Below are 144,179 nucleotides of genomic sequence, written 5' to 3' on the forward strand. Positions count from 1 at the left end.
CCTCTGACCATCATGCATCCACTGTGTAAGACCATCTGCAGTCGCTACAACACAATAAACCCCTTTGCTTTTATACACCCCTGCCTGAGTTCTCAGTCTATTGGACATGGGGGGAAATAAATCTGTTCCAGTGGGAGACTGTCTCTGGATCTCCTTGAGCCCACTTGAGCTGGAGGTGCTGTCACCAGTTAAAGAACACCCACCAAAATAATCAGAAGCAAGTCCTGTATCGCGGACACTCAGCTCTCCTGGACCCTTACAGGTATGCCAGCACCACAAAAGCAGTAGCCATAGCAGTATCTTCCAGTGGGGGTGGGGTGGGTGGGTACATGTGTTACATGTAGAAGGGGGCAGTAGGGCCAGGCTTGGGAGGAAGTATGAGGAGCTCTGTCTTTGACATGTAAAGTTTAAGTTGGCGGAGGGCCATTCAGAGACTTTGGCCTGTTCAGCAGGTATAAGGTCAGGGGTTGAAAGGTAAATTTATGTCATCAGCATAGGGGTGATATTTGAACCCAAGAGATGTGATAAGGTCACCTAGAGAGACTGTGTAAAGAAAAAGAGGAGAGGTCCTAGGACAGACCCCTGAGGTATGGGCACAGAGAGATCGACGGAGGAAGTGTTTGCAGATGAGACACTCACTGAACGTACGGTGGAGAGGTAAGAGGCTGTCCAGGATCGAGCTCTGTTGCGGATAACAAGAGTATGGATAATGTGAAGGAGAAGAGGGTGGTCCAAAGTATCAAATAATATGAGCAGAGTGTAATGACTTTAGTCTTTGGTAGCATGGAGGTTATTAGTTATTTTAGTGAGGGCTGTTTCAGTTGAGTGAGCAGTGCGGAATCCAGATTGTAGAGGATCTAGGATCTACTATGATCTATTACTTTGATAACCCAGTTTAAAAATGTTTTAATAGGTTTGTTTAACAAGATCTCCTTCAGTAAATCCATACTGCCTGGGATCTTGTAAGTTGCTGGACTTCAGATATTCAACAATTCTTTTTATCAGCAGTGTTTTCATTAATTTCCCCACTACTGACGTCAGGTACATTTGTCTTTATCAATGGGTCCTCCATATTTGTAGTTTAATGGAGTGAAATGTAAGGTGAAAGTCACGGTAATGGAGAAAGAAGTGGTGTATAAAACAGATAAAGAAAGCTAAAGAAAGCAACTCTACTTTGCTATTACTTCATTTGGTGGAGCATGTGACTGCAATAATGGATCACACTGATATCCAAAGACTGGGGGTTCTTATCAGTTAGAATGGTTAATAGCAGTAAGGAACAATAAAGATAAGTTTGGAAATAGCAGCAAAGTATGCTTTAAAAATGAATAGTGCTGAACCAAGTCCAAGAGAAGCTCATAACGTAAGATCCTAATGGACTGAAAGTTGGGACTATTCTTCCATCATTAGGAAATACCCGTTGTTCCCTCATTGTGACGTTAATTTGAATTGTTCTTTGAGGTAAGAAATTCAGCTCTAATTAAGAAGAAAGCATTTAACTTAGATATAGTTCTTGGGTGTGCAACTTTTTTTGGAGTTAGTATAAACATTGGAATAGTTCCACATTTCGGTCAGCTTTCTATGCAATGTAAGATAGTGTTTCCCTGGGATAGGGAGGACTGGGGCTCTAGAGGGTGGGATACACAATGAAGAAAAGACAAAATGAGTTGATAGTAGTTCACTTTCTTTTCAATATAACAATAATATATTGTGTGGGATACATCCTGATACAATATTGTGATGCGGCACTTTGGCGTCCTGCCAATTTCTCCACTAGCTTCTATACAATGTATACTTCAGTATTAATACTAAGTGCTCATTTATTTTGCACTATCACAACTGGACTAACACAGCTACTTCTATTTAAAATATAAAATGTATAAATGTTAGAGAATGAAAAAAAAATGAGTGAGTTTATGTGAAATCTTCAGTCTTCTTGTAAAATATGGGCGAAGCAAATGTACTACTAAAAACTACATTGTTGCTGTATGTGGTAATCATTTGTCAGTATACATTGATACTATTTATATTTTATATCTCCCATCAACATTGTATTACTGAATATGTTGACATACAGCATCAGTGACGCTAGTAACCTGTCCACTCTACATTAGGGATATTCTAATTTCAGTGAGTGAATTGCCAAAGTGACAGTACTAAGGGGCACATGCATCAAGTACCTGTATGGGTTATCGCGCCTGTATGGGTTATTGCACCTGTACAGCACTTGATGCGTGTGCCTTAAAAGTACTAATTACTGAAGTCTCCTGGCTGCAAAACTGGGGCAAAGCCAGTGCACAAACCACCACCATATTTTTCAAAGAAAAAGATTCCTATTACATAGTTGCATAGTTACATAGTTGACAATGTTGAAAAACGACATCCATCCATCAAGTTCAACCTATGCTAAATTTAGACAAGATACTTTATCCTATATTTGCATTTACAGTATATTGATCCAGAGGAAGGCAAACACAAATCCCCAGTAAAATATAATCTAATTATATCTCATGAGGGGGAATAATGGCAATCAGATTACTCCCTGGATCCATATCCTTCCCATGTTTAATTATTTGGTATATCCCTGTATACCTTTCCTTTCAATTAAAAGACAAAAGAGGCTTTCCCTTTGATACATCTGGTGCAATTCTGATTTTCTCCCCAGTTTTTCAAGTGAAATTTTTTAGTAATTAACATCCAAAATACCTTCACTGGCTCCAAGCTTGTCCCCCTTAGTCCCTATCTTTCAACTTGTTCTCATCCCTTGTTTCTGTACTCAATGATTCTCTCCCGCCCACGTTGACTAAACCTCATTGGATACACTATTAAAGTCCCTTAAGGGACACATGTTTTTAACTTGTTTATTGACCGACTTTATTTTTAGAACATTAATATAAAATTGTAGTAACAAGAATTTACAAGAAAAGCAATATACAGATTGAGGCCAGGTTGTTTCCCACATTACTATGGCCAAGTAATATATTTCTTGGAGCATTACTTGTTTTTTTTGTTGTTGCAATTTTGCTTCAGTTTTGGGGTGGAATGGGACGTATATAACATCAGTATAACCGGGTGTGGAGTCCTGGGTGCAGCCGCACTTGTGGAAAATCAGGTTAAATATGTATTTCAAAGATAAAAGTGGCGGTAATTTTGATTGCAGGCTATAAATAATAATGCATGATGTTGCAATAGAGAAGAGAGCCCTACAATGACCACCTTCTTAAAACAACTATGGTCATGACACATATAACTACATGGTTTTAATACCACTTTTATGACTAAGTGAGGGACAAGAATATATAGGGGCTAAGATCATATTTGAATTTTTATTGTGTGGCAATATTTTAGCTCTAAATAGTAGCACAAACCTTCATAAAATGTGTGTGTCATACGTACAGTTATGGGATAAAATACACCCTCTCTGAATTGTATGGTTTTACATATCAGGGCATAATAACGATCATCTGTTCCTTAGCAGGTCTTAAAATTAGGTAAATACAACCTCAGATGAACAACAACACATAACATGTTACACCGTGTCATGATTTATTTAACAAAAATAAAGCCCAAATGGAGAAGCCATGTGTGAAAAACTAAGTACACCCTTACTGCTTCCATAGGAATTAAGATGCTAAGTAGCAGACAGGTGCTGCTAATCAAATGCCCTTGATTAATTGATCATCAGCAAGGGTGACCACCTCTATAAAAGCCGAAGTTTTAGCAGTTTGTTGGTCTGGAGCATTCAGGTGTGTGTTAACACAATGCCAAGGAGGAAAGACAACAGCAATGATCTTAGAGAAGCAATTGTTGCTGCTCATCAATCTGGGAAGAGTTATACGGCCATTTACCAAACAATTTTAAGTCCATCATTCTACAGTGAGAAAGATTATTCAAAAGTGGAAAACATTCAATACAGTTGCCAATCTTCCCAGGAGTGGATGTCCCAGCAAATTCACCCCAAGGTCAGACCGTGCAATGCTCAGAGAAATTGCAAAAAACCCAAGAGTTACATCTCAGGCTCTACAGGCCTCAGTTAGCATGTTAAATGTTAAAGTTCATAGAAAAAGACAAATAAAGACTGAACAAGTATGGTTTGTTTGGAAAGGTTGCCAGGAGATAGCCTCTTATCTCTAAAAAGAACATGGCAGCACGGCTTAGGTTTGCAAAGTTGCATCTGAACAAACCACAAGACTTCTGGAACAATGTCCTTTGGACAGACGAGATCAAAGTGGTGATGTTTGGCCATAATGCACAGCGTCACGTTTGGCGAAAACCAAACACAGCATATCGGCACAAACACCTCATACCAACTGTCAAGCACGGTGGTGTAGGGGTGATGATTTGGGCTTGTTTTGCAGCCACAGGACCTGGGAACCTTGCAGTCATTGAGTTGACCATGAACTCCTCTGTATACCAAAGTATTCTAGAGTCAAATGTGAGGCCATCTGTTCAACAGCTAAAGCTTGGTCGAAATTGGGTCATGCAACAGGACAATGATCCCAAGCACACCAGCAAATCTACAACAGAATGGCTGAAAAAGAAAATAATCAAGGTGTTGCAATGGCCCAGTCAAAGTCCAGACCTCAACCCGATTGAAAAGCTGTGGCGGGACCTTAAGAGAGCTGTGCATAAACAAATGCCCACAAACCTCAATGAACTGAAGCAACGTTGTGAAGAAGAGTGGGCAAAGATTCCTCCACAACGATGTGTGAGACTGATAAAGTCATACAGAAAACGATGACTTCAAGTTATTGCTGCTAAAGGTGGTTCTACAAGCTATTGAATCATAAGGTGTACTTAGTTTTTCACACATGGCTTCTCCATTTTGGCTTTATTTTTGTTAAATCTTGACACGGTGTAATATGTCATGTGTTGTTGTTCATCTGATGTTGTATTTACCCAATTTTAAGACCTGCTAAGGAACAGATGATTGTTATTATGTCCTGATATGTAAAACCATAGAATTCAAAGAGGGTGTACTTTCTTTTTCACACCATTGTATTTGTGAAGTCTAAATTTGTGTCCACATGGAAGTCTAATACTTGTAATATAGTCCTCGCTGCTGCTTGTGCACGTGGCGTGCGCGTTTAGTTGCTAGGGTGCAAGCAGTGACACGCACGGTTAGGGGGCGTGACTCTGACGTCACAGCGTTAGACCGCGCTGTGATTGGTTTGCAGCGTGGCAGCAGCGTGAAAATACAATTTTATTGTATTTTCCCCGGTCTGAAGCGCCACTGCTCATGTCCGGGTGCGTGCCCCAAGTATACAAACGTTTGGCTAAAATAGCCAATTATAATTGACGCGCGCGCACTATATTACACACCTAAAACAGGAGTGCTCAACTCCAGTCCTTAAGCCCCCACCCTCCCACAACAGGTCAGGTTTTCAGGATATCCCAGCTTCAGCACAGGTGGCCCAATCAGTTCCTGTTTTAGCATAGGTGGCTCAAGCAGTCCCTGTTTCAGCACAGGCAGGTCAATCAGTCCCTGCTTCAGCACAGGTGGCTCAATTGATTGAGCCACCTGTGCTGAACCTGGGATAGCCTGAAAACCTGGCCTGTTGGGGGAGGGGCTTGAGAACTGGAGTTGAGCCTCCCTGGTCTAAAACAACATTTAACCTACATGAGGCACTTCTAGTCAAGCAGGAAAACACAGCAGCCAAACTACAGCAGTTGGGAATAACAAGTAGGGTCACATCATGACATAGCACCTCAATATCTTATAGATAACAACAGGGAGCAAAGTTTCATGTAATTGTCTTGTTAATTAGTTTATGAGGGACTTGCATGGAAAATCATAGATAAGTAACATCCCATAAATGTATTTCTTTTTCTATTAAATGTACTGTTACTGGTCATATGCTATAGTGGAGGTGTGCACTGGATTTGTCAGGGGCAGCACATGTGGAAGTCCTTTGAAATTATTAATTTGACATGTGCAATCAAACATCGCCAGAAAACAACATTTCATAAAGAATTTACCAGTATAATTGATGAGTTTTTAATTGATGTTTTTAAAGAAATCTAACCGTGTTAACAGCAAGGATGTGGTTGCTTTCATTTTTGGGGAAATTAATTATAATTGGCATTCCTTATGGGCCTCTGAATGGTGTTTTGCCAAGCAAGGGAACAGGTAAGGGATAAGGAAGGACCACTTGGTACACATGGACGCCCCATTTTGCTAAGTTGTTCCTATCTCTTTTCCATATTTAGAACGTGTCTATTCCAATAATTTTTTAATTGCTTAACTTAATTAGCCTCTTGTGCTACACTGGTCCATTAAAGCAGCAGGCCAAGCTGCCGTTTTTTACATTTTATTTTTCCCCTTTAATATGTGCATGAACACAATCCACACAATGATAAGTAATTAGCTAAGTTGCTGATCGATCCGTTCTCCTGTGATCGGCGAAGATTCGGCTCGGGGGTTCACTAAATGGCTGTCAGTGCAGCAGAAGAGGACCAAAGATGCAAAGTTCTGTGGGGAAGATCATGTGACCAGACAGTCACTAGATACAATTGGTGCACTGCTAGAGAGAGGGCAGGGCTCAAAAAGGGGTGAGCCAGAGCCTGTTTCAGAACAGGAAGGGGATGTGACTTTGTAAATGGTTGCTATAGAAACAAAATATACATGTTACATTATAATACATTAAAAATGTAATTCAGAGTTGTTTTTAATAAAATGCTACAAGTATTTTCTCATAGTACAGAACTGATTAAAAAAAAAAAAAATAACCACACATGTAGGATATTGCTTGTTCTGCAGCTTTAATCCACTACCTGTTTAGTAAAGAAGTACTTTCTCTTGTTGTCCCTTCTTGTTCTTCTTTTGAAATATGATTCTATCTTGTGCGTCAGTGATATCCTTATGTTCCTGGGAATTTCGATACCTCTCTTCTTCTTTTCTTCTGAGGTGTGCCTGCTGATTAGGTCCTATCATCATGCTTCGTAATGCTGCTAGTTATAATGTGCAAACAATAGCTTTCCATTTGAATAGAAAATAATAGTCCTCCATTTAGTTGTTGTTCTGTGATTCTGTTAAAGCTGTTTGAGAGTAGTGCCAGTGAAAATAGTCTTTCTAATGTCTCACATAAACCGCTGTCTTATCATCTAATTTGCTTACTGATAACAATCAAATAGGCTTTGCGCAATGCAATTATAGCAAAAGCAATTATATTAAAGAAAACACCGGACAAAGGCTTTTTGTATCTTATTTTCCAGCTTTCTCATGTAATGGATGTAATTGTGCTACTTTACAAACCAAAACAAGATTGTAATGAGAAAAAGTTACTTGATATTCCCTAAACTTTCTATAATTAAACATACAGACACTTAGCAAGCTCAGAACCCAGACCCACCATGATATGTATATGTCAAGCTCCTTGAGAAAGGACCGGGAGGTCCGAAACGTCGCTTCTATTTTCCTGCTGTTACCCCTGATGCTTGTGTTTCTACATTAAATTGGTTTTGCATTTGAATTGGTGAGTGCTGCGGATTTTGTACATCAGGATGTTGTCTATTTTTGCTGCTGGATGGTGATCCACCACAGCCAGACACCCAACCACAGCCAGCCAGACACCCACCCACCACAGCCAGACAACCACCACTGCACCCATCAACCACAGCGAGACAATCCACCACAGCTAGACACCCAACAACAGCCAGCCAGACACCCACCCACCACAACCAGACATCCACCACCGCACCCATCAACCACAGCCAGACAATCCACCAAAGCCAGACATCCACCACCGCACCCATCAACCACAGCCAGCCAAATACCCACCCACCACAGCCAGACAATCCACCACAGCCAGACATCCACCACCGCACCCATCAACCACAGCCAGACAATCCACCACAGCCAGACATCCACCACCGCACCCATCAACCACAGCGAGACACCCAACCACAGCCAGCCAGACACCCACCCACCACAGCCAGACACCCACCCACCACAGCCAGACAACCACAGCCAGACATCCACCACCGCACCCATCAACCACAGCCAGACAATCCACCACAGCCAGACATCCACCACCGCACCCATCAACCACAGCGATACAATCCACCACAGCTAGACACCCAACCACAGCCAGCCAGACACACACCCACCACAGCCAGACAACCACAGCCAGACATCCACCACCGCACCCATCAACCACAGCGAGACAATCCACCACAGCTAGACACCCAACCACAGCCAGCCAGACACACACCCACCACAGCCAGATAACCACAGCCAGACATCCACCACCGCACCCATCAACCACAGCCAGACAATCCACCACAGCCAGATATCCACCACCGCACCCATCAACCACAGCCAGACAATCCACCACAGCCAGACACACCCACCACAGCCAGACACACCCAACCACAGCCAGACATCCACCACCGCACCCATCAACCACAGCCAGACACACGCACCACAGCCAGACACACGCACCACAGCCAGACACACCCAACCACAGCCAGCCACCCAACAACAGCCAGCCACCCACCCATACACCCAACACAGCCAGCCAGACACCCACCCACCACAGCCAGACACCCAAACCACAGCCAGACACCCAACCACCACTGCCAGACACCCAACCACCCACCCACCACAGCCAGACACCCACCCAACCCACCACAGCCAGACACCCATACACCCACCCATCCAGACAACCCACCCAACACAGCCAGACACCCAACCACTGCCAGACACCCACCAGCCACCACAGCCAGACACCCAAAAGCCAGACACCCAAACCACAGCCAGACAACCAAACCACAGCCAGACACCCACAGCCAGACAAACACCCACCCACCAACCCACCAACCACAGCCAGACAAACACCCACCCACCACAGCCAGACACCCACCACATCCAGACACCCACCCACCACAGCCAGACATCCACCCACCCACCACAGCCGGACAACCACCCACCCACCACAGCCAGACACCCACCACAGCCAGACACCCACCCATCCACCAAAGCCAGACACCCATCCACCACAGCCAGACAACCACCCACCCATCACAGCCAGACACCCAATCCACTACAGCCAGACACCCACCCACCACAGCCAGACACCCAAAACCACAGCCAGACACCCACCCACCCACCACAGCCAGACACCCACCCACCCACCACAGCCAGACACCCACCCACCCACCCACCACAGCCAGACAACCACCCACCCACCCACCACAGCCAGACAAGGCCAGACCCACCCACCACAGCCAGACACCCACCCACCCGCCACAGCCAGACACCCACCCACCCATCCACCACAGCCAGACAATCCACCACAGCCAGACAATCCCCCACAGCCAGACAATCCCCCACAGCCAGACAATCCCCCACAGCCAGACAATCCCCCACAGCCAGACAATCCACCACAGCCAGACAATCCACCACAGCCAGACATCCACCACAGCCAGACATCCACCACCGCACCCATCAACCACAGCCAGACAATCCACCACAGCCAGATATCCACCACCGCACCCATCAACCACAGCCAGACAATCCACCACAGCCAGACACACCCACCACAGCCAGACACACCCAACCACAGCCAGACATCCACCACCGCACCCATCAACCACAGCCAGACACACGCACCACAGCCAGACACACGCACCACAGCCAGACACACCCAACCACAGCCAGTCACCCAACAACAGCCAGCCACCCACCCATACACCCAACACAGCCAGCCAGACACCCACCCACCACAGCCAGACACCCAAACCACAGCCAGACACCCAACCACCACTGCCAGACACCCAACCACCCACCCACCACAGCCAGACACCCACCCAACCCACCACAGCCAGACACCCATACACCCACCCATCCAGACAACCCACCCACCACAGCCAGACACCCAACCACTGCCAGACACCCACCAGCCACCACAGCCAGACACCCAAAAGCCAGACACCCAAACCACAGCCAGACAACCAAACCACAGCCAGACACCCACAGCCAGACAAACACCCACCCACCAACCCACCAACCACAGCCAGACAAACACCCACCCACCACAGCCAGACACCCACCACATCCAGACACCCACCCACCACAGCCAGACATCCACCCACCCACCACAGCCGGACAACCACCCACCCACCACAGCCAGACACCCACCACAGCCAGACACCCACCCATCCACCAAAGCCAGACACCCATCCACCACAGCCAGACAACCACCCACCCATCACAGCCAGACACCCAATCCACTACAGCCAGACACCCACCCACCACAGCCAGACACCCAAAACCACAGCCAGACACCCACCACAGCCAGACACCCACCCACCCACCACAGCCAGACAACCACCCACCCACCCACCCACCACAGCCAGACAACCACCCACCCACCCACCACAGCCAGACAAGGCCAGACCCACCCACCACAGCCAGACACCCACCCACCCGCCACAGCCAGACACCCACCCACCCATCCACCACAGCCAGACAATCCACCACAGCCAGACAATCCCCCACAGCCAGACAATCCCCCACAGCCAGACAATCCCCCACAGCCAGACAATCCACCACAGCCAGACAATCCACCACAGCCAGACAATCCACCACAGCCAGACAATCCACCACAGCCAGACAATCCACCACAGCCAGACAATCTACCACAACCAGACAATCCACCACAGCCAGACAATCCACCACAGCCAGACAATCCACCACAGCCAGACAATCCACCACAGCCAGACAACCAACCAACCCACTCATCCACCCACCACAGCCAGACAACCCATCCACCACAGCCAGACAACCCATCCACCACAGCCAGACACCCACCCACCCATCCACCACAGCCAGACACCCACCCACCCATCCACCACAGCCAGACAATCCACCACAGCCAGACAATCCACCACAGCCAGACAACCAACCAACCAACCAACCCACTCATCCACCCACCACAGCCAGACAACCCATCCACCACAGCCAGACACCCACCCACCCATCCACCACAGCCAGACAACCCATCCACCACAGCCAGACACCCACCCACCCATCCACCCCAGCCAGACACCCACCCACCCATCCACCACAGCCAGACAATCCACCACAGCCAGACAATCCACCACAGCCAGACAACCAACCAACCAACCCACTCATCCACCCACCACAGCCAGACACCCACCCACCCATCCACCACAGCCAGACAAATCCACCACAGCCAGACACCCACCCATCCACCACAGCCAGACAATCCACCCATCCACCACAGCCAGACAATCCACCACAGCCAGACACCCACCCACCCATACACCACAGCCAGATACCCACCCACCCATCCACCATAGCCAGACACCCACCCACCCATCCACCACAGCCAGACAACCACCCACCCACCACAGCCAGACAATCACCCACCCACCCATCCACCACAGACAAACAACCATCCACCCATCACAGCCAGACAACCGCCCAGCCACCCACCCACCCATCCACCACAGCCAGACAACCACCCACCCATCCATCCACCACAGCCAGACAACCACCCACCCATCCATCCACCACAGCCAGACAACCACCCACCCATCCATCCACCACAGCCAGACAACCACCCACCCATCCACCCACCACACCCACCCACCACAGCCAGACACCCACCCACCACAGCCAGACACCCACCCGCCACAGCCAGACACCCACCCACCCATCCACCACAGCCAGACAATCCACCACAGCCAGACAATCCCCCACAGCCAGACAATCCACCACAGCCAGACAATCCACCACAGCCAGACAATCCACCACAGCTAGACAATCCACCACAGCCAGACAATCCACCACAGCCAGACAATCCACCACAGCCAGACAATCCACCACAGCCAGACAATCCACCACAGCCAGACAATCCACCACAGCCAGACAATCCACCACAGCCAGACAATCCACCACAGCCAGACAATCCACCACAGCCAGACAATCCACCACAGCCAGACAACCAACCAACCCACTCATCCACCCACCACAGCCAGACAACCCATCCACCACAGCCAGACACCCACCCACCCATCCACCACAGCCAGACACCCACCCACCCATCCACCACAGCCAGACACCCACCCACCCATCCACCACAGCCAGACAATCCACCACAGCCAGACAACCAACCAACCAACCCACTCATCCACCCACCACAGCCAGACAACCCATCCACCACAGCCAGACACCCACCCACCCATCCACCACAGCCAGACAAATCCACCACAGCCAGACACCCACCCATCCACCACAGCCAGACAATCCACCCATCCACCACAGCCAGACAATCCACCACAGCCAGACACCCACCCACCCATACACCACAGCCAGACACCCACCCACCCATCCACCACAGCCAGACACCCACCCACCCATCCACCATAGCCAGACACCCACCCACCCATCCACCACAGCCAGACAACCACCCACCCACCACAGCCAGACACCCACCCACCCATCCACCATAGCCAGACACCCACCCACCCATCCACCACAGCCAGACACCCACCCACCCATCCACCACAGCCAGACACCCACCCACCCATCCACCATAGCCAGACACCCACCCACCCATCCACCACAGACAAACAACCACCCACCCATCCACCCATCACAGCCAGACAACCGCCCACCCACCCACCCATCCACCACAGCCAGACAACCGCCCACCCACCCACCCACCCATCCACCACAGCCAGACAACCACCCACCCACCCATCCACCACAGACAGACAACCACCCACCCATCCATCCACCACAGCCAGACAACCACCCACCCATCCATCCACCACAGCCAGACAACCACCCACCCATCCATCCACCACAGCCAGACAACCACCCACCCATCCACCCACCACAGCCAGACACCCACCCACCACATCCAGACACCCACCCGCCACAGCCAGACACCCACCCATCCACCACAGCCAGACAATCCACCACAGCCAGACAATCCCCCACAGCCAGACAATCCACCACAGCCAGACAATCCACCACAGCTAGACAATCCACCACAGCCAGACAATCCACCACAGCCAGACAATCCACCACAGCTAGACAATCCACCACAGCTAGACAATCCACCACAGCCAGACAATCCACCACAGCCAGACAATCCACCACAGCCAGACAATCCACCACAGCCAGACACCCACCCATCCACCACAGCCAGACACCACAGCCAGACAATTCCACCACAGCCAGACAACCATCCACTACAGCCAGACACCCACCCACCCATCCACCACAGCCAGACACCCACCCACCCACCCATCCACCACAGCCAGACACCCACCCACCCACCCATCCACCACAGCCAGACACCCACCCACCCATCCACCATAGCCAGACACCCACCCACCCATCCACCACAGCCAGACAACCACCCACCCACCACAGCCAGACAACCACCCACCCACCACAGCCAGACAATCACCCACCCATCCACCACAGCCAGACACCCAAAAGCCAGACACCCACCCACCCATCCACCATAGCCAGACACCCACCCATCCACCACAGCCAGACAACCACCCACCCATCCATCCACCACAGCCAGACAACCACCCACCCATCCATCCTCCACACCCAGACAACCACCCACCCATCCATCCACCACAGCCAGACAACCACCCACCCATCCACCCACCACAGCCAACCACCCACACACCACAGCCAGACAACCACCCACCCATCCATCCACCACAGACAAACAACCACCCACCCATCCACCCATCACAGCTAGACAACCACCCACCCATCCACCCACCACAGCCAGACACACACTCATCCACCACACCCAGACACCCATCCACCCCCCCCCCAAAAAAACGGTGGGTGTGCCAAGCACGCACGTTCTATATTGAAATTCTTTGTGGTTTGTCACTGAAATTGTATTTTGCTTTTGATGTTTTTAATTGAATGAAAGACTTTTGAGAGTATAATTACAATTTGAGTGACGAAGCACAAAGAAGTTTAACTTAAAATGCGCGTGCTATTATAATGTAACAAGCATTTTTAGTTTCTATAGCAACCACTTACAAAGTTACATCCTTTCCTCTTCTGAAACAGGTTCTGGCACACCCCTTTTTGAGCCCTGCCCTCTTTCTTGCAATGCACCAATTGTATTTAGAAACTGCTTGGTCACATGATTTTCCCCACAGAACTTTGCATCTTTGGTCCTCTTCTGCTGCACTGGCAGCCATTTAGTGAACCCCCACGCTGAATCTTCACCGATTGATCACAGGAGAACAGATCGATCGGCAACTTGGCTAATTACTTATCATTGTGTGGATAGTATTATTGCACATATTAAAGGGAATTATTATTTATTTTTTTTAAAGGGCAGCTTGGACTGCTGCTTTACAGAATTTTATTGTGTATTCAAAGTTGTTACAAATTGAATGTATTCTATCGGTATACGTATTTCTTTTTCTTATAGTGAAGGTTCCCTAGTCCCTATTGCATTTCATAACCAGATTCCTAGTTTGCGAGTCGTGCATCTGTTACAGCCTCTCTCTATAACTGTATCTGGCATTTTTACTGCTCCAATTTCATGCTTAGCAGAATTACCTATACAGCAGGGTACCCCCCCCCCCCCCCCCTTCCCGCTTACCTCTGCTACAGCGGGGAAGGTTGCTGAGACAATGCGGGCGGTCAGGATGGCGAGCGGGTTGCCAACGGTCTGCGGCGGCTCCCATAGCAGAGCGCCGCCATGACAGATATGGTTGCGCATGCGCATTGCAGCCGCACATACGCAGAGAGCAGGAGAGCGGTGGCCATTGCCTAGGAGTTGCCGCAGGGGAACTACAGTACCCAGCAACCTAAGTGGCTGCAGTCACATGGCGTGAAACTAGCCGATAGGGCCGCAGCATCCCCTGCACCCAGGGATGGATACATTTTGCGTGCAGAGTAGCACGCCAGTCGGAGCTGGGACTCGGAAGGGGTGTGGTATGTGCAAGGAGTCAGTGACCTCTGCACAAGGCCCCAGCTAGGCCCCGACTCCCCTCAGTTTGTGGTTGCTGCAGGTTCCGGCCCATCAATTAGGGAAATGGCCTCTGTAGTGCCAGAGAGAAGGACACAGCGGCGAACTGGCGATACGGTAGTCTGGGACCAGACCACTATGTTGAGAGACTATCTTCAATGGTGATACTATCCATGCAGGAGGTTACCCCATGTAGAGGTGGACGTCGTCATTGACAACAACTCAGTACTCTGGGGGATATTCCATCCAGGGTGGACATTATGTTGGAGGACAATGGGAATGTACGGCTGTGCGTGGCCTAGTTGGTGGGACTGTTACCGTTATTATTCTAAGCATGCAGTAAAACTGTTACTCTTACCGGTGTGTTTATTATTGCATGGGGTTCCTGTAACGGGGTTATGCCACATAGCAGGATCCCGTACAGGTGGAGGCGCTGTCACCTGACCGATCAAGCACACCCCAGGCTGCTAGCAGCGGAGGCCCAGGCCTCCTGTGAGCCGCAGGTAACGCACCACCTACACCGTATCCACCATATCTCGCAGATGGTGGGGGAAATTGCGCTACATCTTCTATTCTCTGTAAACTGATAAATTAAGCTTTTGGTAACCGATTTATAGTGCTTCTGGGGTGACAACTATCAGTTCTCAATAGAGAGTTCCTATCAGTATTCTTGGTGTAAATGTCAGTTTCTAGACTATTTCCAGTTGTGGTGACTAATACAACAAAACAATTGTATTTGTTCTTTATATGTGTCAGGGTAAATTTCACTGATTTTGTGCAGTTTATATACTTCATCCAGCATTATTTATCCATCTTTCCCTGGTTCCGTGCAAATAAAAAAAATATATAAATGTATCTTTGCCAACATTTGATGCATTAGTTAAATTTATCATTCATAAAAAAAAATTCCCCAATATTCAAACATGTATAAAAATAATGGCATAAGTGGGAGCCAAATCGGCTCCCATTGCTTTAAAAGAGTATGGTCCCCAAACCTGAAGTCATTTTTAGTTTATAATAACATGATTCGAGCTTGTATTAAGTCACATACAGTATATGACCATCCATTCCATTTGTTAAAAGTGATCCGCTAGTAGATTCTATCCCTTCTTAGTGTGATATTGCTGTGTACAGAGACTGAATAGTATGTCTAAATAAGGTACAAAAAGAGTCCCCTTCATCTTTATCTTCTATAGATTTTATATTGTTCAAAAATGAGTTGTGTCTTGAAGGCACGTATGTATCCTTCTCACAATGGAATGTGAATAGCTGTTGATGTTTTGTGCTAATGATTATAACTCCAGATACTATGTGGTATCCAGGTGGTTCAACCAAATTTTTGACGATCTTGGTCAATATGTAAAATAGTTGGGTCATATGGAAGGCTTAAAGAGTAAATCCTTGAGCTCAGTATTTATAATGACCTGAGGACTGCCTCCTCCATGTCATTTGCAATTTCTCCTTAACAATTGGAGAAGAATCTCTAGTTATTTTGTTTTTAGTATTCCACGTTGTTCAACTGTTTATGGGTCTATTTTAAGTATTGATCTGTGTCCCAAATCACCCATGTCTCCAATGTCTTGTGACAGAGATTTAAAAGCAATAGATTCTGCTTTGGAGAAATGAGATGTTATACTGTATGTATCTTTGTTTACAAGATTAATACACATATGTAGAGCAGCATTACAGAGGATAGGGTTAAGAGGCGTTCATCACATTGCATATCCAGTAAAGGCTTAACGTTATTTATATCTTACCTAAAGGTGGCGTTACTTCCATTAAGACCCTGAAATATGGGTTTTAGGGGCGTGCTAAAGTCCAAAGTAACTAATATACTACCCCTAATAATACACGGAGAGATACCTGTGCACGAAACATGGACATCTGAGCAGTGGTGGATTTCCCATTAGGCCCAGGCCTAGGACGGCAACACTTGGGTCGGCAAAAATGTCCGCCCCCATATGCAGATGTCGCACTCTCGGGCCTGATGCGAATGCGCTTACATGGGGCGGATGTTTCAGGGTTTGGGTGGGAGTAATGCCACCTTTAGGAAAGGCAGGTGTAACACCAGGTAGTGCTAATTTAAACGGATGTTAATCCTACGCTAACGAGGTAAGCAACGGCCACCATTCTTGCATATAATTACCTAAGTTGATACGTGTTAAACTCAGGGAAAAGAACTGTCCGTTACTATTTTAGGTAACCTTACAATAGTTACCGTGATTTAACAGAGCTTAAGGCCCCCATTAAATATGCTGCAAATCTGCGTCCATGTGCAGGGACTGGGAATGGGTGGACTGGTTCTCTTCTCCAGCGCCTGGACCTGGCTTCACACCGTATTGTAGGAAGAGCCTATGTAATTGACATCATCTTCAACAATTCTGCTTTGCTCGTGTGTTTATTTTTTACCCTTTCTCTCTCTACTTGTAGGTTTTGTCTCATCTGCAATGGGTGGAAAACAGAACAAGACTCTCAGCAGGCTGGAAGTGACATTTATTATACTAATTGTGTTAATTGTATGTATTGCATTGGGACTCATAACATTAATATTTGTCCTGGAAAGTGAAAACAGAAATCATGGCAAGTTCCTTCTTTGACATTTTTGTTGAAATATATTTCTTAAGTTTATCATAACACTTTCACTGACTGGCAGCATGTGTTTATCGGAGCTATTTTTACCATATTTTAGAAAGAAGACGTACACAATGTTTATGCTTAAGAACCAGAAAGGGAGAAAAACGTCTTAAATCAAATACATTTTTAAAATATAGAAAATAGAATATTGTTAGTAAACAAAGTCGTGGGTACTCTGGGGTTCTCAATTAAAAAGTGGTGGTAATCAAAATCTCCTTGTGCCATCAACCTTCACCCCTGGATTGAACACATAAAGATAGGTGACCAATGCAATGCTGTGACACAGAAGATGTACAGTACAATAAAGCTCATCCAAATCTCTTTTCTCAAACAATATGATTCATGTACCATTTAATTATCTCGATCCATTCTAGATGGGGCATTTATCAACGTTTTACTGTTGCAAAATTGATGGGATATTGAGTCCAAAGTACCATCAGATTAAAATAAAACACACAAATCCTGTTGCTTTGTTTTTGAAGGTGTTTTTCCAGTATTACACTAGGGCATTCAAGGGCAAAAGTCCAAATGAAGCAACTTATCTATGTAGTAGTCTCTATAAGAAAGAATGAATCACCATTACAATAAATGGTGTAATTATTTGTGTCCTGTGTAATAGAAACATAGAGCTAGAATTTGTAGGCAGATAAGAACCATTTGGTCAACCTAGTCTTCAGTTTTCCTGTCTGCTGTAAAATGTTAGACTGTATTTGATCCTTGCCTTCCTTTCGTTATTTAGAATAGACCATATGTCAATCCTTTGCGTTTTTAAAAAAAATCCATTACTGTACTAGCTCTACCACCCCAGTAGGGAAGCTACCCCCCCCCTTCATGTGAAGTAGTGCTTCTTCACATTGTCACAGAGCCTGCCACCACCCAGTTCCAGAACGTGACATCTCGTTCTAGCACTTCTACTTCTCTGAAATATTCTTTCATCCTGTACATGGTCTAAATCATTGATCTATTTGAAAAGCCTCCATCGTTTCATCCTTACCCCTCTCTCTTAATCTACATGTTGAGGTCCTCTCCTAGCAAGTTTTATGAAGTAGACAATGCACCATTAATATGGCAATAGCTGGATATAAATTAAAAAGGACCCCAAAGCGTACTATATATTTATGTATATTTATATTGACAGAAAAAAACTCCCTAGTGGTGTGTGGGGTTATGAAACACTAGGTTCATGTAAGGTGTGCAAAGACAGGTCACCTTGAGAACAACATGATGTTAAACTTTATTTCTTTGATTACAGAACCACCAGCAACATCTAAACCGTCCCATACAACAACTAAAGCTTCCCATACAACAACTAAACCTTCCCATACAACCTCTGCTGTTAACTCGGAAGCCTACCTCCTTGGCATTGGAAGAGCAGACTGCACTGGCCCATTGGCAGATATTCCCTTGGTATGTATGACGGGCTCTAAATTATTTCTGGCGTCTGTGTATTTGCTCTACTGAAACATCTGTTCGCATTAGAGATGGGGAATTGTTGGGCGAGATTCGCATTCGCCGCAAATTGGCCAGTTCCTTTCAGCTGTGGATATTTGTGGCTCAGTAACTTTTTTCCTCATCACTGCACATTTGCAATCAAATTAAAATGTGTATGCATTCAAATTAGAAATTGAATCTGCTCTTGCTGCTCTACCTGAACTGCTAACTGAGCCTAAATAAAAAGTCATCCTCAGTCTCACAGGAAGAGCATCAGCAGAACCCCTCCCGCCCCTGTCCCTCTCCATAACAAAAATAAAAGTGAAACAACAACAAATTCTCAGTTTCTGTCTCTCCTGTGCTGCCCCACTACCTGCATGTCACCTCCTATGACTCCCTCCCTACTCCCTAAAGTCCTTAACCTGCCCTACAGCTCAACCCCGTTATAGCGTGATCCTCTATAACGCGGATCCACTTATAATGCGGTGTAAGCGGGCCACTCCCATTTAAAAATAAATAAATAAATAATACCCTTTTTTTGGGGCAAACTTCCAGGTTTTGACACACACACACACACACACACACACACACACACACACACACACACACACACACACACACACACACACACACACACACACACACACACACACACACACACACACACTACAGTATGTGCTAAACAGAATACACACATATAGTATTTATCTGCCAGCCCTAAACCCCTTACCCATTTAGGGTTAACACACTTACTCTCGATCCAGACAAAGGAACAAATATACCTAATCTTTAGGTCTACAATACTCCATATGCCTAAAAAGTGAACTAGGGGCAAAACATTAATAAAGGCTTTGCTGCCATGGTAATAGTGTTAGTATTCCTGCATAAGATTAACAGGTACAGTGGTACACTATACATGGACTCAGTAGTAGTAGCCACTAGAGGAGTCAAAACTTTTTTGGTTTGTATCAGGCAACAGACCGACATTGTAGCAAAACCTAGTCAATTACCACGACCCCACACAGGAGATGTATTCTTTCTGTACTCTAGTTCTTTCACTCACTGTAGCCCTATAGTAGTGCCACAAATCAATAAAAATAAAAATCAATAAAAACAAAGTTGAAGTCAGAGCAAAGGTCTCCACAGCAGAACAAGAGGAATCTTCTACCTAGAGTTTGGGAAGTATGACATGTGACTTCAGACAAAACACAAACCCACTGAGATCCGGCAGCAAAATAGAACAGAAGTATATAATTGAATAGGACAGAAGCTGAAGATCTCCTACCTCTCTTCTTTATGGGATCGTGCTGCGTGCTGTCGGCTGTCGGCTGTGGGTGGGCTGCCTGTTCCGTCTGCTCCCCCTTGCTCCTCCACGGTTCCGGCGTCAAATGACCCAGCGGGGTCATGTGACGTCACATCGGCATGGCAACGTGACGTCACGTGACCCCGCGGGGTCATTTGACGCCGGTTACCATGGACACGCACTAAATGTGGAACGAGGGAAGGGAAGCACTTTGAGCAAGACTTGTCACAAGCAGTGACATCAAATAAAAAGGCCCTTATTGTAGTGGTTCTCAAACATCTCCTCGGACCTGAGCTAGGCTAGGTTTCTGATGCTGTCTATATTATGTTCATATACCAAATCAGGTGCATTCACCTTTATGCTGCCACACACACTGACACACACACTGACACACACACTGACACACACACTGACACACACACTGACACACACACTGACACACACACTGACACACACACTGACTGACACACACTGACACACACACACACACACACACACACACACACACACACACACACACACACACACACACACACACACACACTGTCCCCTCAGTCTGTCACTGTTACACACACACACACACACACACACACACACACACACACACACACACACACACACACACACACACACACACACACACACACACACACACCTCTCCCTCCCTCCCTGTACCTGCGCTGGGGGGGAGGGGGGAAGGGAGCGGGTTCCTGCCTGGCTTCTCCTGACTCTGTGAGATCCTCCCTCCGCTCCCCCCCACCCTCTCGCAGACTCAGCTTCTTACAGACAGATCCGCTGCTGCTGTGGCGGGTGTGGGGGGGAGAGGGGGGCTGCCGCTGCAACGCCGGGCTCAGGGAGAGCTGGGAGAGTTATCCCAGCTCTAACCCTCCGGCGGACATGGAATCCGTGATCGCGACGGCCATTTTTTTTTATATCGTGATCCCGGTTATAACGCGGTCTCATTCTGTGGCCCCCGAGCACCACGTTATAATGGGGTTTAGCTGTACTAACCCAGCCACCAGCTCACATCCCACATCCTGCTCCCGTCCCGCACAGTCACAATATGATCAACAACAGTAAGGATGTGGGAGGGGCTTAGTGCATGCGCACACTAATTACGATTTTGTCAACTCACAATTGAATTGACAAAATTAGAGCAAAGGGAAAATAATGGTGGTTTTAGGAGCATTCGCCAAAATTTGTTAGTGCCCAAGCTTCCGTCGGATACCTGTCGGTGGATCGAATTTTAGTAAAAAAACTACAGCTTGAACTTTGACACTTTGCCTATCTCCACGCACCAAGGTAAAGTCTCTTTGTTCCAATTAAGAACTAAGTTGATAAGCTTGTGATTTGAAGAGAGTTATTAGGAGTTGGGAAGGCATTATGATACTTATACAGTATATTAGTAGTGTAATGTGATGCAGCACACTTTACATGTACGTTTCATTTTTCTCTTCTCTTTCTACTATCAGAAACTGTGCGAGGGTTGAAGGTTTGATGCAGTGTAAACGCCTCTAATTAGCAATCTGTGTCAAATGTGCCACCCTTGTTCAATATTTATGATGCAGCAAGGACACCCCGGGCAACACTGCAGCATCATGATGTCGCGGCATCACGTGTTGGTGCGTTGTCATGGCAACGCGTCACCATGTGATGTCCCTGTGCCATGACGATGCAGCGTAACATGACGCCCCAACGTCAATGAAGGACGGCTGCTCTTACAGAGGCCTCGCTCTCTCCCCTGGCAACCAGTTTTATCGATGTGGGGAAGACGGCGGGGCCTCTGTATCTTCTTGGGGGGGGGGGAATGAGGGGGGCGTTACGTTTATGATGCAGGTCACATACAGATTAATCAAATAAAATGTTAAGGTAGTTTTTTCTTTAGCAGCTAAAACTGCTGAAAACTAAGAGGATAGTCATATCTATCAAGGTTCAGAGACCCAATGTTGGGAGATTTGGGCATTTTTATAGAATATAGAATAAAATAGTGGAGGTGAGACGGGTGAAGTTGATGGGATCAGTGATGGTAACAATGAGCAACAAAAGACAAAAAGTCCCAATGCTACACCCAATGTGACAAATTATATAGTTAAATACTTATCGGGGTTTCTTCTCATAAGTAAGGGTCATTCAGTCAAATTCTTTGGCCTACGTATTTGTAAGCCTGTAACCATGCCAAGGTGAACCATTCTTACAGGTCCTAATACTATCGGCAAACCTTCTCTTATGTCTCCGATCGAGGAAGAAGTCTTAATAGACTGGTCATTCACAGCTGCATCACAAGAACTGCTATATAAAGTTGATGTGTGAGCTTAAAACCAGGGAGAAGGGGGTCACAAACCTCCAAAACATTGTTACCAGTTGACATTTACAAACACACTCATCCCCTGCAAGCAAACCTCAAAGGTCCTTATCTAAAGAGTGAAATCAAACAGAATTAGTGGGACTTGAAAGGCCTTATGCTGGGGTTCAACATCTCTCACTTCTTTTGAAGTAGGTCCGGCATTCTCTCTAATTCTCAGCATCACAGAAATCAGGGAAGTCTCAGCCTCTATCAGACTCAAATGGACACAATACATTCATATAACACAGGTACAAAGAAGCTTTACTCTGAGAAGCCTACAATCTACATTTTGAAACATGTTGACATGCAGCAAAATAAAATGACCTTTTCTAATGCCACCTACAGATGGAGCTGGCCTGAAGTCACTTCACAACACCGTGGTCATATATAATTGCCAAAGACCAAACATGAAGTCAATGGGAGTTTTCATGAGTGACTAACCCACTAGTATTTCACATATCCACCAACAGTGCCTCAGAAGAACTTACATATTTTAAATAAATTAATCTGAACACAATTTGATGAGCTTGAGAGACTTTATGTAATTTTTGGGAAAATAAAAATGCTTCGGTATTTGTGACATTTTTCATGTTATTGCTCATTAGATGGGATATGCCAGCAGTGATCAGTTGGCTGGAGGAATTCACACTCGACAGTACAGTCGAGCCTTCATTGTGGCCGAGCCTGATGATTCCAAACGAGTAGTGTTCGTCAGTGCGGACATAGGAATGGTATCACAAAGAGTCAGACTGGAGGTAAGTACAAAAACCAGCTTACCAATATGGAACATGGGGACTATGCATCAAGCTTTCAATATAGATCTTAAAGCAGCAATCCCCCCTCTTTTCTTTTACATAATGGGAACTGGAGGGCCTTATGGAACTTAACTGAGCTATTCCTAGCTTTGGGGAAACCCCCAGTTCAAAATTTTTTTACCTTTTTATTTTCTGGGAGGTAAAATTGAAGCAAAATCAAAGATGGTCTGCAGAGTTGTCCAATAGAAAACTACGCTATCATGCTCTGGCGACGTTGCAGCTTCCTATTCGCCAATGGGAGTGAGGCTAAACTGACCACCATTTTGATATCCTGAAAGTGAACAGAAACATGGGCAAAAAGGGTAAAATGCTCAGGAAAAGGGGTATCCCAGAGCTAAGAATAGAGTGAAAAACAGAAAGATAATCCCTGCGCTTCTCCCTTTGGGATAGCAATAAATGGGGATATATATATATATATATAATATATATATATATATATATAGTGTTCGACAAATCACCCAAAAATCTACTCGCCCAACCAAAAAATCTACTCGCCACCTAGTCCCGCCCCAACCCCGCCCCTAGCCCCGCCCCCAACCCCGCTTTAAAATAAAATATATAAATAAAATTCATTTAATAAATTCCTAGTCAGAACAACATTCGTTTTTGACATAAATGTATTTATTGTATTACATTATACTACAATTAGGCCTTGTTACGTGTGTGTGTGTGTGTGTGTGTGTGTGTGTGTGTGTGTGTGTGTAAATGTCGGATCTAGAAATAAAAGCCAGGTGTGAATGACTAGTTTCCTGAACCCCTTAACCAGTGTCTGGACGTCCCCGCTTCACAATATCTAAAGCAGCAATCCCACCTGGGATCTTACCTGATCCGCAGTCCCTCAATGTCCAGGTACGCTCATTCCCGCAATGTTATACATTGGGGAGGTGTTCATTACCTGTCTTCTGGGTTAGGGGGGGGTTCCGATGTCTTCCGTGTGAAGCTTGAGCCAGATCTGGAAGAAAGCAGTATAGGGCAGTTAAGATTTCGGTGTAGTATAGGGCAGTTAAGTTATATAGGGTAAATAAGAGATCCAGAGTGTGAGTGACAGAGAGAGAGAGTGTGGGAGTGACACAGAGAGAGAGTGTGGGGGAGAGAGAGAGAGAGAGTGTGGGGGAGAGAGAGAGAGAGAGAGAGAGTGTGGGGAAGAGGGAGAGAGCGTGTGGGGGAGAGGGAGAGAGAGTGTTGGGGAGAGAGGGAGAGAGTGTGTTGGGGAGAGAGGGAGAGAGAGTGTGGGGGAGAGAGGGAGAGAGGGAGAGAGAGTGTGGGGGAGAGAGGGAGAGAGAGTGTGGGGGAGAGAGGGAGAGAGAGTGTGGGGGAGAGAGGGAGAGAGAGTGTGGGGGAGAGAGGGAGAGAGAGTGTGGGGGAGAGAGGGAGAGAGAGTGTGGGGGAGAGACAGAGAGAGAGTGTGGGGGAGAGAGAGAGAGTGTGGGGGGGAGAGAGAGAGAGAGTGTGGGGGAGAGAGAGAGTGTGGGGGAGAGAGAGAGTGTGGGGGAGAGAGAGAGTGTGGGGGAGAGAGAGAGTGTGGGGGAGAGAGAGAGTGTGGGGGAGAGAGAGAGTGTGGGGGAGAGAGAGAGTGTGGGGGAGAGAGAGAGTGTGGGGGAGAGAGAGAGTGTGGGGGAGAGAGAGAGTGTGGGGGAGAGAGAGAGTGTGGGGGAGAGAGAGAGTGTGGGGGAGAGAGAGAGTGTGGGGGAGAGAGAGAGTGTGGGGGAGAGAGAGAGTGTGGGGGAGAGAGAGAGTGTGGGGGAGAGAGAGAGTGTGGGGGAGAGAGAGAGTGTGGGGGAGAGAGAGAGTGTGGGGGAGAGAGAGAGAGTGGGGGAGAGAGAAAGAGTGTGGGGGGGGAGAGAAAGAGTGTGGGGGGGGAGAGAAAGAGTGTGGGGGGGAGAGAGAGAGTGTGGGGGGGGAGAGAGAGAGTGTGGGGGGGAGAGAGAGAGAGTGGGGGGGAGAGAGAGAGTGTGGAGGGGAGAGAGAGAGAGTGTGGGGGAGAGAGAGAGTGTGGGGAGAGAGAGAGTGTGTGGGGGAGAGAGAGAGAGTGTGTGGGGGAGAGAGGGAGAGTGTGTGGGGAGAGAGAGAGTGTGTGGGGGAGAGAGAGAGAGTGTGGGGGGGAGAGAGAGAGTGTGGGGGGGGGAGAGAGAGAGTGTGGGGGGGAGAGAGAGTGTGTGGGGGGGAGAGAGAGTGTGGGGGAGACAGAGGAGAGAAACGGTGGGTGACACACAGAGGGTGGGTGATACACAGAGAGAGAGGCTGGGTGAGTGACTGGCTGGTTGAGTGGTTTGCTGGGTGAGTGGCTGGGTGGGGCAGGGGTGACTGGGTGGGTGAGTGACTGACACTGACTGGGGGTGGGGGGTGACTGACACTGACTGGGGGTGGGGGGTGACTGACACTGACTGGGGGTGGGGGGGTGACTGACACTGACTGGGGGTGGGGGGGTGACTGACACTGACTGGGGTTGGGGGGGTGACTGACTGACTGGGGGTGGGGGGGTGACTGACACTGACGGGGTGGGGGGGTGACTGACACTGACTGGGGGTGGGGGGGTGACTGACACTGACTGGGGGTGGGGGGGTGACTGACACTGACTGGGGGTGGGGGGGTGACTGACACTGACTGGGGGTGGGGGGGTGACTGACACTGACTGGGGGTGGGGGGGTGACTGACACTGACTGGGGGTGGGGGGGTGACTGACACTGACTGGGGGTGGGGGGTGACTGACACTGACTGGGGGTGGGGGGGTGACTGACACTGACTGGGGGTGGGGGGGGTGACTGACACTGACTGGGGGTGGGGGGGTGACTGACACTGACTGGGGGTGGGGGGTGACTGACACTGACTGGGGGTGGGGGGGTGACTGACACTGACTGGGGGTGGGGGGTGACTGACACTGACTGGGGGTGGGGGGTGACTGACACTGACTGGGGGTGGGGGGTGACTGACACTGACTGGGGGTGGGGGGTGACTGACACTGACTGGGGGTGGGGGGTGACTGACACTGACTGGGGGTGGGGGGTGACTGACACTGACTGGGGGTGGGGGGTGACTGACACTGACTGGGGTTGGGGGGTGACTGACACTGACTGGGGGGGTGACTGACAGGGGGGGGGTGACTGACTGATTGGGGGGAAGGTTACTGACTGGGGGGGTTACTAACTGGGGGGGTGACTGACTGGGGGGGGGTTACTGACTGGGGGGGTTACTGACTGGGGGGGACCTCTGGTGTCACACACATACACATACTCCCATACACACATACATTCATTCACACACACACACACACACATTCTCCCACACACACACACATACACATTCTCACACACACACAGGGGAGGAAAGGCCGCGACCAGCACCACGCAAATCCCCCACCCACCCGCGCCCATCTCCCGCTCGTGTGGGGGGCAGGCCGACATCCCCCCCCCCCAATCAGCAGGGTGGGTGGGAGGCACGTGGCGAGGTATCCCCCACTGGGCGCCCCAGGTGACAGTCAGCCCCGCCGTGGCCGCCACTGCCCTGCTCCCCTCGCCGGCATGTCACAGTGCCTGGCCAAGCTGCAGGCTGCTTCTTCCCCCCCAGCCCGTGGCGGCATGATGCCGTGGGGGGGGAGGGGCCAGGCCGACATCCCCCCACCTCATGCGGCGGCTGCGCCATCATGAAGGTAGGGGACGCATGGGAGGCACGTGGTGAGGGCCGAGCCCCCCCCCCCCCCGCAAGCCAACCGGGCTGCAGCAGCGGGGACCTCCCGCCCCTGACATCGATCGGTGGATCGAGGGGAAGGGGACAGGAGGAGGGGAAGGGGACAGGAGCAGGAGGAGGGGACAGGGGACAGGAGCAGGGGACAGGAGCAGGGGACAGGAGGAGGGGAATGGGACAGGAGCAGGGGACAGGAGAGCTTCCGCGGTGGGGAGTAGGGAGCCATGTGGGGACCAGGGGGATCGCAGGGAAGGAGCAGAGGGGCCGCAGCATGGAGAGTACTTACCCTCCAACAGAGCTCCAGGCAGAATGGCCGCTCGTTGGGGGCGGGCTCATATAGAGCCTGGCCGCGCGCCCACAAAGCCTGGAGCGCGCGCCAATCAGGAGTCAGGTAGGGGAGTTTTTTTTTTTTTTTTTTTCAGCGCGAGCAGGGAAATTTCAGCGCGAACGGGGGAATTTAAAAAAAAAACACGTGTGCTGCTTGGGCCAATAGTTACTCGCCCGGGGGTTAAATCCACCCGCCCCGGGCGAGTAAATGTATACAATTGTCGAACACTGTATATATATATATATATATATATATATAGTGTGAAAATCTATAAGATAAAGGAGACTTTTGGTTTACATCCTTTGATCAAATAATGCCAAGCCTGCTAACCCCGTCAAGGTAAGTCTCTATAGCAGGTCCCTACGCTAAATGCAAACTAATGTTATGTGAAAGGGTTAATATATCCAAGCAAATGATTATATAACATAGAGCAGTTAAAAACTGGTATATACCAGTGAAGATACTCACATGTCTGCAAGTAAAGTGAATAGTGAAATAAGGGGACCTTGCTGGGAGATTATATACCTAGAAGAAGGAAGGGCTGGCCTCCCACAGACTGCTCAATAAGCAGTTGCAGGTGATTGGTTAAATATATTAATTACACCATATTAGTGTTGCCCTCTAGGAGCGTGCCGCTAAGGATTAAAATCGGCCCAACAGAAAATGTAAAACAAATATATAATCGCCGCGCTTCTCCATGTAAGGAGCCTGCAGCTGGCGAAGGGATTGTCATACAAATGTGAGAAACAGAGAATAGAATGCTTGAGCTCTTGAGGACATCCCGGTTCTGATTCTGCAAGCCCCCCTAAAAAACAACATTTAATAACTTATTTTAACAATGCCTAGACGCTTTGCATCACGGTATCAAGCTACAGTACTTAGTGTTAGTTTTAGCTATTTGAAAATAACCTGAGAGGAGTGTTTAGAAGTAGCAGGCGTGGGGGAGTAACTCACACATGTTATTTGTTGACATCATCTTCTCCCATCCTTTATGTTAATATAAACTGCTAGCTCTGAGCTGGTGTTTGTCTTACACACAATCCCAGCGAGCTCTAACTCCAGCACCCACCACATCACATGTATATATTTGTGTCAAAAGGAGTGCTACTGGGTGCGACCAAATGTATACAACAAAACCAATGCTACATTCAATGTGACAATCACATACAGCTGCAGCGGCCGTTATTCAAACAAATCCCGCGTTGTGTACATCGGAATACCCATGTCATGACGTGGTGTGTCTTCCAACCGTACCGCCTTAAGACGCGAGTGCGGCGAGTGCAGAAAATGGCATTTTAGAGGTCAGGTTTTTAAATACCTGAAATTGACACAGTAGCACAGTACTGTACTTATTGCCATTCATTCATTTCATTGCACCCAAAGAAACAGAATCCATGAAATTCAACAAAACAATCACGATAAGCGCGGGCGCCTGGAGCCAGTGCCGTCTTAACGCATGGGCACGCTGGGCAGTTGCCCGGGGGCCCCGCGAGTATAGGGGCCCCACGCTAATCTATGCACAGACCAGAATTTAACACTAATTTTCCGATCACTCACCTCAACATTCAAATCTCCCGCTAACGCGGTAGGAGAAAAAATAGGACGTGTATCGGAGAGTTGGCGGGCCCAGCGCACTGCTTTGCCCGGGGGCCTATAATGCTGTTAAGACGGCCCTGCCTGGGGCGATTGGCCGCGTTCATGCTGGGTGGGGAACAGCAGAGCACACAAAATCGGCGCCGTGATTTGTTTGAATAACGGCTGCTGCAGCTGTAGATAAATACTTGATTGTTAGTATTCTCATAAGTAAGGGTCAGTTAGTTAAACCCTTTGGCCAAAGCATGAAGCCTGGTATTTATTTTGCCAGCCTATGAAATGGACATCAAATGAATCAAACATTTATTTACTTTTATGCAGGTGCTAGATCATTGAATATTGAATTATTGAGATATAAGAACTATTTATGAGAAATCCCCAGTCTTTTTCCTTTTCTGAGTTTCAGCATTTCAGTGCTATAGTAAAATTAAACACAAACCTTCAAAAAATGTACGTCATGTGTGTGAAGACTTCATACGTGTGATGCATAATGTGATTTTTTTTAAAATAATTTGACGCATGGTTCATGTTGAATACCTGATTGTTGTTGATACAATTTAAATTAAAACAGAATTATCTGTATTTTGTTGTGTTTTGATAATGTTAGTATATGTAAATTATTAGTGTAATATTTTTTATAATAGCTATAACGTGAAAATAAAACATTTTGGTAACGTATATAATGAAACATCCGTGCTGCATCAAAAAATATTTAGTGGCTACAGATGCAGCGAGACTTATTGACCTTATGGCCGTAGAAAAAATCCAAAAATTGAGGGCCCAACCGCGGCCACAAGGACAGCGGGTTTTGCGGCCCAGAAAGAGTAACGCTGTGGTGTCCATGCGTTTGAATGGGACCCGCAGTGTTAACCCTTCGCTTGTTAGGAGAGAATACCGATAGTCGCCTTCCAGGTGAGCTGTACAGACGCCTGCAGCCATCACTCCGTCTGGATCCGTGCCCCGCAGCACGGAAGGTAAGAGATGCAGGGCGGTATTGTAATTCCTTTCCCCTGGATTACGTACAGGGGCGGGCAAATTTTGACCCGAGGGGCAAGCGCAACCAACCGGCCGAAGAATCGGGCGACCCAGAAACCAAACACAGACGTACGCACACCGTATACATGCACCATACACAGACGCACGCATCATACACACACCATACAAAGATGCATGCACCATACACAGACACCATACACACACACACACACCAGATACACACATACCAAATACATGCACCATACACAGACACCCATATACCAGATACACACACCATACACAGACACCCATATACCAGATACACGCACCATACACAGACGTACGCACACCAGATACATGCACCATACACAGATGCACGCACCATACACACATACCAGATACACACATACCAGATACACACATACCAGATACACACATACCAGATACACACATACCAGATACACACATACCAGATACACGCACCATACACGGACACCAATATACCAGGTACGCACACCGGATACATGCACCATACACAGACGCACACATCATACACACGCACCATACACACATACCAGATACACACATACCAGATACACACATACCAGATACACACATACCAGATACACACATACCAGATACACACAGACCAGATACACACATACCAGATACATACCAGATACATACCAGATACACACACACCAGATACACACATACCAGATACACGCACCATACACAGACACCCACATACCAGATACACGCACCATACACAGACACCCATATACCAGATACACGCATCATACACAGACGTACGCACACCGGATACATGCACCATAGACAGACGCACACATCATACACACATACAGTACCAGATGCACACCATACACAGACACCCACATACCAGATACACACATACCAAATACACAGGCACACACATACCAAATACACGCACCATACACAGACACCCATATACCAGATTCACACCCCATACAAAGATGCATGCACAATACACACACATACTAGATACACACATACCAGATACATGCACCATACACAGGCACACACATACCAAATACACGCACCATACACAGACACCCATATACCAGATTCACACCCCATACAAAGATGCATGCACAATACACAGACACCATACACAGACACCATACACAGACACCATACACAGACACCATACACAGACACCATACACAGACACCATACACAGACACCATACACAGACACCATACACAGACACCATACACAGACACCATACACAGACACCATACACAGACACCATACACAGACACCATACACAGACACCATACACAGACACCATACACAGACACCATACACAGACACCATACACAGACACCATACACAGACACCATACACAGACACCATACACAGACACCATACACAGACACCATACACAGACACCATACACAGACACCATACACAGACACCATACACAGACACCATACACACACATACCAGATACACACTTACCAGATACACACTTACCAGATACACACTTACCAGATACACACTTACCAGATACACACATACCAGATACACACATACCAGATACACACATACCAGATACACACATACCAGATACACACATACCAGATACACACATACCAGATACACACATACCAGATACACACATACCAGATACACACATACCAGATACACACATACCAGATACACACATACCAGATACACACATACCAGATACACACATACCAGATACACACATACCAGATACTCGCACCATACACAGACAACCATATACCAGATACACGCACCATACACAGACAACCATATACCAGATACACGCACCATACACAGGCACACACATACCAAATACACGCACCATACACAAACACCCATATACCAGATACACGCACCATACAAAGATGCATGCACAATACACACACATACTAGATACACACATACCAGATACACGCACCATACACAGGCACACACATACCAAATACACGCACCATACACAGGCACACACATACCAAATACACGCACCATATACAGACACCCATATACCAGATTCACACCCCATACAAAGATGCATGCACCATACACAGACACCATACACAGACACCATACACAGACACACACATACCATACACACACATACCATACACACACATACCATACACACACATACCAGATACACACACATACCAGATACACACATACCAGATACACACATACCAGATACACACATACCAGATACACACATACCAGATACACACATACCAGATACTCGCACCATACACAGACAACCATATACCAGATACACGCACCATACACAGGCACACACATACCAAATTCATGCACCATACACAAACACCCATATACCAGATACACGCACCATACACAGGTACCCATATACCAGATACACGCACCATACACAGGCACCCATATACCAGATACACGCACCATACACAGGCACCCATATACCAGATACACGCACCATACACAGGCACACACATACCAGATACACGCACCATACACAGGCACCCATATACCAGATACACGCACCATACACAGGCACCCATATACCAGATACACGCACCATATACAGGCACCCATATACCAGATACACGCACCATACACAGGCACCCATATACCAGATACACAGGCACACACATACCAAATACATGCATATTTGGTCATCTACGCCAGGGGTGCGCCGTTTTGACACTGCACCCCTTCCTGCCTTGTCACCTTTCGGCTCGCGCTCCCCCCCCCCCTGCAAGGCTCCGGCATCAAATGACGTTGCGGGGTGATGTCCATGTTCCATGGCAACATTATGTCACGTGACCTGCAGCGTCATTTGAAGCCGGTTATCATGGCGACGCGTCACCGAAGATCAGGTATGTGAAGCTGCAGAGGCCTCGTGCGGACCCCCCCCCCCCCCCCGGCACTTAATTTAAATGCCTTGGGGTTAGCGGGCGGCCTCTGTAGCCGCAGCGCCCCCCATGGAAATTCTCACTTCCCCCCTAGGGGCGCGCCCCCCTGATCTATGTCATCAAGGGAGTCCCCTTGATGTACAGTAGTTGACCAAATACGACCATATATCCTTCCCTCCCGTGATGTAGAGACCCATTTTTTGTCAGTCATCCAGTTGGAAGGAATTCCAGACGGCCCTGCATCTCTTACCTCGAGTGCTGCGGGGACACGGATCCAGGCACAGAGATGGGGACACGGATCCAGGCACAGAGATGGGGACACGGATCCAGGCACAGAGATGGAGACACGGATCCAGGCACAGAGATGGAGACACGGATCCAGGCACAGAGATGGGGACACGGATCCAGGCACAGAGATGGGGACACGGATCCAGGCACAGAGATGGGGACACGGATCCAGGCACAGAGATGGGGACACGGATCCAGGCACAGAGATGGGGACACGGATCCAGGCACAGAGATGGGGACACGGATCCAGGCACAGAGGTGGGGACACAGATCCAGGCACAGAGGTGGGGACACGGATCCAGGCACAGAGATGGGGACACGGATCCAGGCACAGAGGTGGGGACACGGATCCAGGCACAGAGGTGGGGACACGGATCCAGGCACAGAGATGGGGACACGGATCCAGGCACAGAGATGGGGACACGGATCCAGGCACAGAGATGGGGACACGGATCCAGGCACAGAGATGGGGACACGGATCCAGGCACAGAGATGGAGACACGGCTGCAGACGTCTGGCTGCTCACCTGGATGGTATTGGTATTTTCTGCCTGCAGATGGCCAAAAGGATTAACGCTGTGGGGTCCCATTCAGAAGCACGGATCCCCAGTGTTAATTTGCCTCTGCAGCTTACTGTCCTCGGGGTCGTGAGTGCTGTTGTCTCACTGGAGCATTGACAATTGCGGCACCGAGGACAGTATGTCTCGCTACATCTGTACATAGCAACTTCATTCTGTAAAGCCTAACTGTATAAGCCTGGGCTATATGCATTTTTCATAACCATGTCCTCACCTGGCTAAACTGTCTTCGGCAATGTTTATAATGCATGGCTCCACTTGACCATTAGAGTTATACCTGGCTTTATTTATTAGACAATAATTACAACGTCTTCAACCGTTCCTTAGGCTGTTTTATTTCTCTTGGAAGGTAATGGAAAATCTGAAAAGCATGTACGGAGACCTCTACAGACAAGACAATGTCATACTGAGTGGCACTCACACACATTCAGGACCGGCTGGTTTTTTCCAATACACCATCTTCATGTTGACAAGCAAGGGATTTATAAGACCAGCTACTGATGCCATAGTCAATGGTATTGTTAAGGTATGTATGGTCATTGTAATTAATAAACAGAGCGACCATACTGTAGTAAGCTTAGAAGAAAAAAGCAACTTCAAAGTAGTACAATTATCCATTTGTTGTATCTAAGAGAAGTGATTCGTCAAGATTTCGCTGACCATGCACTGCGTCTTCTTATCATATACAAAAACTTTACAAATCCAGTTTTGTGAATCTATAAAAATGCCATAATTTAGGGTGGTAAAAGCCCCAAGACATACCATGGTTGAATGAAAATATATGAGGTTGTCAGACTTACCTGTTGGGGTTTAAAGATCGGTAATGAAATGGAAAAAAAGCATCTGTGTGTACCTCACTGCCAGGGATATCCGATGTGTGTCCAGACAAGTTAATGACCGCTGACATCAGAGCCTGTATGGTAAACTCAATCCATCTATATCCCCTATGGGCTACCCCGAGGCATAGGTCAGAACTAGCCAGACACCAGGTGCTAATAAACTTTTGGTTTATTTCTTGCAGGGTACAGGTTAATCCAACATACCCAACATAAAAACAGAATGTATGGGAAAATACTCTTGAAAGGGCTAGTCACTTTCCTCCAGGATTCCACTGAGGTTTAGCAATCCCGGGCACTACAGTCCACGTAGAAGGGCTCCAGTGAGCCCAAAGTATAGTCCAGAACATACTATCCAGCCTTCCAGGGCACAGTGACCAATGTGGCTATTGGCCTCCTGGCTACTTAGGCTACGGCCCCAGTGCCTCCACTGCACGTGCGCCCACGAGGCTGGCGGCGCGTGCAGCCGATTCCCCGGTCTGCAGTGAGCTGCAGGGGGAAAGACGGGGGGGGGGGGGCATGACGTCACCCGGCAGGTTCACCCTCATTGGCTGGAACGCCAGGGGGCGTGGCCTAGCGCTCCGTCGCGAGTCCTGCTCTCAATTCTATTGAGAGCAGGAGAAACACATGGCTCAGCGTGGCGGCCCCCCTCGCAGCAGGCCCGGCCCCATCGAGGGGAGGGCCCTTGTCCCTGCAGCGTCCGCCTCAGCAGCTAGCGGGGACCTGGCCATAGCTTTGTGTGGTGGGAACTGGCCCATGGTGAAGCTGTGTGCCCCAAACAGCTTGGTTCCCTTCCAGGGAAACAGGGGTAAAATGTCTAGTAGCCTCCTGGCTACCTAGTCCTCTGTGGTGGGGACTTCCACTCGCTGAAGCTGAATGCCCTAAACAGAAGAGCACAACTACAAGACAGTCCCCCTGGAGGCCGCTGAAGCTTGGCTCTCCTGATAGCCACTCCTTATGGGCAGTGGATGAAGTCAGCAACGCTCATGTAGGTCTGGGTGTAACGATGCACTCTACACACAAACCATAGGCTCCTTGTTCTGATATCTACTGGGGTCTGTCTCTGATGAGACTCACCCCCAACAGCTTCTGTGCATGGAGTGGCTCTAGCAGGGTGTGCACACCAAGACTGCAGGCTCCCAACACGCTGAGGATTCTTCTGAGAGCTCTCTTACCAGCAGCCGGTACTCCGCTCCAGCTCCTGATCATGCAGCTCTTTCGAGTGCATCAGACCCCTGCACTGGGTCTCTACATGATCCTCTGCTGAACTCCACACAAGGGCTCTCTGGTTATTAGTAGAGGAAAAATGTGGAGTTGCGGAGCACCACCAGTATCCAGCAGGGTAGAAAGAATATCAAGAGGGGTCTCCAAATAAAAAAATATAGTTATTAGGTCACATGTTACCACCAATGAGGTTAAAAACTCACCAACGCGTTTCACGCACAATGTGCTTTATCAAGGTGTTTTTCTACCCTGCTGGATACTGGTGGTGCTCCACCTCCAACTTTTTCCTTTAATGATTTCTACCACAGTAGATTGCACACCGAAGAACCTCCACAGATTACAAGAATTGACCATGGGCAATATAAGTGAGTTAACCCTTTTTTGGACCCCCTTGAATTACGTGACAAGTTTTAATTTCTATATTATGGGTTTATTGTGCAATTGTTTTCTATATGTGGTTATATACCACTTGGCATTTCCCTATTAAGTATTATTTCTATATATATTACACTCATCTTCTAGAAAGGAGGTTCTGGATTTCATATACTGCTATTTGTATTGCTGACTAAGTAGATTGTGTCTAGAGCACCGGATCCTTCTGGATTTATATATTTATTCTTACTGCCGGGTTATTACAAAACAAAAGAATAAACAGAGCAAACAAACCTCATATTGTAGTATATTAAAAGATAATATTTTATAACAAAGGTGAGTTTTGCACGTACATGAGGATAAAAATTACACAGCATGACATGTTACCACTCGGCGGGACGGCAACACGGGAACACGGTGTATAGGCTTGGATTTCCTTCCTCTGGTAGCAGGGACCCAGGATCGAAGAGACCAGCTCGAAGTCGAAATTCCTTCTTTAGCAATGGGGACACCGCTGCCGTCGATTCAGAGGAGGTAATACTCCTGGCCGGTTCCGGGTTAGTCCGCGTGTGCGTATGACGTCATCAAGTGCCGTCTCTCTACCGTCCGCGTCACGCTGGATGGTTAACCAGACAAGCGAATGTCCCAAACACAGCTGCTCAATAGGGAAATGCCTCAATGGGTAAACGAAATACAGGAACGCGCCCTCTCCTACGCGTTTCGTATAAAAATACTTCTTCAGGTTCCCAACACAACACTACCCCCCCTAATACAGACAACTCTTCCCCCAAATACAGACAACGTTACACCCCCCCCCAAAATACAAACACAACTATTATCCCCCCAGATACAAACACAACTACAGGTGCGCCGACGAGTATTCTAAAATTTGCCTTGGAAAATCTGAGGCAATCACCAACAAGAGCCAGGTACATGCTGGGTACATGCTGCAAAATTTCAGTGACATTTCTGCAGAAAGACTAATGGCCCATCGGATTAACACAGCAGGGGTCCTGGCAGTCCTATTCAGTTTGAACAAGTTGTCAGTACTGTATTATCCCCCCCACCCCCAGATACAAACACCACTACATCCCCCAGATAAAAAAACGCTGCTACTACCCCCTAGATATAATTACCACTTACTTCCCCCAGATAAAATTATCACTTACCTACACCTCTCACAGATACAATTAGCACTTACCTCTGGTTGGCGCTACCGCCGCCGCCAAGCCCTGGCTCTCCCCAGCTGCTGCCTGCCTCTTCCCAAGCTTGGCCTGCCTCTTTCTCTCTCCAGCGGGTACGCACCAGAAGCTCGGCTGATTTCTGGGCGCGCCCGGCTTCTGGCTCGCTTCGGCAGGAGAGAGAGGCCTGGCATGGGAAGAGACACAGGCAGAGCAGCTGGGGAGAGTAGGGGCCCGAGTTTCTTGTGTTCCGAGAGTAGGGGCCCGGCGGCGGCAACCACAACCGGCAGCTGGACACAAAAGTTGGGCCTGACCTACAGCCTTTGGGCCAGGATATTTGTCCCGGCTCTCCACCCCCTGTAGGAGGCCCTGGTTGCCAACATAGAAACTGTCGAGAATAGGCAGCGTGTCAGGGTTTTACCTTTATTTTGGGAGCTCTGCTGCCTATTTTGTCAAAAGGACATAATGACAAATTTGACCATGGAAGACAAAACAACAACTGTAGTATTTCCAAAGTGGGTAACTGGACACCATGCTGGATACCTTGGAAGGCTTCAGTCTGGATAATTTATTATTAATCAAATACTGAGTGCAGTTCATTGCATTGGAACATATAAATAACACAATTTCTAAGAAATGCTCCCCTTTCTCACAATACATTGCAACGAATACTATAGTGTGTGCTTCTATAATGAAATGTTAAAGTTTAAGTTAAAGTGAAATAAACCTTTCAGACTAAGGTAACAAGAACATTTTAAGTTGCCTTAGATGACGTCAAAATGTGACTTAATTATGCATGAAAAAGTAAGAAACCAAAGCAGAAAAATTGTATAGACAGTTTGTGATCTTCTTGTAAATTGATAAATATTTTATTTTTATTTTAGAGCATTGTCAAAGCACATCAAAATATGAAACGAGGACGGATCTTTCTGAATAAAGGCACACTTGAAAACAGTCAACTGAACAGAAGTCCAAGTTCCTATCTTCTCAATCCAGAGTCAGAACGGCTCAGGTGAGGCTGTAAGAGCGATAACTACTGTAGCCCCTCCCACAACTTTAATGGAGTATTCCAACACAAACTGCGTTCTGACTGAGATAACATTAGGAACCATATTTACTAAGTAGTCTTCTGACACAGGGCACCTTCCAGTGCTTGGAGACACATTACAGTCCATTCAAGTCCACAAAGGTGCATGTTATTTGTACACGTTGTTTTTAACCCTTTGAGTTCTGAGTGTTTGCATCCCTGAGAGCTAAAGGAATATTGATGTTTTTGGTGCTAGCGATGTTAAATCCCCAAAGACAATACTATTTTTCAAGGACATATACATTTCATAAATCCTTCATTGGATGTCACACTTACACACTCTATATACAAATGTGTTCCCCAACCTTAAGGCTGCCAGAATATATATACAAACAAACAAAAGAAACTGTACAAATACAAATAGGACTTCCTGAATGTGGCAAGCATAAAATTGCAACAAAACATTATATTTGACTCATTCACGTATGTAAAAACAATAAAATAGGAATAACCAGGATCTAAATGAGGTGGCTGCACCTATCTCCGGAATTATAAAACAGTGCACGATATTCCCTTCCCCAATAGCAGCAGCCATATTAAATGTCCATGGGGGAAATTGTGAAAATTGTGGGGGCAACCCCCACCTAAGATTGAAAGTAGGAACCTCCCCATTTTAACTTCAGATGAGGATAACTTTCTCCAAACAACTCAGGATCTGATAAGCTCCTCCAATGTCAGTTCTCCCCCCATCCCCCTACTCAGGATCTGATAAGCTTCTCCAATGTCAGTTCTTCCCCTCGCCCCTCCTACTCAGGATCTGATAAGTTCTCCAATATCAGTTCTCCCCCCACCCCCCCTAGTCAGGATCTGATAAGCTTCTCCAATGTCAGTTCTCCCTCCACCCCCCTACTCAGGATCTGATAAGATTTTCCAATGTCAGTTCTCCCCCCACCCCCCCTACTCAGGATCTGATAAGCGTCTCCAATGTCAGTTCTCTCCCCTTCGCCCCTCCTACTCAGGATCTGATAAGCGTCTCCAATGTCAGTTCTCTCCCCCACCCCCCCTACTCAGGATCTGATAAGCTTCTCCAATGTCAGTTCTCCCGCCCCCCCCTCCTCTACTCAGGATCTGATAAGCTTCTCCAATGTCAGTTCTCCCCCACCCCCCCTACTCAGGATCTGATAAGCGTCTCCAATGTCAGTTCTCCCCTACGCCCCTCCTACTCAGGATCTGATAAGCATCTCCAATGTCAGTTCTCTCCCCATCCCCCCTACTCAGGATCTGATAAGCGTCTCCAATGTCAGTTCTCCCCTACGCCCCTCCTACTCAGGATCTGATAAGCGTCTCCAATGCCAGTTCTCTCCCCCCCCCTACTCAGGATCTGATAAGCTTCTCCAATGTCAGTTCTCCCGCCCCCTCCTCTACTCAGGATCTGATAAGCTTCTCCAATGTCAGTTCTCTCCCCCACCCCCCTACTCAGGATCTGATAAGCTTCTCCAATGTCAGTTCTCCCGCCCCCCCTACTCAGGATCTGATAAGCTTCTCCAATGTCAGTACTCCCCCCATCCCCCCTACTCAGGATCTCATAAGCTTCTCCAATGTCAGTTCTCCCCCCACCCCCCCTACTCAGGATCTGATAAGCTTCTCCAATGTCAGTTCTCTCCCTATCCCCCCTACTCAGGATCTGATAAGCATCTCCAATGTCAGCTCTCCCCTACGCCCCTCCTACTTAGGATCTGATAAGCGTCTCCAATGTCAGTTCTCTCCCCCCCCACCTACTCAGGATCTGATAAGCTTCTCCAATGTCAGTTCTCCCACTCCCTCCTCTACTCAGGATCTGATAAGCTTCTCCAATGTCAGTTCTCCCGTCCCCCCTCCTCTACTCAGGATCTGATAAGCTTCTCCAATGTCAGTTCTCCCCCACCGCCCCTACTCAGGATCTGATAAGCGTCTCCAATGTCAGTTCTCCCCTACGCCCCTCCTACTCAGGATCTGATAAGCGTCTCCAATGTCAGTTCTCTCCCCCACCACCTACTCAGGATCTGATAAGCTTCTCCAATGTCAGTTCTCCCACCCCCTCCTCTACTCAGGATCTGATAAGCTTCTCCAATGTCAGTTCTCCCCCACCGCCCCTACTCAGGATCTGATAAGCGTCTCCAATGTCAGTTCTCCCCTACGGCCCTCCTACTCAGGATCTGATAAGCGTCTCCAATGTCAGTTCTCTCCCCCCCCACCTACTCAGGATCTGATAAGCTTCTCAAATGTCAGTTCTCCCGCCCCCCCTACTCAGGATCTGATAAGCTTCTCCAATGTCAGTTCTCCCCCCACCCCCCCTACTCAGGATCTGATAAGCTTCTCCAATGTCAGTTCTCTCCCTATCCCCCCTACTCAGGATCTGATAAGCGTCTCCAATGTCAGTTCTCCCCTACGCCCCTCCTACTTAGGATCTGATAAGCGTCTCCAATGTCAGTTCTCTCCCACCCCCTCCTCTACTCAGGATCTGATAAGCTTCTCCAATGTCAGTTCTCCCGTCCCCCCTCCTCTACTCAGGATCTGATAAGCTTATCCAATGTCAGTTCTCCCCCACCGCCCCTACTCAGGATCTGATAAGCGTCTCCAATGTCAGTTCTCCCCTACGCCCCTCCTACTCAGGATCTGATAAGCGTCTCCAATGTCAGTTCTCTCCCCCCCCCTACTCAGGATCTGATAAGCTTCTCCAATGTCAGTTCTCCCACCCCCTCCTCTACTCAGGATCTGATAAGCTTCTCCAATGTCAGTTCTCTCCCCCACCCCCCCTACTCAGGATCTGATAAGCTTCTCCAATGTCAGTTCTCCCACCCCCCCTACTCAGGATCTGATAAGCTTCTCCAATGTCAGTTCTCCCCCCATCCCCCCTACTCAGGATCTCATAAGATTCTCCAATGTCAGTTCTCCCCCCACCCCCCCTACTCAGGATCTGATAAGCTTCTCCAATGTCAGTTCTCTCCCTATCCCCCCTACTCAGGATCTGATAAGCGTCTCCAATGTCAGTTCTCCCCTACGCCCCTCCTACTCAGGATCTGATAAGCGTCTCCAATGTCAGTTCTCTCCCCCCCCCACCTACTCAGGATCTGATAAGCTTCTCCAATTTCAGTTCTCCCGCCCCCTCCTCTACTCAGGGTCTGATAAGCTTCTCCAATGTCAGTTCTCTCCCCCACCCCCCTACTCAGGATCTGATAAGCTTCTCAAATGTCAGTTCTCCCCCCAACCCCCCTACTCAGGATCTGATAAGCTTCTCCAATGTCAGTTCTCCCCCCAACCCCCCTACTCAGGATCTGATAAGCTTCTCCAATGTCAGTTCTCCCGCCCCCCCCTCCTCTACTCAGGATCTGATAAGCGCCTCCAATGTCAGTTCTCCCCCTATATCCCCCCTACTCAGGATCTGATAAGCTTCTCCAATGTCAGTTCTCCCGCCCCCCCCTCCTCTACTCAGGATCTGATAAGCGCCTCCAATGTCAGTTCTCCCCCTATATCCCCCCTACTCAGGATCTGATAAGCGTCTCCAATGTCAGTTCTCCCCCTATATCCCCCCTACTCAGGATCTGATAAGCGTCTCCAATATCAGTTCTCCCCCTATATCCCCCCTACTCAGGATCTGATAAGCGTCTCCAATGTCAGTTCTCCCCCTATATCCCCCCTACTCAGGATCTGATAAGCGTCTCCAATGTCAGTTCTCCCCCCACCCCCGCTACTCAGGATCTGATAAGCTTCTCCAATGTTATTCCCTGCTCCCCCCCTCCCCCCCACCACACAGTTATTGTCATAAATACAGATATACAGATTCACGGGCTGCTACGTTGCTACATATACAGCCCCAGTAGCCAGTGGGGTTTATTGATTGAGCACCAGTACACATTTCTATATTCTGACATACAGTAGCAACTAAATATGGGAAGAACTGTGATGTTGAGCCGTTGAAAGGTAGCACACAAGAACACTTAAATCTGCACAAGTAATTAAATAAATAAGGTCTATGGTTTGTGAGTTGTTTTAAAAGGTCCAGAATATCCATTTGCCTATCTGCTATTCATATTACAGTGGCCTGTAATTATGTATGGGATGGTACTACACACATTGTCATCTATTCCAGTTTTGAAATAATTTGTTTTGAAATAATGTTTTGTGACAGTGCTAGAATATCCACATCACAATGTGATGGCAAAATAGCCATTGCTAATTGTCACATATTAACATATAAATTATGTATGTTATCAAAATATATAAATAGAAATGAGGTTGATGAAGAATTAGCATAAACATTATTGACCAATGTGTGTTGGGGTAAAAACTGAAACCTGAAACTCAGTTGGAACAAAAAACATATGAAGTAGCGCCTATACTATAACCTGATATTGTAACTATATATATAATGAGGAATTGTATTGCTAAAGGCTAATCGGTATTATCTAGTGGGGTGGTAGAAATCTGCTGCTGAAAGCATATATATATAACTTTACTCTCAATGATTACAGACCTAGATTAAAAAACATATCAACAATAAAAAATATATATTTGACAGTGAAAAAATAAAAATATAAGCATGTAGAGAACAAAGTCCTGTTCCAATGTTAATACACCAGGATTCTTGCAGCCCGTTTTGAAAGGATCCCCAATCCTTAACAATATATCTGCGAAAAGATAAAAACAAACAGGCGCACACCTAGTGTATTATTGATATAAAATATAATTTAAAAGAACATGAAATCAACAGAATGCCCACTCACAAAAGTGCTGAAAATTCAAGCATGTATGAGATTGGCTCTCATTTGCCAACAACGCTGTACTCCCGATATCCACGAGGTCTTCAGCGTTCTCCTGTGTCACTACACCATGCGACCCGGAAGTGGAGCCTTAGCCCTCCGGTGCCTGTCCGCCAAGTTCCTCTAGGTACAGGTAGCCAAGGATTCCCACAGTCAGTTGTAAATTGCAGTCAGTCCTGTCTTGCTCACGGGAAACGTGGGAGACACAGGAGCTCCAGTCCAGTACCAGCAAAGTTCAGAATGTGAATGGCAGCTGCAGATTTAGGCAGGGGGTGCCCAGTGCTACATCCAAATGACAAAACATACATGGTAATAATTACAAGAAATAATGCTTCAGTGTAAATAATAATGCTAATACTGTACTAATAATAATAAAATATGTTTTTTTAGTTAGATATTTTGGCCAAAGCATCATAAGCTTGCACACCAAATCGTCAAGGTAAACCATAATAAGTGCAAGTCCTACACTACACTGCATTCTGTTCCCTATACCCCTGTATGAGGGGGAAGAACCATAATAGATTCCTTACCTGCAGCAAAATGAGATCCACCATTAAAATGGGGAGGTGACGTGAGCTCTGGGGGAGGTGCCACAACCTCCATACAACTGATTCCAGTCAGAAATTAATTAACACACAAGCCCAGCAAGCTCAAACGCCCACACCCACTTAATCTTGACTACAGGCAGTCCTCGTTTTACAACGCTTCGCTTTACAACGAATGGCTTATCCAACGCTATGCAATGCATACCTATGTTCATTTTTACAACGCCAAAATGGCTTATCCAACGCTCTTACGACGCTTTGCAACGTTGTGTATGTGTGTATATATATACACATTCACATAAACAACGTTGCAAAGCGTTGTAAGAGCATATATATATATATATATAATATTATACTATATAATATTATATTATACTATATAATATATTATTTATTATGTTATATTATATATATAATACAGTATATACACTATATAATATATGTGTGTGCTGCATATCTTATTGCCTGCGTAAAATATTTGGTGTATTTTAGCATTAAAAATGCCTTCAGGAACGGAACTTTTCATTTAAACTGTGTTCCTACGGGAAAACGTGTTTCACTTTACAACGTTTCGCTATCCAACGCCATTTTGAGTAACACATTGTGTCGGATAACCGAGGACTGCCTGTATATGAAATGTGTGTGTGTGTGTGTGTGTGTGTGTGTGTGTGTGTGTGTGTGTGTGTGTGTGTGTATGTATATATATTTTTGTGTCTTCTATCAAATATAGAACATTTTTGATTTACTTACCTGCGTGCTGTCCCTTGATGTCGTGTTGCAACCGGTATCGTATGGTCTATATATATATATATATATATATATATATATATTAATGGTAGTTTTGTTAAGCAGACTACGCAGTTAATGATTCTTCTTGTTGAAACACTTGCATGAAGCGGTTATGTGACTGTCCTCTGCCTGCAGGTACGCGTCCCACACAGACAAAGATGTGGTTGTACTGAAGATGGTGGATATGAATAATCAGGATTTAGGGGTTATCAGGTAAAGAGTCTGCGTGCAATCAAGCTAAATCTTATCACACAACACATGTAAACATGGATTCATGGCACTGGGGTATAACAGCAATAACATAATATCAGCAATAACAGTATAATCTGCTTAATTAAAACGGCACAATTGTGTTCTCAGCCTTTTGTCTTTCATCACCATGGCTTGTATGTGATGGAAAAATGAATACAACATATCCTGTATTTACCTTGCCCTTTAAATAGAAATGTGAAGGCTGGTAATAAATAAGGACATCTTTACCTACTTACGGGGTTATTTGCTAAACTCGCCTAGCTGCAACACTGGGGCACAGTCTGTATAAAAGGATTTCACCAGGTTTATCAAAGTAAAAACTCCAGCGGCGTTCAATACGATATATTTTTCATTGAGGAATATGGGTCTGTGTTTCACACTGGTTTTACCTTTCTTTGGCAGCTGGGAGGCTTTTGTACATAGCCCCCTTAATCCGCTATTTCTCCTGCTCTAATGCCATACAGACTTCCATATTTAAGATACCTACTACAGTATATGGCTGGTGGGCATTGGTATACTAAGTTCCAGCATTCAAATAGGGAAAACAAATATAGAAACAAATCAATATTGAAAAAAAATATAAACATTTATTAACCGGCAAAAAATAAGTATATATAGATGGATATATATATATATATATATACATATATATATATATATATCTCCAACTCCGTCCCAAGAGCAGTGTAGGAGTGAGGTCCAGATACATGTCCAGGAAGACTAACCCACAAAAACTGACGGAAGAAACAGAGAAGTAAAGCAGACAGCAGCCTAAATACCTATTTCCTGAGGACTAGCCCCACGGGGTCCCCACCGACCCCTCACATGGTCCGTGTGTGCATTGAAATACAATCTTATTTTTGAAGACACATATTTGGACTTGACAAAGTCAATTATTTAGGACGTCTGTTTTGTCTCTATACTAAACATTCTTCTTTTCATATATCTTTATTTAGTTGTTCAAATGGAGAGGATCAGGGAATGAATTGACATACTGTACTTTGTACATTTTGATATGTAAAGTCATATTGATATGTAAAGTCTCCCAGTTGCAAAACTGGGGCAATAATGGCACAAACAACAGCCGCCAGATGTATCAAACAATAAAACATCATATGTGAACCCTATGATTTATTTTCCTTTGATACATTTTGGAAGTGGTTTATTTCCGCAGCTGTTCCTCCAGTTTGCACTTAACATTGATTCTATATGGTACTGTACATCTTCGAGATTTTGCTCAACTGAAGTAGTATATTTTTTCTGAACTGTGCTTAGAGTAGTTGAAGACTCAGGTCTATTACATACAGTAATTGGGACTTAATTTTATACTAATGTAACAGTGTTTCTCCCCCCCCCCCCCCAATCGCAGATAGGGGCCATTACAGGGTGTATGTGGTGCATACCTGCTGGTAACGAGGCCTGAGTCGTCTGCTGTGACTTTGGGACACTGGAACAGGCTTCTGGGGTCCACACCACAGACAATACTTAGCAGTGCAGCGCCTCCATCTGCCGTAGGCTCCAGGAATGTATGGAGATGATCTCCCACGGTAGAACTTGTACTCTCCCCCCAGTTAGATCACACACCAGCCAGGAGGTATATTGCAAACAGGAATGGTTTATTACTACAGTCTTTGCAGTAATACACAGCTACTCGGCAGTCGTCTGACGGTTACAGTCTCTTTACTCGCAGCTATCACTGGAGATGGTCCCTGGACTGCCTCTACAGGCCAAGGGCACCCGGAGCCATCCTAGCTCTTCCCCACTTCCCTAGCGGAGGCAGAGGTATTGGTCCACACTCACTCCTCCCCGTAGGGAAGAGCACATGGGTAGGCCCCAATCTCAGGATCCAAGTCGTGTGACCTTCATTCCTCAGGGGGAAGGAACAACCTCTAACTTTAGGGTGGTCCTGCCCTTATGTACAGCCAGAAGGCGGGCACCCCTTTGTCACAGCTACAACAGGACATACCACCCCCTGCTGTCACTCAAGTTCAGTACCAAAGATGAAGTGAAAAACCCCATGATAACTACTGGCAAGGCCTTCTTATACCAGGACTTGCTGCCAAGAGAAGTGCAGATTAGTTGTCAGGGATGAACCAGCTACACTAACAAGGATACATTTAACAGATTAGAACAGAAGAAATGTGCTTAGTGTCCTTTCTTTGACACTATTTCTGGGTCAATAATTATAATAAAGATGATTCACATTAATAAATTAGCTGATACTTACAGATTGGAAATGAGGTCTGCTTCAAATTCAAAAGGACCCTTCCCAGCATACCGTCCGTGCTCAAGTTCTTAAGGGACAAAATCTCTTCTGCATTGTGATGTCAGGCAACTGATTGCTTGATATAACTGCAAATTGATGTAGTGCTTTGCTTGTTTCTAACTAACCATATTTCATAGGCACGATTGATTAGAAATGTATTTCATCAATGCCAATATTTCAAGTACAGTACATCTGACTTCTGTTGGAACATCTAAAAGTACATGACCTTGGAGCCTGCGAGGAAGCTCCCCTTCCCTCCCCCAACCCACATATAAATAAACACAAAGGTCTGCAGGTACAAAGGCCGTGGCTTTATTGACACAAACACTGGTAAGTGCCAACCCTGCCAGCGTGCTCTCCCCCGGGTAAAGGCCAATGGCCCGGCTGTTAAGCGATACTGGGCCCAGGGAATCGTGCACAAATGAGCCCTGCTGACTCGCTACCCCAGCCACCACAAGGCTTTAGGGGTTATCTGCACCAGAGAGCCCCCGCTGGCAAGGTTAACGCACAGCAACCCCCCCAACAGCCGCCATGACATAGGCAACACATGTCATGGAATGCCCACCTCAAACATGGCAGACATAGTTACATAGTAGATGAGGTTGAAAAGACGTACGTCAAACAAGTCCAACCTATACTAAATTTAGACAGATACTTTATCCTCACCTACAGTATTTTGATCCAGAGGAAGGCAAACAAAAACCCCAGTGATTTAACCTCCAATGATATCTCATAAGGGGAGAAATTAATTCCTTCCTGACTCCACGAATTGGCAATCGGATTACTCCCTGGATCAACATCCTTCCCCTGTTTACTTATTTTTTAAAAGGAAGAAAATACAACATAATGTACAATATATTATACGATTGTCATGGTATTACACAAACAAAGGGACGGGCGGGAACTTGTTTTCAGGGAGCAGGCTGCCTTCTTCCCCTGCGCTCCTTTGAATCCCCTTTGCTCTGCCCCCCGTGACACTGGGGAAGGGGAAGTAGCATGCAATCCTGCCAAGCTGGAAGAGAGAGGGGAAGGAGCACGTGGACCGGCAACAAAGGTGTTGGGGAGGGAGAGGCAAGAGAGGGGAGCCTAGCCCCTGCGGTCAGGTGCCAAGGGGCTCCAGGCTGCTATTTTTTGCAAGACAAACTATTTGATTGGAACATATACAGTATTTTATGGCATCAGGCATGAGTAGGGACGGTGCGAGGGTATTTAGGCATCCTACTGTAGGTGACGGTTCAGCCTTGCAGCCCCCCCACCCCCCATTAACTTTCACTTGTCAGAGGATGCAGTATGTACTAGAAGAAATGCATTTTAGAATTTTGTTTTCAGTTTCTTCAGGTCAATGTTTTGTGCAATCTCATGTTCTCCCCTCTCCCCCTGCACACTCCCCCCTTTTCCCCCAGTATCCATCTCTCTCCCCACTCCCCCCGTTCTCTCTCTGCCCCCTCTCCCCATTCTCTCTTACTCCCCCCCTCAACCCCTCTCCCTTTATTCTCTCCCCCTTTCTTTATTCTCCCTTCCCTTTCCCCTCATTCTTTCCCCGCACCCTTAAAGTCCTTACCGGTGGAGGGAAGGAGGTCCTTACTGGCGGCAGATACCGGAGGTTTTCACTGACTTCCGAGTTGGCCTGTGGTACGGTCTCTGCCCCCACCGTATTCTGCCTGCACTGCCGCCCTCCTCCTCTGTTGACCCCCCTCCCAAATTTTGCCGGTCTCGGTGAAAGCCTAATTTCACACATTTTTTAACCAATCCTTGGCGCCAGCTAGTCTAACAATTTACGTAGTGGAAAAAATTAAATGTAAAAATGGAGTACACTTGGTGACAAATAGACCAAGAGATACTCATAGAAAAAAGCTAATCATAGATAATGAAGAAGCACAGCAAGTAGAAAGTGAATATAAAGTGCTCACATTTTATTAGATGAAAAAAATTGATGCTTCAATGCAGGAATTTTCTCATCCAAAACAAATGAGTCCTTTATTCTCACCTTAGGGGGTTATTCACTAAGGTTCGTTGCTGGTAACAAGCCCAATGTGGCGCTAACTGCCGTTCAAAAGAATGGCAGTTAATGCCGTATTGGGTGCATTTACCCACAATGGACCACACAGACCTTAGCCCCCTAGTTTGCCTTGGCTTACTCCCAGTTATCTAGATGAGCTTCTGTAGACACAAGAGATGGACCCGTTTTCAGGTTGATGATCATTAATCCATCTTTAATGTCATTACTTTGTGCTATGCCAGTGATTTCAGAATATATTATAGCAGCAGCAGCAGCAGCAGCAGCAGCAGGCAAACAATTGCATGGGAACCTGATGTTTTTTTTTTAATATAATAATTACTTTATTGAGTTATTAAAAAAAGTCCATAAAATCCTTCTACATATTTCACACCTGAGTGGTGCTTTTTCCTTGAATTTTTATATTTCTCTAAAAAAGTCAGGTTCCTGTGCAATTGTTTGCTTCCTGCTGCTCTATTGATCACTTCTTCAGTCTGTTAACAATGTTTCTAGTCAGAGGCACGCTGTCAGGATACATTAACCAGCACATTTGCTGCAACCATAAGAGAAGAAACAACACCAGTGACCCCGGGTTCCTTATAGGAGGTAAGCTCATTGCTTTCCTCATAGGGCCCAGGTAGGTGTTTGGATACAGTGTATTTTTACATATCCCAACTCTGTTTCAACCATATTTGCCTGATTATAGGGTGACCCCCAAAAATAAGGTGACCCTCTAATTTAGAAGCAGCTCGAAAAGAACATACCCACACACTCACAGTCTCTGTGTCTGTGTGTGCCTCTGTCTCTCTGTGTGTGTCTCTGTCTTTCTGTGTGTCTCTGTCTCTATCTCGGTTTGACCTACATGCAACCAGCAACATGGCTGCCTCAGGTGTGTGTGCCCCCTCTTACACCTTGCAGCATGGGTGGGAAGCCATCTTGAGCCCTGACAGCAGACACCTCACTTCCAGGTCTCACTGCTGGGCCTCCGCTGAACCTATCCCCGCCCCCACCCTTTGCAGCTAACCCGCCCCCACCCTCTGCAGCTCAGGCCCGGCCTCCGCTCTCCTCCCTGCATTCTCTGCTCTCTGCTGCCTCCCCTGCTCTGATGGTCAAAACCGGGACAGTCATAAAAAAACGGGACATTTTAAAGAATGTCGGGCAGCCGAGACAGACATTAAAAAAACCGGGACTGTCCCGGCTAAACCAGGAAATCTGGTCACCCTGGGTATATTTACATTAGTCCGTGCAGGACATTATGAATGCCTTTTCCTTGAGCATATGGCAGCTTATTGATTTTTTGACTTCCGAAAATAACTTGCCCTTTTTTCTTTCCTAAATTCCTCTTTCATCCTACTTTCAATGGTAAAACATGGAGTGACTAAATCGTAGGAGATGGTAAATGCTATAATTTAAATCTCTTCCCTTATTATTTACAGCTGGTTTGCCGTTCACCCAGTTAGTATGAATAACACTAACCACCTTGTAAGCAGCGACAACATGGGCTATGCATCTTACCTTTTCGAACAAGAAAAGAATAAAGGGTTTTTGCCCGGGGAGGTTAGTATTCTTCTACCATCTACCAAGTAGAGGAAAATATGTGTTGGCTAGCAGGACACTATTTCCAGGAGAAATCAAAGAAGTAATTGCTTGAAGGTTATTACTGGGCAGTGTATCTAGATACAAGATGATATGACCATTCTTCAGCACTAAACAGTAGTTACTGCCTGGCTGGAGAACCCACTGTCCAGTTTTGATAGATAAATGTGTGTGCTTGATGTTAAAATACCAGATGATTGAAGTTGTCACTATCGCCTTCATTCAAATGGAAAGCTCAATTGAATTCAAACATTAACCTAATTTCTCTCAATTTAATTTGAAAAATCTGGATATGTTGGATTTAGTGGAAATACAAGATCTTGTGTTGTCCTTACATGTTTAATTTACTATACAGTACGTGTTGATATAAGCCGTAAACCAGGAACAATAAAGAATGGAGTTAATTCTTTTTTTTTTTTTTTTTTTAAACCTTAAATATGGTATTTTCCCCTATCCATATAAGTTTAACCAATGATAAATATTGGAAAAAAAACAATTGAATGTCCCCTAAATCATACTGAACTACAATGCACTTCAAAGCAATGTCTTACAGACCATACAGTCAACAAAGTGAATAAACCTTAAGGTCAGCCAATCATTGTATCTAATCAGTTTTGATAACCCGAAAAAACTAATATTTTTTCGTATACCATTCGTTCAACCTGAAAACCCAAAGACTAAAGTGAAACAGAACTAGAAATGGCAATATGGCAATATCCGTGTGCACATTTGTGAGCAAGCTGTTTTTTTTTAATGTTGCAGGGATCATTTGTAGCAGCGTTTGCATCGTCAAACCTTGGAGACGTGTCACCGAATACCAGAGGTCCTCACTGTGTAAACACCGGAGAGTCATGTGAGAACCCAGGCAGTCACTGTCCAATAGGCGGAGTGAGTCTGCGACATTTACTAATGATAAGACAATGCACTGCTCCTGCACTGTTAAAGTCACTCTGATAATGAGGGAAAGGGCATGCTTCTTTTCATCAAATCATTTACAAGATCTTCTTACATTTACCCTTTAGGAACTTTCATAGAGAAAAGAATATTGAAAAAGTGGGAGAAAATAAAACTTTTATAACCTTAAAGTTCTCAGCCACAGGTGCCATTAATGCTAGATTTAACCTCAAAGCAGGAATTATCATTGCTCGATTAAAACCACACATTACATACCTTTTGGAATTGCAGGCTCTACTCTCTTCAATTTTTGGACCGTTCAACTCCTTTTCCAGTTTTTTCACGTCACTTACCATTCCTGTGATAGGCTCTATGGATGGATTAACATGGCCAGCAGACATTACTATAGAAACCACAGGAAAAATATTGTATATATGAAAATAGTTTAGCATTCATTACTCAACCTAGCATTGACTGCTATGGTTTGGGAAGTCTCTTACAGAACCAGGGCCGCCGACAGGGGGGGACAGCCGGGACAAGTGTCCCCGGGCCCGGCAACCGGACAAAGCAGTTGTCGCCAGGCCCCGGCTCTCCCCCAGCTGAAGGCCTCTCCCTCACTGTTCCACGCCGAGCTTCTGCCGCTGGCGTGCAACGGGACTCTCTGACGTCAGTGCGTTGGAAGTAAGCTTGGCCCATCTTCTTGAATCTACTGCCAGTCTGGTCACATGATCTTCCTCACAGAACTTTGGCTGTCAGTGCAGCAGAAGATTACCCAAAATGCATGCAGTGAACCCCCAGCCAAATTTCAGCGATCGATTACAGGAGAACTGATCGATCCCCAACATAGCTTTTTTTTTTTTTTTTTTTAAACGGCAGCTTTAAGGCTAACCAATGAATTAATCAGTGTAACTATATATTTAATCTGCACATGAATTAAATATTGGTTGGTTATCCCAGAATCTAATCTGCCTGGATTGGGTTTCAGAACAACTTTTACTTCGATAAAAATATTACATACAAGTAAACCTACATAGCATTCAGCACCACATTTAGAAACGGTTTCTAAATATCTTATTTCAGCCAAATGTCATAGTTAAATTGATAGACAAATTACAAAGTGGAAAAAATAGCTGCATTGGTCGATTTGTACTGTTCAACTTACTAAACTAACCATGCAGGACAAATGATGGTTCTGCATATTCCAAAACCTTTTACCTTCATTTCAGATTTTTAGTATTAAATAGTTTTACAATTTCTTTATTCACTATAGTACATTAGTTGAGCACTATGCCAAGAAATAAAATACTATAAACAGCATTATGTGTCAAGATCTAAAAGGTACCGTTCAAAGGGGAAGGGGAACTGAGGATATATGAGCTCCAATAAGAAAGACGACAGTATAACATCTGCAGAGTTTTCAACTTGAGGGTCAGGGAATGGAGAAATAATGGAGGTCTAGTAGAGCTTAATGTATAACCAAACATAGCTGCTTAAAAACGAATACTTTTTATAAACAACGTAACAATGTAATTGACTTAAACAAATATTTGGATTCTTTTGATTCTCATGAAATACAAATTTCTTCGCGGCCTCCTTAGTCCACTTAAGGCCTCGGGCATGGTCTGCGCTTAGGCGCTGAGGCGCGCTTACACTTACTAGTGAGCCCCTGCAGCCGCAATGAGAGCGGCTTTAGCAGGGGCTCGCGCACGGTTCCGCAAGCGTGCGGAATCGTAGGTCTTAGAAAAAAATTCGGTTCAAGCGCTCACGGGAGCGCAGGGCCAGTCACGTGAGCGGTTCGCCCAATAAGGGCGAACCAGCTCCGTGACGTCACTGGCCCGCCCCCCCGACACGCCCCCGGATGGCGCGCTAACCAAGGCCAGGGAAAGCAGCCGCTTTCCCTCAGCCTGAGCGCGCCTCCGCACGGCTGCTGCAACCCTGGACGCAGCCTAAGAGAGCCAGTAAGGAGTGGAGAGAGGGCGCTCTCACTGTTCAAACTCTTGTTGAACATACAGGAACATCACAATAAACTGAGTAGCCAGAAGCGATCAAACCGCTCCCTAGTCTCATCTCACCATGTTTACAAAGTAACTTTAAAAAAGGATTTAAATATACCATTATATGTCAAAATGCATTTATCACCTATACGTAACCCCCTTAAACACTGCCATTAATACACTTTTATGTGAGAGGAGACAGGAACATTTATCAGTGACAAAAGTAATATAAATAAAGAAATCAGGGAGGGAAAAATAAGAAACTGTGTGTAGCGGGGGAAATAGGAGTCACTGAATTGTCATGGTGGCTTTATTAGAAACAAGGAAACTCATTATGATTGTTGTACTTTAATGGAGGTGTTGGGAGACAGAAACTCTGGAAAACTTTACTGCTCACTTCTGTCAGGACATTTTCAGTCAAATACAGCCTTCGATTGAATTTGTAATGAGCTCTTACAACCTTCTGCATGACTAAAATGTATGTGTAAATTCATAGTGAGAAAAGTGGTCACATTGATTAGCAAGAGTCTGTCAGAGTCGCAGCTTAAAGCTGCAGTTCAGTCTTTTTAAAAATTTTTTTTTTTACTTCAATAGTTTCATGTGGGCAATCTCTAATTACCTAAAGAACTGCATAGCTGCCGGTCAAATCGTTCTCCATGTATTGATCGGCGAAATTTGGCGACATCTTTAGATATGGGATATGTTTTTCATCTGCTTCTGTCAGTCAGTGGAAGCTCATGAATATTCATGAGTCTCCCAGTGACGTGTGCTCGCTCCCAATCTGCCGCTGTGTGGTGTCCCCCTTCTGCCCCGATCCCTGTGGCTGCCTCCCTGCCCGCGCGGGAGATGGAGGGGACTTGCGCGGTCGCCGGGGGGGTGGGGGGTGGGGAAGGGTTGTGTCCCGGAGCAGTGGTGGCAGCAAGGTGGTGTGTGTGTGTGTGATATATATATATTTATATATAGTGCGTGTGATATATATATAGTGTGTGTGTGTGTGATATATATAGTGTGTGTGTGTGTGATATATATAGTGTGTGTGTGTGTGTGGGTGATATATATATAGTGTGTGTGATATATATATATATATATATATATATATATATATATATATATATATATATAGTGTGTGTGTGTGATATGTAAACCCCCCTTCAGAGCTCAGCAGCGGTGGCTCACTGGGGGGGGTAGCTGGGAAGGTAGTGATCCCCCCTTCAGAGGTCGACGGCGGCGGCGCGGGGGGGGGGGGTAGACAGTGAGGGAGGAAGCGGTGTGCGGGAGGACGGCGCCGGTGGCAGCATCTTAACCTGGCTCTCCCAGGCTTTCCCTCCCCTTTTCTTCCCCTGGCTCTGCCTGGCACTCCCTCCTTCCGGCACCCCAGCTCTCCGTCTCCCCCCCGGCACCCCCTCCCCCCGACTCCCCGGCTCGCTCTCCCCCCAAGAGCCCGCTCGCAGCCACTCTCTAGCAGTGCGGCACTTCCGGTGCGGAGTGGCGAGAGGGGGTTGAGGGTCCGGCGTTGGCGGTGTAGGGTAAGTGTGCTGATCGAGGGTGTTGTTTGGGGGGGGGGGGGAGATCTTGCTCGTTTTCGAGGACACGCGGCTGAAAGTGCCGCGTGGGGTAAGAGCGTAGCAAAGGGGCCGTAGTGGTGATAGGGGGTGGTTCAGCGCTGGGAAGGGCGGAGGGTGGGTGGTCAAGGGCGGCTAGCCGTTGAGGAGGGCCAGAGGGGTGATAGTGGGGGGGGGGGTGTTGTACTTACTTTTGGTGTCCTGGTGAGCGTCTCTAGGGTTAAGTGTGTGTGTGTGTGTGTGTGTGTGTGTGTGTGTGTGTGAAAGACTGCTGGTGCGTTGCACAGACCGAACGGCATGACCAGGTATTCATAGTGGCCGTCATGGGTGTTAAAAGCAGTCTTCCACTCGTCCCCCTCACGTATCCTTACTAAATTGTAGGCACCTCTTAAATCCAATTTAGAAAAGATAGTTGCTCCCTGAAGACGGTCGAAGAGTTCCGGTAGCAAGGGCAGTGGGTAGCGGTTCTTGCGTGTGATGTTATTCAAACCCCGATAGTCTATGCATGGATGAAGAGAACCGTCCTTCTTTTTGACGAAAAAGAAGCCTGCTCCGACTGGAGAAGACTTTCGGATGAAACCCCTCTCTAAATTCTCTGCAATGTAAATGTTCATGGCTTTAGTCTCTGGGAGAGAGAGAGGATAGGATCTTCCTCTGGGAAGAGGTGCCCCGGGTAGTAGGTCAATAGGACAGTCGAAAGAACGGTGCGGAGGTAGAACCTCGGAACGTGCTTTGTCGAACACATCTCGGAAATCCAAATACACAGAAGTTAGGGAGTCGACCTTCTCTGGCAGGGTAGACAACCCACCAATCTTCTGGAAAATCCTGGTACATGTCTTGGCACAAGAAGCACCCCACTGGATGGGTTCCCGATCTGTCCAGTCGATGCGAGGATTATGGAGTTGAAGCCAAGGAAAACCCAAAATCAGCTCAGCAGAGGGAGTGTGGATAACATCGAGGGTAATGATCTCTGTATGACTGTCGACGAACTGCAATAGGAGAGGCACCGTCTGTAGCGTGATGAATGCCGGCTGTAGAGGTCGACCGTCAATGGCCTCCAGACCTACTGGCGTCTTCTTATTGATAAATTGAATATTGATCCGTCTAGCAAAGGTCTCATCGATGAAATTGCCTGCGGAATCGGAGTCAATGAACGCCCGTGCTTGAGTGTGAAACCCCTCTCCAGACAGTGTTACTGGCAACATTATCCTGGTGGGAAGGACGTCTTTGCTGATGGGAGAAAGTGTCAGTATTCCCAATGAAACTCTCTGGGGTTTCATTGGGAGTTGGCGTTTCCCGGCTTGTGGGAACACTGGGGTAATAAGTGACCGGGATTGCCACAGTACATGCAGAGACCGGCATTGCGTCGACGTTGTTTTTCGGCAGCAGACAGCTTGTTACCTCCCAACTGCATTGGTTCCGGGACGTCCCCGGAAGAAGGTGAAGGCGCCATGAACGATGGAGCAAGATGCCTTGAAACCCGTTGACGGTAACGAGAACGTTCGGTCCTCCGCTCCTGCAGACGCTGGTCCACTCGAATGCACAGACCGATCAAATCCTCTAGGTCAGTGGGGCGTTCCCGCGCTGCGAGCTCATCCTTTAGGGATTCCGACAGACCTTGCCAAAACGCTGAAGATAGAGCTTCATTATTCCATCCCGTCTCAGCAGCAAGTGTGCGGAACTCCACGGCGTACCGGGAGACGGGTCGATCTCCCTGGGTTATGTGGTGAAGAGACGATGCTGCCATTAATTGCCGCGCAGGGGTGTCGAAGACTCTTCGGAACTCCTCGACGAAGAGATCGATGTCCTGTGTGAGAGGACCTTGTTGTTCCCAGATGGGAGAAGCCCATGCCAGCGCCTCGTCGATGAGAAGAGCCACGATATAGCCGACCCTGGAGACAGAAGAGACAAAACGAGAGGGCGAGAGTCGAAATTGGATGAGGCATTGGTTAAGGAAGCCCCTAAATCCTTGGGGGTCCCCGGCATAGTGTTTGGTGGCTGGAATACGAGGTTCCAAAGCAAACGGAGGTGCTGGAAAGGCGGTTGCGGAAGCTGTGGAAGCCACGGGTGAGGGTTGCCGACTTAGAGTTAGGACTTGAAGGGTAAGGGAATGAACGCTTTGCTGTAACGTATCCATTCGTCTATCAGCTTGTTCCAGATAAGTCTCTAGCCTGGTGAAGAGATTTGTATGGGCATTTAAAGTGCGCTCCACCTCAGCGGGGTCCATGTTTGTTGGGCTGAGCATAATGTCAGGGCGTGCTCACCACAAACGAGACGGGACCGCGGTGCTGAGATGGGATAGGATATAACGCCACCCACAGCCACGAGGGCACGTCTTGAGAGTAGAGTGGTCTGGAAGTCCGGATTGGGGCAGGAGAGGTACGGATGGTAGAGGGTGCTGTTTGCCAAGTCCGGGGTTAGAGAGAGGGACGTTGTCGTTTACCGTTTGCCGAGATCGGGATGCCAGAGGTGCGGAGAGTCGTGTTGCCGTATGCCGAGTTCGGGATGCCAGAGGTGCGGGTAGACGTAGCGGAACCGGTTCGGTACACGAGGAAGACTGCAAAACAAGATAGGACAAGACAGGACTAGGGAGGCAGAGAGTGATGAGAACAACTGGTTCTATGCTCAGCCGACGAGTTAATGAAGCTGCAGAGTATATATAGGCAAGAGGGTTCAATGGCAGAGTAGCAAGGTGGGGGTGTGTGAATGGGCCAGGCTGAGACAGGGATAGGTCTAGATGGAGGAGGAGCTATAGATCCTAGAAGAATTGGTGTATTGAATTGCAGCATTGGAAAAGGGTACTGTGCCTTTAAGAGGCTGGTGCGCCTCTGTGTGGCCGAGCCTCCGTGTGGCTGCGCCTGTGGATGCGTGAGCGGGCACACGCCCTGAACCGAGGGCAGAAGAAGGGGACTGACGTGCGCGCGCGCGCACAGGGGAAACGGAGCTCGGCGTCTTAGAGGAGGAATCTGTGTAAGCCGCGGGAGACCCTGGCAGGGCTGCAGGTGAGTGAGGAGCACGCCGAGAGCGGCGTGACTCCTGAATCCTTACATGTACACATTCACATACACACAAAATTAAATATACATATTGTTTACAGTATGATATATACAGATTTGATTTTAAATGAGTTGTTAATATTTAACATTAACTACACACGTGCAATGGAATAACGTTTAATTCATTAATTCTGAGCTACTCTCCTTTTCTGCTGCTGCTGCTGCTCTGACAGTTCTGGGGGGAAGATCATGTGACCAGGCAATGACTGATACATTTGTGCTCATGCATGTGCACGGCTGTGGAGGGGGCAGGACTCACAAAGGGGTGTGCCAGAGCCTGTTACATTAAAGGAAGGGGTTGTGCCTTTCTAAAGGGTTGCTATAGAAACAAAAATGCTCGTTACATTAGAATACATTAAAAATTATCTTTCAAAGTTGTTTAAAAAAAAAAAATGCTACAAGTATTTTCTCACAGCACAGAACTGATTTATTAAAAAAAACCACACATGCAGGATATTGACTGAACTGCAGCTTTAATTTAGAATAAGGGATGTAAGGGTATATTCTCTATCAGGGGTGCGCAAACTGAGGGGCTTGCAAGTTTTTCCAAGGGGGAGGGGGGGAGGCGTGCAGAGGAGGAGGAAGCAGCATGGGCCCGGAAAGAGTCATGTCTGTGTGTCTATTTGTTCTGTCTTGTATATGTCTCCTGTGATTCTGTGCACTCTGCGACTCTTTGCCACCCTCTGCCCCCGGCAACTCTGTGACCCTCTGCCCCCGCGACTCTTTGCCACCCTCTGCCCCCGGCGACTCTCTGTGACCCTCTGCCCCCGCGACTCTTTGCCACCCTCTGCCCCCAGCGACTCTTTGTGACCCTCTGCTCCCGCGACTCTTTGCCACCCTCTGCCCCCGGCGACTCTCTGTGACTCTCTGTCCCCGCGATTCTTTGCCACCCTCTGCCCCCGGCGACTCTCTGTGACTCTCTGTCCCCGCGACTCTTTGCCACCCTCTGCCCCCGGCGACTCTCTGTGACCCTCTGCTCCCGCGACTCTTTGCCACCCTCTGCCCCCGGCGACTCTGTGACCCTCTGTCCCCGCGACTCTTTGCCACCCTCTGCCCCCGGCAACTCTCTGTGACCCTCTGCCCCCGCGACTCTTTGCCACCCTCTGCCCCCGGCGACTCTCTGTGACCCTCTGCTCCCGCGACTCTTTGCCACCCTCTGCCCCCGGCGACTCTCTGTGACTCTCTGTCCCCGCGATTCTTTGCCACCCTCTGCCCCCGGCGACTCTCTGTCCCCGCGACTCTTTGCCACCCTCTGCCCCCGGCAACTCTCTGTGACCCTCTGCCCCCGCGACTCTTTGCCACCCTCTGCCCCCGGCGACTCTCTGTGACCCTCTGCTCCCGCGACTCTTTGCCACCCTCTGCCCCCGGCGACTCTCTGTGACTCTCTGTCCCCGCGATTCTTTGCCACCCTCTGCCCCCGGCGACTCTCTGTCCCCGCGACTCTTTGCCACCCTCTGCCCCCGGCGACTCTCTGTGACCCTCTGCTCCCGCGACTCTTTGCCACCCTCTGCCCCCGGCGACTCTCTGTCCCCGCGACTCTTTGCCACCCTCTGCCCCCGGCGACTCTCTGTGACTCTCTGTCCCCGGCGACTCTGTGACCCTCTGCCCCTGGTCACTCCCTGTGACTCTCAGCCCTTGGTGACTCTATGACTCTGCCCCCTCTGTCTCTTGTGACTCTCTGACCCCCTCTGTCTCTTGTGAGTCTCTGACCCCCGTCTCCTGTCACTGACTGTCCTTTTGTGGGGGTGCCTCAGCAACTGAACACTGTGAGTAGGCGTGCCCCGTGAGAAAAAAGGTTGAGAACCACTGGTCTAGAGAATGAATGAGTCAGACAGGGAGAGAGAGAGCAGACACGTGTACACTCTGATTGATTTTCTGTGAGTCTCACTGATTTAAAGTTTGCCTTACTGATTGCTAGCATCAGTGATCTCATCAATTTCATTGGCATCTTACTGACAGTCAAGCAATACCTTTCAATTAAAATGCTGTTTATTGGTCTAGAACCCACAAAATCCCACTCAGTCCTTGGAGGTTGACATCTCTGAAAGAAACCACCTTCCTCCACTCCTCATTCAAAGTTACAATATAGGCAGGGAGAGGATGAGCAAAAGAATGAGCCTTATCTCTCCTTCATGTTTGTAGGTCTCAGTCGTCATTATGTCTTTATTTGCTAGGAAAGCCTTGAAATATGTTGCATATTTTAAAACTATACAGTATGTACCACCCCTATCCCCCCCGGCAGCAGGAGATGGGGTGTACATGCAATATATAATGTCTGTTGGTTACTAGAACCGAGTTCCGACCCGCTCCCAATGGGATTAGAGTGTTAGCTCCTCGGTCAGTTACCTGTGATCTCAGGGTTTCCTCTGCGCAGGTTCTGGCCTTGGCTGTAAGGAGGCTGAAGTGGTGGTTGTGAGGACAGTGCAAGAAATAGGGGGTCAGGATATTTTGCAACTCAAAGGTGTTTTATTGACAGGCACATTAGTCTCACGGCTCCAGCTAAGGCCGCGCCTATAGTACTGGCGACGCGACGTCAACCGTCGCCGTTAGAAAAAGTTATATTTCGCTTTGCGGCGGCGGCACGGGCTTCCGGGCATTTGATTGGTTCAGGGGCTGTCACATGAGGCGACAGCCCTTGAAAAAACAAATATTCCCGGCTTCCAAAGTCCGCGATGCTCCGTCACTCCGTCACATTGCCGCCGTCACGCTTACTATAAGTGCACACGGCAGCGGCAATGTATTTGTTTTTGGCCGGCGTTGCATCACCCGTCGCGGGCACAATAGGCGCGGCCTTACTCACGAGCACCCTGGGTATCAATTGTTATCATATAGAACACAATACAGTACCTCATTAGACAGGTTCACTGTAGAATGCTCTTTAGGGCAATTTCCCTCGGTGACCCATCCCATTCAGGTAAGTACTTCCGGTCAGTCTTTGGCCTCTAGTCCACCTCAAATCCTTTTGGTTTCCTAGCATCCCAGAATACGCCTTCTGCCTGAATATCACTTAGGAAGGGGTGGCTTCTGTTCACTTGATCTTGACTGGTCATCCCAGGAGCGTGAGGCTCCCAGGCAGTCTTCACTTAGCAGTCCCTGGTCCTCACCCCATGGGGAGGAATGAACCTGCACTTCCCTAGGTGACGGGTCAATTGACTTACTTTTCCAGACCCCACTTAGTCATACATAAGGAGGAGCCAGACTATCCCACCCCTCATTCTAGCAGCTCCACAAGCCCAGACTTGAGCCTGTAAGTTGCTACACTCAGAAACCGAGGAGATGTGATGTCACCAGCTAACTATTAACCCTAGCACTGCCTGCTCTTACCAGGACTTACACGCCAGGCTGTGGGGGAAATAGTGAGGGTGCTACAGTACATATATTATACAATCACAATGTAAATATGTTTTTCTGTTTTCTATTCATGCTATTAGACAACCACATGCATTGCTATGGGACCAGGAGATGATATGTTTGAAAGCACAAGAATAATAGGAGAAAACATCTACTTGAAGGCCAAGGTAGGCAAATGAAACCTGGGTATACTTTCATCTGCACTGCATCCAGGTTTGATATGTATGGTACAATCTGCTCAAAATCTACACTGAAACATAATGAACCCTTCCTATCTGGAGGTTTACATAACAATGTACAGCATTTCAAAAGCACTGTCTGTCAGGGGTGGTCACCTCCAGTCCTCAAGGGCCACCAGCAGCACAGGTTTTCAGGACATCCCATTCCCTGCTTCAGCACAAGTGGCTCAATCAATGGCTCAGTGAATCCGTTTTCTGTTTACATTTATTTTATTATTATTATTATTCATGGTTTGGGGAACACTGGCTTTATACACCAGGGGCTATTTGTTTTTTTTAATGTTTTGCTAATATCCTTTTAACATGCTTATTTGTTTTGAAAAAAGGAGTTGTATGCAGCGGCTTCCAAGGAAATAAATGGATCACTGAATTCAGCTCACCAGTGGGTAGACATGAGTAACGTCGCGGTGCAGCTCAATGCCACTCACACTGTAAGTATTTATATGCGCTTTCGTCTCTTTTTATGGTGCCCCCCCCCTCCATCGTTATTGCCTGGCACACGTTTTGCAAGCCCTGGCTTCTCTCTCTCGCCCTGCGGAGCTTAATATGGTTCTTCATTTGCATTGCTATATCCGTATATCATAGGGATCAGTAATTAAATCATCTTTCTCACGTTCCCTCCAGCCTATAGTACACTACAAGATTTTAATCCTGGTGCAAGATGGAAAAGAGGCAAAAGTTGCCATAAATTCAATGGGATATTGCAATAGTTTGGCCATTGGAGAAGTTACAGAACAAATCAGTTATACATTGCAAATGTTTTTGCCGCTTTATAAAATCCGCTTCCACCGTTGTCACGGTAGCTAGTGATAGGTTATAATAATACACACCAAAATATCTCTCTGGGTTGAATTGAACACGACTTAGATATAATAAATTAGAGTTTATTCCTTAAAGAAGGTGAACACCCAAGATATACAAATAACAGGAAAAATATAGACACTTACTTAAGGGGTTTGGACAAGGAAACCATCAGGATACAGGATTGGTAATTCCTTCCACAATACAGGTTCAGATGTAGACATCACGAAAAGACACGAAGACACGAACAACACAGATGGACACTGGTTTATGTGTAGTTCCAATCCTATACTTTATTATTGAGTGCAGGCCATTGGAGAACAATTACCTGCACCCAATCTCTCCCTGCCACCTCACCTGAGGGGCACCGTAATACCTGCCCACTGGGTGGATAATATTCTAAACAGGGGGCTTATTTCCTCAGCCCCCCTCCTACAAGCCTGGCGTCTTCAAGTCTGGCTTTGCCAGGATACCCTTTGTCCAAGGTGTGAAGTACAACACTTAATATCAAGTACCCATGTCCTGCATTCCTTTGTGTTCGCATACACAAGCAGGGTGGGGGAGTCTTTGATCAGGAGTTTATGATCGACCATTTGTCTCCCATCCTGAGCATTAACATAACATATCTGCTCTGAGTTTTTATACCAGACCCAAAATACAATTCATACTTTAATACCTTCACATATTAAAATAATCCGTTCTGCTGGGCCCACTGGGCTGACACTTGCCAGAGTCCCTCATGCCGGAGGTGACTCTCCATGGTGGCCAAGTTTCAGCTGTCTGCGACCCCCAGAACCGGAGATACCAAAAAACAAGTTAAAATTCTTATTACTTTAATGCAGGATTCTCCGCTCTAAAATTAATCTCTGCTTTTCACTCTTTCCCATTGAAATCAACGGGCTCCGCCGCTATAGGCTTTCAATGGAGCAACTCCGTCATTGAAGTCTAGGGGCTCCGCCGCTATAGACTTTCAATGGAGCAACTCCGCCATTGAAGTCTATAGGAAAACCACTATTCTTTACATTTGCCCATACTCCGTCTGGTTGTTCGGAGAGGGCTGGAAATGGCCATGCAGTCATGCCGGAACAGTGACTACATGCGACCCAAATCCCAGCCCTCTGGTTCTCACAGAACCGGAGATATGGACTTACACATTTTACAGTTTCGGACTTAGCCGTTTTAACGCCACGCGGCTTTTCCCCATTGGAACCAATGGCCGGCGCCGCCATAGGCAATGCATGGGCGAGCGCCGCCATTGGATTCAATGGGACCTCCGCTCCGCCATTAGAGTCAATTGTGCGACCCTCCTGCTGAGCTTGACCCTTTACGGGGGTCCCTTATTCTCGGACCCGGTGGTGGTCGTGTGTGGGGGTTCCCAGGGGCTAGGGGCAAAAATAATTTTATTTCTGGGTGCCCTAGAACCTAAGGTTCCCACGCCACTTGTAGGTGAACTTGAACTCAGTGATAAAAGCTCCTTTTAAAGACATTGTATGCGCTCTTGCTGTCTGCGGTTTGGATGGCTGCCAACCCGTTCCTGGAGGTCGGCCTCAAGGAATCCCCATAGAAGTCAATGGCCCCATTGACTTACAATGGGAAACCGCCGCTCCTCCTCTCGGACTCCACCTGCTGGTCTTCGCTGGAAACAGGCCCAAAACCGCCAGATCCGCCATTGGAATGCATGGAGCTGCAATGGCGACCTATGGGAGGCTGCAAAATGGAGCCTGAAAAGGCGGAAAACAGGGAACAAAGGGCTATAGACACTGAATTAACATTAACCCATTCCCTCCCGCATCAATCCCAGTGTATGTGTTGGTGCAAACACTGGAATGAGAACAATACACTTTTACAGGGGAATACACATTTGGATTCTGAAGCAGGGTAAAAACACATTGCTGGACCGCAGTCCAGTTAACCCCTTGCTTCCCAAGTGAGAGCAGGGGGTGGCCAAATGGGGTGTAACCCCTTTAATACCGGGCCAAACCCCCTCTCCCATGACAACCATGTAGCAACCTTTAAATAAATTGTAATTTATACAGATTACGTTTAAATTTCAGTTCCCAGGAGATATGACATGTATAGATCAGGCAAGCATATATATATACATTTCAAGTTATTGTGGGTGAAAAAGGCGACAAAAAACCTCCACCGTTAGCATATAGCAAATAAAGAATATCACTTATTGGATGTATGCTAACGATGGAGGTTTTATGTTGCCTTTTTCAACCACCATAACGTATATATATTAGGAACAAAAGGCGCAAACCCCCGCACACAATGTTTATAATAATAAACACTAATTGGATATGATGCTATGAAAACAGTCCAATCGAAAAAGAATCTGGATCCGCGTATAATCTAAAAAATGAGAAATAGCCAAAATAGTGAAGTATGTATATTCAGTTTCACACACCGCAAGCACAGATTCTACTCACAATGTATCAGATAAAAACAGGCATTTCAGGATTAAAAATCCTATCTTTAGCTGCAATACTGGAACAATTCACCGCAAGATCTGTTCGCACGATCATGGACGACGCCGTCTGCTTTCCGACGCTTGTGCTGTGGATGTTCTCCTCACTTGCCAAGTCTCGCGATAATTCGACGATGATGTGTGGCTGATACCGTTCTCGACCGGGAGTATCTCCGTGGGTAGAAAGCAGCCAGAGGAAGGCAAATAACAGTCCCAATTGCCTTTAATAAGGCATGCAGTTCAAGTAGGCAAAATAAGATAGGTGACAAGACTACCTTCGCCCTATGCGTTTCGTCACGTAGACTTTGTCAAGGGATATGCAGTCTCACCTGCATTGTGGTTCTAAATAGGCAAAGCTATGTTTTGATTGGTCACAGTTTAATTTATCTGTGCCAATCATAACTGTGACCAATCAAAACATAGCTATGTACACAGGGTAACACAGCCGGGGTAATACACAGAATAACAGTTTACTGATAGTAACTTATATATATTGGCTACTGGTTACAGCTACCCACTTGCCACGCACGGCTGTAACCCGCCACACTCTGTTCACAGTCCCCACAATACCTTATGAGGCCCTCTACCACATAAGTGTCCACAATATAGCCCCCACCCCTTATGCGTGATCAGAGCCGTGACTGTACAGTGTATGTTGGTGCACGTGAGGAAGGTACCTGCCAGGTGTGTCTACACCCGGACGCGCTGGCTTGGTCTTGAGGATGATGAGATCAACGGACCCAGTACTGCTCCCCGCGAAGCCTCCGCCTCTAGTTGGGTGGGTCCCGTGTGGATGGTACCACCTTAGAAGTGTCCTTGTAAGGTGTCTGGTCCCAGACCACCATTGAGCAGGAGACCGCCGTGTCCTGTCTGTGTCCCTCATTCACTATGGTACTACAGGGTGCCGTGTCCCTATACTATGGGCCGGTCCCTGCAGCAACCACAAGCTGAGGGGAGTCAGGGCCTAGGGGGAATCTGGCCTAGTGCAGAGGGTCACTGACCCCTGCACACATACCTCTTACCCCTATCCTGTCCCAGCACCGACTGACTAGCGTGGGCCGAGTGCACAAATGTATCTTAACTGTGAGCAGGGGAATCCGGCCTTCCGATTGGCTCCCTGGCGCCATGTGGCTACGTGCCCCTATGCCTTCTGGGGGCTGTAGTCCCTTGCAGAGCCTTCCCTGCATAGCCCTTGCTTGCGCTACCTTCTGCGCATGCGTGGGCTCTCTTCTCATGGCCGCCGTCCCTTGGGCCATATTGCACATGCGTGCGCACCCTAACGATGGCAGCGCCCCTTACTGGATGTGCTGCGGAGCTTCTGTAGCACCGAAGCGCTCCCTGCTCTGGCGTCGCTTGTCGGTATTTTCCGACAACACCCGCAGCCGCTGCGGAGGAAAGAGGGGGGTCAATGTAAGCCCAAGGGGACCGGGGCTACACTAGCAAAAAGATTTAAGGCTTTTATACATTCAAAAGGGTCCAAGGTATTCGTTGGGCAAAAAGATAACCCTTTAGAAAGGACCTGAATATGTGATAAATCTAGAGTTTTACTAGAGAGATTGATTACTTGTGATGTTTCTGTTGTTGTTTCTGAGTGTTCTTTTTCTTTCCCCTTTCTCCTGATTCTGAAAACTCCACCTTTCTTGATCTCCGAGAAAATCTATCCTCCCCCCCTGTCAGAGATGTGTGCAGAGGTACATTTCATGTAGACCGATTTGGGTGAAATTAAATCCTGGCTTTAAAAATGCCTGTTCTTTTAAAAAGGCAAAATACAGAGGCGGCACATTTTATTTGAGTGCGGCTAGCTCCGCAAGCCTGGGGATGCCCCGGCATGCTAGCCGCACTCCCTTGACGCGCGGTCACGCGTCATCGGGTGCCTGCGCCCCCTGCACGCGCGTCCAGGGCTCCCCGAGGGAGCCCTGGTGTCCCGCGATGTGGGGGACGGCGGCAGGGGGTTCCGGGGGACCCGGCGGACCCGGCAGCGGGAGGGAGAAAGCCCCGATCGGAGGGCGCTCATCCGTGTCTTCGGCGTGTGCCCGGTACCCTCCGGCGCGCGCCAGGTTACTGCTGCGGCCGAGAACGGGCAAAAGCTCGAATAAACTCGGCCGCAGCAGTATACAAAAAGAAACAAAATAAAGGCCTACTCCACTTGGAGAATAACTAAACCTTTACTACAGCCCTTTCTATCTGGGTGGGTAGCTAAGCTGGTTACCACCCTATATATATATATGTGTGTATGTGTGTATGTATGTATGTATGTATTTATGTAAAACAGTCCAACAAGAAAGTCTCATCTGTTTCTGTTGTAGCTGTAGGCTTTTGCAGTCCAATTGCTCCCAGGAATAACAGTCTGGTCTCTGTCAGCATAGTTGTATGCTCAGGAAATTCCCTGGTCTGTCCTCCTTCTCCTTATGTCAGCCCCAAATGTGAGCTAAGGAATCTCTCTCCTGTGTCTCACAAGTGGCTTTTTACAGAAATCTCATTAGTCCAGGTGAAGACTAGTTAATTGAGTGGCTGCAATTAACTATCTCTCTGCTGGATTCTCAGAGCTCTGAGGCTGCTTTATTTAAACAGGGATAAATCCCTGTTACAATAGCCAATAAAGAGTATCACTTGTGAGCACATTCACATGTCTTAGACAGGTCTGCACCCTGCCTTTCACCATTATCACCTAGCATACAGTGGTGCAAGCACACTACAGGAAGGGATTCTGGGAAATAACATGAAAATTAGCACACAATGTGTCACATTTTGCCTGAAATCCATTTTTACATGGAACCCTTATAAGTAAATGCTCTGCTGTTCACACAGTTTTTAAGCACAGAATGGGATTAGATGCAAAGCCAGTCAAACCACTCACAGACATATTTCAACCTTACTGGGTCTAATCAGTGTGAGGTTGGTTGTACTGGCTTTGCAACTTTCAAGGCTGGGTAGGTTTACCATATACATTTTATGTTATGGTGGGTGAAAAAGGCAACAAAAAACCTCCATCGTTAGCATATAGCCAATAAGTGTTATTCTTTATTTGCTATATGCTAACGGTGAAGGTTTTTTGTCGCCTTTTTCACCCACAATAACTCAAAATGTCTATGGTATATGTGTATATGTATATGTATATATATATGCGCTCCATTGGGAAGCTGAAACATTGAGTAAAGACGTATTTATTGTACCATTTTTGCTTTTTTTTAATCCCTCTCCATGGTACAGTTTAGTATGTTAGCAGTAGCACCCGCTCCAATCTTTTGGATTGTTATTGTGCGCCCTGACTCGTTTAATATACATACATACATACATACATACATACATACATACACACATACATACATACATACATATGTAGACCATATGTACGGTCTCTAGAGCAGGGGTGCGTAACCTGGGGACTGCCCCCCAGGGAAGATGCAAGATTTTTCAGGGGGGGCGCAGCGGTTGCAGAGGCCCTACACTCTTCCCTCAAGGCATTTAAATGAATGCCGGGGGATCTTGTGAGGCCTCTGCAACGTCCCTTACCTTGGCTTCGGCGATGTGTCGCCATGGCAACATAGCATCAAATGACACCGCTGGGTCATGTGACGTCATGTTGCCATGGCAATGTGATGTCACGTGACCCTTCGGCGTAATTTGACACCGAAGACAAGGTAAGGAGGGGGCGCGAGCAGGGGGGAGTGCAGGCAGGGGGGCACAGTGGGAAAGTTTGTGCACCCTGCGCTAGCGCTGAACAGCAGCACTCTAAGCACCTGGAACCCCCCGGTTCCAAAGATATTTCATTTCAAAATTCCCTAAAAAAAAATTGGTATGGGAGAAACAATATGGCTGGGGTCAGCCTCACTCTGGCAGCCAACAGGAAGCTGTGACATCACAGGATGAAGACATTGCACTCTTCGATTAGGTGACTCCACCGCCATCTTTGTTTTGCCTTACAAGTAATAGCAAACATAAAACATTAAGGCTCAGATTCACAAAAGGGTGCAAAGCTTTAGCACGTCTTTACTTGCACTCATTTGAATAGGTGCTGAGGCGTGCTAAAGCTTTGCATCTCTTATGGATTTGGACCTAAATATCTCGACAATTGTGGGTACCTAACTAACGCATGTTGTGATATAAAAATGAATGATTGCTTCTTATGCTTTTAACCGAGTTAAAGGAAATAGACTGACTCACAGTTTTACTTCTCTCTATAAGGTAACGACCTGCAAACCAGCATTGGGATATAGCTTTGCTGCTGGGACCATTGATGGAGTTTCCATGCTCAATTTTACACAAGGTGGGGGCTCTGCTTTTGAAACTTGTTATAATACATAACATGTAAAATACATTACAAACGCAAAACAGAAAATCAATATCATAATTACTACATGTATGCTCCATTGCCGTCCACTTTATGTACAACTTGTTCGTAGATGCTTTTAAATCAATAAATCAATAAACCCCAGTTAAGATGCAAATGAGTAAGTATGAAGTTGGTCCTAAGTGACCCTCAGCTAGACTATGTTTTGTAATAATCAATAAATGTATCATTACATTCTATACATATGTTAATAATGTAATTGCAAATAGACTGGTTGTGTAAAAAAGCTATCCCTGGGGATAGGATTGACAATCAGTGCTATAAACGTTACAATGGCAATGAAACCACATGTATTGCATACAGTATGTTCAGAACGATGTCATTAGGTAAAGATCAAGGCCCATGTTTACTAAGTGGAGCTATGCCGTAAAAAGCACCTTCTGGCTCATTTAGGTGAATAGGCGGTACGGTGCCTGACGGTTTAGCACTGCAATATATATATATGACCCCATGTTCTTTATATTTCTGGTACATCTATTTATTCAGAAAACCTGTTCTCTAACCATTGACAAAAGGTCCCTTTTTTATTTATTGACAAATCTGTACATTCACTTTATTTGAGGAAAGGGAAACGTACATTGAAACATAAGCTCTCTTCATTTCTAATAGGGCAGAAAAATCGCACACGCATTTTGAAAATGAGATCCAAAGGGCTTTGCTTCCATATCTAACAGACACTGGGGGCTATATTTAAAGAATTCGAAGACTGGGTTACGTAAAAAAAAAATTATATAGACCCCAATGTATAAAGAAATGTTTGCACCCACTGGCATTTTTCTCTTACACCAACAAAAAGCTGACGGGCAATTAAGATGCATTTCTGGTGCACAAACGTGGCACATACTTGTAATTATTATTGTACAGTAGAGGCAACTCTTATTCTAACAAAAACCAGTGGCAATTCCCCCAAAAACCCAGGAAACACCCAGGTACATTCTGAATACATGCCTTAAACTTTCCTTAAACTAGCCCCAGCATTTCTGCATTGATTAATGGCCTATCAGATTAACAGTGGGGGTCCCTGGCAGTCCCATTCAAACTGAATTGGACTGCCAGGGATCCCTGCTGTTTTAATCCTATGGGTCGTTAGTCAATGCAGAAATGCCTTAAACGTGCCTCAAACTAGCCCAGCACACACCCAGCACACACCCAGCACACACCCAGCACACACCCAGCACACACCCAGCACACACCCAGCACACACCCAGCACACACCCACAATGTAACCCGGCTAGTTTACGGCAAATGTTAGAATAAACGTTGCCTCTACTGTATATCATTTGCATACATGCACTGCTGACAACATCCACATTCCACCTCTAACTGCCCCAAGTGCTATTTTTTTTTTCTTAGTGAAAAAATCAGTTCTCCACACTTGCTCACAAAGACACATAAATTTGGTACTATTCCGTGCGTCACTTTTACATCACATTTTTTGCAATGATTTATACATAGGACTCCATTGTCATTTTTATTATTACCGTTTTTGTTACTATTTACTGTTTCTATAAACCTCATCCTACCTGACTAACAATGCGATATAAGATAATGTTACAACATTCTGCTTATAGCTGGTGAGAGACTGTAACAGAAAGACTATTAATATATTATTATAACTATTAATATATTGACCGATTGACAGATGTATTTCTTTAGAATACAAGTCTTTAATGAAATCCATACCTAAAAGTGTTATATATATATATATATATATATATATATATATATATATATATATATATATATATATATATATATATATATATATATACACACACATATATATATATACAGAACACAAAACCCCAGCATGCTCTTTTTGGGAACCCCTGAGCCCCCACAAAATATATGTACGTATTTAAGTGTCAAAATGGAGTGCTATTGAGCGTGGCATATGTATACAACAGAGAAGCCCAATGCTACATCCAACATGATATTAATGATCAATAGCACTCCATTTTGACACTTAAATACATACATATATTTTGTGGGGGCTTAGAGGTTCCCAAAAAGAGCTTGCTGGGGTTTTGTGTTCTGTTAACCTATTCTCAGCTGTTTCAGCTGTTGGAGGTGGGTGGCTCCTCCTTCCCAGGTTTTAAGCCCGCCCCTCCCCACTTCCCAAGTTAGATCCAATGTGGTCTTTCTCCCCCCTAATAGAGGTAAATGAGAATTTTAATCCTAATAAAAGTATATTAGTATTTTATCTGGTAGTGTTAGGACTTGCGAACAGGGTTTGGCTTGTCGTGGCTCGCAAGCTTACAATGCTTTGGCCAAAGGGTTAAACTAAATTACCCTTTTTCAAGAGAATATATAAGTATTTTACTGTGTATTTCTGTCATGTTGGATGTAGCATTGGGCTTCTCTGTTGTTTTTATATATATATATATATAATTAATTCAAGTGTTATTAATGTTGTAAGCAAGCCCTTCATCTAGAAATTTTGAAGTTAAGGTGACATGCAACTATAACTCCCCCGCCCATGCTTTGCTGATGTCATCATACATGACATCACATATGACATGAACCCATCACATCAGAGAATGTGGAATGCAGCCCCAAAGAAGCAGTCTTCTCTGGTCCATTTCTCCCCCAGCCCACTCCTCAAACATCAGGCTTTTCTGGACCCTCCTTCCCCATCTCCCCAAGCATCACACCTCTTCATCCCTGTCTCCACCGCTCCCAAGAAACAAGAGGCCTCTCCAATCCCTTTCTCCCTCTCGCCCACCAAGTATATGGCGTCTCTGATCCCTTTCTCCTCTCACCCGACAAGCATTAGGTTTCTCAGGTGCCATTCTCAACCCACCAACAAGCATGAGCTTGTCCAATCCTTTCTCAGGCGCCATTCTCAACCCACCAACAAGCATGAGATTGTCCAATCCCTTTCTCTTCCTTACATCAGTCTTCTCCGGTGTCTTTCTCACTCCGCCCCCACAGATGCATCAGGCTTCTGTGACCCCTTTGTTCCTCCTTGCCTTCCGAAGAATCTTCAGACTATTTAGCCCTCCACCCCCCACAGGTTCCAGTCCTCTCTCATCACATTCTCTACCCACCCTCCGCATTGCACAAGTATCAGGTTTATCAATACTCTCCTCACTCACACCCCCATGCTCGGTTGTGTTGATAGCTTTGGAGGAATTAACAGTTTTCAGTGCTGGTCAGAGAGGACATTGTCCACAATGCTATAGTAGTAGTCTTTAGTGTGCTACATACATCCTAACATATGTGATGTCCCCCAGATTTCGTCCTCTGCGATAATAGAGTCGAGGCGGGGTTTTGCAAAGATCTCCGATTTTAGCATCGTCGGACAAAATATTCCAGTGCTTATAGACATTACGTTTGATAAAGTTGGAAGCTACTGTACTGTGGACTGTATGTGACATCCCTGTGATTGTAAGGACTAGTGGCATGTTTACTTATGTTTAGTTTTGTTTCCTCTTTTGGGGACATAGTGTTTTCCCACTTCAAAGACTAGTACTAATATGTTTTTTGCGGGGCATCCCTGACACCACCAGGACTCCTGTTTTGCATTGTCCCTTTCTTTCCCATTGCTCCCTCACTACCCTTCCCTTCACGTCTCCTCTCACTCACACTTTCCCTGTATACAGTATATACAGTATATACTAATATATAGTATATCCCCTCACTCCCAGTGTATATATACTGTATAATATATTCACTCCTTCCCTCTATATATGTGTGTATGTATATATACAGCTCAACCCCGTTATAGCGCGATCCGCTATAACGCCGATCCGCTTATAACGAATATTAAAATGTTTTTTTTTACACTCACAGCACACTTTACAAACTCACTGCACACTGCACACACTCACAGCACACTGCGCACACAGCACACTGCACACACAGCACACTGCACACACCCACAGCACACTGCACTCTCGCAGCACACTGCACACTCTCGCAGCACACTGCACACTCTCGCAGCACACTGCACACTCTCGCAGCACACTGCACACTCTCGCAGCACACTGCACACTCTCGCAGCACACTGCACACTCTCGCAGCACACTGCACACTCTCGCAGCACACTGCACACTCTCGCAGCACACTGCACACTCTCGCAGCACACTGCACACTCTCGCAGCACACTGCACACTCTCGCAGCACACTGCACACTCTCGCAGCACACTGCACACTCTCGCAGCACACTGCACACTCTCGCAGCACACTGCACACACTCGCAGCACACTGCACACTCTCGCAGCACACTGCACACTCTCGCAGCACACTGCACACTCTCGCAGCACACTACACACTCTCGCAGCACACTGCACACTCTCGCAGCACACTGCACACACTCGCAGCACACTGCACACTCTCGCAGCACACGGCACACACTCGCAGCACACGGCACACACTCGCAGCACACTGCACACTCTCGCAGCACACTGCACACACTCACGGCACACACTCGCAGCACACGGCACACACTCGCAGCACACGGCACACACTCGCAGCACACGGCACACACTCGCAGCACACGGCACACACTCGCAGCACACGGCACACACTCGCAGCACACGGCACACACTCGCAGCACACGGCACACACTCGCAGCACACGGCACACACTCGCAGCACACGGCACACACTCACAGCACACGGCACACACTCGCAGCACACGGCACACACTCGCAGCACACGGCACACACTCGCAGCACACTGCACACACTCACAGCACACTGCACACACCACACACTTACAGCACACACTCACATCACACTGCACACACTCACAGCACACATTCACAGCACACTGCACACACTCACAGCACACACCACACTCTCACAGCACACTGCACACTCTCACAGCACACTGCACACACTCACAACACACTGCACACACTCACAGCCCCTACCCCCCTACCTTTGGTGTCAGATGCTGGCGGGGATCAGTGCAGGGCTGGCTGGGGGGGGGGCTGGGGATCGGTGCGGGGCTGGTAAGGTGGATCAGAGCGGGGCTGGCGGGGGGATCGATGCGGGGCTAGCGCGGGAGGATCAGAACGGGGCAGGCGGGGGGGATTGGAGCGGGGCTGGCATTGGAGCGGGGCTGGCGGGGGGGATCGGAGCGGGGCTGGCGGGGGGAAGTGAGGCTGCTGGGGGAAGTGCGAGATGAGTTACGGTGGCTGCTGGGGGACGTGTAGGGCTGCCGGCACCTCACTCCACCTCTTCCTGCCTCCTCCCCCCTATCGGGCGAACGGTGGCCATTATTTTTCAAAAATTAGCGCGACCCCGGTTATAGTGCGGTCAGATCGGGTGGCCCCCGAGGACCACGCTATAACGGGGTTGAGCTGTATATATATATATATATATATATATATATATATATATATATATATATATATATATATATATATATATATATATATATATCTATCAGGAAAAAAGAGCACACAATCCCTTTAGCCTAAGTGATTCAATTTTTTATAAAAATCAGACATTAATAGATCATGATCAATAGTAGAAAACGCAATAGATATGAGTATTATTAAAATTTAAAAAGGTTAGGTGGATGCTGTAGCCAATAGAAATGAGGAATGTCCCTGGAGGGTTAATACAGTCTGTTCATTAAACGTTTATATTCTTGGAAGTCCTCCTGGGATGGCAATAGTATGCGGTAAATGACCAGTAGCTGACTCCAAACTTCAATCCACACACAGAATGAATCCTGATGACAATGCTGTGTAAAACTCCTCATAGGACTCCCTTCACATGTACTGACTAGGGGAAACGCTGATATGCGCACTCGTCAGCTAGGGCTGACTGTCCCGGGGAAAGAGAGACTGTCTGTATAGGTAATCAAAGGGGGTTGTACCTGGTGTGTTGTACTGAACTCGGAGGTGGCGTCCCTCCGCCAAGATGATATCACACCGCTCCATGGGCACAAACCGTGACGGTATGTCGACCCCCAATATGACACGTACAGACTTCCAAGGGCGAAAGTGTAGAGTCCGCAGATGGAAACAGATCCAGTTACCGCAATCAAAGTGGAGGACACTTCACAAAAGCTCTTTCAGCTTTTCTCCCACGTGAATGAGCAGCAAGCAGTGTCTCTGTATACCGACACTGCACTGGTGTTGCTCCTCAGGGATTCCTCATAGCTGATCCACCACCAATTAGCACGATGACACTCCCAACGTCGTTTGAGAAACCTACAATTGTTTACATTTTCATGGGGATTGAGTGAGAAATATGTAAAATATGATGAAAAATGAAAGGGGTCTCTTTTGACCTGAATACGGTGTATATATAAACACAAAATAGCAAGCACACTTCAATATATATATATATAAAGTACCTTCACGGGTCATAAAATATCAATATAGACAAATATTTCACCGAAAGAATTATGTGATTAAGAAGACACAGCACAGCAACAATGGTGACAAATGGTGATCAATGTTTGATCAAAGTCCCATATGTTTCGGTTGACTATGGGACCTTCCTTTAGGATCATGGACAATATATATTTTTTTGATCACCACTGTGGCTGTATCTTCTTCATCGCATAATTCTTTGGGTATTTCTCTCTCTCCCTCTCCCTCTCCCTCTCCCTCTCTCTCATTCTCTCTCTCTCTCTCTCTCTCTCTCTCTCTCTCTCTCTTTCTCTCTCTCTCTCTCTCTCTCTCCCTCTCTCCCTCCCTCTCTCCCTCTCTCCCTCTCTCCCTCTCTCCCTCTCTCCCTCCTGCTTTTGCTTACTTGTATATTGATTTTTAAGTATTGGTCAAGTTTCCCAATATTATTGAACACAATACTTTTATTTACAGGCGCTGTAGAAGGAGATCCATTTTGGGATGGCATTCGAGATGCAGTTCTTGGAGTTCCATCAAATGAAACTCAGAAGTGTCATAGACCTAAGCCCATTCTGTTGAACTCTGGAGAGGTATAAGTTGAATAATCAATAAAAAAACTATTGTGTTCAAAAAAATCCCCCAAAAATGTAAGGTATTTTGTACGCAATAATCATGGCAATTGCTTTTCTATTTAAATGTGTCATATGCATAAGCAAGTGATATAAGGGGTGGTTATATTTAGCAATTAGATGATTAAGGGGATTAGGAAAATAGGATGCATTAGTTTCTTGTATCGTGCCTTTACTCTTACCCTTTATCCTAACAACATCGTGTAAAATGTTTCCAACTTTAAAACTATATTGGTATTCAGATCTTAATGTCATTATATTATTAAAATACTATGTGGCATTAATGCAGATGTCTTAATGTATTGCCCCATACATGATATTAATGTAATGTAACGGGTTTCCCCCCCCCCAATCGCAGATTATACTGTGGGTGCGGAGAAACATACGGTGTTACTATAGGTGTGGTGCATTACCTGTTGACTCACAGGAGGGCTGAGCTTCCGCCACGGGGAACCTGGGGCACATACATATAACACAATCTCGTGGTGCAACGCCTCCACCTGCGATGGCTCCCGCCAGAGGAGGAGTGGTTCCTCGCAGAACAAATATATCTCACTCAACACACTGTATGTAAAATAACCAATGACTTTACTGTTGCAATACGTATTCATGTATAACAGGTGTCCCCCTCTGGAGGAGACACTAACTACTGCGTCTCGCAGGATGCTCCCACCTACACCGGGTGATCCCACCCCGTGTCCAATAACCCCACACAATATGTCCCGCACTCTTTAGGTGAGATGATATGAGTGACTGCACAGCCACCGGTATCGTGTGAGTATAATGTAGGATTGTTGATGCACTTGAAGATTGATACCTGCCCGGGGCTCCCACCCCGGGTTCCGCAGACTACGTCAGGGATTCCGCCCGATCCGACGTCGTCCTCCACACCGCGTTGGGTGAATTCCAGCGTGGATAAAATCACCTTAGTCTCAGGGTCTTTGGTGGCGTTCTGAGCCCAGAACCCACCTCGCAGGGCTGCACGGCTTCAGCGCTGTGTCCCTGACTATCCAAATAGCTAATGGGGCAGTGTCCCTATCTAGGGCCTGTCCCTATAGCACCACAAGCTAAACAGTGTCTCAGGACCTAACTGGGACCTAGGGGGCTGCTGGCCTAATGCAGTGGGTCACTCACCCCTGTACTCACCTCCTTCCCCTAGCTTGTCCTGGTCCTGACTGACTGCGTAGCTGCAAACCTGCGAAATGTATCTTTTTCTTGCCTGCAGGGCAATACTTCAGCACTATTGGCTCCCTGGCATCACGTGGGGCGCAGCTGAGGCTCATGGGACTTGTAGTCCCTTCCAAGAGCCTGTCCCTGGTAGGCTAGGGTTCGCACGCTATCACTGCGCATGCGCAATGTCCCTGGCTGGCCACCGCACCAAGATCCGCACTGCGCATGCGCAAACACTTAGAAGCTGGCGGCGCCCTCGCCGCCCTGCTTCGGGAGCGCCGGGAGCCCTAACGACGCGATCGCGGCCCTGACAACCGGCCGCACGCGTCCCCGGCAACCCCCGAGCAGGACTCTGACCGCCCCCACACTTCCGATCGGCCGACGGGACCGCGGCGTTGGGCTCGGCGGCACCCGCGATCGCCAGGAAGGTGAGGGGGGGGCTTGGCAGGCAGGGGGAACCTGGCAACAGTAAGTATTACTGTGCTGTCGCAGAACTGTTTAGCAGAGGCTGGAGACCCGCTTTGCTGCAGATAGCTGCTTAGTGCTGTAACTGTTCTGTGATCGCCACGCTGCATTAGCTATATAAACATTTTGGGGAGGATGTAACCAAGTTTCCCAGCTGTAAGTGTGGTATACAACTGTGGCAAATAGTCTACACCAGATTTACCACAGACAAAAGTCACAATTCTGGTGCTGCGTGTTTGCACCAGTTTTGTCCTAGTTTTCAGTTTTAACCTTACTATATTTCCCCCATCAATGTGTGCCATACATACAGGATCTCCCATCATAACCAACCCCCCCCCCCCCGATGCATTTTGTATAACATAGCTAAGATAAGCAGGGGGTGACATTATGTACATTGTCCTTCTATCTGATCCTAATGTTTCTGTGATAGACACCACGTTTGTTTGTAGAGCTTTACATTTTACATGAATTATTATTTTATTTTTGATGCGATTTTATGGTGAAGATTCAGTGGGTTTTGTTCATCAAAGTGTGCTAGCAATTAGCAGTCATTTACTTGATTGGTTTGAATAACCATTACAGTTTAAGGAATAAACCCCTATACATGTTATGGTTGGAATACAGTAGAAACATATACTGATACGTAGAACTTTGAAACCCGGAGGACTTATATACCCTCTTGGTTTTAATGTATATATGTACCAATGTAACAGGCTCAATTGTCTTATGTGGTACATCATGTTGGAATATGGTCAGAGAAGCTTCACACCACAATGAATAAAGTGAAAGATACTTGTAAAACACCAGTGCTCCTGGTTCAGGGACATCTGCCTAAACAAATCCAGTATATGGAGAAAAGATGAATGATCCAGGGCAACTTCGGATTTATCTAAAGAAATTTAATCAGCACAAAAACACAACGTTTCGTCCTTCAAGAGGACTTTATCAAGCCAGTCACTTGAAAAAGTCCTCTTGAAGGATGTAACATTGTGTTTTTGTACAGTACATCATGTTGGGACATTCTGCAGTAACACTGCTATTACATTCTATGGATGCTCAGTAATATTATGTGTTATTACGAGATATGTTGTGTTATCTGGGGGAACAATGTCACATGCTAGATCTGTATTGTATGAATGTGTGCATGTGTTTTACACCGATTAATAGGTAAGCTGTAGCACTTTTTAACATTTGCATAAGATGGAGATTTCAACCTGCAAAACCAGTTCGATTTACAGTACATGCCAAAATTTGTAATTTATCGGAAAAGTACTGATATTTATCAGTAACTCTTTATCAGTAATTCAGTGTCACTGAACTTTATGGAGTCGCTTACCCAGTATGACAAAAATCAGGGAGACTGACTCCAAATCAGTGGGATTCACACAAAACAAGATCACATTCCATACCGTTTGTATGGACCCTCCTCAGCAGGCTGGGAAACTGCCTCTCCCGTGCTAGAGATAATTTCAATGATATTCATTTGAATGGAGATGAACTCACCTGCAGCACTGTGATTAAATCTTTGTTGCATATATAATAAGGGCTTATATATAATATATAAGTAGAGATGTGAATATTCAGAGGAGATGCCAAAATTAAGACCTATTTCCTAAAAAATAAATGACAGCACACCTTTAATAAGCAGCGCTTTTTACTTCTTCCGGGCACCGGAAACACCTTACCGTCTATGCAGTTCAAGGCACCAGTGGCCATAGGGTGTCTTCCAGCAGCAGAAGATGTCAACTGGCAAAGCACCGGCTAGTAAATATAGCCGAACGGGTCATACTTACTAACAGGTACTACGCCATAGTAGGTACATCGCAGCTTAGCACCTCCTAGGAATTATGGGCCTACATGTTTAAACGTACACTGTTAGGGTTCAGAAAAGAAGATTGAGGGATGAACTCTAAATTGGAAAGAACTTCTAAAAGCTGTTGTGATACTGAACGTAGGGAAACAATTAACACGTGTTTTACATTTCATGTTACGATAGCTCTAAACAGATGCATCTCATCTCCACTCCGTGATATCCTGTACTGTACTTCATGATTTTGATAGAGTTACGAGTTTTACAATATCTGCTCTATTTCTTGCAGCTGTCCCGACCTTTACCATGGCATCCATCTATAATTGATGTTCAAATTATCACCATTGGGCCCTTGGCACTAGCTGCGGTGCCAGGAGAGTTTACGTATGTATTCATTTGGCAACTGGATCAAACAAATGTTTTGTTATTTTATTTACATTTTAAATCTGTAAGGTATGTTTCAAAGGATAATCACTGTCACGATGGACGCACTTATTAACAAATTTATATTTTGTGGATCCCAATTGAGCAGAACAAGTTGAGCAAAATAAAAACTGAGATTTATTCCCTTGATAGGCAAACACACGACAACTGCAGAATACACTTAATAATTACACTTACTGGTATAGGAACAGGGGATAATGTCCAGAAAGGTGCAAAGCACCAGAAGATTGTCTTTTAAAATGTAGTCCTTTTGCAAGGGCATAAATTGCCAGCCCAATCCTTCTGTGAATGTGCAAAGTCTTTTCTGGTCCGTTGGGGTTAATCAGATAACCCCCAGCAATCACAGTGTTCTAACGCAGAGTTTTGTCCTTGGTTCCGATGTAATAAGACTCTTTGCGTTCCAGGAATGTGCTGCTGCTCTTCTCCGCTATGAGAAGCGTGTTGGAACTCCGCTCACATGGTAGAATGAAAAACGAAAGACAATGGGAATAGCCTGGGTGGGATGTATATAGGGTTTGAAAACCTATCGCCAACATACCCACCCAATCCCCCTCGTGGGAAAGTAATCATTCCCCAATCACCTACTTGCCCACAGTTTGGAGAGTGGGCACTAGGGATTTCCTGTTCACACAGAGCATGTGCGACAACACCACCTTGGCTACTTAGCATAGGTGTACTCCCCTCTTTACCTGGCCCCTCTAAGGCTGGAAGGGGGAAACTCAGGGTGTGAGCTAGCACAAATGGTCAACAGGTTTCCTATTTAGCATCCATCTGGCCAATTTACACCCCCCTGACTCTGGGTCTTTTGATATGCAACTTCCAGAGAGACTTACAGGCGTGGACAATGCCTGTTACCTTTGAAGCTTGCATAGGCAAGTGACTCAGCTCATAGGTGTCAAAACATTTAGTTCTTGTGTGCATTTTAATGACAGGAGAAAAAAAACCTCATCCTGCTTGTCCCTGTTTAAAACCTGTAGCAAAAATACACTTTATTGAAAATACATGTTCCCCTTATCTCACACTTATATTTTTCATATGTGTGTGCTTGGGGTGTACTATAGTGCTACAATATATACATCTGAATATTTAGATCTGATCTGCAAACTATATCCTTGCATACTGTGGGCATATGAACTATTGCACTTTATATCAATAATTACACATACAACTCTGTCCTATTACACTGTGCTGTTTCCATGGAAGCCCGTGGGAAGTTTCTCACTAGTTTAAGATTTATCTCTGTGAGAACTCCTATACACGCTGAGGTATTTGACTATAAATAGATAATATGTAAAGTGATATGCTGATATTTTCATTACGCTACACATTCAAACCCCCTCCCATTTCTAGCTACATAGTAGCCTTTTTTAACCCATGTTATATTTACGCGCCGTTTCTAGGTTTTTTTTTTATATATATCTTGGTTGATTCATATACATTAAGTATTTTAATGCATTGGCCTGAATATACTCTTTGAATCAATTTAGTCAGTGTAGGTACCAATTTATATGTCCGGTCCGGTCTGTCCGTGATAGACATATAATTATTTCTACAGCTATATACCACACTGAGGCATTAGCTAAACATCCATTCTGCTTTTGCCAGGTAACTACTATTCCCTAGATCCACATGTCAACCAGCCTTGGTTTAAGGACTGGGAGTTAGCTGTTTAATTTGTTTTTTAAGAGTTTTGTGTTCACTGTTACCCATTATTATTCATTAAAGGTTTAGTTATTTTAATATATTTTTTCACCTTATGAGTGCTTGTTGAAAGGGGTTCTTTTGCTTGCTCTTGCAAGGATTTTGTGTTCTTCAGTTTCGTTAACCCCTGGCACCATTTTCAGGACAGTAGCAAGAGCTTATTCCCTCACTCCCCCACCCACCCTTTGTAATTCTAGGTGTACTATACTGCAAGCACATACAATCCTGCAAAATGGGGACAACAAGGGACAGAGGGAAAAATAAGACATGTACAGTGCATGAAAAATTAACCCCTTCGTCCCCAATACGAAATAGGGGTAACCAGCTGAGCACACTGCCTTTATTAATGCGCTGATTACCCCCATTTTCACCACAATCACTTATTAAACTTTTTTTAAACGAAGATATAGGAAGGCAAAGCACAGCATTTTTATTACGTTTTAATTAAATGGTAACAAGCTTTATTCAGAGAAGGTATAATAATTGCAACAACTATCCCTGCTGAGTTTAAAAAACATTGTCATTCACACCTATGTTCTCCCATAGTATATATGAAATGTGCCTGTATGTATCCAGGGCTGCTGACAGGGGCAGGCGGGGGGGACTGTCGGGACTACTGCCCCAGGCCTGGTGTGTCAGGGGACATGGGCACCCTGCTGGTGACCCTAACATGCTAGAGCCACAGAGGCGCTTGGCAGAAGGTAGGCCCCTGGAAGGGAAGCCCGTCTGACAGGCACCTCTGTGGTCCCCTCCGGCAGGCCTATAGCAGGCCCCATCCAGTCTAAATTCTTTCAAAACTAAAGCTGTCTCACATTTTAATCTGTCTGTAACTGTTACTTACGACTATAATATATAATCTTTAACTGTGCATACAATGTCTTGTATATAATGTACTATATAACCCTTTTCACTTAATGTAACTATGTATTTGTAACCATGGATATGTCATTATAACTCTGTGCCCAGGACATTGGAAAATGAGAGGTAACTCTCATTGTATTACTTCCTGGTAAAATGTTATAAATAAATAAATACATCACCAAGCTTCTGGTCATCACACTCGGCTCCCCTCTGTTTTGGCCCTCCCTGCACCAAGGTCCAAACCTTTACCCCAGGCCCATACTGCCTTCTCCTCTCTCCCCCGGCACATAACTACGCACATAACTACCCGCCCCAGTCACATAACTACCCCCCAGGCACATAATTAACCCCTTCCCCAGGCGCATAACTACCTCCCCCCAGCACATAACAATCTCCCCCCCCAGGCACATAACTACCCTCCCCCAGGCACATAACTACCCTCCCCCAGGCACATAACTACCCTCCCCCCCAGGCACATAACTACCCTCCCCCCAGGCACATAACTACCCTCCCCCCAGGCACATAACTACCCTCCCCCCCAGGCACATAACTACCCTCCCCCCCAGGAACATAACTACCCTACCCCCAGGCACATAACTACCCTCCCCCCCAGGCACGTAACTACCCTCCCCCCCAGGCACATAACTACCTCGCCCCAGACACATAACAACATTGCCCCCAGGCACATAACTACCTCCCCAGGCACATAACTACCTCCCCCCTACAAAGTCACATCCCCTTCCTCTTCTGAACAGGCTGTGGCACATCCCTTTTGAGCCCTGCCATCTCTCTAGCAGTGCACCAATTGTATCTAGTGACTGCCTGGTCACATGATCTTCCCACAGAACTTTGTCATATTAATATACAAATGCATTCCACTGACTGCAGAATACTCCTTTGCAGCCATTTAGTGAACCCCCGAGCCGAATCTTCACTGATTGATCACAGGAGAACGGATCGATCAGCAACTTAGTTGACATGAATTACTGATGATTACTTATGATTGTGGGGGTTGTATTTCTTATGATTGTGGGGGTTGTATTTCTTATGATTGTGGGGGTTGTATTTCTTATGATTGTGGGGGTTGTATTGATGCACATGTTCACGGGGGGGGGGGGAATTTTAAATAAATAAAACAGCAGCAGCTAGGATTGCTGCTTTACATTAAAATGGAGATACTATTTTTTGTTACTAGTTTGGTACATTACAGTTACTGCCTCATACTTTGCTGAGCTCTACCACTGATCAAAAGAATGGAAATTTCCAGTTAATCTCTGGCGTCCTAGAGGACACATTATAGAGTAGGCCAAATCTACTAACTTGTGCTTAAATGTCTGGCACTTTATGACCAATATTAGTAATGCTGGTGCCTTAAAGTTTATCACAGCTTAGTAAATACAGCCATATATCAGCAGCAACTGAATAAGGTTTATAATATGCTTTAAGCATACTGTATTTCACTAAAATGATGGTTCTATCCGCCACAGGACTATGTCAGGAAGAAGACTAAGAGAGGCCGTTAAAAATGTAAGTTTTCTTATTTTTAATCCTTAACATGAACATTTTGACTCCTTTAATTCAAAAGAATACACAATGCTTTATTAAGTAATGTGCTTAGAAAGGTATGGAAAATAACCCATGATTGCTGAATTCCTCAATACACATTAACACAAGCCGCCCCCACCCAACACCATAATAATCAGTCGCACTAGTATTTCGGATAAAAACGGTCACAGCATTTTATTACATTAAACATTGTCCTTGCCATCCATAACCATTTAACACGTTAACATATGCCAGCCAGTGGGTTTAAGGCCAGTGGGCATGTACCAACTTTATTAACCCAAAGGTTATTGCAACCACAAAGCTTGTGCTGCTGTCCCAAGGCCATAGATAGCCAACAAAAACCACACCCGCTTTTAACCTCGTACAACTGGCAAGGACATCCCGCTGCTGGGACAATACCAACATTAATTGCATTTTACATCATGTTTTTATACATAATAATAGAAAATGACATTAACACCATAAAACATATTAGATACTGTATACATATTAGGTCGACAAACTAATTTGTCCTCTTGCTAACCCAAGAGGGTTGTCAGTTAGCCCAACTGTCCTTTTAGCTCCACCCACTCATCCAAACTTGCCAATGGCAACAACTTTCCAGAACATTCCATGTGCCAAGCTTTCCTGCCCAAGTTTATTAACCCCGTACTAACTCAGGTTATTCCTCATCAGGAATCAGGATTCCCATTCCCTATTGGTACACGGGCTCTGCCTTCAGATTGGAGCACTTGCAACAGTTTGCTACCATGTTTATCTGGATACATCACATACATTGGCCCTGTGAAAAACCCATCATCTTCTGAATATCATTTAATGATCTATACAACCTAGTGTAATCCATTCGAGGTCAATCATTTATCCTTCTTTCCTGGCCTCTTATTTATGCGAGAAAATGTGGGGTGTAGAAATATATGTATGTCTCCCTATTGTACGATTGGTACAGTACTTCCTAGTCCTTACATGTGGTAATAACTAAACTCAAAATTACTGTTTATTTAAAACATTGTGATGGCCCCATAAAGGAAGTGTGAGCTACAGACATTGGGGCCTATTCCGTAAGCTGCGAGTCTGTACTTGCCAAACGGTGCGATTTGACAAGGTAGTAAGTCGCAGGCTCATTTTGACAACTCCCTGTATTCTATAATACAAATCGCATCTATTATATCACGTCTATTACAATGTGACTTTCCGTGCGGTTCAACAGCCAATCCGCGCGGCTTGTATTTTGTGTTGGTTTGAAGCCGAATTGCCCTAACGTTGCGAGATCACGCATCAGAAACACTATGTGAAGCAGCCATTTTAGACAGCATGTGTCAGTGCTGTGGTGAGACAGGGAGAGACAGACTGGGCTACGGATTTTTGGTAGCAAATTGTTTGCGAGTTCTAATTGGGTTGTCTTCTGTTATTAGATTTTGCTTTATACTTTCATTGTCTTATCAGTGGGAAAGATGGGCTCGGGGGAAGAAGGTCAGGTGGAGGGATCATGGGAGAGACTGCAAGGAGATTGGGACAGTGCACAGCACAGTTCTAGAGGCTCAGAACTTGAGCCTCCACCAGTTGAGTCAACTACTGCGCCACGTTGGCATCTATTGGGAGTGCGCAACATTGGCTTCACTGCAGAGGAGAATGCTCTGGGAGCATGAGGTCCAAAATTATGACCGGCTGAGGCACCATGCGCAGCTCCATTGCCTGCACCATCGGCTCTGCCAGCTGGGGCATGATGAGCTGCCTTGGAAGTTGCGGCTGCACTAAAGGGGAGAGAGAGGCAGCGCAGCACAAGCGTTGCTTTGAGCGGTGCAGACAAAATCGATAATCGGCGCCATTACAGGCAGACCATGGCGATGGGACAGCAGATTGTTTCTGTACTGACCAAGCGCACCAACTAGCTGGTCTGTATAATACAGCAGGCAATTAACATCTATCTATAGTCTGTCTGGACACTTGGATCCTGCACTCCCCCCTCCCGCACCCAGTTTCTGGCCAACTGGAGCACTGTGGACTACCAAGGCAGGGTGGAGGGCAAATTTGCCACTACAGTGCACAGAAAAGGCCCAGAGGTTATTAGTTTGTTCCCCTTCTGAATTTTGTTTAACAGTTCTATGTTGATATACAGTATTGTTATTTCAATTTTTTTTTACAAATGTAGTTTTCTTTTAACATTTTATTACTGGCTTACTCATATTTACAAACACCCACAGACCCTGAAAACTCAGAACCCAAATCCACATATATATATATATATATATATATATATATATATATATATATATATATATATATATATATGAGAAAAGGGGGAAGAGAGAGCGCACACCCATAGCGTAAAATTGTAAAATTTAATGAGGGGAAGGGAGGGAAGGGAATAAGAATTGCACTTACAAAGGTACAATATAAAAAAGCATTCTGTGATATATAATCACCACCATCCGGTTTAGAACTGCAGCCTCATGGTCTGTGCAGTCCCAGGGTGACGTCCCAATCCAAAACCAGCATAGTAGTTCTTCTCTGCATCAATGGGGGAGTCCTGTGGAGTGGTTCCAAGCTGGGAAGCCTCTGCAACAATCGCGCGGGTCAGTGAGTCCCAGCGCGCGGTGATGACGTCAGTGTCATGCGTCTGACGTAATGACGCTCCCTGACGCGTTTCGTCACACCACGGGTGACTTTCGCACTATATATATATATTTTTATACATTGTCCCATTAGTGGTTTATTTCCTGATATCCCCCTTGTTCGTGGCAATTACCAGCTCCCTCCTAGATGTCTGCTTCATTGCGGGACCTAGGATAGATTTATATTAATAGTATATATATTTTTTATGAAGTGTTGTTAGTATCACTATGCTCTCCTGCTGTGCTTTCTATTGGTAATTTGTATACCTCTGATTTGCAGTTTTTACTGCAAAAGGTCCCAATAGACTTATGTCTCACTTATATTAGATAGTTCTGGCTCTCATGTGGGCTATGGTAGGATTATCCTCTTTATAGGTATATACATTATATTGATATATTGAGTCTCACATATTATACATTGTATATTGGTTTGGGTCATTGTGATTTTCAATATCAATCGTAACCAGGCTATTGAAACTGTTAACATTATGTTGGAGGTAATCTGTCTCCAACCTATGCAAGTGGCGGTCTATATTGTTTTTTAATTATTTATTTTTAAGTTTCTAATCACGAGTATGCATTTCTGTATCCTTAAAGTTTAATCCCGCTGGTTTCCATAGTTCCATTCATATTATCAGGCATTACGATTGTCTCCACTGAAACAAGCATCGCTACAGCTGAGAGGGGTTTGGAATTAGTCAATTTATTCATGGACAGGGTATATAATACCGGACCTTTCCCCTCTCCTGACTTCCCTTTGAGAAAGTCACCCGTGGTGTGACGAAACGCGTCAGGGAGCGTCATTACGTCAGACGCATGACACTGACGTCATCACCGCGCGCTGGGACTCACTGACCCGCGTGATTGTTGCAGAGGCTTCCCAGCTTGGAACCACTCCACAGGACTCCCACATTGATGCAGAGAAGAACTACTATGCTGGTTTTGGATTGGGACGTCACCCTGGGACTGCACAGACCATGAGGCTGCAGTTCTAAACCGGATGGTGGTGATTATATATCACAGAATGCTTTTTTATATTGTACCTTTGTAAGTGCAATTCTTATTCCCTTCCCTCCCTTCCCCTCATTAAATTTTACAATTTTACGCTATGGGTGTGCGCTCTCTCTTCCCCCTTTTCTTCTAGATTCCCTGTGGATGTGGTTTGTCCACTTTGAGAGCAGCCGGAGACCCTCTATACCAGAACTTATTGGATTCATTGGACTATTTGAGGACTGGTTTTTATACCTCCTTTTTTTCCCTATTTGTGGAGATATTTATTTGCTGTATGAGTATTTATATTTGGTTTTTATTGTAAGCTTGGTTTTAGGTTTTGTTCTATTATAATTGATTTATCATTCATTTTGATTTTCATATATATTTTTCATTTTTATATTTTTTTCATTTTTATTGTCATATTTCAATTTGTTTATATACACCTAATTCACAGAGTTTTTACTCCTAGTGAGTCACACTATATATCTACAACCATTTGCAGAGGCGCAGCTCAGTCCTTTTTCTTTGTGTTCGTCCTAATATATATATATATATATATATATATATATATATATATATATATATATATATATATATATATATATATATATATATATATATATATATTAGGACGAACACAAAGAAAAAGGACTGAGCTGCGCCTCTGCAAATGGTTGTAGATATATAGTGTGACTCACTAGGAGTAAAAACTCTGTGAATTAGGTGTATATAAACAAATATATATATAATATATAATATTTTAATATTTTATATATATATAAAAAATTGCTAGCGCCTACCAAAACTCCCCTAGCACAAACCCAATGTGCTGTGGGATGACTGTAACCAATGAATAATTAAACCATAAATGTAAAAACAAATATATATGGATAAAAAACAACACAAAAAATTATATGTACATAGAAAAAAATATATATATATATATGATCATAAATTATACGATACAATAAAAAGTCCAATCCAAAAAATGTGGGTACTGTCCTCCAGAGTACTGCAGCCTGATAAAGGGACCACCAAATCCTTAAAGGATATCTAGGAAAAAAACAAGAAAACAACAGGCACACTCATGGTGTAGTATGTCAATAAAATTTATATAGGACTGGAAAGGAATAGAAATTGCGCACACACAAACGTGACAAGAACATAAGCATGTATGAGTAAAACTCAATCGCCAACGGGAACAGGTTAGCAGGGTACCGTCTAGGGGCTCCACCGTGTGCTGCAGGCATCAGTAGCTCCGTGGCCTCAGTGTACCGGGCGCTTCCTCACTCCAATCTCGCGAGACATCAGCGGGAGCTCGTCCAACTCCAATACAGCGAGAATCGTGACGTCAACGGGAACATTCAAGTGACGGGAGAACATGGACAGTCTCTCAACTCCTCTCCATGCACCCGCTGGATACAATGCTTTGTATAAAGTCCATAATAGGAAGTTGTTGAAAATGCGCAATTGTACAAATAATGCAATTGCGCTGATAAAAGTGATCCGAAACACACCCTACGCGTTTCAGCCTTAAGACTTCATCAAGGGTATGAAACACAAATGGCTACAGACGTAATTTATACATATAGTGACCATTCGAAAACTAGACATTACTAATTGCATAATTGATAACATAGGAGTAAATTAACTCCTTTCACTGCTGATAAGGAACAAATACTGTATATATGTAATGATTGTTGCTAATACAAACAATATATTCCATTGAATAGAAATCAGTCAATACAATATATACATACAAGTGAATATACATGAAATTACATTAAAAAACTTTAAAAAAAGGATTGAAATGTGCAAAAGGATATAATTGATATTCTATATAAATGATGATGTATGTATACATGAAATATATGGAGAGATTGTTATGGTTAGGTACAAAAAGAGATTCAGAGGGACAACCATTATCTCAATGCAAAAATAAAATTAAAAATAAATAATTAATGATTATTAATTTAGGAAAATTAATTAAAAAATAATTAAAAAATAAATAAAAATATATAACTATAATTATAATTACAATTTAAATTTAAACACCTAAATAGGGATGGAGGGATCACAGAGAGCATAACACAGATTCAGAGACCAATGGTGACCAGAGGCAAAAGGCATCACATTAATTGTTAATATAAATGATATCAAAATAATAATAATAAGATATTAATATAAATAATAATAATGTATAACACTTAATAAATGATAAATAAAAATGAAAATATATAAAGATAACCTCAATACCCACAATATGGCTACTAGGATCTCGCATGTCGCCCCCAAATTCTGCCACCCCAAAATGTTGCTGCCTTAGGCCCGGGCCTATCGGGCATAATGGGAAATCCACCACTGTGGATTACACATTGTAGTCTTTTCTTCTAGCCTGTACTCATAAGACATCAGTGATTCTGTTTTTTATTCTTACCACAAGTACCAATGAATACATCTCTAAATAGGAAGAATGAGTATACAAACATAGTTCAGGTAACACAATTGACATTCTAAAATAACAATGGTGGTTAAAGAGTCAAACTGCCTCTATTGCATTATTAATTACAAAGATTTCAAACTCTACAAACCATCACTGACCAGTAACATTTTTTAAAATATGTTTTATTTAAACATGTCCTGTGTATTTTAATGCACGTACAACACAACTGAGAGAAAAATGAATCTGCAGCCTGAAGTTGGTAAAGAAGACAAGTGAGAAATCCCAGGCCGAGATCAATAAAAAATGATCAAGATTAAAAAAAAGTAAGACAGGCACTTAGCCCGTGGCTTTGAAAATAACAGATATATCTATCTTCACAAAGGCCCGAGATAGAACTGCAACGTCGATCCTCTGAATAAAATTACACTTTATTTTTCCAAAGCACACTGGTGTGCCTATTTTATCTTTGTTTAATCTTGATATATTACCATTTTGTGGTTTACAGTGCACCCGTACTAGTAGCAGTTACCATAAGTTTAGGAGTGCACATATTTCTATTATCAGTAAAAATCTAGTCATTATAAATTCCCTCTCGCACACATCCCTCTCCCACACCTCTCTATCTCTCTCTCGAAATTCTTTCACCCTCTCACCCTCTCGCCCTCTCGCCCTCTCGCCCTCTCGCCCTCTCGCCCTCTCGCCCTCTCACTGCCACTAACAGCATCCAAAAGGGATCGGAAAAATAAAACATTTAAAAGACTGTAAATAACGTGAATTAAATACATATTAAATAAAATTAATTGTTTGTATTATATTTTGTAATTTTTTTATATATTTTATAAATGGGGGTTTAAATAGTCAGCTAATTAATCAAATAATACAATAGTTATTTAGGCATATTAACTAAGTCCATTATCAGCAGAGCTGAATTAGCCTGTGTTGCTTGTAATCATGCAAGTTCGCATCTATTGAGGCTATCTTGTGAGCTTTTAGGTGATGAGAAAAAGTCGTCTAGTTCTTTGAACTGGTTTTGACTTTTTGAGTTAATGGAGCTACTAGATTTCGAGCAAGTTTGCAAGATTTGCAAAATTGACCTATTTTGGTCTTATCGCTTGGATTTGCAGAGCCGGAATGAAATCGCTAGTAAAAAAAGTATTTTGCGCACACAGTTTGGACAAGCAAGAAGGGCTTTCAGAGTGCCACTACCAGCATGTCATACCGCACAATTAATTGTTGGTGCCTCTGTCAATGAATGGATGAAATATAAAACTCTTGCTAGATTTAAATGGGCTAATATATACAGTGCATGTATACCTAAGACAGCATGAATAAACCTCGCATTATTAGATGTTAAATATTTTTAACTTTTCCATGTTTATCTTAGGAACTGGATCCCTCTGGTACCCTGAGCACCGATGTTGTTATTTCAGGACTGTGTAATGTTTATACACATTATATCACTACCTATGAAGAATATCAGGTACACAAACACATTTTATGCAACAGCAATTGAATGTAAAAGGGGCTTGGTGAATGACTCGGGAGGAACGTTTGGTCCAGGCAAACTTGGAGATTAAACATAAATGTTGTACTGTACATGACCCTTTAAAGCAGCATATCCATCAGATTAATCTATTCTTTATTTAAAAATCTGAATACAGAACTATGGTATCATGACGGCTTCTAAACAATTCTGTTCCACCTGTGGTTAACTCCATGAGTATCCAATGAAAAGTAGCGCAACATGCAAAGAATCCAGAAAGTGACTTGTGTATAGAAATCCCTTTTTGACATTAATGGAACCGGCATTTCCCTTTGACCTGAACTGCTCTATTTTAATTTTGGGGAGAGAATACTAATTTTTAGTGGCAATGTTTCCCATGGAGATTTCAATATGGCCCCCACTATCAGGCCAAAGTACGTTGCAATGTCATCGGTTGCGGCTTCTCCAGCTCTCTTATTCACCACGTTGTCTTGCACATACTCACAATTTTGCATATATTTTCTTACCTTCTTTCATCATTTACCCCTCAAAGGACTATTAGATCAGCACTGTAGCAATCACCAACACATTATAATACTACATGGTATTGATAGAACACATAACCTAGTGATTTCTATCACTAGGCAGGGGCGTAGATACAGCCCGATCAAAGCCCTCGCTCCTGGGGGTCCGCTCTCCCCCTTGTCAGTAACCTTGCTGACCATCTCTCTTCTCCAACAGATAGAGTCAGGCGGGGGGAGATGATGGTACGTGGCGGTGGAGCTGCCGGTAGACGAGTTAGGAGTTGCACGGATGCAGAGCAGCATGGCCAGGGAGGAGCGCACCCCAGCAGTCCAACCCGGAAGTCTTTCTTACTTCCGGTATCTATGCCGCAACAGCACACTCCTCTCGGCCATGCTGCTCTGCTACCGTGCAACTCCTAACTCCTCTGCCGGCTGTTCCTCTGCTTAACTCTGGTGGCCCGCCGTCGCGTACCATCATCTCTCCCCACCTGCCTCTCTCATCACCCTGTCTCTCTGGTAGGCATGGAGGTGGAGGAGGGGGGGAGAGCTGGAGAAGGGTAGGAGAGCTGGAGGAGGGGGAGAGAGCTGAGGAGGGATGATGAGGAGAGATGAGGAGGAGGGATGATGAGGAGAGATGAGGGGGAGGATGCTGAGGAGATGATGAGAGATAATGAGGAGAAATATCCTCCAATTTAAATCGAGGCAAATGTTTCTCCTGAATCTGCGGAATACGTTCACTTATAATGGGGCCCTAAAAAAATGGTTTTGTCTGGGGGCCCATGCATGTCTAGCTACGCCACTGTCTCTAGGAACTATTTATCCTGAGTCTCGAGAACTAGACTAGTGTATCAGAGGTCGCAGCTCTAGGTATTTTAATACATTTATATTATTTTCCCCCCATGTTTGCTGTTTTTCTTAATTATTTGCTTTTAAAGTATATTTTATTTTAGAGGTAATACAAAAACTATCACAAGCCACTGCACAAAATTCAAACATATACAGTGTATGTTGTTATCTTACACCACACAAATACAACCCGGGGAGCAGAAAAAAGGACCAATGTTTACAGCACTGTTAAAATCTGAAATCCAAATGCATTAAAACTGCAAGCAAATGTTTTTTGCACATACTGTATATTTGTTATTTGAATAACTCTAACATGAGTTGAGTAGGTTAACTAGTGTCAGTGGTATAGAGGGAGATTGATTCAACACAGACGCTCTCTCTCTCACTTGCCCCCCCCCCCCCCCCAAAGGCTCAATTTATATAATACTCCTATGTGGACTCCACAGGAGTGCAAGATTGACTAAAACATTTGCAAATATGAAAAAAAAAAATGAACTCAAAGTAATTTTCCCATCTCTGGTTGTGTCTAAATAAAGTTATGTATGGTATGGGAATGCTGTTTCTGCTTACGGATTCATATGCTACATCGGGAGTGGCCAACTCCAGTCATCAAGGGGAACCAACAGGTCAGGTTTTAAAGAGATCCCAGTTTCAGCACAGGTGGCTCCATCAGTGACTCAGTCGATGATATTCAGCATATTTTCTTAGAATCCAGAGCTGTTTATTAACTGTGGATTAGTTTATCAGTAATTGTTGGTCTCTGGAATGCTAATGGTTTGCTCACTAGTCCTTGATAACAGAAACCTTAAACCACTGACATGCTTTGTATCTGTACAGGCTCAAAGATATGAAGCCGCATCTACTATTTATGGGCCACACACACTGTCTGCGTACCTACAGTTGTACAGAGGTCTCGCTAAAGCAATTGCAGAGGTAAATGAAAACTGAGAACCATGTGGCATCATATGCAAAGTGAAACCTAATTAGAATGTTTCTGGTTAGAAGACTGCAATATTGTTCAGTCGTAGACAATGATGCACTAAGCTTCGTTAAATCAGAGAACACAACGTGACGTATACTAAAACAGAAATGGACGTTATATTGAAAAACAACATCTGTACTACAAATCATTTGAATAGGTTTAACATTACGTTACTGTAGTATAGCATTGCGTTATCTTCCAATTACGTGGTTTGGGGCGGGAGTGCCGCCGCTCTCTGCGCATATCTAGGCCGAAATTAATGTTTTTTTTAATAACAATGTTGATTTCAGGGCAACGGGGCCTGTATTTCAGGAACCAGGGGTCCCCGGACCTGAAATCAATGCAGCTCTGCTCCGGAGACCCCCTGCTCATCTACACTAGTATAAAATAAATTATTTTAAAACGGCTTAATTACCTTAGCGGCTAGCCCTAAGGCAATGAAGGCGTTAAACATCAATAGCCTGTTTCTTGGGACAGAGGGGGTGGATGAAGGGGGTAGTAGTCCCAGGGTGAGTGGTTAAGCCTCAAATAAATATCTTCTGAATCCTTTTGTAATAGTAATTTGTAGGATGCAATGTAAACATAAGCTGTATAATGACCAAATAATTAAAGCGCTGGAGTAGAAGCCAAGGGGTGTCTCACAATAAAGGGGAAACACATGGAGTCAAATAGCAGCCAGCTACTCTAGGTCAGTTCCGTTTATCTTCCATAGGCATTGAGCCAACAGCAGGAAAAAACATTAGTACTCACGGGCAGCTGTTAGTGTGTTCATCCTGGCGTGCATCCCGTTATCTCTCTACTTCTACTGAGGGGTTAAGCCTGCCTGGAAGGTTGCGAGAGGTGTTAATCCCTTCACTACTATAGCGGTGGTAATGAAGGGGTTAACCAGTCCCGCTTCCCCCCTGGAAGGCCTAAACACCCACCCTTGGGGCTACTACCCCCGTCACCCAATCTCTCTACCCCAAAGAAACAATAATAAACACAACAACCCTACTACCCACCTCCACAAACCCCCACTTCATCCCTTAAAGTGACATCACATCCTTTTGAACTAATGTAACCTATCACATGGTACAGCAACCAATGGGATTGTCATCAATCCCATTGGCTGTAATATCATGTGATATTGCCATGTGGTTTTAAGGATGTGACATACCTCCCATGGAGATGACGTCACATCCTTTAAAAAAAAAAAAAAAAAAGAGGCGGACACATGATAACAGCGTCCAATCGGATTGGAGCTGTACCATCTGACCATAAAATGGGATGTCACAGACCCTATATAAGGCCTGTACAGTATGTCTCATTTTACATCAAGAAGCCGACGAGAGAACATCCTGTTCTGGATTTACCATTGGGTTTGGATTGACAGATGAAGAAAGAAGATTAAAGAAAAGAAAAAAATAATGACAGATGAAGAAAGAAGATTAAAGAAAAGAAGAAAATAATTACAGATGAAGAAAGAAGATGGTGATAAAAGAAAGAAGATTTTTTTTAATGTGATGCTGGTTTTCAATGTGGATGGCGTTGGATTGCGGGTGATGATGTCGTAGTACGAGAGATTGCAGATACACCAGAATTCGGAGGGTGAAGACTTCTAAAGGTAAGAGAAATATTGAATGTATGTAAATGTCTTTTTTCAGGTTTTGTCATTGTATTTATTTATTTTTATATTTCTGATTGCCCATTGACTGATAATGTATTGATCTGTGCCTCTTTAGGGTACAGATCAATACAGTGACAGCCAATGCATTTTTTGGCAAATGCTTATTTCTATTGATTGTTTTTTTTTCCGATTTCTGTTTATTGTTTGGATTAAATTGTTTTTAATTTGGATGGCTTGTTTTTAGTACATTTTAGGATTGGTTAGGGTTTTTAATTAATTATTTGTTTTGTTGGCTACTGGTTTAAATTGCTTAATTGTTTTGTTGACTTGTGGTTTTATTTGTTTCATAGTTTGCTTGGATAATTGCTTATTTAATTGTATTGTTTTGGAATAACATAATTGTAATAATTTTGCTATTTTGGTGATAATTATTTGTGATAGGCTATTTAGTTGTTTTATTGTTGGGGTGTTTATGTGTTGTAACGATGCGCGGAACACGCCCCCTGCGGCGTGTTCCTTCCTTACCTGTTTACTTCTGATCGCCGCCCTCTAGCTGCGAGCCAAGATCCTGTGTCTTTAAGGATTCTGAAGCAAGCAACGCCATCTTGCTTTCTGGCAAACCCTGCCCTCTTCCTCCTGACAGGAAGTAAGCCTCTCTTTGACTTTCTCTTTGCATTTAGTCTTTTGCTACCAGCCCTGGTGCCTGCTGGTACTCATCACATACTGTTTCTGCCTGGACCTCCTTGGGACCTTTACTTATCTCCTGTGGATTCCGGAAGACTGGGACAGTCACTCTTATACTACTGAGGTTAGTTTACCGTCGGGTAGTGTAGGTACCTGCTTAGTAGGGTTCACCTTGACGTGGTAGCAGGCTTATAATTCCTTGGCCAATGAATTAGACTAAGAACCCTTATGTTATGTTTAGTTTTGCTGCACCTTGCTGTTTCTGTCACTATGCCTTTAAGAAGTCTGGACGTTCTCCAAGAAGCAGTCCTTCTCTGTGCTCTGGACTCCATGTTCCATGTTTCCATTTCCAGACTCCTGTGCTGAAGCATTGGCTTCCCGCAAACCCCCGCGTTGGTGCCTGAGAGCGCGCGCACTCCCGCTCTGCTGTCAGAGCATGCGCGTGCGTGCAGCTGGATCACTTGTGTGTCTGAGCAGGCACCGCACCTCCGGACGCGTCGCGGCAACTTACTCCCTTCGAATCCCCTGCGTCCTCCCCACCTCGCTAGCGGGTCCTTCCCTTTCTTCCATGCGCTTGTGAGGAGAGCACAAGCGTAACAGGTGTATTTATTTGATTATTGTGTATTTGTGGCATAATTTTTTTTATTAGTTTGACCATTGAGTGATATAGTGCCAATCAATGGGTACAGGGTGGGTATAGTGTGTCTGGGGTGGATGGTTAGGCCTCCATGGTGGGTAGTGGGGGACAGGGGTTAACCCCTTAATTACTATAGCGGTTATTAACCGCTAAGGTGATTAAGGGGTTAGGGGCCATTAGATTTAATTTTTTCATGTACTCTTGCTGGCAACAGGGGATCTGGACATGGAGTATGATGGCAGGGGTAAGTTGAACATTTTATTTACTTTATTAATGCTGGCTGCCTAATGTTTGATTTTATAATGGGCCAATACACTATTATCCATATGTGGATAATAGTAATTTTGCCCATTACTGTCTGTATGTGTTTGATGGGGTGGGGGGTGGGTTGTTGGGGGTTGAGGAGGTGGGTTATAGGATTGTAGTGTTTGAAAATATTTATTGTGGGTAGCGAGGATGGGTGAAGGTGGCATTTGGCCCTTGGTGGGTGTTTAGACCTACCGGGTGGTGAGCGGGAGGGGTTAACCCCTCATTACCTTAGCGATATTAACCGCTAAGGTAATGAAGGGGTTAACTTCACCCACAGCCCACACCTCCCCCCCCCCGCAAGGCCTAAACACCCATTAAGGGCCAAATGCCACCTTTACCCACCCCCGCTACCCACAAAAAAGATGTCACTGGAAGTTAACCCCTTCATTGCCTTAGCGGTTAGCCGCTAAGGTAATGAAGTTGCCTGTAAATGCATTTTTATTGCATGGGATTCATGTCGGGGGCCTCCCAGTGCTGAGATTAATAGGTATCAGCTCTGGAGACTCCCGGCATGAATCTGATGCAGGAAAAATGCATTTTTTTTTTCTAAGTCCTCTCTCGCTCCCTAATTGTTAGGTTCTCACCACCCTCACGCCAACTTTTCCTTGCGGGAGGATTTTTAGAGAAAATCACCATTTTAGAGCCTTGACTAGCCCCGATAACCCACTCGATGCTACTAGAATTGCACAAATGTGAAAAACTGCTGATAAGTGATATATCGCGGCTCGCGTGGTGATGTTTTTTTTCCTGAAAAAAACTTTAACCGGCAACTTATCAGGGCTTACTGAATAGCAGTAGGCCTTTTTGGCGAAAAGGCCTCGATAAAGGGCTTATAGCATAGGCCTCATAGTCGGGCGCAAATGCTCTGATATTATCCCTGCTTTGTGAATAGGCCCCTAAAAGAGACTTGTCTGAAGTGCAGCGGTATAGTGTACTTTTAGAACTCAAATGGAGAGAATTTAGAAAGCCAGAGAGAGTACAACGCAGACGAGGATTCGTACCCACAGTGAGCACAATATTTAACGTTCACATTTTGAAGGAAAAAGATACATCTTCATTGAATACTTTTATTTTCAGAACACAGTTGGGGAACTGCCTAAAGGACCACAGCCACCATTTTTTAATGAAAGCCAACTGTTTAGCTTTGTGGCAAACGTCCCTCAAGACAAAGCTCCAGCCAACACAAGCTTTGGAGATGTGCTGGAGGAAGTCAACCCACAATACAAATTGGTAAGCACTACAAATGTCTACAATCTCTTTTTGACCATGTGAGATTAGGTTACAGGATGTTCTGTGCCCATCAAGCACTGTCAACATTTCTATTGAGAATTTATATGTAAGTACATTTTATATATACAGATAAGTAGTAGTAGTAGTAAGACTGATTGTCATGAGCGCCATGGATGAACAAGCAAGTCTGCAGCATTGGGGACAGTGTCTGCAGTGATCGTGCTGCGGGTTAAGGGAGGTCCATGCTTCTATGGAGCCCACCACAACGATAATCCTTCCATGACGCAACCACCGTGGTCGTATGACAGTTAGCCGCAGCAGCAGCAGCAGCAGCACCAAAGACGCTAAGTCTGGCTACATCTGTATGCTGTAGATTAATTGCAGGTTTTGAGGAACCAACACAAGAGTTCTTTATAGATTTGCTCAGGACCAATACAGCTACTAAAATATTTATATAAATACATCCACGTACAAATATTTACACATATAGATCTGTTTACACTTTCGTTAGAGTTAAAGGTAAGCTTGCACAGTTTTATGGAGATCATTAGCTAGATCAGGGGTGTGCAAAGTTTTGGAGCTGCGCCCCCCCCTCCCCCCCTGTGCGACAGCCCAAGAGCTCAGGTCCCCCCTTCTCTATGATCTGGCGTCAAATGATGCCGCCGGTCATGTCACGTTACCATGGTGACGCGTATGTCACGCTTCCAGAAGACTACAGAACCCCGGTAAGTTGAGGTTGCAGAGGCCTCGCATGGACCTCCGGCATTTAACTTAAATGCCTCGGGGAAGAGCGTGGGGCCGCTGCAACCGCCACGCCCCACAACAAAATCCTGCGCCCCCCTGAGCTAGATCACTATATTTGGAAATGCTTTTAACTCAGAATAGATAAGCCTCATTATAAACTAATTTTGTGGGCCATGTTTACTAAACAGTGATACTCAATAAGACGCATTCCAACACGTCTCAAGTACATATGGCCCATTCAAGTGATCCACTTGATTATGGGCTTTAAGTGACTTCCAGATAGCAATGTGTTTTACAGTGTAATATCGCTTAATAAATATGGCTCTATATGTAAGTTTCTTAACTTCTATACATATGTACAAATATAATAAGATTGTTGCAAGATATTTAAACACTGACCTTAAAGATTTGCACGCTCATAGCCAGTGGCAGATTTCCCATTAGGCCTGTAGGCTGGGCCTAGGGCGGCAAAATTTGCAGGTGGCAAAAATTTCCGCCCCATATTCTTTTGCCGCGCTCTCGGCCCATCGGACGTAATGGGAAGGCACTAACATTTGTCGGCCGCCCTCTTTCTGCCGCCCTCCTGCTCCCTTGGAATCCCGTCGTCAAATTACGGCACGCGACGTCACCAACTGGACGTCACATGACGCCACGTTTCCATGGCAACGCGCCACCGTGTGACGTCACGTTTGTGACGTCTGCAGCGTCATGTGACGCTGGGATTCCAAAAGAGCAGGAGGGTGGCAGAAACGAGGCGGCTGACACAGCCAAATGCCATGGGGCGGCGAATATTGAAATCCGCCGCTGCTCATAGCACACTTAGAACTAATTTGACAACCAGATTTTATTTAGATTCATTCAGAAATATGACCTACATAACTGGAAGTATGTGTAAAGATGTTTTCTGAAACACCTGACTTAAATCACGGTAAGCAGTGAAAGATTAGCAAATGAAATGTGTTTTAAACAATGCTATAAACTTTCTAGACATTCCTTTAAAATATGTATACATGTGATATACTGTATGTAAATATTTAATATTTATAGTGTACCTGAGATTACATTTAAATATCATTCCTAAAGTTGCAATTCCCTCTACTCAGTCTAAATAGATTCCCACTCGTTCCTGCAGACACCTAAACTTCCTATAAAAAGCCGCTATAGAAATTCCTGCTGCCTGGGATAGAACATTGCAGATTAATCTTTAAGGGGCCGATTCTCATAGCTCCGTAGTGGTCATTGCCAAACCGCACGGTTTGACATGTTCAGGAGTAGCAGAATGAAATGGGAAAAAAACTACTCTCTATTGCAAATCATTTCTTCTAAACCGCTTAGGAAAAAAATTACAAGCCGCATTGTTCAACAGCCAAAAACGCATGGATTGTACTTTGAAAGCAGAATGACATGAGGTGGTGCTAACGCCATCCCAAGTTTGACTTATGGGTTTTGCTCTCTCAGCAGTCCCTGACATGTATACCTGAACTCTCACTCTATTCACAGTTTCCTTGCTTGTCCACTGGGTGTGCTGCTGCTCCTGTCTTCTCTGGGATTTCCCTCTACTGTCTCCTCTTGGTTCTATTACTATCCTGTCTTCTGTCTTTTCCCTGCCTTTATAGTTTTCTGTTTTACCTTTGCCTTTGTTTTGTTGCTCTGACTCTGTTCTGTCATGTACTGTTTCCTGACCTGTTCTCTGTACCTGTACCACATTGAGTCTTATCTTCTGATTAAAAGTCATTTCCTGTATTTGGTTTGTCCAGTTCTGTTCCTTGACACAGTCATGTTCCTGTGTCCAGCTCTGTTCCTTTGTCCTGGTACTGTCTCTGTGCCCCAGTCCTATCCCCGCGTAATTTCCCTGTGCCCCAGTTCTGTCTCTGTGCCCCAGTTCTGTCCCTGTGCCCCAGTTCTGTCCCTGTGCCCCAGTTCTGTCCCTGTGCCCCAGTTCTGTCCCTGTGCCCCAGTTCTGTCCCTGTGCCCCAGTTCTGTCCCGTGCCCCTGTCCTGTCCCCATGTTCCAGTTATGTCCCCATGTCCCAGTTATGTCCCCATGTCCCAGTTCTGCCTCGTGTCCCAGTCCTGTTCCTGTATTCCCGTCCTGTCCCTGCCTCTTGACTGCCGTCCTTCGACCTTTGTCAGTGACCCCAATGACACCTATCCGCCCCCTGCCTCTAGCAGAGGCCCGTGAACCGATGATGATACCTGACTGCTTGCCCCGGACCCCTGCCTGTGACCCCATTAGGTCTTTGCTTTTGCCTGCTGTTCTGGCCACTGAGGTCCATCCTGCACCTGCCACCTCAAGAGTCCTTGACATTGTTATAACGGGGAGTAGGACCTTGTCCCCCCCCATTATAGAAGTTAGTCTAAGGAAAAATAAAGAGGGGTTACAGCACTTTAGAAGCAGTTTGTCACAATTTGGAGCTACTAGAATAGGCCTCACTGCCCTCACATGGGAGGAAGAGGCAGAGCAGTTATGGTGAGACAAGTAGGGAATTCCAAGAGTGGGGAAATTATAGTAAAGACCAATGGTTGATAGATATTTTGTTAAAGGCTTAGTATATTACTTGTAATTGGTCTCTCGTAGGATGTGTTTACTGTAGCTCAGAGTTGATTTTGGGCAGGATAGAAAATGTCTTTCATAGTCCACAAAGAAACGTGTTAAATAATATGACATTCACAGGGAGAAGTTGCTTCAGTAACTTTCGTCACTGGAAACCCAAGAAATTCTGTTGCATTGATGGTAAGTACGATGCAGGACTTTCTTACTCGTTCTCAGCGTTTCTATGATGCAAACAAATTGGCAGGGAGGTTGTAAGGATCATGAATAATAGTAGACAGGCTAACACTAGCACTAATTATTTGGAAGATTATTCACAATGAGAGCAAATTATTGTCGTCCTACCAATGGACATACAAAACATAATAATCTCCCTGTGCTTTAGATATAGGACATCTTCTGAGTCATTCAAATGAATAATCCCTACAGTACCTCACAGCACAGTACCACTTTGTAAATACATTCATTTATTTATTTATAATTGTCAGTTTTGCATGTTTTTTATTTTTAAAAAAAGGTACAAATTATTTAAAGAACACTTGGCATATACAGTAATACCCAGACACCGAATATACATAGAGGATTTACACATTCAACAAATAACCATCTACAGTACTAATGCTAACATTTACAGCACTCATGATGTACTGCTCACAACACGCACAGATAAAAGAATGTTTTCTCAAGTTAAACATTATTGAACATTGTTTTTGATGTCAAGCAAGTTCATGTATTTATTTTGCAGTCTGAGCAAACATACCTAACAGTGGAAAAATATGAGAATGGAACAGGACAATGGCACACAGTGCATAATGATGCCTCATGGGAGACCAGGTGAGTAATAACAGTGTGATAATATCACATTTTTCATTAAGCGTTTAAATGAACTCCATGCTTTTCTCTGGTAACATTTGCATATCTCAAGTTCTGTATGCCTGGTAAGTACGTCGCAAATACCCTTCTGATAAATGCAGAATAAATTCGTTGCTTTACACGTACAACTCCAAGTGGGACTTGAGGTGAACTCAAGCAAGTGATATTGTTTAAAACTTTGCAAATTATGCCTTTTCTTACAAGAAAGGGATGTACAGTATGTGTATATTTATATATATATTTTTTAAAACTCCTTTGGAAAGATGTGAAATTAAATTGAGAATTGGGGGTTGTTTTTTATTCTCTTACGTCTTCCTTTTGTTTATCTTACTGCTGGTTAGGAACCTTTTCCCCCCCTAAGCTAGTTCTTTAACAGAGATGGAGCCTGCATAAACTATCCAATATTATTATTGGGGTGTAGGAAAGATGGGCCTTAATTGCACCTATTACTTGTGGCCTACACTGTACATACAAAAATGAACAAATATATATTTAAAAAAAATGTAAAATACCTATAATTGTCAACTGTTGTTTATTACCAACAAACCTGTCACTGCGATTAGTTTCCCTTTATTCTAAGTTGAATTTGTCCTTGAAACCAGGCTCACAGAGCTCCACTCATATTCTAGCACACAATAAAACACACATATGTTCTTTTTGTCCCGCTTACATAAATTTAAAGTGCAGGACAATTGATGGAATTGGGAGGTAAAATATATATATATATATATATATATATATATATATATATATATATATATATATATATATATATTGTAACAATAGTCATTTGGGTGAAAAGTCTAAAAGCGTAATTGATTTTGACTTAAATTGTAGTTGCATTCAGCTCCTGAATCTCCAGGGACATGATAGTTTAACCTCATTATTTTGCTCTTCCTTCTAGTTCCCATTTAGAGCTAAATAAATATAATTTGAATAGCATATGCCTCTTATGACATCCAAAAATACAAATCTTTCATGCTTGCGACAATTTATATTTGCATCCTTCAAGGAAAAGGGACATCGGTCCTTGGAATAAAAAACCAGCTGCCAACTTTACATTGATCTGAAGCATCTATTTTGAATATCTCACATGTATAGAATAATATTGTGCTTGTAAAATATGTTGCTGAATTACTTTTTATTTGCCTCCAGATATTATTGGCACAAGGGCACGGGAAATCAGAGCAATGGCACAATCGAGTGGCATATACCTCTATCAGCTGAACCAGGAATCTACAGAATTCGGCACTTTGGACACTACAAGGAGAAGCTTTTATCTCCTATTATCAAACCCTATGAAGGCATTTCTGATGAGTTTGAAATAACTCAAACATAAAGTCACACGTAGTGTTCTTTTTATAATAAAGCTGCTTCGTTTGAATGATGCGGGTAAACCGAGTAGGCCTGTGGCGTAATAACAGTTTCATCCTTTTGTGAAACAGAACTGTCTTAAATTGTACTGTATATGCTGTGGCTCTGCACATGTGCTTCTGTTAATGATTTATGAATTGAGAACTATATACCATTTTAGCAGATCAGGTACATTTTGATGTTTTGGAATCCTGTTGACATAACAAAGTGGCAGCTTTATGAAAAAATAAATAAATGTCTGTTTTGGAAATAAATATAAAAGACTATGCAATCTATATTTTATTTTTCCATTGATGGAGTAATAAAAAATGTTCTTAGTATTTTGCCATTGGTACAGTATAATAGAGTCTTCATTCATGTAGACAGAGTCATTGTTTTGTGATACCAATGGCCCTTGACTTTTTTAGAATAATTAAAGGTTTAAATATTGAGAAGCAAAAAGTGGTCAGCAGGAAAAAGACAGCCTAATCCTATCAGGTACTGGTAAAATATCCTATTTGGAGAAGGAGAATGATAAATGTTGATACTGATCAATCTAGTGTCAGGAATCCACTCCTGGCTTTGGCTGGAGCTCTTCCATCCGGAGCTTTGCAGGTTCCAGACAATCTATTCCCTGCTTCGGCAATCACCTGCCTCCTGCTGCCTCCTGTGCAGCTCTGGCCTGATTGGCCTCCTGTGCTATTTAGTGCCTGCCCGCCCTCAGGAAGTTGCTGGACATAGATTTTGCAATCCTAGTTGCAAGTAACTGTGCTTGTCACAGACTCCGTGTTTGGCCTGCCACGCCTCCTTGTGCCTTGTATCCTGCGCCCTGTCCCCTGCTGCCTAGGGCTTCGTGCATAGTAGCCTCGGCGCTGCTTCCTTGTTCCTGGCAGACTTCGCCTTCGCCGCGCGGATGTGTATACGCTGGTTTCCCCAGCGTTTCCTGTGGCGTGTCTGCACTCCTGTACTCCTGGCCTTTTCCCGACGCACTGCAGCACCTTCGCTGAAGCATCTCCGCTGCAGTGGCTTCTCTCAAGGTTCTAGCCTCCTGTGCTGAAGTACCTTCACCCAAGATTTCCTGTTGATGACCACGGCTTGTTTCCTCGACCACCGCTCCTGTGCCGCCTGCCCTGACCCCTGCCTGGATAACGTTAACCCTGCTTTCTCCAATCCTGACCTGGCTATGTCTGATTATGGAATCCACACTCCGGACCTGACTCCGTGGCTTAAGGTCGGTGTTTATATATCCCCACCTCAGCCCCGCGGTCCGGTACCAGTTTGTGGCAAGCACGTACGTTACAGTATGTCCAGCCCCACAAACTCGGACCCCGCTGAGGTGGGGCTAGGCCGGTTCCCTTCTGAAAACCGGTCCCAGTCCGTAAACCAGCCCCTATCTAAAGATCAGAATATATTTGAGAGACTGCCTCCGCCTGAAACCCAGTCCCTGTTTATTGGCCTAACCCCGTCTGAGAAACAGCTCCGTAAAGAACTCCTGATTAAGGCCCAGCGCCTTAGAGAGCTAAAACAGACTCTGATTTCCTATGTTCCTGCCCCTGGCTCCCCTGTGACCTGGGAAAACGTGATTCCTGTGAAACTGGCGCAGACTCAAAATATGTTTCATGAATAATCCCTATCTTTGGACCAGCACATAAGAGAGCAGGATCCTATCCTCGCCTGCAACGCTGTTATGGGACTGCTTCCCTGCGCTACCAGTCCTGTTGCTAAACCCTTGGGGTTTCTTCCTTCTCATGGAAATTACCAAGCTGATTTTGTTCCTCTTAAGCCTAAGGAAGAAGCTGCCACGGTCCCTAGCCCTGATTTAATCTCCCTGTCTGAAAGCCGGTCCCTGTCTGAAAGCCGGTCCCTGTCTGAAAGCCGGTCCCTGTCTGAAAGCCGGTCCCTGTCTGAAAGCCGGTCCCAGTCTGAAAACCTGTCCCAGTCTGAAAAACTTCCCCTTTCTGAGAACGGGTCCCTGTCTAAAAACCTGTCCTGGCCTGAAAACCTGACCCTGTGGGAAAAAACGACCCAGTCTGGAAGATGGTTTACACTCTCATGCCAGAGCGTGGGACAGATGGATCGCCCTCGGGCCAGCTACGCTGCCCTGTCAGTCTATCAGCGCTGAAAATCCCCCTACGGAACCCCCTTTTTTCTGACTCTCTTGCAGCATCTAGTGTTACCCCTCCAGTTTCTCAGAGAGTTGAAATCCCTGCCTCTGTCTCTAAATCTCTTTCATTAGGGCCTTCCTGCATTGACAGTTCAGGTTTCCAAGTCAAAGTTTCCTTTTTCTCCTTTCCCTGCAAAGTGCCAAATCCCTGTTATTGCACCTAATGATTCTCCAGCACCTCCTGTGTTAACCTGTACCACCGTTAAAACCCCCGATGTAATAGCCTTCCCTTTCTCTGATTCCCCTGTAGTATGTGATATGTCTGAGTTTTCTGCCATTGCATCTAAAGCTCCAGTTTCCTGTTCAATGTTATCTTTGTCAAAGTTTTGTAATCATGTTGCAATACCTAGCAGTAACTCTCACACGCCCTTTTCAGAGACCAGTGCATTTTTCTCTAAACCCTTTACAGGAGCAAGTGTAATCACTGCTGCCCCTCAGACATGTAAGATTTCTACCTTTTGACTCCAAGCCTGTCTCTTTAGAACCCCCCACAGCATTTGTCTCTCCTTTTGTTGTTTCTCAATCTACCACTTCAGAGATCAGCCTTTCTGTCTCTGATTCCTTTGCAAATTCTCAGTTCCCTATTACTGTATCCCAGGATTTTCCAGCATTTCCTGAGTTAATTTGTGAAAGTTCCAAAGCTGCTGATGAAAAAACATGTTTTCCTCCCTCTGCCTCGTCTGTAGCATGTGATTTACCCGTCACAAAAACTCCTGCTGTAAGAGGTGTTTTTCCTGATGTACCCACATGGTTAAATGCACCTAGCCCCGTTTCTAAGGTTCCTGCCATGAAGATACCCCCAGGTTCTGTTATGCCTATTGTTGTTCCCCAATTTTTCCCTTCAGAGACAAGCGCAACTTCCTCTGATTCTACTGACGCATCTACTCTGGCCCTTGCTGTTTCACAGATATCCACTTCAGAGGCTAGCACAATGCCTTCTGACTCAATCAAAATACTTAATTTGGCTCTTGCTGCTTCTCAAGGACTCACTTCAGTGACCGGTGTACCTTTTTCGATTCCCCGTGCTCTGTCTAGGGTAGCCGCTGCTGTCACTCATCCATGCATTTCTGGAACAAACAGACGCCTCACTGACTCTTCTGCACGTTCTGTTATAACCATGGATGATCCTAAGATTCTCACAGTAAAGCATCATCCTTCCATCCCTATCCCCCCCACATTACCTCATGTTACCTCTGAATCTGGGATTCCCACTCCTCAGGCAATACTGGTTCCCAGTGACTCCTCCACAGTATTTGAGGTACCCGTTTCTGACTGCATGACCGCTACTGCAAATTTAGGATTATCCCTCATGGAACTTTCTGTACTACCTCATGTGTTCTCTCTGGATTTCACGTTGTCATCATCAAAGACTGCAACACTCCTATTGGACTTCCTTGCCTTGACTGAGGTGCCCGTCCCTGCTTCTTGTGCTCTCACTCTGGACACGGGCATGCTTCTCTCTGCTTTTTCCTTCGTGCCTACTGCGTTCTATGTAGATGCCCAGACATCGGTCCTGATGTTCTCTAAACCTCACCTACCTACGGGTGCTGACCTATTGATTGCAGTGCCACTGCTTTTCCGTTTGAAAAAAGCGCTCATTGACAAACGCTCTCGGCGCAGTTCTACAACTATACCCAGAGGGTTCCGAAATAATTCCATGTCGCCCAGACCTCTGTGGGATCCTATCTCTGCTCGTCCGGAGGCCTCGCGTGAAGGGGGGGGTAATGTCAGGGATCCACTCCTGGCTTTGGCTGGAGCCATCCATCCGGAGCTTTGCAGGTTCCAGACAATCTATTCCCTGCTTCTGCAATCACCTGCCTCCTGCTGCCTCCTGTGCAGCTCTGGCCTGATTGGCCTCCTGTGCTATTTAGTGCCTGCCCCGCCCTCAGGAAGTTGCTGGACATAGATTTTGCAATCCTAGTTGCAAGTAACTGTGCTTGTCACAGACTCCGTGTTTGGCCTGCTGGGCTCCTTGTGCCTTGTATCCTGCGCCTAGTCCCCTGCTGCCTAGGGCTTCGTGCATAGTAGCCTCGGCGCTGCTTCCTTGTTCCTGGCAGACTTCACCTTTGCCGCGTGGATGCGGCTACGCTGGTTTCCCCAGCGTTTCCTGTGGCGTGTCTGCACCTCCTGGTTCCTGCTTCCTCCAAGTGGAGTTCACTCCTGGCCTTTTCCTGACTCACTGCAGCACCTTCACTGAAGCATCTCCGCTGCAGTGGCTTCTCTCAAGGTTCTAGCCTCCTGTGCTGAAGTACCTTCACCCAAGATTTCCTGTTGATGACCTCGGCTTGTTTCCTCGACCACCGCTCCTGTGCCGCCTGCCTTGACTCCTTCCTGGATAACGTTACCCCTACTTTCTCCAATCCTGACCTGGCTATGTCTGATTACGGAATCCGCACTCCGGACTTGACTCCGTGGCCTAAGGTCGGTGTTTATATATCCCCACCTCAGCCCCGCAGTCCGGTACCAGTTTGTGGCAAGCACGTACGTTACATCTAGATCTTCCCACCAATGATCTGGGTCCTACCTTTCTCTGCCACACCAAGCCTTGGTACTCTATCTTCTAATGATACAATGGTCTTCTAATGGTCACTGCCACCCATTCTCACTCTTTGGGTTGGGATTTCACTGTCATTGTTTAATGCAAAACAGTAAATATATCATTCAAATAAAAAAATCTATTTATAAATAATTCTGGTGAATTAAACAATTTAGACAAATAATGAAGATATACATATTGCTAATGTCATGTATGTTTTTGTTGCAGTTTTTTGCCAAGTTGAGTTCATGATTATCTGACAAAGGAAATATGTATAACATATTGACAGAGTGCAGTTTCTGCAGTGTGGATTAGCCTTACATACACTCACATTACAATGTTTTCACCTCTTATGATATGAAGTGTTTTTAATCATCTGTACTGAACTCATTCCAAATGTTATTCTGTAGATTCCAGTACTGAAAAGTGTATAGCTTGTAGAAGATTATAATAATGGTTATAATAATAATAATAATATAACAATCTACATAATATATTAATGAGGTCTTAAGTTTTCCTTATAGATCACAAGACACTTCTTTAAATGTACTACTGTATGACAGAACTCGCATGTTGGGTCATTAAAAGGTATCACAAATAAAAACATATCCGAGGAGCGCTAAACCTTAATGGTAGAATGTAATGTCGGTAGATACAGGAGTAACCTGTGTGCAGCATAAACAGTCCTGTGTGAAGGAGACCACAGTAGGGGTTAGTGCAATCTTCCTTAGAGAGGTGTTTCCAGACCTCCTCTAATCTAATTGGATACAATAGAACAGGGGAGAAGAGCACACAAAACCCCTAAAAATGTAAACCTTTTAATGAAAAATTAGTATCACGGAAACAAATATGCAATTACCAGATAGATGAATAAAATCAGCATGTGGTGGGATGCGAGAGGAACCCGCGGCGTCTGGTGTTTTGCGTGGTCTCCCAGCAGCAGCGTCCTGCTCCACGCAGTCCGTTGCCTGGGCGATGTTGGCTTCACCGGCGTGCTCGTGTCTCCGTGACATTGGAATGGCGTTACTTCCGGGGTTCCCCTGCCCGTGCGCTCGCAGGAACTGCAGCGGCTGTAGCAGCGAACAGCTGACAGCTCAATGTCTGCCTGTGCCTCTGATGGGTGTTCCCAGCTCCTGAAGCGTCCTCTCGTCCTCTTGTTGGCTCAATGTGTTTCACAAGACTATTCTTGCTTCGTCACTGTGATACTAATTTTTCATTAAAAGGTTTACACTATTAGGGTTTTTGTGTGCTCTTCTGCCCCCCTCTTCATTAAAGGGTATCACAGCCTGCAACATATCAATAGGAGTCTACAGATATTTACCAAAGTCTTCCCCACATTATTTGGGACCAACACAGCATTAGTATGTTAATTGTAGTATAATGGAAAAAGATAATGCCATTAGCAATAAAGTTAATGCAGACATGATAGCGTTGTGAAAGAGAAAGAGAATGGCTTTGAGCGTATAGTACAAAAATTCACATAGGAAACTGACCAATCGCAAACTGGTTTACACAGGCTTTATTTATTTTATTTATTTATAAAATGTTTTTCTGGGAAGTAATACGTTTAGAGTTAACTCTCGTTTTCAAGTATGTCCTGGCCCCAGAGTTATGATGACAAATACATGGTTACAAATACATCGTTACATCAAGTGAGTCGGGTTATACATTATATACAAGATATTGCATGCACAGTTAAAGATAATATATATTATAGGCATCGGTAACAGTTATAGACCAGATTAAAATGTGAGACAGCTTTAGTTTTGAAAGATCTTAGACTGGCGGCAACTGTGAGAGTCTCCGGTAGATTGTTCCACTTGTGAAGTGCACGATAAGAGAAGGAGGAGCGGCCGGATACTTTGCTGAACCTTGGGACTATGAATAGTCTTTTGGAGTCAGATCTCAGATGATAAGTGCTGCATATGGTAGGGGTGAGGAGCTTGTTCAGATAGATGGGTAGCTTTGCCCAGAAAGTATTTGCAGGCAAGACAGGAAAGATGAACTTTGCGCTTAGACTCAAGTGAAGGCCAATATAGTTCTTTGAGCATTTCGCAGTGATATGTGTTGTAGTTACATTGGAGGAGAAAACTGCATATTGAATTGTAGAGGGTATCAAGTTTGCTAAGGTGGGTTTGGGGTGCCGAGCCATATACTATGTGCCCATAGTTGATAATTGGCATTAGCATCTGGTGTGCGATACGCTTTCTGACCAGAAGACTTAGGGAGGATTTGTTCCTATAACGTACACCTAGTTTGGCATAGGTTTTGGATGTCAGGGTATCAAGGAGCAATCCAAATGTTAAATTGGAGTCAAACCATATGTCCAAGTATTTAAAACTAGTAACAGGTACTAGGGTGGTATTAGCGTTGGTTCTGATCTGGAGCTCATTCATTGAAAGCTTTAAAAATTTAGCCTTGGTCCCAGATACCATTGTTACAGTCATGTCAGTGTTTAAAAACAGTTTGTTTTGGGAAATCCAATTTTCAAGTCTCAAAGTCAGATTGAAGTACATGTCTAAGGTCGGAGAGGCTAGGGCTGTGTGCATGTAAGATTGTGTGTGTGCATATAAGATTGTGTCATCCGCATACGTGTATTGAAGCTCCCTTACCAGCTGTAGGAAGATCATTGATGAACACGGAGAAGAGAAGGGGCCCTAGAACAGAGCCTTGCAGGACACCGCAGGTGATATCCAAGGGCTTGGAGTTAGAGCCTGAGATAGACGCGTACGGATCTACCTGATAAGTAGGAATGAAACCAGTTTAAAGCATGCTTCCCTATTCCAGAGCACTGGAGTTTATTTAGCAAGATAACATGATCAACAGTATCAAAAGCCTTTGCAAAATCTAGGAATACTGCAACTGTAACGGGTATTCCTCCACCCAATAGCATATAGTATGTGTGTGTGGGGAACGTAATGTTACCAGGTGTGATGCTTTACCTGTTAGGCTCACAGGAGGCCTAAACCTCTGCCACGGGGAGCCTGGGGCACGTATAAATAATAGGAGTAACCTCGTACTCGGTGCAGCGCCTCCACCTGCGATGGCTCCCACCGGAGGGGGAAGTGGTTCGTCGCAGGACAATATATATCTCTCTCACACACAGCATGTAAAACAACCAATAACTTTACTGTAGTAACCGTACTTATGCATATATATCAACAAGTGTCCCTCTCTAGAGGAGACACTAACTACTGCGTCTCGGAGGACGCTACCCCCTTTCACCGGGTGATCCCACCCAGTGTCCAGTAACCCCACACAATACAGTATGTCCCTTCACGTGAGATTGATATGTGTGACTGCGCAGCCACTATGTCCTATATGAATAGATGGTATAGTTGGTGCACTTGTAGATTACCTGCCGAGCACGCCAAGGAGCTTCACAAAGGATCCTGATGACAAGGGAATACATGAACTACCGTCCGGGGCGATCCCACCGGATGGCTGCTGCAGCCGCAGCGGAGGTCTGAGCCCAAATCTCTGGATGGACGTGCAGCGTCCGCTGTGTCCCTAACTGACTCTAGATAATAAGGGGCAGGATCCCTAACCTGGGGCCTGTCCCTGAACAACACAACTCTATTGGTGCCTCAGGGCTATCTGGGGCCTAGGGGGCTGCTGGCCTAGTGCAGGGAGTCACTGACTCCTGCACCCTACCTCCTTCCCCTAGCTGCTCCGGTCACCAACTGCCTAACGTGCTCAAAGCCCGCGAAATGTATCTATTCTCCTCTGCAGGGAGATGCTGTAGCCCTATTGGCTCCCTGGGGTCACGTGGGGCGGCGGAGGCTCATGGGACATGTAGTCCCCTCCAAGAGCCCTCTTCCTATTGGTCCGGGTTGCCGCTCTAATCACTGCGCATGCGCGACCTGTCTGTGGGCCTCCCGGTGCTTCTGGCTCCTGCGCATGTGCAACGCAACTTGCAATGGTGGCGCTTTGCACCGCGAGCCGCCGGGACCTTTGCAACGGACCGCGGCAACCAGCCACATCCCTAGGAGAGGCACGCTATGCTCGCGCACACCCCCGCACCTCCCAAAGAGCGGCTGCTGTGAGTAACCGGAGGGGGGGGGGGGTTGCGCACTGAAAGGGGGTCCTGGCTACACAACAGTACGTTGTCCCAGTTCCAGAAGGTTGCAATCTTCTCTAACAACGGGGCACAGTGTAAATGATACGTTTATGCCACCAACTACATGATTGCTGAAAGTGACCCAACTTTTGGTTAAACTATACAAAGAATATATATGAAGTTGGCCTTTCCTTCCAGTGACCCATCTGTTATTATGTATTTAGATTTTTAACTATGTTTATCTTTCAAGGACTTTAATCTGAGCCTAGAGGTACAGTAGAAATTATTGTAAAATCAGTTATGGTAACTGAATCCAGTGTTACCCTCCTAACGGGGGGATTACACTCAATATTACTGACTTCCGAATAAATGTCTGCTATGTTATAAACTATTATACACCCTAATACCTTATTATAAGAACGGGCGTTGCTCAGGTTGATACATTCTGGGCAAATCTTTCGTTAACATCTGCCAAAGACCAAAGTTGTGGATTATTTAATCTACACTATAACTGTATATCAGCTCTTACAACTACCTCTCAACAGACTTAGCCTCGTCCTTTACTAATTTGTCCGCGTATACACACCTTATTTTACAGTCTAAATAAAGAGTATTTTTAACTTCTACTAATTTACACATCTCAGTAATTGAGTGCTACATCAGCAGAGATCTTTTTCTCTTGGTTACATGAGAATCCAGTCTAGCAAGGAATGATTGTGAGATTTCAGGTTTGTCCTTGTGGGTTGGGAAATTAGTTGCATTAGGTTAAGTGACTTGAGTTGTACTGTGTCTGGATTTTGTTGTTTTTAGGGTCAAGCCAATTGTAGTTGAAATCCCCAAGAACTAGCAGCTCACTCTTCTCATTCAGAGAGGAAATGGAGCCAAGAAACTGGGTATCAGTCAGGAACTGTAGAGGGTCTTTAGGGGGGCGGTAGATGCCAGCAAGCAAGACTGGCTTAGAAAAAGGGGAGGCAGATTTTGCCAACTAGGATTTCAAAAGAGGGTGGGCTTCGGGGGCAATTTAACAGTGCAAATTGTAAGGTGTCTGCAATATAAAATAACACCCCCCTCCTCTCTTTGACCTATCTCTCCTAGAGATGGAGTATCACTGAATGGCAATATTGACATCAAGGGTTTTAGGGGTTAGCCATGTTTCTGTAAGAACGATGGCTTTGGGTTTATGCATAAGGCACCATGCCCTTAGTTCATCCAGTTTGGGAAGCAGGCTCCGGATATTTATATGTGCGACAGACCTTTTTGGAATTTGAAGGGGGTATTCTCAGGTGAGTTGAAAAGGTAGGGCCTGCGTTATATTCAATATCACCTGCTAAAGACAAGTGTGCAGGCTAATAAGCATGGCATAATAGTGTGGTTAGAGTAGCTCACCGTTTGTTGCCATGTGCAGAAGAGTTTGCAGATGATCCAGTCCCCAGTCCCCCTCTAGTCAAACTATAGTCTAACTATATATTTCCACTTAAAAATGGTCACTTAAGATGCCGCATTTAAGATGCCAATGCTAGCTTGCAAATGCGCCCCTTAAAGTTGAATCAGGTTTATACATCTAAACAGTCACATGACCCTCCCCCCAATAAATCTGCCTTTTACAAGCTGGACAATTAACAGCACACAATTAACAAAACAACTTTTGCTATTCTAAACATACCAGGGATCAATAATAAAGACAGTGGGGAGTTTCTTTAAAACAGTGGGTTGCACATGAATCAGTGGGTTACGACATACTGTACCAGGAATCAATAATAAAGACAGGGTGGGGTATTCCTGTAAAACAGGGAATAGTTCTTTAGGGAACTATGGTCAGTATTCACTAAGTGGTATGATGCCAAAAGATCTTCTGGTGATGAAAGTTGTCTTATAGAATAGCACAGCTTAGAATATGTAGCCCTATATATCATGCTCCTAAAAAGTGTGATTAAGAATTAATATTGGAGAACTGAGGAAAAGGAGAAAATGGGTATTATTTTATTTGCTAAGGGATTGAGCAGAAGAAGAAAAGCAAACTTTAATAGTAGTGGGTGGAATATTTATTACTATTTACTATTCTATTTGTCATCTACATTTGCTGTAGGCAATAAATGAAGCATTATTTGCTCTTCCCTTGTGTCTATATGACTTACTGTAATATCAAGATGGTTTTACTAGTAATGTTAATATTTTATATTTATGTAGTGCCCTTCAGTTTACAGTGCCCTAGATTCAAGGCTATCTGTCATATATGTTTCTTTGAATTATATTATTAGGTTAGATTAATGTGAACATGTGTAAGTTTCTTTCTATTCAGTGAAATCAATCAGTGAATGATTTTTTCAACAATGTATTGTCCCTGGGAATTGTAGTACAGTGAATACAAAGCTTAGATTACTTACAGGATGTTCTCTGTTTAATCTGATGCACAGGCAAAGAACAATGAATGCTTCACAAAGTGGTACCTATTTTTAAGGCTTGGCACGTTCACAGGTTAAAAATTCACATTTCGCAGATTCCATATTTGATTGTAACTCTGTGTCGAACAGTTTGAGAGATTGTTTAATTTGAACCCCAAATCGAACTCTGGAACACATTTTTGAATAGTCCCCACACAAAGCACTCACCTCTCCCTCCCCGCCACACAAAGCACTCGCCTCTCTCCCTCCCCGCCACACAAAGCACTCACCTCTCTCCCTCCCCGCCACACAAAGCACTCACCTCTCTCCCTCCCCGCCACACAAAGCACTCACCTCTCTCTCTCCCCGCCACACAAAGCACTCACCGTTTTAATGATGCGAAAAAAGCAGGAAAATACATTATAACTCATCTTAAAGAGATTGAAAACCGGCGAAGTGGGCGAGACCAAAAGCAAACTCGAGAGACATTCCCCGAATAGGGAAATGGACAATTAATCCAAGAAACACATCTAAATGCAGAAGAGTACAAAAAACCCTCCAAAGTGACTGGGTCTGCGAGTGTTTTTTCTCCCCAGCTAAGGGGGAAAAAGGACGCGTGTCTATGCTAATCAATACATTCTTGCCATTCGAAATAATATGCACCTGGGGGAATGCAGAAGGACGCAGAGTAACATGTCTGATCAAATAACACAATAAGGAGTTAAATATGTATAATATTTATGAGTCTAATGAATATGACTAAGCCTCTGCTAAATTTGACTGACAGGGTGCTGAACGAGAAAAATAACAATTTAATAGTAGGGGGGGGGGGGGATATTAACTTGGTGATAGAAAAATTCTTAGATAAATCACACCTGATTTAGGGAAACTAAAATCGTTTCAAAAAGGGGGCGATGGTGTTTGTGGACACTGGAGGATTAGAGGATAGCTGGAGAATGTTTAATTCCACGGAAAGGGAGTACATGTTTTTAGAATCCCCACAATACATTCTCTAGAATAGATTAGGCCTTTCCAAAAAGATAGATGGTGGGGAAAATCACAACCACCAACATTGAGGACTTAATTACATCTGATCATGCACTAACATGGGTAGACATAATCCTCGGACAAAAAGCACACAGAGATGGAATTTGGAGATTCCCATCCTTTTGTATAACAATGAAGAATTTAAAGCCTTTCTTCTAAATAAGTGTTTATACAGTATTTGAAAGAAACCAATGCTGTCCATTGTTAGGAGGGAAGATTATATTCGGAAACTACCAAGGCAGTATTGAGGGGCAAAATGATAGCATATATTAATAGGAAAAGGAAGGGAAATGATCTGGAATTTGCCAAGGCTAGTAAAGAATTAAACAGAAGGTTTTGTGAGTTTAAACAAAGTAATACAATAGAAAACGGGGAGAGGTATATGAGATCCATGGGCATGTGCGAAGTATGGCTTCATAGAAAGGAACAAAAGAAAATGCATTTAGGGATGTACATTTCTATACATTTTGGAAATAAAGCAGGTCGATTATTGGGAAATGTGGCCACGAAACCTATGAAACTCAGTAATATTTTAAGAATCAGGAAATCCTCGTGAGAAATTACAACTGACCCTAAGGAAATAAATATGGTGTCTCAAGATTTTTACCAAAAGCTATATTGTAAAAGTAATAGAGATTTAAATTGGTTCACAAGAAACACCCAGTGGGACTGGAGGCCATTGACGGACATACCTTGCAACCTGCATTTATTTCTCTACAAACCATTTTCTTTCAATTGCGGACAGGACAGGTTCACACCGAGAAGATCCAATTGGACGCCATCCATACCCCTACGGTCAACGCCATCCTTGGACTCCCATGGGTCCAAGTACATAATCCTCGGATAGACTGGACCGAATTGGAGCCTTTCCAATGGAGTTCTTATTGTTTGTAAAACTGCTCCGTCTCCTCCAAGAAATTACAGGTGGTTTCAGTACCGGAACACCTGAACATACACTTACCGGATATCTACCTTGACTTCCATGACGTCTTTAACATAGCACAATCTTAGGAACTACCACCCCACAAGTCATTCAACAGTCCCATCGATCTGCTGCCCGGCTCGGTTCGCCCACAAGGATGTTCCTACCCGTTATCCACTCCCGAGACCAAGGCCATGAAAGAATATATTCTAGAGAACCTACAAAGGGGAATTATCCGAAAATCCTCGTCGCCTACTGGAGCAGGTTTTTAATTTGTAAAAACGACAGATCCCTCAGACCCTGCATCAATTATTGGGCCCTGAACAAGATCACAATAAAGAACCGGTATCCTTTACCCTTGATTTCCAAACTCGTTGACAGACTAAAAGGGGTCAAGATCTTCACCAAGCTGGACTTACGAGGAGCTTACAATCTAGTAAGAATCCGTCAGGGGGACGAATGGAAAATGGTCTTCAACACCCGGGACGGGCATTATGAATACCTCATCATGCCATTTGGCCCTTGTAATGCCCCTGCAGTATTCCAGGTCTTTGTTAATGAAATTTTCAGGGATGTCCTGGATCAATACGTCTTAGGCTACCTTGACGATATCCTAATCTTCTCAAAGTTCGTACAAGAACATCCGGGTCATGTTAAACAGGTACTTCTACGTCTACGATAGAACCACCTTTTCGCTAAGTTGGAGAAGTGTCAGTTCCATCAGACCACGACAGCCTTCTTAGGATATATCATCTCTGATTCTGGCCTTGCCATGGATCCTGCCAAGGTGAAAGCGGTCTTGGCTTCACCCGTCGACTGTGAAAGCCGTACAACGCTTCCTGGGCTTTGCCAACTACAACCGACGATTCATACAAAACTTCTTTGTGGTAGTAACGCCCATTACCGCTTTAACACAGAAAGGTGTTGATCCCGCCTCATGGTCTCCTGTGGCCATTCAAGCAGTCAAGAGACTGAAACCAAAGGAAGTCACCTCAGGCCAAACTTCACCCATGCGCCTTCTTCTCTTGGAAATTTTCTGCTGCTGAGCAAAACTATGATGTAGGCAAATCGGGAACTCCTGGCTATCAAAATGACCACAAAAATCTCCTATACATTGAAAGTGCTCACCGGTTGGGGTCACGACAAGCACGATGGTCACTTTTTTCCCCCCCGGTTTAATTTTATTATTTCGTATCTACCAGGCTCAAAGAACGTGAAGGCAGATGCCCTCTCCCATCAATTCCTGGTGGAGTAAAAAGCTGTAGACAAAGAGGAGACTGTACTTCCTCCAGCATGCATAATATCTGCAAACACCTTCGATTCCTTGGAGAACATCATTCAAGGTCAGTCCAATATTCCGGAGGGTCTCGAAGTCACAGAGGGCGACCTTTTCACTGCACCTGCTTTTTGTAGGAAGGTACTGGAATGGGGTCACTCCTCCAAGAGCTCTGGACACCCAGGTACTAGGGAACAATCGACCTGCTGGAACACACGTTTTGGTGGCCGAGAATACGGAGGGAAATTAAGGAATTTGTCACTGTGTGCCCTACATGTGCTCAAAATAAGACTTCTAATAACAGACCCACAGGATTGCTCCATCTTCTTCCAATTCCCGGATCGTCCATGGACCCACCTATCCATGGATTTCATTGTGGAGCTTCCGATGTCCAAAGGTATGAATACAATCCTGGTGGTAGTGGACTGTTTCTCAAAGCAAGCTCACTTTATTCCCCTCAAGGGTCTGCTTAACACCCTCAGACTATCAGAAGTTTTCGTCCAAGAAATTTTTCGTCTACAGGGGGTACCGCAGGTCATTGTCTCAGATCTGGGCTCCCAATTAATTTCTAAATTCTGCTTGGCTTTTTGCCAGCAATTGGTGATTTCTCTTAATTTTTCTTCAGGTTATCATCCCCAGATCAATGACCAGACTGAACGCACCAACCAATCCTTGGAGCAATTTATTCAATGTTTTGTTTCCGATAACCAAGACAATTGGACAGATCTTCTACCGTGGGCCGAGTTTTCTCACAACAATTTACGGAGTGAGTCAACAAGGTACTCCTTTTTTTATCAATTATGGCTTTCATCCATCCGTTCTTCCAATTACAGGGCCCAGACCCGGGGTGCCAGCAGCGTCCGACAGGATCTTGTGGCTACAGAGCTCATGGGAGAAGATTCAAGAGAACCTCAAGAGGGCAGTGTCCATCCAGAAGAAACAGGCGGATCGGCATCGACGAAGAACCCCAGTATACAAACCTGGGGGAAGGTATGGCTATCCACCAAAAACATTCGCCTAAAGGCACCCACGGCGAAATTGGCTCTGAGATTATTGGTCTATTTACCATCAGTGAGAAGATCAACCCAGTGGCCTATCGCCTACACTTGCCCCCTTCCAAGCGCATCCCATCTGTTTTTCACTCCTCCATCCTGAAACCATTTGTACATGATCCTCAGTCTCCTGCCCCAGTTTCGCCTCCTGGACCCCTCCTCATAGAAGGACAACAGGAGTTTGAAGTACAGTTGGTACTGGATACCAGGATAACAAGGAGAGGACTCCAATATCTGGTCCATTGCAGGGGTTTTGGCCCCGAAGAGTGATCATGGATCTCCCTGGACCAATTGCATGCCCCCAGGCTCGTCCGGACCTTCCATCTGAGGTATCCCCTCAAACCATCCCAGTGCAGCCCGGAGGTTGCACCGGAAGTGGGGGTACTGTAAGGATCCGCGTCAGGCCCCACCTCCGAGACAGGTCCCGTCACGGGTGTCGCGCCGCAGATCAGGGAAGCTACCTCCAGGCACTGCGTCAGACAAGTGGACAATGCCAGGCCCGAGCGTAGGCCCCGCCGCCACGTCCTGTGATGCTTCACCCCCACATGGAACCACGCACCGGCGCCATGCCACGCACAGCACATGACGAGTTAATCGTTACTTACATCATCCGGGATCACCTGCGGCTCTCTCCACCTCCGATCCACCATTAACCGCTCACCACTGATTGGGCGGCTCAGCTCATCACTGCTAGCTGCTCATTGGGCACCTGCCCTTCATATGCTCAGCCAGCCCTCTGGGAAATTGGCTGAGCATAATCTTTAATCCTGAACGTAGTGCTTACCTCAAAACCCTCCGTTGCCTTGTCCTGTTGCCTTGCGCATTCTGTTTTTGTTTCCTCAGTGATTGACCTCGGCTTGTACCTGGACCCCCGACTTCTCTCTACTTCGACCTCAGCTTGCATATGGACCTCTACCATCTCTGCGCCTCGATCCCGGCTATCTTCTATGACCATCCGACTTCTCCAACCTCAGACCACGGCGAGTATTATGACTACCCTCACTTCTCCAACCCTGACCTGGCTGCACGACTATCACTCTGCACTCTGGACGCACCGTTGCGGCTGGAGGTCGGTTCATACTAACATCTCCACCTCAGCCTCGCCGTCCCGTCCTGTTTGTGGTGAGCACCTGTTCCATGCCGGAGATAACATCTGCATCACTTAAGCTGCCTGTTCACCTACACAGCTCTGATGACTATCAACTTACCTGTGCTCTGTCACCCTTATCCTGGCTTGGTGTCAGTGTGAAACTTTACTCTGGTTGGATTTGGACTTATAAAGTTTGCACACTCCTATGTAAAGAATAGAGTCAGGGGGATAAGAAACTGAATACTCAGCTGGTCTGTAAGCATTTTGGATATTGGTCGTCCCCAGTGATTGGATGTCCCCAGTGATTGGATGGGAGGCATAGCAAATGGGACTGAAAACTAGTCAATTGAAATACTGTACTACGTATGAAAATGTATGATGTCATAATTATATATTTATGTTTGTACTGTATTTGCTTTTTGTAACGTACATATTTTTTATTGTTATTTTTATTTTCATTTGGATGTTTCATGCCAATAATCAATCAAGAGTTATGTCTTGTACACCTATACATGTATAATATAAGCAATATACTTGCGATTTGAGATACCGGTGCTCTGTGGTTCAGGGAAAAAACCTGTCTGGTGTAATTTCAAAGTATATGAATAAAATGGAGGATCCAGGGCATTACGGGTTTGTAGAAAATAAATTTATTCTAGGCACACACAACGTTTCGAGCTGTATAAAGCACTTTCTCAAGTGACTGGCAAAGAAAAAACAAGAATGTCCAATATATATAGTCCAAACATAAGTGATTAAATCAAAACACCCCTTCGTTACCCCATGTGTTTCCCATATTGTCCTGATTGCACTTCCGCTTTGCCCTTGGTCGAATGACGTCATAATCCTGGGTGTGCTGTATCAGCATCTCCTGATTGGTTCTACTTCCATCTCCTTATGGGTAGCCTGCTGCGTGTCAGCGTGGTATCCCCTGTGGTGTCCTGATGTCTTCACGTGTCGCTCCCGTGACGTCACATCCGGCGCCGAGTGCCTGAATCCAATCCTGGCATGCTAGGCTTCTTCTGGCGAATGCCCATGTGCGGCGGTGCTTCTGTCATCCTGATGCGTTCGCGTGTCGTTCCCGTGATGTCGTATCCAGTGCCGAGTGCCTGCGTCCAATCCTGGCTTCTTCTGCCAACTGCGCATGCGCGATGATGCTTCTGTATCAGTGGGCATGAGGGAGGGGGTTGATGTAATCGGCTGTCATGCACAGTAGTGCTCTGCTCGTCTGATGTAGGAGGGCAGGGTTGTCAATCACTCTTTCAGCATCATATGTCCTATGATGGGCAAGTACTACATACAGACTTACATCGTAAACCAACTGACAAAAATTGTACACTACATGCTCTCAGTTTTCACCCTGATCCCCTTATAAAGATGTTACCATATTCACAAACGATCAGGGTAACGAGAATAGTGGATAGGCCTGACCATCTAAAGGATACTTTAGAAGACATCAAACAAAGGTTTACAGCAAGGGGACACAAAGAGAAAGTGGTAGACAAGGCTTTAAAAAAGGAAGCCGTAGAGTAACACAACATAATGAAACCAATGAAAGAATAAATTTCGTAAGCAAATACACAACGGCCAGTAAGTTCATAAAAAACAGCATTCAAAGACATTGGAGAATACTTCAAATGGATAACACACTAAGTACCATTTGTAAAGACCACCCCTGATTCGCATATACAAGAGGTGAAAGTATAAAAGATCTGTTGATCACAGCGGATGATAAAAAAATACTATAAAACAGCACATTTTATGAGTAACTTAACGCCAGGATGTTTTAAATGCTATGGATGTAGTGTCTGTAACAGTCTGAATACAGGTAGCAAATTTTCTCACCCCAGGAGTGGACATAAATATAAAATCAAACATAGAATATCATGTACATCCATCAACATTGTATATATGTTAAATGTCCATGTGGCTTAATTTATGTCGGAAAGACAAACAGGATGCTCAAGACACGCTTTATTGAGCACCGAAGTAAAATTAATGCCAGAAAGGAAGAAACTGCATTGATATCTCACTGCACTGAATTTAAACATAGTGTTGCATCTCTTAAACTGATGGGAATAGATCAAGTCAACAGGACTATCTCAGGGGCTGAAAAAGACAAAGCATTACTCCAAAAGGAGGCTTTTTGGACTTTCACCCTGGATACAGTGTACCCTAAAGGACTAAATGATTTCTTATCCATGAGCAGTATTTTAGATAGCAGATAAAGCACATATTAACCATCATGTTTTGATTCACAGTGTTTCTCAAACTGCTGCTGCTGTCTCAATTCCTACAGAAGGTTGGTACTTCAGCTAGTATTAGATCTCCTTCCTTTTCTTACATAGTAAGTTTCTAACCTAAAATGTTTTTAATTTTTATAGCCTTTGTAGTAGACACAGTGTTAGGTATAGTTTAGAGGTGGTGGGAGCACTTAAGAGCCTATTAATTATTTCAATCCTTTATTTATCTTTACTCTTATCTGCATGTATACAATTATGATGCGGAAAGAGTGATTGACAACCCTGCCCTCCTACATCAGACGAGCAGAGCACTACTGCGCATGACAGCCGATTGCATCAACCCCCTCCCTCATGCCCACTGATACAGAAGCATCATCGCGCATGCGCAGTTGGCAGAAGAAGCCAGGATTGGACGCTGGCACTCGGCGCTGGATACGACGTCACAGGAGCGACGCGCGAACGCATCAGGATGACAGAAGCACCGCCGCACATGCGCATTCGCCAGAAGAAGCCTAGCATGCCAGGATTGGATTCAGGCACTCGGCGCCGGATGTGACGTCACGGGAGCGACACGTGAAGACATCAGGACACCACAGGGGATACCACGCTGACACGCAGCAGGCTACCCATAAGGAGATGGAAGTAGGAAGAACTAATCAGGAGATGCTGATACAGCACACCCAGGATTATGACGTAATTCGACCAAGGGCAAAGCGGAAGTACAATCAGGACAATATGGGAAACACATGGGGTAACGAAGGGGTACTTTGATTTAATCACTTATGTTTGGACTATATATATTGGACATTCTTGTTTTTTCTTTGCCTGTCACTTGAGAAAGTGCTTTATACAGCTCGAAACGTTGTGTGTGCCTAGAATAAATTTATTTTCTACAAACCCGTAATGCCCTGGATCCTTCATTTTATTCATGCCAATAATAACATGTTTGTAAAATGTAATAAAAAGATCAATAAGAAAAAAAGAAATGCATTAGGATCAGGGAGAAAGTTAAAAATTATTTTGCCGCTGAGTTTGAGAGGAGTCTCCCTGACATGTAGGGAGCAGCAGAGGCACCACAAGAAAGGAGAGGCAAACAGATTTTGTACTGTATACAAACTTTCTGTGAGGGCCCCAAGCAGCCCATCCACTGTTTTACCTCCCGGCATCCCTGAGGAACCAAAGCACAGCAGAACTGCTTCACTGGAAGGCCATAAGGTAAGAGGCGTTCCTCATATAACTACCTCTCTTATAAAGGTAGTGCCTGAAGACACGCCCACTATGTAACTTAACCCTTACCGTGCCTTGTGAAATGGTGGAGGGAGAGGACAGGGCCCCTTGGTCATTGTGCACCAGCATTAGTGCAAGTGCGTTCTAATTTGTGGATGGAATAAGCCCTATTTACTATGGTGCTATTCCTTAGACACCTTTCTGCGTAAGAATGCACTTTATGGCCTATACAAATCAATGGACCATAAGGTGTTCCTGGCACAGAATGGTATGTCATGGAGTAGCAATGTGTAATATAGATTGTCCTAAATCTTTTGCAGGGTAAGGTCAGTTTGTGAGTAGTCGGCAGCAGTAAGGTTTTAAAATGAGAATGACATTGTGATGATGACTTCATCCACCTGGTGACCTTGGACAGTTACTCTATGTTTTTAAAATAGTTAGTTATTCTAGAGGTCTGTGTGCATTGAATTGTTAATATGGTTATATTGATGTTCAGTCGCGTGATACATATGTTTCACATTAGTGGAGGTTTGCCCAAATGATACAATACAGTTTGTTCATTTTCATGGACAGTTTGGAAACCGTGTTTGCCAAAAACTCTATTTCTTGAACAAATGGGAAACTGCCTAATCCAACTTCAATTAAATTGCCAAGAACATTGACAAGTCAAGACCCTCTGAATCTCATGCTGAAGTTTGTTTGGAAACAAACTATGGAGGGGAAAAAAATTGTTATTGTCTTCTGTGCCTAGAAGAAAGTTTGTCCGTACGGTTCATACAATTGTGTTATCTGGTAAAATGTAATGTCAATCTCTCATTTGTGGGATTCAGAACATAGACCACAGCACTCCCAAATCCTGTGAAAATAGATGACATAATTAGTTTTTTTTAGTGTCCATCAAATGAATACCGTATATACACTGGTAAACAAACTTATTATAGACATGGAAATTATCTTACAAATAGTATTCCCTGGACCAAAGTGTTACTTTCCCATTGCACTTAAGGTTTATAATGAGCCTCCGGATTATTTTCATCTTCTATTATTAGCTTGTATTAATTATTAACAGCATCATTTCACTGAATGAGTGTCACGTTCCAACATTATCATTTCAGATCTGTGCGCTTACTGGTGTGCCCTCAGATGTAACTACTTAGCCATATTGTGCAAGTGTCTTTAGTGCTTTTCTTCCACCCACGTCTAGGTGAAGTCATCAAAGCTCTAGTCTCACATCCTGTGTTTTCCCAACAGAATACCACTAATGAGAACGGACTTATCCACAGAAGGTGTTATTTTTGAGTAAATGAAGTCTAGACAGTGATGAGAAAATATTATATCTGTGGCGCTCCATACATACACAAATGGTGGTAAAAAGGATATATACAACCCGTAATGGTGGCTTCGTCGGGTCCAAAGGTAGGCTCCACACGATAGCAGTATCACATGAAAAAAATAGGGAAATCACATAGCATAATTGTTGCAGGGTACATGGAACTACACACGCGGGTTCTTTGGATAAGGCTTATTTATTTGCGCCTTAAAACATACAGCACACCAAAAACAAATAGCTTCACATCAGCAAACAAAAAGAAAAACAGCTTTTTCTTCAGCAGAAAAACATAATATCTTCTTTTTAGTAGACAGAGCAAAATAGGTTCTCTTTAGCAGACAAACAAAAATAAGGCCGCTACTCTTTTATATGCAGGAGACAGACAGTTCATCACATAAGTACTTTGCAACACAGACCTTACAGCAGTAATCTCTTCAGCACTTTCAGTCCTATCTCCTCACCAGCCAGGCATGTATGCACATCCTGGGGTTTTTAACACACCTTGATTAGGCAGCTGGGATTTCAACTAATTGCCATGAGCTTCCCAGCTGAAGTTAACCTCATCACTGCTGCACTGCAGACTAAACATATGTCTGCCAGGCATATAGCTGGTGGTTTTTATTTACCCTGTCACAATAATACTGTAAGATAAATATTCACAGCATACAAACTAATGACATGACAAACCAACAAATAACAAATGACATGGGCTGAGAAACACTGGGTGACTGATATACAAATAAGCACATTTAATGTTAGACACAGAATATGAATAAAATACAAATAAAATACACAACATGTGTTAAGATAGAATAAGTCCCACTGGAAATCTCCTGCTGTGGCTGAAATGACCACTTACCAGATGTAAGATTGTCACAGGCAATGGATAATTAGAGAGTATCCCCTCTCGTCTTGGTCAGATCAGCTCCACTGCATGTCTCCTGGCATCAGGGGCGTGTTGGTGCTCTGTAGCCGTTTCCGGATGGGGCGCCCCCCTGCTCACGTGGAAACAGCTCTCTTCAGCTCAGTTGGTTGGGGCTTGGCGATCGCAGCCGCAGATTCGCCGTGCAATACCCGGAACGCTGTGCAGATTGTGTCAGCAGATTCGTGGATGCTCAGATCGACAGAAGAAACAAGACAGACGTCAGCAAAAGTCAGCAGAGTGACCAGTGGAACCACCCTACGCGTTTCGGAAGTTCCAACTTCCTTCTTCAGGGGTAAAATAAAGATAATACAGTTCCTGTGTGTCCATTGATTTATAGTTCCGATATAAAGAGACAGTACTCTTGTAATTAGTCCCAGACATGCGCAGTATGAAATAGCAAAGCTGCATGAATTCTCAGCAAGAAAACAATGAAAAACAATGAATAACAAAAGCCACTAACAACATTTATACATCAAACATATAACATGATTCTAACACTAATACAACTGTACTATGACCTACTATATATATATGGAGCGCCACTAATCTATCCACAGAAACAATGGATACATACAAGTCATGGATAGCTAATAAAGACAAATGGAGTAAAATTCTATACTATACTAAAGTGACCCAATATCCTATTGTGGGGATATATGGCACAAATAATGCAAACATAATAGATATCAAAGTAATCTGAAATAATAAAACCTATAGACCCTATTTGTTATACAAACAACAAAATGTAAATGGTATCTAATATAATTAACCCTAGATAAAACAAGTCTCTGATTATATCCAGAGATATAGATAAATCTAAAATAGAAATAGAAATGTGAAGGAGTGAATATTGGTGTGCACTTAATGGGTATTGCATAATACCTCCTCATCTACAGGAACTCGTGTGTAAGTATAATGTGTGTTAATTTAATATAATGTTGTGCTGTGAATAGGAAATATATGGGAATAGGCCCCTGTTTTTCTAGACAATGATGAGCTTCACAGCTCTCTAGCATCTAATATACACAGGCAAGGTTAATTGCAGCCAGAGTCAATTAGCAAGTCTCCACCTGGCTCATCAAGCAGGCTTAGAGGTGTGCTGTACAAACTGCCTGAGGTTCCATAGTCAATAAGGACTGCGCTGCCAGAGAGATCCCAGGGAAACAGACCCTCTATTCCAGGATAGAGCAGGGTGCCCAGAGGGCGCCACTCCCCTCCCTCATGAGTTTTAATTTACCAAGCATCCTTTTGATTTCTAGAGCAGGTTTTAACACACCTCCCCACCAGGGCAAAATCTTTGCAACATTATTCCTGTTTGTGATAATTTGTGGCCAATATTCCCAGCAGTTGATCTGCAAACTGTCTCAATAGATAATGTTACCTTCGTAATATAAGAACACACTGTAGCATACATGATCCAAACCTAGGCTTGTGATCCTGGGAGCAGATAAGTGTTCTCGTGTGTTAACAGAAGAAGAGAGCCACATTGACTGAAAAGACCTGAGGGAGTGATTCATGATGCAGTCTAGTATTGTCAAAATTGATGAAAGACTCAGAAGACCAGCCCCCCTACAGTTAACAGTAAACAAGATACCATCTATACCATATCTACAGGACTTCCATCTTTTGTGCTTTCCAATTTCTTGGAGGGACGTGGAAATCCCTCCTTCTAGGACTCCGGCAGTGGAACTGGACTTTGTTCGCCTGAGACTATTTAGAACCGGAGTTTTGCAACCATGACTATCTACTTGGACTATATACCAACCTCGGAAGACCAGTCCCGCTACAGTTAACAGTAACAAGATACTATCTATACCATATCTATGTAAGTGCTTCTCATAGCCAGGTGGTATCTGTGTACGAAGTTACACCGCTGCTTTTTTTCCTTTTCTTTTATATATATCTCACCATATTCATCCGGTCCACGCACCAGAGGACGTCCATCTTTTGCGCTTTCCAATTTCTTGGAGGGAGGGGGAAATCCCTTCTACTAGGACTCTGGCAGTGGAACTGGACATTGTTCGCCTGGGACTATTTAGAACTAGAGTTTTTTCAGCCTTGACTATCTACTGGGACTATATACCAGCCTGTATATTACATTTTTCATTTTTTTTAATTGTATAATATATATATATATATATATATATATATATATATCACGTTTTTCACCACTGTTGTGTTAAACACGGTTAAGTGCTAGCACTTCTTTCTTTGTTTTAGCTGCTGAGTTACACTGACTGAAGGATTTATTGAAACGAAAAGGCAATCATTTAGTGAACCCTGGGAAGTAGGATCTTTGCTGATCGATCATAGGAGAACGAATCGATTGGCAGCTTAGGTCATTCGTTTTCAATAAAGCTAATTAAAGGCTTCTTATAGTAAAACAATTGTTTTTGTTTTTTTTAAAGTACCGCTTGGATTGCCGCTTGAAGTTAAAAACCGAGCTCTGTGGATCTGTGCCATTGTAAGATGTATACAATGCAGTTCACCATTTAAAAATAATATTTTTGGTATAGACAAAATTGTCTTCCCAAACACTGGCGCCTGCAGTTGTTATGATAATAAACTGATGTTCACAAAGAGGGCTAAATTTAGTAGGCAGCTGACATTAATTTAAAATTAGGCAATAGCTTTAAATAGTAAATGCTGTATGCTGTATACCATAAATACGTGACATTTCCTGCTAAGCTATCCACTGGGTGTCAGGATTGGTTCACAAATGACAAACGTTTGGTGTTCAAAGCACAAGAGCACTCACTGTTCATCAAAGCTTCTATCATTACAGCCAGTGAAAGTGTGACCTGTACACGCCCTAAATCCCCTCTTCCCTTCGAATGAAATAAACACAGCACTTCCTTGCTGAAACAAGGCCACAGTGTTATTAAATGATAGCAACAGCCAGATGACCTTGCCAGGTTGCCAGCCAGTGATCTTGAGCCCACAGCACTCTGCCACAACTAGGGATCCTTGCAGCTGCTGGAAATACGGACCAGCAGATGTATTATTGATAATGGAGGAAGCTCCCCAAACCCAATAGCCCTGAAGGGGCACGACTCACGGTAATATAACCGTTACAATGCAACTCACCAAATAATTTGACCCAGCCAGCCAAGTCCAGTTCCCCCTTTTTAAATTATTTGTATTTGCCTAATTTGAGGTCCTCCTACTGTACCTTCGCTAGAAATGTGTTGCATGACATCATAGTCTAAAAGTGGTGCTAATGTTACTCTTTATATATCTTTACAATTTTGAACATTGGCTTTATTTCTTTATAGGAGCTTGAAAAACCTTTACGATGGCGTTATGCAAAAATACTTCTCTAAAGCTTACAAAGCAGCTTCCCCTTTGGCCTCTAACCTAAATAAAAATAAATCTCTCTCCAGTATCCATGCAATTGAAAGCAAAGAGGGTAATCTGGTTTTCAACCCAAAACAAATATGTAAGGTTTGAGGAATTATACATAATCTAAAGACTTCTTTAGCTGAAACTCCCCACAATCAATTGAAATTAAAAACATCCCTGGTCAAGTTAAACACATATATATCAATGATATCCTACCTTCAATAATAGACTCTGATCAAGTAGGTATTGTGCCTCAGTGTCATGTCTAGACAACACTTGAAGATGGGTTAACATAATTGACCATTTAAACAGAAAATAACCAGCAGTGGTCCTGAGACTTGACACTGAGAAAGCCGTTGAAAGACTGAATTAAAGTTCATACTGAGGACTTTAAAATCCTTAAACTGTGACGATAGATTGATGTCCGGTATCAAGACTATACTCAACCCCAACAAGGATGTCCTCTATCTCCCCTGATTTCTGACAACACAATTACATCTTTAGCTAATTATATTAGGCCAAACCAAAATATTTCTGGAATAATGGTGGGCAATGCTGACTACGAAAAGGTTTTTGTTAATATCACATTACTCTGACATTACTCTGACTAAACCTCTAATTACTCTCCTGAACCATTTTGCTAAATTAAATATCTATGGTATATGTTTAAATCTATCATTTCAAATCTGTTGCTATTGACTTAAATGTATCTTCTCACAACTTGAAACTTTTGAAGCTTAACTACTTTACGATACAAAAAGAAATAAATACATTTATCCGGGGGTCACAAAAAAAACAGAATTAGAGGCCTAATCTTAAAAAGGACCAAACATTGCAGAGGCCTTACCAAATATTATATAAAGCAGCTCAGTTTGGCCAAGTAATTTATTAGTCTTGTACTCCAGGACTTAAAAATATGGGTTGATGTAGAATCAAAGTATATGAAATAAAAAAAGAATATACCTAAAAAGAATATAATAAATGATAAAATTACCGGTGCTCCTGTGCCAGCCCAAATGCATATATAGATATATATATATAGATATATAGAGATATATAACAGTCCCATAAGAAAGTTTTATCTGTTTCTTGTAGCTGTAGGGGAAGGCCGCTCTGCTTTCCTTGTGTGCTATAGCAATATCAGGATCCAGGTTTACAAATCTTGTCCCCTTTGTCTTGCTGTCATCCTGCAGTCTCTTTGCAACTCAAGACCTATGTCCTCTGGTCAGTCCAGTGTCCACTAAGGAAATCCTCTGGTCTGTCTTTCCTAGGTCAGCTCCAATTGTGAGCTCAGGAATCCTCTGGTCTGTCTTTCCTGGGTCAGCTCCAATTGTAAGCTCAGGAATCCTCTGTCTTTCCTGGGTCAGCTCCAATTGTGAGCTCAGGAATCCTCTGTCTTTCCTGGGTCATCTCCAATTATGAGCTCTGGAATCCTCTGGTCCTGTCTCTCAGAACAGGCTTTTTTCTGACAAAGTTCTGATTAGACAGGTGGGGTGGTTGATTGCAGGTGTGCAATTAACCAATACACTGCTGGATTAGAGGCAAGATTCTTAACAGGGATAAGTCCCTGTTACAGGCTTCTATTTGGTAGTTAGATTTTGGCTGATGGTGTTACTTTGAACTTGCATTTATTTCAGAATTGTTTGGTTTTGGGATTTTAATAGTGGATTGTGTAATTGATTTTGGATTGGATTAATTGATGGTAATTTATTTCGATTTACTTCTAGCTTTGTTTTTATTTTCTTATTGTTTGGATGGCATTGTATAGTGTTTGTAATTGATTCTTTTAGTTTGAATATTGATTGGCATATTTGCATCATGTACACACTGTATCATTCAGTTGTTTGGCATTTGTTAGATATTTAATTGGCTATGTGATTTTTTGATTTTGCTTTGCTACTGTATGTGATGTTTTGATTTTGCTATGTGGTCTTTTGATTTCGAGATGTGCTGTGTTTGTTTTTGCAATGTGGTGTTTTTATTTTGGCATGTTTTTGAAACCCTTAACCATTTCTTTGTATATTGGTTAATCATGCCCATATTATATATATATATATATATATATATATATATATATATATATATATATATATATATATATATATATAAATATATTATATTATATATGGGCACGATGAAGCCACTGTACAAATGAATGAGTGAAGGGTGGGGTTATTTGCCTGGGGAGGGTGGTTAGGCCTCGTGGGTGGGTATCGGGGCAGGGTGGGTTAACCCCTTAATACTATAGCGGTTATTAACCAGTGGCCAGGGCCACCAACAGAAATCATGGGGCCCGGGACAAATGAAGGGAGCAGCCCCCCCCCCCAAACCCATAGTGCCCCCCCAATCCATAGCGACCCCCCCAAACCCATAGCGCACCTACCACGATAACATATTTTTTAGCGCTCAACTTTTACTTAACTGTTTTCTTATTGTGATTCAGAAATACAGAAAAAAACATTACAATGCAACCTGTTTATTTTTATATTTTCAACAAAAGACAGATGACTGCCTGTCTGGGTGGGTGAGTGGGTGCGAGATTGAGCGAGTGAGTGGGTGAGAGAGTGAGTGACTGGGTGGGTAAGAGTGAGTGAATGGGTGGGTGACTGAGAGACTGGGTGAGTGGGTGGGTGAGCGACTGGGTGGGTGGGTGACTGAGTGAGTGACTGGGTGGGTGGGTGACTGGGTGGGTGACTGAGTGAGTGTGTGAGAGAGTGGGTGAGAGAGTGAGTGGGTGGGTTAGTGACTGGGTGGTGGGTGACAGTGACTGGGTGGTGGGTGACTGACTGGGTGGTGGGTGACAGTGACAGGGATTCAAACAGAACTGGAACCTAAGATGCAAATAGGTAAAACTAAATGTTCTCATAGGGCTGCAATATTCTGGGTACCACAATGCTCATATTTCCAAAACAGGGTTGGCCAAATCCAGTCCTCAAGGGCCCCCAGCAGGTCAGGTTTTCAGGATATCCCTGCTTCAGCACAGGTGGCTCAGAATGACCTGTTGGTTGCTCTTGAGGACTGGAGTTGGCCACCCCTGCTCCAGAATGTCACTACACAAATAAACAGAAGAGGAAAAGGAAAGCTCAACAACTAAAAAGTAAATAAAAACATGACTTGTTAGTTGATGTCAAGCTGCAATGCCCAGCACGGTGTCATATTAAGAAACAAACCCCCTGAAGACAAGCATTGTACGTATTGTATATTATTCTTGCTTTCCCATCTAAGCTAATCTCCCAGGTTACTTCTCCGGCACCCATGGAAACACTATTACATTTAGGAAGAACTGACATGGCGGTCCATTAACTCCTTCACGGCCAAAGTGACCTCGTCTTGTCCCTCTTCCCCTGGCAGCATATGGATTAAAAGTGGTCATGCATGGCAAATTTACACACATATTAAATTAGGCAGTAACTTTTTGTGGTACTTGGAATGTGGCCTCTTGTTGGTAATATTTCCTGCCTGTGTGGGTATCGTCATTTATATAGCTGTGCTTAGAGCAGTAACGGGCAACTCCAGTCCTCAAGGGCCATCAACAGGCCAGGTTTTGAGGATATCATGCTTCGTCACAGGTGGCTCGGTGATTCTGACTTAGCCACTGATTGAGTTATCTGTGCTGAAGCAGAGATATCCTGAACACCTGACCTGTTGGTGGTCGTTGAGGACTGGAGTTACCCACCCCCAACTTAGAGCTTTACAAGCGAGACAATAAATTACAGGGAATTATAATACAATAAGTGCAACAAATAAGATCAGACAATAGGAAAGGAAATCCCTGCCCCGGAGAGCTAACAATCTAAGTGGTATGATGGGAAACTCACAGAGACAGCCGGCGGGGGAATACGTGCAGTAGGTGGCAGTCATGATGAGACAGAGGCCCCAGAATGGGGTCGTAGGCTCCTTAAGGGCTGCGACGTCCTGATTGGCGTGAGTTGGGGGGTCGGATAACCCCCCTTCACCCACGGAGTGGGAAGGCTGCTTGTCCCCTCCCATCTAGGGGGAGGGGAGTGAGAGGGTATAAAGAGAGGGTCCCTGGGGGGAAGAGTCAGAGCTAACGGAATTTTTTCCCTTACCTTACAGGATTTTTGCTGCGGATCTGCAAATTTTCCAGTCATGATGACCGGCCTCGTGGATTACAACAGCTGTATGAAGACCCCTCGAGCCCTGCCAGCCTCACCCACCTGGATCCTGAATCCGATGCTGCGGCTGCAACTGAGGATCAGGTAAGTGTCCCAGCCCCGCGCAGATCCCAGCGCAGAGGTGCGGGCAGAAACACACGTGCCCATTCCCCCAGCCCAGCCAGGTCCCCCGCCAAGCGCAGGCGTCTCCCGCCAGCGTCCGCTCATACTCCCGCTGCCTCCTTTGCTCCCAGGCTCCCCCTCAAGCGAACCCCTTCCCGTGGCCGCCTCTCGGTTCGCGCCTCTGTAAAGCCCCGCCGCCCGCGCTCACCTTCACCTGCCCATGCGCGGTCCCGGCGGGCTCCCCGCCGCCAGCCTTCCCGCCCGGAGGACCGGGTCGCTGGGGAGGGCTTCTCTGCCCTCGATAGTGCATGGCATCACCGCCACCAGCCCCCGCGCCGCAGGCTGGGTCGCTAAGTTTCCGCAGGAAGCAGCGGCTAATGAGTGGTCATCTCACGCCTGGGATTCGGACCAGACCCCTACCCACCTTCAGCGGCGCACGACGAAGAGGACAATAGATGCCGCACCCAGTCGACATGCTCCACTTCTGGGTCAGCTCAGGATGCTGACCAGACCGACGGGATTCAGGGTAAGGAAATGAATCCTATGTCTAGTACTGAGAGTAGTGATTTGGATAGTGACAGCGACATTTCAGAGTCAGAGAGTGCAACACGACTACACACAACCCCGATGTATAAATTCCTGAAGAGACAGCTAGTGGGAATTAACCGGGCACTTAAGGCTAGGCCAAGCGGGGCAACACAGGAGGCAGCGGGGGAGAGCAAGGCCCCTAAAATAAAGGATGGTAGCATCAGCGCCAGCGCAGCGATGAAGGGTAAGGACACATACGCCTGCGCTATGACCTCTCTCTCCAGTCGGGTTACACCCAAGGTGAGAAAAGCAATTATAAAAGGGAAATTCACAGACGTATACGACCTTTCTACTGAGGGGTTACAGGCCAAGAAAAAAGCAAAGGCTGCAGGCGATGAGAGCGGTAACAAGCATAAAACCATGGACAACTGGCTAAGGGGTTACCTCGTATTAGCCTGCTGCCTGCTAGAGAAGCACCCAGAGGAGGGTCTGAACGTCCGAAATACATTGAACTGATACATGACACACAAAACTTATGGGGGCACAGCATGGTGCGAATACGATGAGGAGTTTAGGCACAAGATTCATGGGAACCCCATCTTGAATTTTGGCACTAAGGACCTGGACTTATGGATTCGCCGGGTTACACCGGAGAAATTAGCTCCCTTTGCCAGGGGGCTGCGTGGGCAGCCAGCTAGTCAACCACTGGGTAAACCCAAGAGATCAGAGTGCTGGGACTTCAATAAAAGCTCTTGCGCAAAGGGAGGGGAGTGTAGGTTCCGACATGTTTGCTCACTCTGCAGCGGCGGCCACCCAGCGCAGAAATGTTTTAAATAGCCAGGACCACCAGCAAGCAGGCTGATAGTGACTCCAGCAAGGGCAGCAACGCCAATTAAATTAGAATGCATGCTGCCATGGCTCCAGGCCTACTCTTGTCAGGCGACAGCGGATTTTCTCGAGAAACGTTTTAGGGAGGGTTTTGTCATCCCAGTTGGGTCCAATTTGGTAACCACACGCGCAAGTCGCAATCTTAAATCCGCCTCGATATACCCGCACGTTGTGCGGGAAAAAATTAACAAGGAGGTAAGCCTGGGACGCATGGCAGGGCCATTTCACTCACTGCCCATACACAATTTAATCATATCCCCCTTAGGGGTAGTTCCAAAGAAAGTACCCGGAAAATTCAGGCTCATTCAGCACCTATCTTACCCCAAGGGTAGATCCGTCAATGACGCGATCGACCAGCAGGTGTGCCATGTACCAGTCGTTCGATAGGGCCATCAGCATAGTCAGGACTTATGGGGGGGGGGCCTTATGGCCAAGCTAGACATAGAGTCAGCATTTCACCTGTTACCCTAACACCCAGATAGTTTTAGGCTTATGGGTTGCAAGTTCGAGGGGGCTTACAACGTGGACCTGTGCCTCCCCATGGGCTGCGCCATTTCCTGCGCCTTTTTTGAGGCATTTAGCACGTTTATACACTGGTGCATAATAAAGAGTATGGGGTGTGACACTATAGCCCATTACTTGGATGATTTCCTCCTTGTGGGGCCCCCCGAGTCCACACTTTGCAGGAGGCTCTTAGAGAGCAGCTCTGCGCTAATGAGAAACAGGGGGGTTCCTATAGCTGATGATAAAACAGAGGGCCCGGTCAGCACCTTATCATTCCTAGGGATTGAGATCAATTCAGTGGCCGGGGAATCTAGGCTGCCCAGGAATAAAGTCATCAAACTGAGGGGCCTTATTCAGGAATACAAGGGTGCAAGGAAGGTTACACTAAGGCAGATGCAGGCACTGCTCGGGCTCCTTCCTAAATTTTGCATGTACTGTAGGGTAATACCCGTGGACAGGATTTTCAGCAGGAGATTAAAGAGGTCAACTGCCGGGGTATCCCGTCCACTGCACCGCATCAGGGTCACTAAAGAACTTAGATCAGACCTGGGTGTCTGGGAAGCTTTCCTCCAGGACTTCAATGGCAAAAGGCTATGGATAAAAGGGGGCCATAGTAACCAAGAGCTAGAGCTGTTCACAGACGCGGCGGGGTCGCTAGGCTTCAATGCTTACCTCAACGGGGAATGGTGTGCAGAGCCATGGCCCCAGGCATGGATAGACACAGGTTTAATAAAGAATATCGCCTTCCTGGAGCTTTTCCCCATCATAGTGGCGGTAGAGCTTTGGGCTAAGGAGCTCAGTAACAAACACATAATATTCTGGTCTGACAACCTTGGGGTGGTGGGAGCGGGGAACAGCCTCCCTGCAACATCAAGCCCGGTGATCCGGCTGTTGCGGAGGCTGGTGCTGCTCTGCATGCGCAGCAACATCAACTTTAAAGACAAGCATGTCCCGGGGAGATTAAACGGGATAGCAGACACCTTATCGCGGTTCAATTGGACAGCGTTTAGGTGAGCAGCGCCAGCGGCAAATGCCATAGGTCTAACGTGCCCACGTCACCTTTGGCAGATAGGGATATCGGACTAATGGACCTGGTCCAGAAGTCGCTAGCCCCACCCACCTGGAAAACCTACCTCCGGGCTTGGCACACATGGCTAGCATTCAAGCAAAAGGCTAGCGTTGAGGGTAGGCGAGGTAGCAGCGCGCAGATCATTAGCTTCCTACAGGCCCAGAAGACAGCTGGGGTGACACGGTCCAGTGTTGGGGCCATGTTGGCAGGTTTGGCTTTCTTCCTGAAGCTCCACAACCGCATGGACATAACTAAGGATTTCATAGTAAGGGGAATCCTCATAGGCTGGGATAGGGGCGAAGCCAAGAGAACTGACGGTAGGGAGCCTGTAATGCTAGACAGGCTTGGGTTATTGATGATGGCAGCAAAAGAGGTATGTGTCAATACAGCGGAAAGGGAACTGTTCAGAGTCGCATTTGCCGTGGCTTTCTTTGGCGCCTTCAGGGTCGGAGAGCTAGTGGCAGCATCTAAAGCAAGCCAGGGTGTGGGTTTACTTTTTGCAAACGTGGTTATCAATGCTACATCGGTGGCGTGCAAGATCCACAGGTCTAAAACCGACCAAGCGGGAAGGGGTGCGTGGGTTCACCTCACAAGGAACCGTAATGGAAAAGTGTGCCCAGTGGCATTGATTAAGCGCTACGCAAGGCATAGGCCCAAGGTAGGGGGCAATTTCCTCGTCCATCAGGACGCGACGCCTCTCACAAGGTACCAGTTTCAAAGTGTTTTTAGGCGGTGCCTTGCTGCTGGGGGGATGGATCCTAGTTTATTTGGTTCACATTTCTTTAGAATCGGCGCCGCTACAGCGGCAGCTGAGAACGGCTGTACGCCGGAGCAAATAAAGAAACTGGGGAGGTGGAAGTCCAGTGCCTATAGGGGTTACATCAGGGCCAAAGGGCACAGCAACGTGCGGACGCAAGAATATTAACATGTTTTTCCCTCTCAGTAGGTAGCTGTGCAAGAACCCTGGAAGTTTGGATCATGGGTCATTCCTTCATCCATTGGGCGCACGAATGGGCGAAGGATCAGCGGTGCGGCCAGCAGCCGGGGTTTTCGAAAGAGAGGGTGAATTTGCGTTGGCTTGGTAAGAGAGGGATGCGCTTGGCTGATCTGCAACCGGCTCTGGACAAGGCGCTTGAAAAATTTAAGGTGAAACTGGACGTTATTGTACTACACCGGGGGGGAACGACCTAGCCAACACCAAAACCCTAGAGGTAATTTACGGGTTGCAGCAGGAATGCGCCCGCTTGAAGGCGCTGTGGAGGGAGGTAGTAATCATTTGGTCCGAATTTATTCCAAGGCGGATTTGGAAGGGGCCAGGGAAATGGATCAGGAAAGAAAAGGCTAGGAAACGGTTAATAAGGCCATGGGCAAATTCATCCTCTCTTGTGGCGGTAAAACCCTTAGGCACAGAGAGATTGACGCCAAGGACGGCAGCTGGCACCGAAGAGATGGTGTACATCTATCGCCAAAGGGTTTGGAGGTGTTCCTACATAACATCAAAGGGAGTTTGCGGGAGGAATTAAGGCCAGAGATCGCAGCTTTGGGTTGGCGTGTCGGCCCCAGGCTAGCCAGTGCCCGGCAGAGGGGCCTCTGGGTGGCGGAGCTGCTGCGCCAGCCAAGCTCAGGAGACGGAGCACGGGCGAGGACTTTAGGGTCCGCCTGTCAGCTGGAGCCCCTAGAAAAGCTCGGCAGGCTGGAGGCGCTGGCTTTAGGGCCGGGCCGGCTTATGCCCAATCAACGCTGGTAAAAGGTTGGGCGGCAGCTTTAGGGCTGGGCCTAAGCTGACCCTAGGGGCGGGAGGGGGAGGGAATGCAGCCCAACATCGGCTGAATAAGGATCTCCCCCTCCCATTTTACAGTGCTTTTGGGCAGGGGGAGGGAGCGCGGCCAATTGCTGGCCGCTGGGCAAGGATCTCCCCCCCATTTCGCATGGATCCTGCTGGGCTGGCGGGCAGGCTGGTTGATTTTAACAGCGGGTGTTAAAATAAAGCTGTGACCTTTTCTTCCAACCTTGTGTGGTGTGACGTTATTTGGTTTAGCGTTACAAAGGAGGGGCGGTGCTTAAAGCCTTTATTGCTAGGAGTGACTGTTGGTGTGTGACAGTAGCCATGAGTCTTGGCCAGGAGTGAACAATTTTTTTCCCCTGCGCCCCCTGTCGGCTCTCCCCCCCTGCTTGCGCTCCCCCTCCTTACCTTGGCTCTGGCGTTCTGACATCATGTGACCTCATGGCATCATTTGATGCCAGGTTGCCCTCCCCCCCCCCTGAAAATCTCCATAGTTTACACACCCCTGGTCTAGACTAATGAAAAGCTTCATTTAAGAGGTGAGTTTTAAGGTTAGTTTTAGATGTGGGGAGAGAAGGTGCTTGGTGAACCTTACCTTGGCCTATTATATTTGCTGCTGTTACCCTGTATTGTGTGACATGTCCTTTATGTTTAATGTATTTAGGCGTATCTTGTAAGAACTAATATACTATATGGCTGTGTCTGTTTAAAACAATGTTAATATTTGTATTATGTTAATGCAGAATATCACAACTGGTACTTGCGTTGGATGTGTAACATATGGCTACTGATGTGTGACATTGCACGTGGCAGGAACAAAAATATGCATGTGTTAAAATATTGATTTTCCAAAAGTTCATGGCCAGCCTTAGTTTGAACAAACAATGTTATCTGATGCTCTGCGCTAAACCCGATTATACGAAAGTGAATACTATGATGTCTACACGAGTGGAATCTTTTATGCCCCACGTCTGCTGCCTGTGATCTGGGGAAATGGAAAACTTTACTAAAACATCAATCAAGTGTGAAAATAAAGAGAACTTAAAAAAAAACCAAACTTTAGTTCCTTTATGGCAGCACAAATACTATGACGATGCAAAGCAAGTAGAAAAAGGGTTTGAAGGAGGGGCCAGTTTCATGTTTTGTAGTCATGGCCAAATTTCACAAAGAATTTTTTAAGACCTGGTGTAAAGTCCAAAACAAAGATAAACGTTGCGAGAGACACACACACACACACACACACACACACACACACACACACACACACACACACACACACACACACACACACACACACACACACACACACACACACACACGCTATTTGTTTTAGATAGTGATCTATGACATTGATCACATAGAGAGCGTCCCCTCGTCTATTACTGGCAGTGTAAAGTTTCCAAATTAAAAAAGGCATATTAATACTCTCACAATACCCATGATGACATCATTTCATATAAAAATAGTAAAATATTATAGGGTCTGATATTCTATGCAGGTCTGTCTAGCCTCTTATTCGACTTTATGGGACATCACCAGTTATAACTGTTTTGATACCAAAGACATCAATGGAGTCTTGTTATAATTATTTCATTAAAAAATATATATATATATATATATATTTTTAACATTATCCCCAAATCTCAGTCATCTGGGCCTAGAACATTGATAGCTCTGTAAGTAAAAGAGAAACACACAGAAAAATGCTCTACCAATAAAGTGTTCTTAATTACACCCAGTGACAATAATTGTTATATAATAAGGATTTTTTCAAATAAAATATTCTATGAATAACGTGCTAAAAATAACGACATGTTTAAAAAGTCTCAAAAGAACTCTTGGAAAACCCACGGATTTGCGCAAAATCCACAGCTAAATACGTGGAAAAGATGATTCTCCTTGGCGCAAATGTTTCGAGACAGAAGGGCCATAAAACACAGAAGAGAAGGATAAAAAAAGATATGGCATAATGACCGACATAATGAAAAGAATTCCACAAATACAACCCTATATCTGTGAATTACACAGATGTAGCCTGTCGAACTGTTCCCGGCGCCGCGATTGAAATGGTGAAAAAACACTGGGGGATGTGGCAGCAGGGCGAGTCTTAACTTTGCCGTGGTCCAAGGCGGCATGCCTTCAGCGGGGTCTTCCTCCTGCAGCGTCATGATGTCACGACATAACGACATCACATTGTCATGGCAATGTGACGCTGCGGAAGGATGGTCACTCCACATAAGGTAAGACCTCCCCAAGATATATACACACGCACGCACGCACGCACACACGCACACTGGCACGCATGTACACACATCCCTCCGCCCCCAGCTTCACACAAACACCCCTACTTTGGGGTGAGTAGCGCTACGGTCGTACGGTCCGTTTTGGGGACTCTCCAGCTCCTTCCTCCAGCTTTCCCTTCTACTGTTGGGCCAAATTTGGATATTGGCGCCAACGAGGAGGGAGTGCGTGCCTTGCCTTAAGGCTGGCCCTGGACCGTATCAGGTTTTCAATGGGATCTCCCGCAATTTTAATCCTCCCAGGCCACAATCGGCGCGGTCACAGGACCGCAGCATCAGGAACAGTTAGACCAGCTACATCTGTACACTCACAAAGATCACTTATTGATGATGTGTATTCAAACAGCCAATCTTATTGGTAGGGGTCAAACGAAGAATCAGTACAACTGCTTCCTTTTGAATCCACATATTTCATAAAATGAGAAAAGAAACCAGAAAAATCTATAGTAGTACGTCTGCTACAGATTTAATCCTCTTGTAGTGGTCGCCTGAGTTTACACTCACAATTTCCGTGTTTTTGTGTTCAGCGTGTAGAAATATGTTTTTATAGTGGTTTTCCTGTATCCACCCTTTGTTTGGATAGTAAATCACTCTCTGTGGGAGATGACAGCAAGAATATATACAGTGTTGTGCAATTATAATAAAGCACTTCCACACAGGGCTTCTTTTCTCCTTTTATGAAATATGTGGATTCAAAAGAAAGCAGTGGTACCGGTTTATCACTCGACCCCCACAAAGAAGATTGGCTGTTTGAATACACACCATCTAGATCTTTATGAGTGTATAATAAACAGATATAGTTTTGTAACTGAAATTTTTTTTCATTATGTAGTATACCATATTGTTTTCAGGTAAGGAAAGGCCCCATAAAGTAAGTGCCCATAGTAATGGCAATAGCTTGTTCTCACACAGGAAGAGGAGTGAGCATGTGCTTAGTAGGAGTTCTCAGAGTGGTCGCCCCGGAGCATAGTTGGATCGGCACAACCGGAAAGTCCGCAGTAAACTCCCGATCTGACACCTTGCCATAGCACAGTTCGTCGCACGCTTTTGCTTGTGCCTGCTCCGATGCCATCTTTAAATGTCCCGTGGCCTAATGTCCCATTCCGAAGAAACTGCGTGTGTTGCATTGCTTTTGCCCGGGTTTTGCAGTCGGATGACTTTGATAAATGGCCCCCAATGTGTTCTATAAAGGAGTGCTTGGGGAGATATGTCAGTATCCCTCTCCCCATCCCATATTTCAGAGTCTGGATGGGAGAAACGCCACCTTTAGATATGATTTAACTAACATTATGTTAAGTCCCTGTGTTATCTTTAATGGGCCATTACCACAAATGGCCGTTATACAGTATGTATGCCCTTTCCGGCAGAAAAACATGACTTAATGTAATGTTTGTGAGCTTTGAAGATACATACAGTAGTAAGGTTTAATGAGGTGTTATCATTCATTTAGTAACAGACCTGAAAAGAGACCCTCCCTTACAGCCGCAGGGTTCCACCGCTACGGGTTTTGGCTCCGGGTTTATCTCGTAAACCTCTGGGTGGTGGTAACCTTGGACAGGTGGTGGTGGCAGCGGCAGCAACGTCTCTTGGCATCTTCCCCTTGCAAATAATGGCGATATGGCTGCGCGTCGAGAAATGGCGCTGACTTGCCATGTCAATGGGAATGCCACGTGAAAGCATCAAGTGACGCCCATTGCAATGACAATGAGACATCATGCGGCACCATGTTGTCATGGCAACGTGATTTGACGCCGCACAGCAATATTGAAGTGAGTTGCAGGGGGGAGGACGCCAGAGGTAAGTGCTTTATTTAAAAAAAAAAAATAATTCTCCGGGTTGGCCTTAAAGTTGAAGGTGGCAACCCTGCTTACAGGGGGATAGAATATATCCGCAGCAAACAAAATTGGACAACAGAAAGGTACATCCCTGCCCTAGAGAAATTCCACATCGCCACAGTGATACTTTTTGACACCTCTGCTGATGGGAAGAAGACAGGGACCAATGTAAACAACGTCTGCAGATCAAGACTATATTAGGTTTTATTTTCTCTAAATATAAGACTATACGGTGGATAAAAAGAACAGAGATACTCATTGATCATTATATAGTGCAATACTGCACATTCTTTTAAATATGTACAGTATGCCCTGTCTGCTATCACATTCTGATATCACAATATCACAGTAACCTTTTATCTGTGTTCATACTGTATAAAGCCAAAAGTCTATGATTGACAAAAAGTGGAGAAATGCTGTTGAAATTTGTGCGACATTGGGAAAATTCTATTGAAATTCTGATGAAATTATAGCGAAAATTGGCAAAATTGTGAGCGATGTCAACTTTAGCTAAAACGCACAATTTCAGAAAAAAAGGTCACCAATTCTGCAAAGCAAATTCGAACACATTCACACATCTCTAATATAGACCAATGACTTTTATTGACTCTATTAAAAAATGAAAGAACAAACAACGTTTTTATAGTAGTATATACACATTTATTATACTTGAAGGTTTAATTAAATCCTTTCTCACTTTTAAATTATACATTTGCATTGCATGATTTACCATAATTCAAATATGCATTTCACTCATTACCCTGTGGTGTCAATTTTATTTAACCCCTGCAGTGATTGAGGGACATGTGTTAGACGCCCCATCAGTACTGAAAGAGTTAAACTTAAATTTCTCACAACCCCTTCACTTCAAAAAGGGGGTTACGACTCATTGCTGTGCAATGGCTCGCCATCCTCCCTGGCAGCGAAAGTGTTAACTTCATGATTGTTACGTTAGTAATTTGATGGTACGATTTATTATACACTCCTTTATTCACAGTGTGACAGTTCTTTACAAATATAAGTACTACACGTACAAAAATAAGTGCTTCTTGCACATTTCTTAATACTGTTGCTATCTCTCTTCTCTTCCGGCAGACTGGCATTCGCTTAACATCC

The 144,179-nt window shown here is 45.3% G+C and overlaps 2 protein-coding genes across 3 annotated transcripts in view; one reads left to right on the forward strand and one right to left on the reverse strand.

Annotated features, from left to right (window-relative positions):
* The first annotated feature begins 1,335 nt into the window (after positions 1-1,335).
* On the forward strand, positions 1,336-104,619 carry ASAH2 (N-acylsphingosine amidohydrolase 2). Its single transcript, XM_075612922.1, has 21 exons — positions 1,336-1,461; positions 17,427-17,576; positions 18,883-19,037; positions 23,314-23,463; positions 34,245-34,421; positions 38,393-38,520; positions 44,804-44,881; positions 50,619-50,739; positions 51,541-51,666; positions 61,716-61,802; positions 62,201-62,305; positions 69,331-69,412; positions 76,283-76,398; positions 80,172-80,266; positions 84,376-84,415; positions 91,887-91,982; positions 94,193-94,288; positions 98,651-98,803; positions 102,221-102,280; positions 102,843-102,931; positions 104,126-104,619. The coding sequence occupies exons 2-21, from the start codon at positions 17,444-17,446 to the stop codon at positions 104,307-104,309; spliced, it is 2,271 nt and encodes a 756-aa protein (XP_075469037.1). The 5' UTR covers positions 1,336-1,461; positions 17,427-17,443; the 3' UTR covers positions 104,310-104,619.
* A 39,081-nt stretch (positions 104,620-143,700) lies between these two features.
* The window catches only part of A1CF (APOBEC1 complementation factor), a 115,926-nt gene continuing 115,447 nt past the window's right edge, over positions 143,701-144,179 (reverse strand). For both annotated transcript variants that reach the window (XM_075612924.1, XM_075612923.1), the window contains exon 12: positions 143,701-144,179. This exon is cut by the window's right edge and continues 3,503 nt beyond it. The gene's annotated coding sequence lies outside the window, so the exon portion shown is untranslated.

Source organism: Ascaphus truei, chromosome 8 (genome assembly GCF_040206685.1).
Source record: "Ascaphus truei isolate aAscTru1 chromosome 8, aAscTru1.hap1, whole genome shotgun sequence".
Lineage (NCBI taxonomy): Eukaryota > Metazoa > Chordata > Amphibia > Anura > Ascaphidae > Ascaphus > Ascaphus truei.

What these genes read in the sequence shown, in the direction of transcription:
- ASAH2 (XM_075612922.1), top strand. Translation starts at nt 17,444, where the DNA reads ATGGGTGGAAAACAGAACAAGACTCTCAGCAGGCTGGAAGTGACATTT. An exon ending in CATTGGCAGATATTCCCTTG is followed by an intron (nt 19,038 to 23,313) that starts GTATGTATGACG and finishes ATTGCTCATTAG; the next exon opens with ATGGGATATGCCAGCAGTGA. An exon ending in CTACCTATGAAGAATATCAG is followed by an intron (nt 91,983 to 94,192) that starts GTACACAAACAC and finishes GTATCTGTACAG; the next exon opens with GCTCAAAGATATGAAGCCGC.